General features: G+C 39.7%; 1 protein-coding gene across 1 annotated transcript; it reads left to right on the top strand.

Moving 5' to 3' along the window:
• Nucleotides 1–56,023: 56,023 nt before the first annotated feature.
• COL4A5 (collagen type IV alpha 5 chain) lies at nucleotides 56,024–137,782 on the top strand (the record flags this gene model as incomplete). The annotated part of the gene is made up of 51 exons (XM_082004216.1): nucleotides 56,024–56,113; nucleotides 80,807–80,866; nucleotides 89,831–89,920; nucleotides 91,188–91,232; nucleotides 91,978–92,022; nucleotides 92,128–92,190; nucleotides 92,957–93,010; nucleotides 93,728–93,754; nucleotides 95,019–95,099; nucleotides 96,138–96,200; nucleotides 96,741–96,776; nucleotides 96,875–96,916; nucleotides 97,025–97,117; nucleotides 98,904–98,957; nucleotides 99,064–99,120; nucleotides 101,310–101,354; nucleotides 101,453–101,506; nucleotides 101,682–101,723; nucleotides 102,190–102,322; nucleotides 103,110–103,283; nucleotides 104,468–104,551; nucleotides 105,793–105,885; nucleotides 106,435–106,505; nucleotides 106,720–106,911; nucleotides 107,362–107,530; nucleotides 108,195–108,287; nucleotides 108,378–108,482; nucleotides 109,090–109,187; nucleotides 109,440–109,590; nucleotides 110,248–110,361; nucleotides 114,604–114,771; nucleotides 115,690–115,779; nucleotides 116,600–116,749; nucleotides 118,059–118,157; nucleotides 119,142–119,231; nucleotides 119,947–120,086; nucleotides 121,020–121,146; nucleotides 122,375–122,455; nucleotides 123,012–123,110; nucleotides 123,677–123,727; nucleotides 124,550–124,735; nucleotides 131,260–131,393; nucleotides 131,802–131,874; nucleotides 132,045–132,116; nucleotides 132,504–132,632; nucleotides 132,906–133,004; nucleotides 134,323–134,535; nucleotides 134,863–135,040; nucleotides 135,635–135,749; nucleotides 136,073–136,245; nucleotides 137,701–137,782. 51 exons carry the CDS (start codon nucleotides 56,024–56,026, stop codon nucleotides 137,780–137,782), a joined length of 5,067 nt encoding a protein of 1,688 aa, XP_081860342.1.
• Nucleotides 137,783–144,179: the final 6,397 nt, after the last annotated feature.

Below are 144,179 nucleotides of genomic sequence, written 5' to 3'. Positions count from 1 at the left end.
GACATTAGTTTATGCTAGATAACAATTAGATTAAATCATCCAAAGTTCTGACCTCAGGTTACACTGCTCAGTGCATGTATGTTGGGAACCTGTCTCTCTTTTCTAGCGTGTTTGACCTGCAGTAATTCCATCAAAAACTCTTTGATTGCCCACAGATAATTTACACTACTTTTACTATCATCATTTTAACTTCCGAGAAAACCTGCAGAATCTCATGTATCTCTGGGCACACTAGCCTTCAACTCAGCTAGTGACTGCATTTTTGAGCAAAATCTCTCAGTCTTACGCAATCTCTCCTACTTGCTATGCTTTGCTTCCCATTGCAGTATAGTCCTGGAGTACCTAAACAGGATTTCTTTTGAGTGGGGCTAGGTCAGGAGATGGGCTTCATGGCATCCCTGATCCATTCCAGTGGTGGGTCACTTCTTGGGATCAGACTTCATTTAGTGTGAAGTATCCACCATGTCCTCAGAACCCACTGCCTCATTCTACAGATACGCTCCTTTCCAACCACACCGGTTGCAAGGAATAGCCTCTATAATGCCGTTAATAGTTTTCTAATGGATCTTATCATCACATTTTAATGGGCTTTAAAGAACATGTGATGCATAAGAAATATATACGTTATCTGACTTGAACACATATCGCAGGAAAAAAGGAAATATATTTGGTAACATCAGGTTCTCCCAGTTTACAGCATTTCTAAGCTGTAAAAGCCACCTCGGACACAGTCTCTGCAGAGTAATTTGTGGAGCCTTAGAAACAATTTCTAAAATTTTTTTTTCCTTTCAATTCTTTTTTTGGTGGGGGAGGTGAGGACAGGACTTAGACAGAATGAAAAAAATTAAGGATTAGTATGAGCTGAAGAGCTCCAGCACATGTGGAGCAAAGTTTACAACAAACCCTAATACTGTTATAAATTCTAAGATAAGTGAACAAGCATCAGGAGAAGATATATATGCCACAAGGACTGTGTCTGCTAGTTTATCTTTGTGAGTGTTTGAAAGCAAATGACAGTGTATAAAAACAAAAAAGCCAAAACTACCATAAACAAATGCAAAATGAGCTGTAGAGATGAAATGGTACAGGCCATCTACTATTTAGTGCTTCTTGAAACTGCAAATAGGGAAAATGCCCTCCTGGTTACTGCTAACTTATCTGCAGTGCATTTCTTAGCAATACAGCATGAAATTTTCAAAGGACATTATCCCTGTCCATAAATTGTGTATCAATCAGTGAGAAAAGGGAGTGAAAAACAGTTTTTAAAGCACAATCATTTCTTCTGAGAGTCCCAAAAATGTTCTAGCTGTAGATCACTCACCTGCACTGGAACTATACATATTAGAAATCCAGCCTTTCACTACATGGAGACTAGCATCAGAATTGACATTGACTTCCTCACTTACATTATAATTTAAAACGGTAGCTTTTTCCACTTTCCTTCTTGTGCTTCATAGATGTTGTTCTGAAAGAGGACTGTATGTAAGACTTGTATGCAGAAGTGGGTTCAATAAGTTTAAGTTTGTGTTCAAACTGTCTCCTTTCCCAAAAAGATTGCATGCACCAGGGTATATTTGGGTACCTCCACTATCACAGCAAACCTCCTTTTAAAATTGCCATGTTGTACTAGTTTGATAGCGGGTATCTCAGCTGGCCAGAATAACAGGAGTAGGGACACAGAGGTATAGAAGCCCACACATCCACCTAGAGACTCCAGCTGTAGGTAGGGGTGCTTATATTCTCTCTGATGCTACCTGGCATTTTCTTTGCACAGCATTATGTTAGATTAAAGTCAGTATAAGTTCTAACAATCCAGTTTAGGGGAGGTGAACAACCATAGCCAAAATTCCTAGATTTATAACTGGCCAAAATCAGTTTGGTGGGCTTCTCCTGCTGTTACTCTTAAACTGTCATATGAAATGTAAGCCTAACTAGACATCTTCTTGTGCTCTTAAGTAGCAAGAGCCACAAACTCAGTTTAATCTTTTCATTTGACCTCTGAGAAAATCACAGAATCACTGAATCACTAGGTTGGAAAGGACCTTCAAGATCATCAAGTCCAACCATTAATCCAGCGCCACCATGTTCCCTAAACCGTGTCCTGAAGTGCCACATCCACACGTTTTTTGAACACTTCCAGAGATGGCGACTCCACCACCTCCCCGGGCAGCCTGTTCCAATGCCTGACCACCCTCTCGGTGAAGACATTTTTCCTAATACCCAATCTAAACCTCCCCTGGCGCAACTTGAGGCCATTTCCTCTTGTCCTATCACTAGTTACTTGGGTGAAGAGGCCAACACCCTCGTCGCCACAACCCCCTTGCAGGTAGTTGTAGAGAGCGATAAGGTGTCCCCTCAGCCTCCTCTTCTCCAGACTAAACAACCCCAGTTCCCTCAGCCGCTCCTCATAAGACTTGTGCTCCAGACCCCTCACCAGCTTCACTGCCCCTCTCTGGACACGCTCCAGCACCTCAACGTCCTTCTTGTAGTGAGGGGCCCAACACTGAACACAGGATTCAAGCTGCGGCCTCACCAGTGCCGAGTACAGGGGCACGATCACTTCCCTACTCCTGCTGGCCACACTATTTCTGATACAGGCCAGGATGCTGTTGGCCTTCTTGGCCACCTGGGCACACTGCCGGCTCATGTTCAGCCGGCTGTCAACCAGCACCCCCAGGTCCCTTTCCGCCGGGCTGCTCTCCAGCCACTTCTCCCCAAGCCTGTAGCGTTGCATGGGGTTGTTGCTTATTAAACCTCATACAGTTGACCTCTGCGCATCAATCCAGCCTGTCCAGATCGCTCTGCAGAGCCCTCCTACCCTCCAGCAGATCAACACTCCCACCCAACTTGGTGTCATCTGCAAACTTACTGAGGGAGCACTTGATTCCCTCCTCTAGATCATCTATAAAGATCTGCAGAAAAGGTCTTAGCTGGAACCTTTCAGTGAAGGTAACACTTCTCCACTAAGAACCAGCCTTCTGCACAAATCACTGGACTGTTACCCATGAATCTTTACAAGATAAGAACCAATAAAGGGGGGAGAATGGCTGCAATGTGGCGCAGCAGTTTTGCCATCAAACTACATAGAGCCAAGCTTTTTATTAACTTATCATTCGATACAAGGACCAATTCTTAATCCCTGGCTAAGATGAAGAGTGCTTCCATAACAGATTTCTTCTTGTGCAGGCTTCACAGTAAATTGGATCATATTAAACTTCACTGAACATCCTAAAATGGGTAACAGCTAGCATTTTTTTTTTTAAAGTTAATGCAAGCCATCGGGACAACTAACAGAAACAAAATTTTGCTCCTGTAGATGTGCCTTACCACTCTGCTAGAAGAACTCCCTAAGCGGCTGCTAGACAAACACTGCACCACCCTTCCTTCTAAAAAGGACCTCAATCTATTCCATGAAAAGCTGACTCACTTTATAGTGATTAGTCTTCTACCAAGCTCCATCTTAAAGATAAGGAGGTTATACTTGTTTTCTTTTGTTCTTCTTTCTTTTTTTTTAGTATCTTGCACATGCACTAAGTCTGTTACAAAAACAAGAACATGGGGACATGGGTTCTACATGCCTACATCCCATTTCTAGAAATATCTTTCACTAATCAAGCAGTGGGTCTTAGGCACTTTTGACATTTTTACTGCCTATAAAATTTTTTTAAAGTATCTGGTCAGAAACAAGCTCATCACAGCTTGATCTGATCAGTAGTGTACGCAGGGAGGAGGACATTTAAGGACAGTGCCTATATTATTCGCACTGAACTGTCAAGCTTGTCATTATTCTTGTGCTTTTTAGCTATTTTTCTCTTTTAAAAAGAAAGCTTAGCTTTGTTCTGATCTGGAGCAAATTGGTTAATGGTGCAAAATTGACAGCTGAAACTTTTTTTTAAGCAAATATAGGATTCAGGGCATTGGCAAAGTCCCATCTCCCATTTGCCTGTTCTGAACTTAAAGGTTTTGCAGCAATGGAGGAGAAGCTAGGCAGGAAGCCAAGGAATTAGCGTCAGGCTGTACAGTCTCCTCCAAGAAACAAGCTGTGCTGTAGGATACATAATCACACCATCCCCTTTCCCAGTTTGGCCAGTCATCTCCTCATCCTCTGACATGGCAGGACTCCAGTAGCTGCCTGCAGATGTCCAAGAAGGTGTCAGCAGGGCTCAGTATGGCTTGATGGAAGTAGTGTTGTAAAAGGGAAAGATTACCACTTCTAGCAGACAGTTTACTCCACGGACAGGTCTCAGTAGGATGGAACATGTGTCTAAAGGACTGAAAATGCCTACTGATACAGGTCATGTAAGAAACAAGCTAAAAGCCAAATGAGTTCTCAGGTCAGCAATGAAAACAGCCTAAAAGCTTTGTGACATCTTAACAAAAGAGATGCCAAGAGCTCAAACTGCAAGGTCAACAGTGTTGTGGCCAGTTCAAACAATCAAGTTGAACCCCGGGAATGTAAAGAGACAGAAGAATGATGCTCATTGCTATCTAAAGGTCAAAGCATTTACAGGATATTGTGTTCCAGAACCAAATGAGGTCTCTCCCTTACCATATATAATCACAAAAGGTGTTGAGCTTTAGCTCATATTCTAGGTTATGTTGAGAACTTCCTTGCAAAGTTCTTTGACTTATGTGTTTAGACATGTTTTCACCCTGCCACATGATGATTTGAAAGAATTTTTATACTTCCAAAGCAAACACATCATCAGTTGTCAATTAAGAATTTGCGCTCAAGTCTGTCTGCAGTTAGGGAAACATTTAAGCACATGTTGACAATCATTTCCAAATAGCAGTATCTTCCTAAGTTCAGTCTTAGAAAGCAATGCCTTGAATTTACCCACTGTGTTGCTGAAATACACAGGGGAAAAAAATCAGGATTACTAGTGTTTAAATAAGACTTAATTTCTTTTGTTTTTCCCTCAGAGGATGAATTTTCAATATGATTTCAGCAAGAATAACTTCTTTATTATCATTAAGCTAACTAACAATTAGATAACTAATATTATTTCCCTTCTCCTTAAGTCCTTTCAAGTTAATCCTTCAAGTACCTACAACGCAGGTCTTTCCTCCTTTCACCTCCATAAGCAAAATCTGTAAGATTCATTCTGATACATGCTAAAATACCTTAGAGAAAATATTAAGTAGATGGTGGCTGGACAAAAATTAACATTGTAATTGAAGGCAGAGTGATGTCAGCAGCTCTGCATTACCCTAAGATAGGAAATAACCAGCTGCATTAAGATAAAAGTTATAATCCTTTCATACAATCAAAAGAAATTAAAGCTTTTTACAGAAAACTTGCTTAAACTTTTGGTTGCTTCAAATACAGACTTCAGAGAGAGGGGCTTTAGCTAAACAAAAGACTTTCTCAAAGGGAATGCTTAGATTCATTCAGAGTTTTGTTCCTTCACAAACAAATACCGAAGTCAAAAACAATTCCACAAACGGAAGCTATTACAGTTAAAGACTGGGGCAAAATCTGTACTGGAAGCCCACACTACTTTGATTTTCCTTTTTAATTGTTGTAATCTACTTAAAAACCATCTGACTTTGTTGAACTGAGGCTCAGATCACATAAAGAAACGAGATTCCATTGAAGACTCATTGCAAAGCTAGCACTTTGTAAACCTTTAGAACAGCTTTTGAAATCTTGGCCAGGGACATTTGAAATGCAGCTGGTCTTCATCGTTTCTCATTTGATGAGGTCATTAGAGTGAGAATTACACATATTAATGTGGGGTTTGTTTGTTTGTTTATAAAAAGATTGATACGAGACACAAGCACTAGCTGTATTAGTGAAAACAAACTTACCCGTGCACCCTTCTCTGGAAAACATTTGCATCCAGCACTGCAATCGCGGCCCCCACATGGCCCACTGTAAGACTTCTTTCCACCCTATTAAAAAAAAAAGAAAGAAGAAAATTGAATGTCATAACCATTTGTCAGCTGAAGATTTTATTGAATTAAAATGCTTCATTTCAGCACTTCTCACCTATGTTACATTTGTTGTGTGAATTTGCGGGGAAGTGGCAAAATATAGTTATATTTTAACTTCTCCATAATTGGGTCATTTTCAGAATCACCAAATAGATAGAAGTTGGTTTAGAAATCCTTTGAGGACAAGCAAATTTACAGAAGTTGGTGCCATTCTGCAAGCTTTCTAGGGCTACCAAAACCCATAAAACTAGATGATGTTTTGAGATACTCAGTACACTATTAGACTAGGATCACAATCAATAATTAGAACTTGTGCCCCAGCCATCCTGCATACCTGAGTATCTCTACATCAGTGAAAACTACCCAGACAAATATAACTTCGTGATCCTCACACACTTCTAAGAGCAAGAAGATGCACCCCCTGAGCCACAAGAACAGAGAAACTCCTGGTTGAGAGAAGGTGGCATTTTTAACTAATAGATATGCAAGGAAGACAGTAGAAAACCACCACGGATTTGGATTTAATCTGAAAACATATCCTGAGTTTGCTGCAGTAGCATCAGTTATTTCAAGGATAATTACAATATTTATGTAAACCTGAAGTTCCTATATCACGAACTTAATTCCCAGCTAATACAGATTGTGACAGTACATGAAAGTCAACTACATGAGTTTAGAGAGTTTGACCTACTGTCTCCCACAATAAACAGGCTCAAAATATTGGGCTGCCAAAAGCCCTGCAAAACCCTAACGGTCCTGGAAAAAAGTTCAGTTTAGTGTTGTAATTTAGGCATTCACTAAGAACACCCCTGTCTATGGAAACTGTCTTTCACTGTCAAGTGCGCCTAGGTACAGTCCCTCGGTTTTGGCACTCTGAAAGGAATAAACGTATTAAGCTCCTCATTTCAAGGTAACCAAACTAAATGCTGAAACATGTTCAGACTGGAACTGAACATTTCTTTACTAAAAGCATTCACAGAAAATATTTTTAAAGCCTTTAAAATTTTCTGACATCTGTTGGTGAGGAACGTGAAAAATGAGAGGCAATTCACACAAGTTTCTCATGTACTTTTGAACTTCTTTGCATCAGCTTTCTCAATGAACGTAACTAGTCTGACATCACTTGGTAAGTTTTCTGCTAAAGGTAAATTAAAAAAACTCTATACACCCTGATGTTCTCACTGTTTTGCTAAATTAATACCTCTTTTTAAGGCAGCACAGAATGAATAGATACTAACAAAAAACCTTAAATCCAACCTCCCATACTTCCCTAGCCTGAAGACAGCATTATCTCTTGCTGCAAAATAGTTGTAACAACCTTCAAGCAATTCTAAGAGGCATCAAGTACAAAAAAAAAATCCAAGCAAACAGTACTTTTGTGGACGTTTTTGGCAATTTTGTTCAGATGAGATCCCATTAGATACGGGGCTTTTGGACTGCTCATTAACGTTAGATCCTATGGTAGGATCTAACACAACACTTGCACAGCACAGAGAAAAAGTGATATCGCAAGAGAGGCACCGTAACAGGAAACGCCGTGCAGGGAATTCTGACCCTAGGCAACGGGAATAAAAGTAAGCTTAATGCCATAAAGGTAAAAACAAACAAACAAAGAGGAGCAGAAAAATTGTATCTAGAGGTTATACAATAGATTGCAAGAGCATCTCCAAACTGTCTGCTCGGACAAGGAATGATCACCATGAACTTGAGTCTGCAATGTACACTGGCAAGGGCTCGGTACATAAAACCTGGTCCCTGCCTTAACAGACACTGCCAAGAGGTCATTTCTGACCACAAGCGTTATTAAAACTTTAGGATCTGGTTCTAAGACGACTTAAGAGTGACATGCACCAAGACACACCTTTTGCCATGATTATATGCATATCTTGCATTGGAAATTTGGACTCATTGCTAGACAATGTATACCTCTATTCCTGACACTTAACCTTAAACTCTTAGCAGAGAGCTTTATGCCTCCAGGGAATCAGATTATGCCTTCCCAGACATGAATTCAACCTTAAATTCTTCAAAGATTTCAACTTCCAATTAATTTTTTCTCCAGATTATTCTGTGTTCCAACAGTCATTTGCATGAGCTTTTGGGTCCCATGGTTCTGATAATTCTGCTTCCCTCCTAAGAGTGAGTAATGGCAAAGAAACTTTATTTCATAGCAGGTCTGGATTCCTCTAAGGTCACTGCCTTGCAACAGTTGTTGTCTCAGAGCACTGAAGCTCACCTTCTTAGAAATCCCTTATCTCGGGTGGCAATCACGTCCTTCCCAGGCAGAGGACTGGACAAAAAGCAAAGATTCTTTCCAACCCCACTGCTCGTGTTGCTCCCCACAGTGCTGTGGTTAGCAAATACAGTTCTAGTCAAAATCCCGCTGAAGTCAAAAGAAATCTTTCCATTGAATTTATTGGGAACCAGATCAAACTCTCACTGAGGTTTATTAAAAACTGCAAGTATGTCCCTATTTCATGTAAAATTGTGCTCACCATGTATTTCTAGGTTCCTTTGCACAGCATGAGGAATCATTTTGCTCACTTGCGAATGAAAGCTTTTGGAAAGGAAGCAAACCAAAGCCAGTTGGCTCCAAACCAAGTGTTACATGTCCGAAGTATTTTATTTAGGGGAAGTAGCTGACATCAGACTCTCCGAGGCTACTTAAATAGCAAACAGCTATGTGCATAATATTTATGAATACAAGTTTAAAGGCTGCATATAAGATTCTAGAGCATGGTGCTCTCTTCTGAAAAGGTTTAATACATTTTTCCATTCAAATGTATGAATGCTTATGTCATTTGACATTTATAGATCGTAATCTGAACGTGTAAGCATGAGCCCCCTTCATACTTGTTCTGTGCATGTATTCAGGGAAGGGATCTTTCCAACTGCTCTGAGATATATTTCCAACTGAGGAAAACAGCTCATCAGAAACAGTAAGAATTAAAGTAATAAGGGTATTTGTTATAGTGGTAAATGCCACCTTTATAACAGAAATTAAATAAATGGTTTTAATTCCATTGGCTAGAAGTAGGTAAAGATTTTCAAATCAGAAAATATAAAATATAAACATAAAATAGTAGCATTGTTCAAAAAAATACATTCTCTGAGGTTTAATTAGCCATAATATAATCTGAGTAACATAAATATCGATATTAATTGAGTTACTTCAGGCTTAAGAATCATTAGCATTTCAAAGTAGGAAAAAACACTTTATTGGTATAAATATTGTATTTATAATATGATGTATGATATAAGTATTGATATGAGTGAGAAACTATTTTTAAAAAGACATTCAAAAAGAAGAGTCAGTGTAAGAACAATTTCCCTCTCCTGCTTCTGGTGTACCTCCATCAAGCATTTATGCACAGTTGATTCATTCAGCTGGAGTGCCATTCGAATCTTCCCATTGACTTCAGCTTGTTCTGGAGTGGAGCCAAAGAGAGTAAAGAAACTTAATAGCTGTGATGCCATAAGAGGAGTCCCAGACTCACGTTCATTCCAGCTTCTCTAAAGCAACACAGAGGGCCACAGAAGAGTGGCGAATGATCTTGAAGGCCTTGCCTACAAATCCAAAGAAAATTGTACCTGCAGCACAAGCAGGAGTAAACCAACTAACACAGGGCTTCAGTGGGAGATTCTCAAAAAGCACAGCACAGATGCATGAGCTGGGGCCCAATTTTGCTTCAAAACTTCTGCTGTATGAAAAGGTCAACTGCAGAAGACTTGAAATCTCTTGGCTGAAGACACTGATTTCAATCAGTCAGGAGGGTGAGCCCACCAGCCAGCAGAGGAATGTAAGGAGGGCTCATTTTGGGCAAGGACAGCAGAAAGGTTAAAACCAACATGTTTAACATGAGAAAGTTAAAGTAGCAGTGGCAGTAAGGGGAAAATAAATTAGAAACTTTTAGAAAAGAATGGATTCTAAGGAATGCCAGTATGCAAAACTGGAGGATGTAAAGTACACCAAAAAATGAGCATGTCTGTGATAAAAGAGGGAAAAAAGATGACAATAAAAAAAAGATGATGATGATAAAACAGAAAGAATCTCAGACTTGCATAATGACATATGAAAATTTTGACGACATTTTTTTCCCCCAAGGCTTATTTCCAGTAACTTCCCAACTCCAGTTAAGGACTGCTCCAGTCCAGAGCAAAATCCTAACAAGAAACTTAATAATCAAAAGCTGGTAATGGAACATAATGAAAACTTCTGTAATCTTCAAATAATCATCTTTCTTAGAGTTGAGGATCCTATTATCTGCTGATGACTAATAAGGAAATTGTATTTACAGTACAAGATGTTCAGACACCCTTGTAAAATTTCATAGCGAAAAAACTAGTGAAACATATTATCTGTTTACTTCATGGGCCACACAATGCTGCTGTGTTAACCATACTCTTTTTAGCCCTCATGGCTTTTAGGAATTAAATTCATTATAACATTTTCTTTGTCTATTATTGTTTTAGATGTTGTATTACAGAATTTAGAGCCCAATCCTGAAAACATTTATCCACATTTACCTCCTCCCTCTGAAATCAGCAGATTCAACCTCTATGCATGTGGTTAATACGTGGTTGCCTTACTGACATGAAAGAACTCCATCAAGGTTAAAAATCCTTGAAAAAAAAGATAAACCAGGAACCACAGCAATCTCTGCACTCCGAAATGGCAGCGTGATCCATCAAAGACGGCATAACATGATGCAGCAAATGAATTCATTAATTCTTCCTAATACATGAGGTGTCACGGAGCAGAAATAAACTGACAGTCATTCCAGTTAGACTGTATGAAAACACTTGCTGGGATTTGTTTGGCAGCGAAATATTGGATGGGTGAGAATAAAATTAATCATGGCAGCAAAGCATCAGATAAAATTAAAATACAAACACATTTTTCCCCATGAAGAACATCAAGTGCTTGATCTCATTTCAACTATTTTCTTAGTGAGGTTCCCCAAACCTTGACTTGACCTGTCTGCTCAGGCTTTTTTTTAACAGTATTAAGAGCTAGGTCAAGCCTAGGAACTAATAATAGGGATTTTCTTTCAAGGTAGGGGGTGGGTAACCAATGGAAAGCAGCAGATGAAGAGAAAGTCCTGAGTAACTACCAAATGGAAGGATGATACAAGCCTCTGAGCAAACTGCCTCACCTGACACGTCCCAAGAACTCATCTTTTCCAGGCCACATCATCATAGCTGTACACCCACTCAAGAGAAAAAATGACTACAGAGATATTAATGACATGGTACAAGCACAAGTAAAATTTTGACTGGAATACAGTGCACAGTTTTGTCACTTCCTTTCAAGAAAGATTAACTCTGTACAGGCACAGAGCTTGAAAATCCTTCCGATTATAAATGTGTGATCTAAGAGCTTTCTGCTACACAGCATGATTTGTCCAGTTCCAGCCACTAGCACCAAAAGTGTCTAGAAGGCAAAGCAATGGAAAAAACCCCACAGCTGATCTCCTGAAATAAAAATTGGTGGAAACTGTCCTCAAGGTCTCCACTTTCTACACCTACAAATCTCTCCTATGATTTGCTACATTAAAATCTGGTGTAAAATTGCAACAAACCTGGAAAAGCATCTTTCATTGACTAACAGGATTAGAGTGTAAAAACCCCACACATTCCAAATTAAGAATCTGTAGAGTTTAAATACTAACTCATAAACCACACGTAAAGCCAGATTTTAAGCCCTTCTCTCATCCTGAGTGCCACCTTATTCTTACAGTCCAATGGAAATGATTGGCCTCCAAACACTGAAACAGTAGGAATGTCACATGCTAGTTATTCAGTATTAATGAATTTGAATCTGTCTCTGATATTTCTCAGTTTCATTGGTCGGATTACACAAAGCTATAGATACTTTTTTTCTGAATAGTCTATCAGTCGATGAACACGTAGTTAAAACCAGACAGTTCATTTACAGCTTACATGAGCAAGGACACAACACAAAGCCACAAGCTTATCTTTTACTGCATAAACTTATCTTTTACTCCAAATGGAGCTATTAAAAACATGAACTTGTAGCTAAGATATTAATTCATTTTAGGGTTCACTGACTTCTTTGGTTAACCAATGTCCTCAAACATTTTCATTCATTTCATAGAGCTGGGAAAGATCTTGACTGACAGTTGAGGCTAAATGATAGTTACTAATAGAAACCAACCTCCTCCAATTCAAACGACACATGAGGTTACAAAACTTGGAGGAAATCCCAGCCTAGAGAAACTAGTGGCAAATTCCAACTGAACAAATTCCATCGCATATCCACTCCCTACTTTCATTCCTGCCAGTGAGATAGGAGTGCTGTTGCATTTAAAATTAAAACAAAACAAAATAAATGTTAAGGTCAATTCTTCCATTTCATACACGCAGCAAAAATGAACTGATGTCTTTCAAACGATAGAAGGGTTGCCCAACTCACATTTTTTGAGGAAACATGCATTTCTTATCTTTGGATGGAATAGAGTTAGCAGACTTTCTATTCACTGAAGTAATTTTCACTCATGCTAATCATGTCATCAATTTCTGTGAAGGGAAACATTCCCCTAACAAAGGGTTTCCACAGTACAAATTTGCGTATGGCAGCTGCCAAGTATACTATTTATTGTACTTGGGGAGTACAAATGGCCACAGATCTTGTTACATCTGTTAGTAGGTCAGAAAATTCATAAGCAGAGAACAGGTGATTACCCGGTCTGAAAACGTGAGTAATAAAATTCCATGTAGCTCCACGTGGTTTAGAAAATCAAAAGTTTTATCTTTACAGCTAGACAGAAGAATGTTTCTTTCATCATGTCTGCCAAGGTCTCTGTTCCTGACTGGAAAGTCATCAGTACCAGCCTCATCTGTGCTTCAACCTGGTCTCCCCAGCCTGCAAGGCCTGGCCGTGCTCAGACTTTAAGTATCCTACAGTTCTTCCAGCAACCGCCTGAGTGACCAGCGCACTGGACCAGCCGCTTTACATCTGAGTGATAAGCATCAATCAAATTTAAAATACTCAGTATTACGACAAGTATTATAAAACACTGTACACTACCCTAATTTCTTTAAGGGCTTCATCTGCTCTGAGAAAGCCTCCTGATCTTTAGGATCCTGTCAGAGATCCTTGTTCTTCTAAAGCAATAACTCCATAGCCAGATCCTATTAGACCACTTATAACCTTTAATACATAACACTACAAATTTGTGTAAGAGCTTTTGTGATTTTTTGTTTCTTCTACTTGTTGAAATTCACAACGTATTTCTTAAGAGATTAAATGTAGCCAGGCATAAAGAACCTGTATGCGGCTGTAGGCACTACCCACATGCAACCATGAAACTGAGCTACTGGTAGGCATGTGCTCCTCTGTTAGAGGCCATGCTCTGGATAGCAGTGCTGAAATCCCCAGGGAAAGAGGTCTTCATTCCCTGCACCCTGTTGAGTGAGAAGGAATTCTCTGCATTAACTGCACAATACGCCAGTGCATGGCAGCAAAGGGATATCCATGGGATCCATTATCATGCAAATGTGGCAGTGCTAACAGCAGGGAACAGCAGAATTATTGAACCCCGTTGTAGGGAAAAATGCTGGCAGAGAACACAGCCTCACCTCAGGGGAAAAGAAATGCACTGTCAGTTTGTTGGTTTAATTTAAAAAGAACTGTCCGCCAGTGGTGGTTATGCACCCAAAATACCTCCATTTGTATGGAAAGAGACAACCTGAAACTTACATAAAAGTGAATTTTAAGAGCACGTTCACAATTGTTGCAGCACATAACACTGAAAAACATTACCAATATTGGCAAAGAATCTTCCTTCTCTGCATTGCTTTCTATCAAAGCTGGGTATATGCCAAAGGAAGAAGAAACAACACTGCCCTAGTTCTGCAGCCACACAGAGCTGTAAGCTATAGAATCTAGAGTAGTGATTCCAAAATCAGAGATAACTGTTATTTAAACCATCTAGCATAACTATTGGGCAGCTACAAACTTGATAAAGTTTGTAGCTGCCCAATAGCTTTATAAGCCTCACACAGCCTTCTACCTAAATCCAACACACACTGTCAACTAGTGCAGATATTTATTGTACTAAAGTTGCTGAACAGGTTAATATTTATGATACTAAAATCCATGCTACCAGATAGTTGGATATTATAAAAAGCATCGATGACGTAGAGGAGTTGGGCCTTATGATCAATAAATGTTGTGCAGCATGTGTATATGATCTATAACACCATGAACCAACCCAAGCCTATATAAACATCACAAGCAAACGAACTAAGTCAGTCTTAAAAAAACCCAGAATAACTCACAACAGACAACGTGCACTCTTTCATCAAACAATCTGCTTTTAGACAGCTTCTTACTTTATCCTTAAATGCCCCTGTGATACATATAAGATTTCACACAACCTTAAAGGTATGCCTATAGCTTGGAAACACATTTTCATAAACAGCTGCATTCATTTATTTATTCATGGACTGAAAGGACAACATGAGTCAAGCTTCCCTTTTACTTCTGACAGTACCTTGCAAAAAGCTGTTTAATAGATGAAACATCATCTTTTTTTTTTTTCTTGAAACAGAGGAAGTTTACAGTGTTATAGCCAGTTTTCAAGTCCCACTCTAGATATCACTGTCTCATACTAACATGAGTCTTTTCGAGCCATCTTTAAAACCGTCTCATCTTTTCTAACCGGTTGCCAAAATGGAAGCACAAACTTCAACAACTGTAAAGCATTTGCAAGCAACATAATGTTTCACTTTCAAAAAGAAATCCCAGATAATTACAAACCTGTAGAAGACACTTCTGCAAATTCACTATGAAACTAACCATCCCCCTGTCAAATATAATCTGGATGTTTTCTTTCTTTGAGGGAGGAAAAGAAATCTTGCATCCAGTGTATTTTGTAAGGGCATTGCTTTCCAACAACAACTGAGATTTTCAAGCCTGCTTTTTTATATTCGACATCTACAGAGTTCTGTTGCATGAGAAGTCACTCACTAAAGACATTTTTTTAAAATGGTATAAAGTTTTGGTTTTGAATACAAAAGCTTTTCATTCAACTGCAACAGAAATTAGGAAAATAACTACTTCAGTAACTATCCATTTCAACTAAAATGCTTGTCCCGAGGCTTATATAACTGAGCTGAACACAACAACTCCTTATATACAATTTTATTACCATTCTACAGTTTTGCATTCATTCCAGATACAGCTGTGTCAGTGGACAAGCACTGGCCTTGAAAGTGACTCAGTTCCTTCATCTTGTAAACAATTCTAACAACTAAAAGTACTAGAGAAGGAAAATCTTCACCAAAAGTCAAGGGAATGCTCGTAGTACTTATCAGCAAAATGTGTCCCCTGTGATTCAATCTCTGATTTTATAGGCAACACAGACACACAGACCCACAGACCACCAACTTTGAAAAAATGGCAGCAATTCATTATGTGCATCCTATTTTCAAATCCATCATTCCCCAAAGCCATCTGTTAAAAAACTTTTTTTGAAATGCAAGTTCCAGAGCTGTCAATCAAATGGTAAAATCCAAGGAAAACATTGGTAAAAATTGGCTACGCTTTTAGCGATGCTCTTGGCAAAATGCTGAAGGATTAAGCGAGGGAGGGAGCTGCATCTGACCTTCCACTCCAAAGCTAACTACTCATATCTCTCTGTATCTTTTGGATTTGAGTCAGAGAAAAAAAAAAAAATAAAAAAACCTCTCTGATGTAACTGCTTACTCTGACGGAGTTACACTAGGGGTCAATATACTCTTGCGTGTGGGAGACAGCTGGATAAGGATGCGTGAGGTATCTCCTGCAGAGACAGTGAGGAGTGGGATGAGCACAAGGAAATGCATAGCTATGAACACGAGCAGAGTCTCTTAACAGAAGTGGCTTTTGAGCCGTTTCTGCACTCAGACAACTTGGTCTGCAGGCTCAGCTGACTCAGCCAGCATCAAAAAACTGTCTGAAACAGAGATGGAAGTTGTAAAATGGGAGCTACAGCCAGTTAACCATCGCTGCACTTGAATAAACAACACTTGCACTGATTCTAGTCACGTTCCCTTTCCTTTGCTACTCTGTTTGGATCCTTGAAGGTATTGTCAAAGAAGTATAAATTGTGTAACCATCCCTTCCTGAAGACATCATCGATCCTGTGCAAAAGAACACTGTTGGTTTCAGTTATTTTCATGCCAGTTTCTTCCATTACATTCTCATTTTCTCTCCTAAACAAAGTAAAGCAACTAGTAGCAAAAGAAATAGCCATAATTCCCCTAGTTCTGCTTTGTTTCAACTCTGTGCACATAAAGTACACGTATCAGCAGTATTCTGAATCTCTTTATTAACTACTACTTTATTTCCCTAATGAAAACATGACCTTCCCAAAAGCAAGGCCCCACATTGCTATACAATGTTAAACATACCTTTAGTGAAAAAACATTGAAAGACTCAATTCCACAATGCACTAAGATCCACGCTTAATTCTAATGATCTCAATGAGACCAACGAACATAGCTGAATGCCTTGCTACACAGAAATCAACTTATGCATATGCTGTTTTACCTCAGTGAAGGCCTCAGAAATGGCCCTCAGGATACAGCAATAGACCTGAGCATAGAGCAATCCTGCAAAAAAATAAGAGTACGCGTTACCTCTCTTCTTGCACAAAAGATGAGAGCCTCCTCGATTTGCCTCAGATCCCACGAAGGTTGCCCGCTGACCAAAGCAGTACAAGTACCTGCCTTTCCCTGTTAGGGATGACTCAGAACATGACATAGAAAGAAAAAAAAAATTGCACTATTCCCTCTTCAGGAATAATAAACTTGAAAAAGTTGAAAATAACTTTACCAGCGTAACAGAAGCAGTGTTACTCCAAAACACAGGGAGGAAAGTGTGTGAAACTCACTCTATTATCTGACACCTATATTTTAAATAAATATGCCATGTAGCTTTCAGCTGGAATGTGGCACACATTTTGTGTGATTAGCCCAAAGGACAAAATAAGCTATTTGGAATATTCCAGATTCCTTCCTTGTCAGGATTAGGAAAAGGTTGCCCTCAGCACTGAATGCCCAAGTATGCACATTTCCATAGACACTGAAAATACCTAGACAGCAACTCTTCTCCACACCAAAGTGACAAAAATAATCCTGACTTAGCTATAGCCATTTTTACGCCACTAGTATTTCCAGAATACATACACAGAAAACCTCCTGTATCCCTCCCCGTGACATGGTACATCATAAAAATGCCTAGGACTACTTCAACAGCCACATTATTTTGACAAATCTTATTGTACAAAGAAAATCCATATTTTGGGGAGGGATTGCAAGCACTCCTGTTAATCACGGCAGTAGGGATTCCAAATCTGCACTAAATCGTCTCACACAATGCCTTGCACTCAAATTCCTTGTCACATTACCAGTAGACACTGATCAAGAAACTCTGGTGTCCCATCCTTAATTGCCAGAGGACTACAGTTTTTAAAATGAAAATGAGTGATTAAGAACTGGGCTTACTTTAAGAAAAAAAAATGTTCCTGCAGCAAGAAATCATTGCTGCTGGGAGTCTGTCATAAATATGGGCAATTATACGCAGATGGGTTGGGCATTTCCATTTCATATATAAACAATTAGCTCTGCCTGTATCCCAAATCAGTGGTTACGACTGTGGTATTTGTCTGTTCAGGCTACTAATATACCTACCCCAGATTAAATTTCTAAAATAGGATGGCACACATCAGCTGCAGACAGGGTGGAACCAACTAAGAGCCACTCCCATGTGCAGAAATTGTTTAGTTAGCAAAGTATTATGGCCCACAGGCATACAGTTTACCCAGCTTTTCCAGTTCACTCACAGTATCTAAATCAAGGTCATTCATTCTTTTTTTGGGGATGGGACAGATAAACAAGTCAGCCAACTCATTTTCTCCCCCATAATCTTTCATCCTATCTTTTAAATAGAATATCTATATCACAAGTTACAAAAGGACCAAAATGCCCAAACAGCTGAAAGTCTATATGATTAACTCTTTACCCACTATCTCTATAGCTTCACCAGTTTGCGTGCTCTCCTCATTTAGTCACTTAATCTCTATTCACCCTGTACTCTGTGATCCTGCAAGTATGAGTTGGCTTGTACCTGGATAACTCCTCACTAATATCTCCGGAGGTTTTGTCATTGACTAAAGCGAGAATAGACTAAACTCACTGGAAACCGCACAGTGAGGCATCCCACTGTGTCACATTCATCAAGTCTTCTAGTAAAGACTTACTACATCAACTCTGGAAAGTACCAAGCACATGGCGTATTCTTGGTTAATAAAAATCACAAAAGAAACTAGGGAAGCACTTTGTGCTCCACTCACAAAATACTTCAAAGAGTAGCATGACGGAGAAATTGCTCTCCTTTGGGGAAAAAAAAGTCTGCTACTCTTAGGTTTGTTTTGGACAGTGTACAACAGGTCCTTGTTGTTAACTAACCTTTGGGCACCACAGTAGTAAGCATAATTAAGAAAAATGGGGGCTGTGTTAAGTAAACATCTTTGGAGCTGTTCCTCTATGCTATTTCTAGTATACTATTTACATTTTCAGGGAGTGGACTTATCAAGTCAGAATGCGTTTCTTCCCAGGAACATACAACTGTCGACTCTCGGCTGCTGACTACTTTGCGATCTTGAGTGGTCATTTACCCTTCATCAGAAACATAAGGTGCAACCAGTTCAGCTGTATCATCTACAAACGTATTGCGCTAGCATAAATGTTGGTGAAAAATCTGTTCTGTTACGTTGAAATGAGAAATAATGAATGATGCATACAGTACATAGTCAAAGTTACATATACTCCTGCATGCACCTTAAACTAAGCAAACAAATTAAAAATAATAGAAGAAATAATCAGAGATGTTGTTGTTCTGTAGCCCTACAACTCTGCAAAAAAAAAGTTTCATAAAAGGCTCATCCAAGCAGCAAATGCAGTCTAAATGCCCTTTCAAAGAGTAAGCAACAGGTGGAAAAGCAGGAGAAGTAAATTATGTTAAAAAACCAGGAGTATGCATTTGAGATGATATATCACCATGCAACCAGGCTTACATAACTAAACATAGGTTTACTAAAGTAATTCCCTTTTCTAGCCACAGTTGTAGACAGTAAAGTGACTTTGAGGAGTCTTTCTATCACATTGATGATGACAACCATATGTTTCTAAACACAGCTTATCTATAAGCATATTTATCTCAAAGTCCTCTACAAACACAGTGGTGGTCCTGCAAAACATTTTTGAAACAAGCCATCTCTGGGAGGAGACAGGGAGGGCAAACATTTTATCTACTGGAAATACAACTCAGACATTTTTTTCATTCCATATGGAACAAAGGTTAGGAAAAAAAACCCCTGAAAAATTAAGTCTTTTCAGGATAAAATAAAACAGGATGTTTTAACATTGGAAAAAGAATTCTGGGCACACCTTTCATACTCTGCAGCAAGCCCCAGGAGCTTGGGTTTCAGCAGCATGTGAAACCAAGAGCCTGGAGGCCTAGGCTGCTGAGCAGCTGGGAAGACAGAAAAGCAGCCAGAGACCAGGCAGGTTTTCTATAGAGAAAACTTCATTTCCAGCTTCCATCTCAATCAACAGATTCCTTGTGGCCTTTCAAGTTTTACCTGAGCAGCATTCCCAATGAAAAGGAGCCTTTTCAAACCCATGGGGGCAAATAAAACAACAGTCCATCAGCTGGAAGCGAGCAAACGCAAGTGACATCCCAAAATGCAAATGGCAAGGCTGAAGGGGTGCGAGACAGAACAGCTCCAGAAAAGGCAGGGAAGAATATCAAGGGGTTGGAGGACACAAGGCTGGGAATTCAAGACTTTTAAATAACAGAAATAAAACCCTTTTCAAATTCTACCCATTCAGTGGAAACAGAGCTATGACTAGTCTACTTCCTCCCCATCCCCCAGCAGAGTACTTCTGGGGTGCTTTGAGAGCCAGCTCCCACCGCCTTCTCAGCTACCCTGTTCTAGTTTTGCTTTCATACAACAGGTCTGTGGGGACCTGATCTTGAGCCCCAGAAACTCCAACAAGGGGGTGAGCCAAATTTGCAGAGGAATCTCTAAATGAAAGTGTGTTTTTCTGCACTTCTTTCTGCTCTGTAGAGCAGCAATAGCATAGCCCCCGGAAAAGGTTCCTAGACCCTATCTTTGAGCTTGGTTGGACACGTGTGCAGAATGAACATAGCACCATAGTCCACAATTTAAGATGATCACTCAAGACTTTCAGGATTGTGATGTATCTAATGAATACAAGATGTTAAATCAACCAGAATTTTTTCTACTACAGAATAACTCCAATTCCATCATACATACATATAGCGCAGAACGTGCAGAACAGGATGTTGTATTTAGTATTACAGCTGTTGCTTCAGGCTGATTTTCTGGGCTGCCCTTCTCATTTCACCGAGGCTTTGGCTTTGCAAGAGAAGGCAAACAAACTGTCCTTTCATGGTAAAACAACCCTTCGTAGTAATTCAGCCAGTCAAGCCCTTCTCTGCAGGGCAGCACGGATTTGCTTTAGGATTCCTCTCCTGACTATCCAGCGAGTACATTACTACACAGTTAAGCCAGATGTAAATTAGACAGTGACTTGAGAAACCAAAAAAGGATGTGTTCCACATGTTGGAGAAGACCATAGCTATCGTGCTAACTCCTCTTCCTAGTGACACTGATAAAGCAGAAGGGAGGAAGGGAGAAAATATAAACTGAGGTAAACAACTATAAAATATCAAAGGAAATTTAAGTAGTTCCATTGTGTACCCATATATTTAATTTACTGTTTGGCCTATTTAATTTCAAGTAACACTCCTAAGCAGAGCAGATGTCTATTCATCAACTGTGGATGTTGCAAACTTCTGCCAAGACAAAATGTACAATCTCCGTTACGGATAATCTTACCTGTCTGGAACAGGAAAAGACAAAGTGCCTTTATAACATTTATCTAGATTAAACAGATCAGAGGAGGTATAGCTTGATGCAGTATTTTGACATGTTGAGAGTATGTTTGCTGAGGAATAGGTACTGATGAAATGTGAGACTATGTGTGCCACAAACATTTCTACTATGGAAACCAAAAAAGGACAAAACATAGAACTGGCAGAATAAATGTATCATTTTATTTACAAATATCCTATTTTTTAGTGTGTATCTAGGTTACTAAGCAGGCTATTAGCTTTAGAATGATATATTACAAAACAAATGTCACAGTTAGTACTGGATAAGGGAAGGAAAAACTGAGACAAAAGGAAATTATTTTTAGCAACAGCTAAGAAAAATATGAAAGGATACTCTTTTGAGACATCGTTATCAAACCTCCACAAATTGAAAACAATGCAAAGGATTAATTTAGTCTTCTATTTTTCTTTTTTCTCTATGTAACACATATTTTTTAGAATTTTTGTTTCCTGTATTATTTTATATGTGTAGGTGGATGGAAAACAAGGCTTTTGTCTTCAGATTGTCTTACAGACAAGAAAAGGCATAGAGTAAGTAAGGTATAGAACATCAACTTTCAGATATCTGGTTTGTCACAGAACATGATAAGAAATTTGAAGAATTTTTTTTTTTTTCAGTCTTCACTAGGAAGGAAAAAACTGTCATGAGAAAGATAAAGACTATCTACAAAATTGGATTGTGGAGTCTGATGCAATTTAGAATTGAAATGACTACTTAATATAGATGATTTCTTCTTCCAGAAGTCTTTTTTTGCCAAAGGCATAGATCTTTATCAATAGGTGTGTGCCCTTGCAAGCAACTGTTTGAAATGGTGACTGATTAAAATGCTTAACCCCCTAATCCCCAGATACCTACTGGATACAGTACTGTCTAACTAAAGACATCATGCCTGGACTTCTCATATGGGTGGATGACAAAAAGCAGCTCAGGAGCTAAAAGCAGCTAAAATGAAGTCTTAACCAATTAACATAAAGAAATGAGTAAGGCTAAACAATTGTTTGATTCTGGAAGTCCAAGCAAGTTTACAGAAGTTAGTTTGTAAAATAACAAAGTTATCCTCTAAGAACACATTCATTCTGTTTAAGGCATTATCTTGTCCATCTTCCCTGAAACCCACTAGAGCTAATAATGGATAGATGTCACCTAAACAGGGAAAACCAATATGCTGGTGACAAAAATCACAAAATTTCACTGAAATCAACATCTTATGACCTGCTTCTATAAATCCCCTCTCTCAAGCAGTCCCTCAGGATTGACTACATTATGGTGGAGAGTTAGAATTGCTCAAACCTGGAAGACTTGGAGGGTAAGGCTTTTCATTTAAGAAGCAGTTGCCACCATATTCAAAGTAAGTTCTGCTTAAAAAAAAAAAAAAAAGATTAAAGAGTTAATGCTCAGAACGGACACAGTCATAGTGTATTATCTTATGGAACCACTACCACCAAAAAACTCATCTTAAGTTTTCAAAATATCCTAAATTGTTCTTAATTGGAGTGCATTTATTTGTTCTTAGCTGTCAGGCATAGCATAATAATGGATGATTTACACTACACACATAGCCCCTACCAATGAGACAGAGAGGTGCTGTGTATTCAGTGTAGAAAGTACACTACTAGAACATTCTTGGTAATTTAATATCCAACCTTGAACATTATCACTCAGACACCAAACCCAACAAGTCATGAAAAAGTGTAGAAGGAATGAAGATTAGTGCTATGAGCAAAAAAATTTACTGTCTAGTTGTGCAACATGCTAGCTAAGCACAGATGTATCTCCTGAGAAATTAACACCCACACTATTCCAAACAACTTTTTTCAAGGACTTTGCCAGCTTAAGAAGGATTTGTTTATTTTTTGGCTACAAACATCATAATAATATTACAAATATAAGTAGAAAGTCTAATGGAAGAACGAACAGTTTTTCTCTATATCGGTTACTAATTTCCCTATGTGTTTTTGTACAGCTTGCCTCACTGCCTCATGTTCTTTTAGTGTGAAACTTTTGAACATAAAAATGGAATAGACTACAGAATTGAAACTGGAAAGCAAGATAATAGAAAACCAGGTGAACATGGACACAAAAGGACCAAACTTTCATTTGCACACTATTTCCAATTGCACTGTTTTAAGAAAAGACTACTCCATTTTTTTCCTTAATTGCGAAACTGGGTTCTAACTTTCACACTGGCTGCAGTTGAAAAATACCATGGTTTGTGACATGAAATAACACATGTTCTTAAAATAACAGACTCAGATATTTCCAACTGATACCACTCACAGAGAAATGCCAGGAAGAGAAAGAAACTGTTCTTATTGACACTGGGCCAACCAGGGACTAGTCCTACAAAGTGCTGAGCAACCTGCAGAGATTCAGTGAGACGAGAGCACACTCAGCAATTCAAGGACTACCTCAGAACTAACAGAAAATGTGTCTAACACAGTATCGTTGAAAAATCACCATGTTTTACTAAGTACCAAATTGATACATACCTGTATCACCCACTCTGGCGGCCCAAGCCCATCATTCCCAGCACTGAGCTGGAACTGAGCAGCAATGCCAGACTTCACCAGATTCATTTACAGTGATGCTACACTTCCTTCCCCAGCAGGATGGTTTACTGGCTTGGTGCTGGCACCCTGCCTTCAAATCACACCACGCCTTCCCAAAACTCCCTCTTTTCTGGACTGCTGGGCAATGTGGCACAAAGACTCATGAGCGGAATCACCGGAGTCAGTCTGGGCCCAAGCAAAGTTCATTTGAGCCCTGGCTCAAAGCTGGCCACACCAGACCAACCTGGCCTCAGCCAGAATGAACCTCCCAGCTCAAGAGCTAGATACACATTTTCAAGTGCTTCAAAATCAGGATTTCTGCAATCATCTTGTACTATCTCCTAATGTAATTCCTGTTTGAACTACACCGTATCTTTTAGGAAATAACTCAGTCTTCATTTGGATGTCTAAACATGGAAGTTCTATGACAGGACTAGATGCAAAGTGTTTTGATTTCATCAAAATGTTTGTAATTTCTTGTACAAAAGGTCAACAAAAATTGGTCCATTACTCCAAATTCCTCGAGTTCACTGAATCAGCATTTTGGGGCAGGAAAACTACCCCATCTAAATTTTTAAACACAGTGTTATTAGACAGTATGTTGATATGTAGTGAGAAAAATATGTAAATGTATGCATAGGTTTTATTAAACAAGTTAACATCATCTTGCTTTTAACTCTGTGGGTCATGGATTACCAGAAGTACCTCTTTGTTTTTCATCTAGGTAACTCCATAGTACTGTTGTGGATTTTAAATTCTAAGTTTTATTTGCTTTACTTGTATTTAAGCCTACCAGCATGTAAATGCAACATCAGCCTTTCTGTGTTACATAGAATAGAAACTGGGAGTTAACAGCATTTCTGGTTATCTGCCCTCCCTCTTTCAAGCAAGCCTTATCCCAGGACTTTGTTTTTACTCCTATTTCTTCATCTGGTTAATCAAACAGGTCCTTCACTGGCCTTTAGTCCAACCAAGGCCACTCACAAATCACCTGTGATAATTTGCTGAAAAAGCTTCTGAGATTACAAGCGAGTATCATTCAGGAAGAAAAACACGCTGGTTCCATGGCAACATGAAAGTCAATGAGCCCACCTTGAAACCTGGAAACAATGGTCCCTTTCAGAACAAGGAGCAGAGGGGAGGGGACCGTGTCTTATTGAGATGTTGGGTTCTTTCAGATTATTTGCCAGTGAGCTTTTTTTTTTTTTAAGGAGAAAAGGCACACTGTAAATTTGCCTTGCACAAGTTCATTTGATTTGGAGTTTATTACCAAGACACTGTTGAATTCCCCCCCACCCTTCCTGCCCCAAAAAGCAGCAGCATACAGTACAAGGAAAGCCACCCTTCTTGCAGCCCTGTAACTGGATTCAGGGTATTCACACTTGCAACATGACACACTTAAGATTTCTGATCCTCCAACCACCAGGAAAAAGGGATGGTCTCCAGGATAATACGCAATCCTAAAGAAGAAAATCTGGAGAAATTTTGTGGAAAAAATCAGGAAATTTAGTGTGAAAAAACAAACCTATCCATCTGAACTGATGGAAAACTTACAGACCTGCAATGAATTTCCCAAAGCTAGCTCTTCCATAGCCATCAGAACAGGCTTAGTAATATTTACATGCATTGCAATTTAGGAGAATATTTCAAGACTATGACTTGCATGATTTTAGGTTTGTATCGCTGCTCTCCAAAGAGATTTTCTACATTCTCTTTATTTTCCTTGGGAGATCCAGTCTAGGAATGACCCAAGCATTTATATCAGCACGATTAAGCAGCACAAAAGCAGTCACATAGTAACAGGTTCAAAATTGTAGACAAGTACAACACTGTGCTCCACAATGAATCATTCATGGTTGGGGGACTTAGTGGAGAGGAATGCTGCACTCGGCCAATATGAGAGGAAGGAATCTCAGTCCTGCTGCTTGGAATGGGAAGTCATGGTGCTGCCATGTAATACAAGCAGAGGAATAAACATTTCTGGAAGAAGACTCCATGACTGCCTTGCCAGCCCCCACTGTAGCCTTGTTTAGTTCACTGACTGTGGGGCCCAGGAACCATCCATGGCACTAAAGTCTGTGGGGCCACTTCTTCCACAACGCGGTAGCACTGCTCCTTCTCCTCCTCCTGGTTTGCCTCCTTGTAGGTGAGCTCCACCACCTCCTTCATCTCTGGCTGTTCTTGGGCTTCTCAGGTGCCCTGGTGACAGTGGAGCTGAGCTGCTAGGTGACAGCCAGAGCACCGTGTTGCAAAAAGATGGATAATTTTGTGTTGCACAGTCCTTAGCATAGATAAGGCTTTTTTGTCTTGTTCTGGCATTTTTTTGTTTGTCCAGCACCAGCCACTGAGAGCACTGAGAGCCCACAGGCCATGCAATAGATTCCTCCTCCCATCCAGGTGAAGGGCTACCTCGCTCCCCTTGCACAGCCTTTCGAAAGGGTTAAACTAGGGAGCAACACAGAGAGTTAAGATCTGGATAAGAGATACACTGAAACTGAAGCTAAGTTTCTTATTCCCTGGAAGTTCTGAAAATGCAGGAGTTGAAAGAATTTATACTTTGCACTGCCCAGTAAGAATGATTCTTCTTGCCACAGTATTTAGATAACTTCAGATTAAATACATTTGCTTTTTAGAAGATGATTTTACTCAACAGCTCTCACAGGTGTGACTCCCAGAGCTGCAAGACTACAGCAGTCATATACCTACAGATGGACCTGTCCATTACCTTGCAGGCTATAATTACAGACAACAGCTACCTCATCCACATTTTGAACAGACCAGGTGTGTTCTGCCAATGAACACATTTTAGTTAGACTCCTCAGCCTTCTTTCTTCCCTAGCTCCTTTTTTATTTCAGCTATGGATGGATGGGGAGGCAGTAAACGCACACGAGGCAGAGACATCATCTTCCTGGGCTTGCAGCACACAAACATCCAAGAAACCTCCAAAAGTTCTAGGAAATATTATCTACTATAATGGTAACAGTTAAAATCCCCAAAACAACCAGCCACAAATTCTGGTCATATTATTGAAGATGTCAAAGCCATTTCAAATAAATTTCAGAAAACAAGTTTTGAAAGCCCTGTTTTTCACTCTTAGTGTGATTGTTCTCTGCATAGAAGAAAAACAGCAGGAAAAGCTGAAAATCTTTAATCTAGTAAGGAAAATTAAAGTAGTGTTAGAATCACAGATCTACAAACAAAATAAAAGCCATTCTGTTGGAGAAAGTCCATACCTAAGAGTGAGAATGCTTCCCACTGTATGCATCATTACTGCACTTTGTACAGCATTATTAAGGCATGCAGAAACTGGGAGTAAAGATCAGAGACATTCAGCCAGACTATTTCAGCAGGACAGCCTACTAAAATATGCACAGGACAATTCTAGGTAAAAATCAGGAATATTCAACTCTATTCAAGTTAATGTTAGTGACCTGGAATATGTAAAAGGAAGAGCAGATCATTTTCTTTCAAAGGACTGCTCATCTGAGCTCACAACACAATGAAGCAGAGAAAAATTTTCAGAACAACTAATTGAATAAAAAATTATTAAAATATATCTCCACAATTTTCTTTTGCTTAAAAGCTCCACACGGGGCGGGGGGGGGGAACAAAACCAAAAACCCAAAAGCCCTTCACAACAGATTATATGCAGTATCACATATCCTTAATTACTTGTGCACACAAATATATTTCTCTCTCAGCATGCTTACCAGTCACTCGCAGTGGCAGAGAAGTGCAACTGTCTAGCCCAGCAACCTTCCAGTTATTCCCTAGTCAGTGGCATGAAAGTGGGCTGAGTGCAACAACTATTTATAGAGACCCTTCCCTTTTAAAAGATCCCAAAAAAGTTTATAAAGTTCAGAGGCATCCACTGCAAATAAAATAGACCTAACTCTGGAGCAGAACACAGTAATTATGAAGAATTTCTTTGAGCAGTTACTATGGAGAAAAAAAAAAACTGAAAACACCTCCATCTGAAACAAATGATTTTAAATAGCAGAAAAATGTAACTTAGAGAACTATGTTTTTTTTCCAGCATACACAATCAAGCATCCTTGCTTCGGTGAGTAGTCACATCTTACTGCCATTGATAAATGACATGTGCAAGAACCTTCACAGCAATCATGCTTCTTAAGGCATCCTGTGCTCCTCTACCTTTTTGCCAATATGCATCACAACAGTCAGACTAAGCCTCCAGGCCCTAGCTCTGAGGACACCTACAATGCAATATAGGCACTACATTATGCTCCAGAGGTGGCATATCAAACAACAGTGAGAAGGAGCTGTACAGACCCTGAAAGCATCCTGCTAGCAGCAACCTCCACCACACATCTCTTGGGTATTTCTGCAGTACCACCTATGAGACGAAGACGGGCAGCACTATCTGATTTCAGCGGCACTAGACAAAAAAAGCACGTTTGTTTGAGAGGCCCTCTTTATTTACACAGTACTCTGAGGTTAAGTTTCTGCATCTTACTCATTTGCTTCAGGAAAATTATTAATAGTGTCTCTGTTGAAATCATCATGTATTTGTCCTGACATGAAGTGACTGGAAAGTTGGTATCATTAAAAAAAAAAAAGGGTATGAATGTATGTTGAACTATTTTTTCCACCTTTCCCACCCAAACTACATTGATATGCTATAATTCTTCCTTCCTCTATCTGAAATTTAAGTAACGGGGTCAATGAAAATATTTTGAAAGGATGGAATGTTTTTTAGCAGATTACTTAGAACAGTGTTTAAACAGCTATGAAACTTTCCTTGCAGAAAACAGCATGTACACTTAGGCTTGTCTCAGCCTGACGTAACTAGAAACTGGTGCTATGTTAGCCCTTAAATATAAGGGACAAGACACATCTGCTGCAACAACATTAGGAGTATCTTCGTTGCCACGATCCTAGCAGACTTGGTCCCTTCACTCTGCTCACTCAATAAAAGTTTGAGTAAGTTTTTGGTACCTGAATAGGCTGGACTGAGGGTTTGATTTGATACTTTTATTCATAGAATTACCCTTAGTTTCACATTAATTCCACAGAACTGCGGGCTGTTGCCCCAAGCCTCATTTCCACTCTCACCGATCCCTCTCCCCCTCTTTTGTTGCTCCCTATTCCCACCTCTTCAGAGCTAGCAATCACATGAGTCTGCTGGTAACAGCAGGTCAGATTATCAGCAGGGACTAGTTTTCTGGCAGAACAATAAGCTGATCCAACTCACCCTGTAATCAATTGATCCAACACAAGGGAGGCAGGAAACCATAATCAGGACATAGGGTAGCTCAGCCTTAGATCGGATTAAGCGCAATATAAGACTGCACTTCATAGAAGACAGGGATACAAGGTTTGAATTTAAGTATTCAATTGTATTTAGTCCCCTCACTTTCATGGGCTCAGCTCTTTGCAGGATTAGTCTTTTTCTTTGCTGGGTACACTGGCATGAGGGGCAAAGAATCTGACCTCACTAAAGATTTGCAAGGAACTGTGAACCCGGCATTCAGTGAAGTCAATGGAAACTTCTGGCTGACTCCAACAGAGGCAAGACTGGGCTCGTTATCAAAATGTCCTTCTCAGGCAAGTCCAAATGCCATTTTATCCGATGACTGAGTATAGGCTGTGTCTTGGGGGAGTATTTTATGCCGTGTGCCCAACCCCAAATTGATATTTAGACTAAGCACCTTTGTGTATGCACCAGAAATTGTGGGGGTTTTTTATATATATATACACACACAATTATATGTATATAGATATATAAAACTACCAAAAAAATTTCCATACAGCTCACGTTTTAAAGCTATGTATAAGGAACAGCCATGAACAATATTTAAATGTCTTTTTGCAGTTATCTTCATGTTTACCAGCAATAAGAGAGGACTTACGGATTTTAAAGATAGATCTCCACAAACATACTCCATTATAGGAAAGAAGTTTACATACTCAGTTCCTTGCTTCCTTTTTCTCTCTCATTAGTGATCATGGAATAAAAATAATTTTCCATCTCTTGTACTTGTTACACTGCTGCTCGCTGTCACTTGGGATTTCCTCCCAGTCATCTCCTGCCCAAGCACTGGAAAGGTCCACAGCTATTCAGCTCTCAAGATCAGGTACTTTTAACCCTATTGAGGGTTACTTTCTTCCTATACAGAAAGATTTGACATTTCATTTCAATCCATACCAAAAGCTATGTAGAGAAGGGAGCAGTGCGTGGATCTAACACACGAGATGACTGGAAAAACGTGCCAAGGAAGGAGTTGCTGTGCTAACCTTGCAGCATGCTAGCAAGTGCTCAACAACAACATGTTATGCAGGGCAGCAGTCACTGCATATATATACTCCAATCTAGTGCTCTCAAGACTGAACTGTGGCGTGGAGGAACTGCCGATGCTGTTCCAAGGCTGGAACCACTAGACTGCTTATGCTGCTCTTTCCTACACAGAATTTTAATATAAAGACTACATATGGTGGAGGAATATTTTTCCCAGCAATGCACTAGCTACTAGACCATCAAAATCACTGTCATAAGACAGTAAATAATTACATTGAGATTGATAAACTTCCTTGCATCAGCTCTTGGAAGTTAAGCCAAGACTAAACACTTTTGTACAGCACTAGTAAACTTGCACCATTTGAATAGCTTTCCCATTATTATCAAACCTATAAGCAAACAATCCTTTTGACTGAGCATATGGCAGGAGTACAGCAGCCCAGAGAAGCAGCAGTATCGGAGAGGAATTTAACATGTCAGTATAATTTTGTAGAGACCTCTCAAAGCAAGGAACAGCCAGTCCTTGTAATGAAAGTTCCAAAAATGTCATTTTAAGAACAAAGTGCTCTGGCCTATAGTCCTGTTTAACACCCTCTCTTTATAAGCAGATGTTTAAAGGTCACATTAGGTCCTTTTATAAACTAAATCACAATAGCAGTGTTTATTCATTTCGCAACCACATTTACGAAGCCAACATTTTAGCCCCCTACTGAATCTTAACCTGCTTGTGGATCCAGTATCTTGTAGATACTATAAGGCTTACCCTTGGTGGAGGAGGATCAGGATAGGCAACACTTAAACAAACTGTACATACACAAGTTCATAGGACCTGACAAATGCACCCATGAATGCTGAGAGAGCTTGCTGATGTTGCACAGCTACTCTTGATTACCTCTGAAGTCACAGTAATCAGGAGAGGTTCCTGCGGTATAGAAAAAAAGCAAATGTTACTCCTATCTTCAAGAAAGGCAAAAAGAAGGATCTGGGGAACTACAAGCCAGTCAGCCTCATCTCAGTCCCTGGGAAGCTAGTGGAGCAAATCCTTCTGGAAACCAATTCCAAACACATGAAGGACCAGAACATAATCAGAAGCAGTCAGCACAGATTTATGAAGGGGAAATCATGCTTAATCATCTTGATAGCTTTCTACAATGAGATGACAGGCTCGATGGATGAGGGTAGAGGAGTGGATGTTGTTTATCTTCGACTTTAGTGAGGCATTCAACTCTGCCTGCTATAACATCCTCATAGAGGAACTGATGAAGCACAGGCTAGACAAGCAGACAGTGAGATGCACTGAAAACTGGCTCAATTGCCAGGTTCAAATGGCACTTCAAAAATAAATTGATTGAAATTTTACTAGGTATGTACATGAGAACACACGAATGAAGTCATCATGATTAAAGCAGCTGAATATCATAGAGGACAGGGCCCTTTGTTTCAATGGTTACAATTTTAAGAGGACCTGATCAATCCAGCTCCAGCTGGGATGAAGGCACCCAGTGCACATGGACAGCCAGGTCTCGGATGTCTTTCCTTATGAGCCAGCCTAGAGATTTCAGTTCCTTGTCATTTGAAGGCTAGTAAATAATTTGTTTCACTAAACAGAGAAGCAATGGACTAGCAAAAGCCAGGAAAGGTGACTGTCTTAAAAGTGGACAGCAGGGTGAAAGCAACATGGGTCCTGTTTCTGATTTCATACCATTTCAAAAGTGACAAACTACCACTAATTTCAGAAGGTAAAAGTAGTTCAGCAGAGAATCCACCATTTCAGATTTCTTCGGAGTTTCCACTAGTTTAAGACAAAGCATAATTTATTCTGAACATGATTTAAGTGTTAAGTAATCCCAAAGATATGATACTTAAATGCATCTGATAAACATCATCTTAATCACACTTTTGTAAAACCTCCTGACCAAAAGCGAGTACACTCTCCTAACACATTGCTGGAACATCACCAGAAATACATGCCTCTGGTCAAGGTTTTGCAATTATGCTGTACTGCTTTATGTTGTAGAATATAAACTTTATCACTGTCCAAATCCTTGGGCTGCATTAAAAACTCTTCTCTACCTACTGCACAAAAATATTTAGGTAAGTAATTTACCTAGCTAATTCCTTCTTCTCCTCTGCAAATGCCTTTTCTAATAGTTGACTTTAGGATGCCAACAGAAATAGTATTGCAGAAATCAGAGATTGCCCCTATAAAATCAATGTGCAGATGCAACATAAGACCTGAGGACAACTTGTAAGTCAGTGACAGCCCAGTTACATGTTCTAAACTTGTCTTCCTGGCAAAATGTTTCTCCATACATAGCATCTGCTGATATTTAGACCTAAAAGTATGTTGGAAATACTATATACTTCATCAATGTTAGCCAATAGCCTTTCATCATCTGTACCACTACTCCCATTGACAGCTGCAGAGTGAAGTGCAGCGGGGAGTTAGAAAAATGACTCATGGTCACACAGCATTTCCACAATCAAAACTCTGACTTTTTTCATTCCAGCTTGGCACTTTCATTATGACAAGGCTGTTTCTCTTACAGTAGATGATGTTCAAAGATTCCTTTTATGTCAGAAATGAGAAGCAAACAAGTGTTTTCAGAAAACAGGAACTGATCAGATGCAAACAATGATAAGAACACATCTGGGAGGCTATCATATAAAGACTACATACTACAGTAATTTACATTCATTCACAGAATAAGGTTATTCACTTTCCACCCACCCACATATTGATTAGGCCAATTCTGCCTTCATCTGTTCATGTATCTTTTCTGTCTTTAAATATATGGTGTCACTGTTAAAGCAAAGCAAACAACATTCTGTCAGGGATATCTGTTAGGATTGTTTTCTGTTTCTCCACTGAGGAATTTGAGCAGCATGTTTAAAGAAGACAACTCAAGGATAGTTTCACAAACACTGACATTTTAAACAGTGAAGACACTCCAAGGCCTCTTAAATCATAGAATCTTCCTATTCAGCTCAATGGCTGGACTATGGGAAGAACTGGATGTTCTGTGACTTCTACCCAGGTTGAATGCAGCAGAAGGAATCAAGTACTTGAAGCTAGAAGCATAAGAATACAGGCAAATGCTCAGGCTTTTTGATCTTTGAGGTATCCTTGACCACACACTGAATGATTGCATACCAGCAGATGAAATGTGATAATTTTAGATCTTTTTAACACAAAAAACCCCCAAACCCTTAGGATCTTTTAAATAGAGTTCCTCTGAATTGAAAATAGCATCTCAGTTCTAAGAACAATCAAACTCTTAATCATTTCTGCTAGCTGAGGTAATATACACAGGTTCCCACTCCCCTGACACTCTTGAAGAACTCGTGCTCCTCCCTTCCACATCCTTCCTTCCTTTCTTTGCTCAGTATATGAACTAAAATATAGGGAACAAAATTAGTCAATAACAACACTAAGTATCAATGCATTTAGAGCTACTCACCACATACACATTTAACACTGATTTCACTAGGACAGCTGAAGAGTCTTACTGGCCAATAATTTTCATACGATCTTGTATGAATATTCTATGTTCTCCCCAATACTCAGGTCATTCTTAGATACTACATTTTCAAAAACTCAATATAGCGAGGGAAGGAGAGGGAGAGAGAAAATAAACACACTTCCTTATTCTGGCCTCCTTATTTTGTCTCTGAGAGATACATATTTTCATGAAGTCTTGGATCCAACTGATGCGAGCAGAGACTTTGAAGTCAACACAACTAAGAATACATTCTGGGTCATTTTCACTACTTCAGCCTCATGTTTGTTTTGACTTTTTTGACACTGACATGCCTAGAATCGAGTACATAAAATTAATTAGAGTATCCTTGCATATCTTGGCACTGTAATTTGAAGTATAGTACTGATATTGCCCAGCACATAGCAGAAAGGAATGGTCTCCATGTTTTTTATACAGGACCACAGTTCTACTCATTACAAAATATGTTACCATGATGTAATGGGTCATTTAAAGTTATTCAAGGCCAAACAAACTCTCAGCACCTCAAAGACTGACCTCTTTTTTCATCTGAGCAACATCCCAGAACTATACCTAGCCCCTTTCAATATAGTAACTACAAGTAGAGACAAATTTATCTCTTAACAGATCTAAATAACATAGCAAACGTATAAGCCTAGCATTAGTGTAGGTCAGCAAAACCTCAAAATAGGCAAAGAGGTAGCCACCTCACAGCTTAGACACTGTAAACTAGCCCTCCCTGCTTTTGTGCTTTATAAAAACTATTAGAATGGTACATACAGAAAGAGCCAGAATGCAAAGAATGTTCAACTTTTCACACACCTTTGCCAACTTATATTTCTGAGCAAAACCCATTATCTCTACTGTGCAGTAGATACATGCATTAACTTGCAACAAAGGAAAAGTTCTGTTTGAATACTCCTGTCATGTACATTTAACTCTAAAGTATTCTGAGCATTCAGCAGCAACAAAATACATCTTTTGGAAGAAACGCCTTCTATGTCAGAACTTTACAGCACTGCTGGGGATCAGAATATTTTTAACCTTCAAAACACCTACTTTTTAAGCTCAGGCTGCTTTAGAAACAATGTACATTTCAGTGTCAACATCTTCCAATTACAAACATTTCCATTAGGCAAACAGATTTCAGATTTTGAAGATCTCAGTTACCACTGACTAAAGACCTCTGCTGGATATAAAGTAATTACAAGGAAGAACCAATCTTGGATTCTCCACACCCCCAACTCTCCCAAATCTTAAGCCTTCAGAATTCAAGTTCCCATATTAAAAAAAAAAAAAAAAAAAAGCTGTATTCAAGCCTTTGAAGCTTTCAGAGTACAAATTAGATGTTCACAGTTCCCGTATCTAAGATCTTTTCCAAGAGCTGTTTTGATGCCATTCTTTACAGAGGATGCAGAGACTGACTGGACATGGAAATGGGATCACTACTACACATCTAACAATAGCCTATAGGCCATGTCTTCAGTGTGCTGTGAATAAAGTAGAACTATGAATGTGTTGGGTAGAGAGATCTACAAATCTCAATCTGGTTTAAACCAGAGTTTCGAATAGAGGAAATAAATTTCCTTAGTCATTCTGTACTATCTTGACCATGAACGTATGGCTCATGTATGCTTAACTGGATTCGTAAGACCTAACTGAACATAAAACTATCAGCTTTGATTATTTTGACTTCAGAAGTATTTTTAAAGAGCTACAGCTCCCAGTCTGCAGTCCCTCTTTAAGGGTCAGGATGAAAAGGAAGAGATCATTAATTTTTAAAAGAAAAAATAAATTACATACAGTTTGGAAGAGGGAACATGTAGGTCTTGATCTTGGCAGATTCTTTTGAGTACAAGTGTAGCCTACACCATCTAAGGCATTTTCATGTCAGATTAGACATGTAAGAGCTCTGCAAATAATTATATTTTGACAGCAGCAATACTGTCTTCTTGATGGAACTACTGAAAATGGAAGTGCTCAAATCACCCTCTGCTTTTAGTGCTTTGGTTCCAAAAATGTACAGAAGTACCCAACTGTACCTGGATTTAAAAAAAAAAAAAAATTGTACAGGCCTAAAAAGAGCTCAATATCGGCAATAATGTTTTGATAATATCCGAGTGTCAAGGTTTTAACGTATGCTTGACTGGCTTGAATGTGCATCCTGATTTTCTCGTATTTTGCCCGTGTTCAGGAAGAAGTCTTGCTGCCGGGAGGAGATGGACAACACTTCTGGCCCCTGCTCTGGCCCTCTCTAGTGCTTACTTAGAGAAAGGGCAAAGGTCACACAGACAGAAAAAAGGTTTTAAGCTTTCAGTGGAAGGGCAGATGTGAGCTGGAATTTAGCTGGAAGAAGGGAAAGGAGAGGGGAATGAAAAAAAAAACCCACACAGAAGAAAAATTCAGTCTGCTCTCAGTTCTTCCACAAATGCTGAGGTATATCAAACTCATTTGCAAGGCTTTAAGGATTAAAGACGTTCTTGCTAAAGTACAGTACTGGCACTCATAGTAAAAATAAATACAGTAGCTTTTCCATTTGCTACAACAGATACTGCACTTCTCCATACATCCTCTGTAAAGTCAGCCTCAGTCTCATGTTCATCCACTGTAAATTCAACCTTACCCTCAACCTCCACACAAGTGCTGTATGGTTTTCACTGCATTCCCCAGGACACAGACTTTTCTTGTGTACTTCAGACCTGCACAGTCAAGTTTACCTTTTATCATTCTTTCTCCAGGATAAGTAGATGCATTTCTCTAAGCAATGTGACTCTCCCCCACTCTCCATTTCCCCCTATAAAAGGGACCATTAGAAACCTTGCTGCTCTAGTCTGTGACTACTGTTGAACTCTGATACTTTTTTTAAAAAGGGGAACAAAAGATGTACAGTAGTCATAAATGCAGGATCAGAAAACTTTTCCTAGGGTTCGTCTGAAAGAGGAGGACCATGACCGAAAGGTTCCTCTTTCTACTTCTGGTCTGACTGAGTTTATGTGAACCATACACTGTGCAGGAGCTGGAGTGCAATATCCTGTAGCACAGCAGGTGGTAGGATGACTCTTCACAGAGTAATTACTGTCCCACAACACCGGTGGCTTTTTCTGCATGTCTATTCCCACCCACCACTAAAGAGAAGAACAGTAACAGACTCTCCAAGCCCAATTAACAAAGATGCACGGCACAGCATATGTAATTTAAAATTTAACTTCAAAATAGTGGTCAAAGAGAAAGTTCTTACTTATTCACCTGGAAGATACATGGTCAGTTCCTGTATTTTTAGGTAATTGTGATGGCTGAAAACATGAACCATCTGCTTGAGGGCTCAGTAAGGGAACTACAGTTGCTGTTCATCCTCCCTTTGAACACTAGCTAGTGACCAAAATTTCAGAGGCTACAAGACTTACATTTCTGGCCACACAATATACAAGAAGGAAAGTTCGGAAGAGACGATTTATTTTCTTTATAATCAAGGGCAGTTGTTCATAGCCAGCACAACATTTTTTAATAAATATACCATTATAAAGTTATTTAATGTGTCTGAGACATGTCTGGTTATGTATTTTACACATACCTAGATAGCTAAAGAAATACAGAAAGGAAAACCAATGCACTATAGAATCATAGAATCTTTGGGTTGGAAAGGACTTTGAAAGGTCATCTAGTCCAACCCCCCTGCAATGAGCAGGGACATCTTCAATTAGAGCAGGTCGCTCAGAGCCCTGTGCAACGTGACCTTGAATGTTGCCAGGGATGGGGCATCTACTACTCCTCTGGGCAACCTGTGCCAGGGTTTCACCACCATCATTGGGAAAAATTTATTTGGTTCTCTTTCACAAATGACTGCATTAAAGAAATGTTACATGTTTTCCAAGTCACAATCGAGATTATTTTTATCCTCTTGCTAGTGTGTAATGTAATATAATCACTATCAAATCTAAGAGGCCAGGGAAATTAACATATTTAGTAATATTAAAGCATTAAAATATCCTTACTGAATAAAAGTCTGGAAAAGTATTTTTACAGCCTACTGCTTCTCAAGTTCCTGAGTGAAGGTATCATACAACAGTGTGACAGAATCACTCAGACTGAAGAGGGAACATTATTGTTTATATATTTTCCTTACAAGGCCAACAAAGGCATATAGATTTGCAAAATATCCCAGAAGGAAGCCTTTTGAAGAAAACTTCATGGAACAGTTATTTTCTCGCACACGGGCAAGTATTGGATTGCTTTCTTAGTGGTAAGGGGAAAAAAAAGGGAAAAAGGGCAAAAGTGAAGGCTCATGGAAAGAAGAAAACTAGTAGTGAAAGGTCACCCACTAAAACCCGCTTGAAATTACAAGCAGCAAGCTGGTTTCCAATTAATTCTGTCTCAAAAACTACTTCTGAATTCATCACATATTCTCATTTTAAAGACTACCATTAAGTTATTCCTGAGGGAGAAATCAAATATGTTTAAAATATTTTAGAGAAATGTGTTTAGATATATTTTGACTTTGTTATGACAATAATCACCATAACCCTTGCCTTGACATGAAGGAATGTGTATATCTCACAGGAAAGCTACAACCTTTTGCACCTAACCCCGTCAAAAATCCCAATCTCAGCACAACTGTGTTGTCATAAGAAGCTTCACCAGAAACGTGAGTGATAGAACAGGCAGGGCTGGGAATTAGCAGGAAGCATTTATATCTCAGTCTATCCGGTGCTATCAGGGGTTCTGATGACTTAGCCTTTCTTTCAGATGAGATAAAAAACAGAGGTCCTGGCATCTGGTGGCCATTAGGAAACCAGAGATATTGGAGTTATTAGACATTGCATCCTGGTCATATTCCAAGACAAACAATCATATTCGGCCGCCTTAAAATTCCTCACTGTTTCAGAGAGAATCATATATTCTTCTAACCATTCAAAGGTGCTGTGCAATGTTTATTGGTATGCTGCAAAACAAAACACTAACACTGCAGGAATCTAAAACACTGTACTCCATAATGACATGACACTTCCTTCATCTCTTCTATTCATTATCTGAAAAAGGCTATATTACGTTTTGCTACCTGCATAACTACCCTCAACCCTCATTCCCCAGAGTGATGGAATGTGGACAGTCCTGCAATAGGACCTACAGAAATAGTTTACATGGATGAAATCCTTTAGAGTTGCCCAAGTATCATTGCAAGGAAAGAAGTGAACAGCTGTACTCTGTACCACCCTTGCTCCATTTTCTGTTGATCTCTCATGTACTGCCCATCCACATACCAGTTTACAATAGTGTTTTTCATAGCATGTAGGATCTTTGTGTCAGAGATAAGCATTTACATTCCCTATGTCAGTCAGTCGCCAACCTTGGTGCTCCAAATTACCGCTCTTACCATCCTTCTTTGGCCATAAAAGGACTCAGGTTGTTAATGGTCATTCTCTGAGTCACACCTCAGTTAAATGGATAAATCAGCTCAAAAGTACATTGGCTAAATATCCCCTCCTCCTTTAACCTTCCTCCAGAGATCAAAAAAGTCAGTGAGAGATATTGAATAACTACTCTGGATATGATGCCAAATTTACCCTGAAAACTCCTTCCACCTGCTATTACTGCCCTTTAGAAATTTCCAAGAGGTCAAAACTAAGCAATAGCTCTATATAAACATACACCCACACACATTTTTACTTGAATCAAGTGTAATAGCTTTGGATAGTTTAATGTTAATCTTAACCAAGGATTACAACCCTGATTAATTTCTCTATTTATAAGAGGCATGTGCATTGTTCCCAGAGTGAACACCGAGATGTATTTTCTGGCATGACTGGGTTTCCTGTATTTTTTTGGCTGTACAGGGGCAAATTTGTCCTGAGCATATGAAATAATTTTATGTTTTCTGGAAGAGTAATGCTTTTGTTGTTGCAAGGAGAAGAAGAGAATGATCCCTGTGCATTGCTGATCATTGACTCAAAAGATTTATGATCTATCACATCAACAATCAGCTTAACAATTAAATACTGCTGCAGAAAGGTTCCGTTTTTATGGTCTCTATTTACATGCCAGCAGCATAAAGCACAGCTGTGCTCTGAGCTCACTATCCTGCCACTACTTTGTTGCAAGACTGAGGAGAAAGAACAGTTTTTGGAGAAACGACAATTGTTTCCAAGACTTTCCTCACCTAGCTAATTACACCTTCCTACTGCAATAAGTAATTTTAAATTAAAATCAGGCTTAAACCTCCATATCTATACCCAGATAGATAAACATTTAGCTCAGGCATTCTCTATGTTTTAAGAAGCAAGAGGAGCTACCATCATTAAACAGAGCAAATATCAGAGAAAGCTGTGTGTACACAGTTTCTTAAACAGCAGCAGTGCGATTCTACAGTTGGTGTGATGAGACTGCCCCTTGCTGAGCAGTATTTTCCCATGACTTCTTTAGGTTTTGCATGTATCTGGCAGGTTGCAAATCTTTTGGAGTAGGGATTGTATTTCAATTTTGACTTTTCATGCAGGAGGGTACAGTGGGGTCAGATCTGGTGCCCTGAGTTCACAGGTGCAAGTACTACAGTAGTAGTAATAAAAATGTGAGAAAGCTCACAACTTCCCAAAGTGACGTTTCAGAAAAAAATTACTCCTTTATGTGTGCATGGAGGTACTTCAACCTCACAGATTTTTAACGAAGTTGATTTAAGTATTGTCTGAAGAGTATTTTTGAAATGTCAAATCTGAATACAATTGCCTACTCTGGACTACTGAAAAGTGCTACATTTCCTTCCATTAGCCACAAGAAAAAAAATTCACAGCTATCTATACTCCCACATTCATCACACAGACTAACTTCTTTGACGGGTACAAGACCTACAGTTGCAGTGGGAGAAATATAACCAGAGCTAAAAGTCCAACCTATGAACTGATCCAGGCATTAACTTCCTAAACACCCCCCTCCAGAGGCAAACAGCGACTTCAAACTGAAGAGCAGGGGTTGTACATTGTACACCCTGACACCCTGCAGATTCCTTTGTGGTACAGAATACATTAATAAGGGCAAAAGGTTATTTTCCAGCAAAGTTTGTAAATTAAATTCTATAGAAAACCAAACAAAAGGTTACATGAGTGTTCATTTATCTATGAGCAGTGAACTCAAAAGAAAATATTTCATTTCAAATCCTGCAAAGGTGCCCTAACAATGGCAGTTTATACACTATGGGTACTCAGCAAACAAGGCTAAATTAATTAATATCAAATTTCAGTCAAATGTCCTGACCTAAGTAAGGTTTCAAATCTTTTTTTCTTGCCAAATGAATTTAGGTTTTAAGACCTTTGCTAACAAATAGTACAGAAAGAGTAACTGAAAGGAAGAACACATTTTGTTTAAGTTGATTACTGTTAAAGCACATAGGCTTGCAGAGTGGCGCAAATGGGAAATAAAGGGTGGAAACATGCAAAACCTAAAAAAAGTTACCTAATTTATTTAGTTAGATAAGTAATCTTATCTTAAGGTGTAAGTTGTCTAATTTATTTGGATTTAAACCAGCTACAGAAATATTCCCTGCCTCACACTGAACAAAACACCTTGCATTTGCTGCATTGGAGGTGTAAAAGTTTGCACCAAATTATACATTAAACTGCAAAAAGGGACGTAACAGAAGAAACCTCAATAAAAGCTGCCCTCCCTCCTCCCTTACACACACGCACCCATACGCGGGGCATAGGCACAGCCTCCTGCCAGATAATGGCAACAGCAAACAGGATTCCTGGCACCTGCGCTGCAGGCTTCTCTGCTGGAGTTTCTCACTACATTTAACAGCCTTTCTCCTCCCACAAACTCCAACTCATCCAAAGGCACAGAAATTTCAAAAAAATATTTAGAGAGAGCACAATCAATGAATGTCTTTTAAAAGCTGAACCTTATTCTGAACACTTAACTGTGTCCAGTATGCATCAAATGTGACACAACCAACACAGCAGATCCCACAGGCCTGAAAAGCATGATTTTTTTTTTTCCCTGCTCTTCAATCCAGCGTTATCTAAACAGATCTCCATCCAGCTTGTCAGAGATCCTGACTCCAACAGCACCAGGTGCCAATTGCTTCATACAACGATGCAAGAAACCCCACAGCTGACAGGTCTGAGACAACCCAGTCTCAGGGAAACCTTCTCCCAATTTCCTCAAACAAGTCAAACATCCAGATGTTACATAAGAGGCCCCTACAGACAAGCACCTGACTTAAAAACTATGGAAGAAAAACTGATACTTTTAGGATCATTTTGTTTTCTCCTGGTTTCTTCAATTTTTGTCTAAGATTTATTTTAAATCTCAGTTTCTATCCCTAAGAGTAGATATTCTCATCTTCACAGGATTCCAACATCAATAAGATTTAAAAAGAAAAAAAATTCTATGTAATAAAAATCAAAGGTGGAAATTCTGCGGGACTGCTAAAGATGGGCATGATGTTTTAAAATAAAAAATTAGCATGTACTACTGTTCAAACAGCAGCATTCTACAGCTAGCACAATTAAGACTTGTGAAATCATTAGTGCTCTTAAGCCCAACCCTCTTGTAATCCTTTAAGAAAAAAACCTGGCATCACCTGTATCGCAGGCAATATATTGCACTACTTACATTTACATGATTTCTTTATAACTTGAATAAAACAAAGTAAGACCAACTTTGTTCTGTTGCTTTACACAGATGCTATGTTTGGTATAGTCTAGGCTTTTATGTAATCCTAGACTCATGGGATCTCAGTGGAATATATGTAAAGAAAAGTGCAAGATTTAGGTAAATCCTTCATTTTTGTGAAATTAAAATGCAAATTCAAAGTTGCATTCAGATCAGTCTTTAGAAAATACATTTCATATGTTATTATTATGATGCTCTAGTCATACCTATTAGAAGAGCTGGCAGATTACTCATGGAAATCAAGAAAACAAAATACTTGTACCACCTTAGGAAACTTGAGGAAAACACAAATAAGTGAACAAACAACTCCACCCTCTAAATTTCTTTCAGTGTTACCAACAGTTATCTGTCTTAAAGCATACCTTCCCCTCTGAGAGCAGCTCTCTACTACAATGACTTGAAAGAAAAATTAAATATATTTTTATTTCCTTGATAAATAGACATACAGACCACCAGGATCAGCATGTGCATGGTTATTTTACAGATAGCCACAAATATGATATGGAGCATTTAAGAAAGTTACATGAAGTCATTCATCAAGCTATGCTGAGAATAGAATCTAGGTTTCCTTATTCCTTATGCCACAACCAACTCCTCATGTTTTATCTGCAAAATACTAGCCTCCTGCCCTAACCATAAAATACCTGATAGAAGTCAATATCCTGCTACAGTTTTTTGATATCATCAGACAGGAATTAGTGATTTCAGGCTTATGAAGAGCAGAGGCTGCGGTGGATATAAACTGAGCAAGTAAATCTCACAACTCTGCCAAGTACTTGAATGAATTGTACTGGTTTCATCTTACAGAGCGAATCTGGTTTCAAACAGAATTTGAATTACTTTCCCATAGTAGTTTTATGAAGAACTTATTTAACGGAAATGTTTTAGTTCTCTTCTGCAACTTTTTCAAGATACAAGTTGATACTAGCGTTACTCTGATACAGTGTGAGGATGCCACTGACATTCAATACGTAAGGAAAATAAGGATTACTCATGCCAGACACTAAATAAAATTCCAAAAGAAACTGAGTATGATCAGTTCAATGAAGCCTCAAGTGACATGCTATGTAAGGTGCAGGCTAAATTCTCACTGACCTCAGTTAAACACAATAGCACAGACTACGTCTGACAGCAGAGTGAGTGTTTTTTAATTGTCTCTACCTTTCTTTCTATCACATCCACAACTTTTAAGGGTCTTGCAATACACTTTTACTGCCTATGTATAAAAGAGGAATGAAAAAAAGAAACAATATCCATTATTTGAAAATTAAAGAAAACTCACAGCATTCTTCATAAAGATTAATCCTGCTGTCTCTTATTTTTTTAAAACAAAAACATGCAGATAAAGAAGTGTTGTAAATCTAAGATCTGTAAGCTGCCGGGTTGCAGAAGGGCCCCTCTAAACAAGTATGTCACAGAGCTAGCCTGTACCTGTGTCTCACTGCACATTCCTCTGGCAAAGGAATTTAGGCCCGAAACCTGGTACCCCTCTGCCCTCCTCTGAGTGAGCTCATAATGCCGGAATGAAGAGGAGGGAAATAGCTTTCTCACTGGAATTTCTTTAATGGAAATTATAAGCACACATCTTGGTGAAATGGATGCTGGAAGTATTTTGCCTGGTTATTTTTACACACACAGAACACATTATTATGTATAGAAAACATGTAACTACCTCAGCAAAATTAATTTCTGGTAAATTCAGTGGTATCATATAATTCAAACAAAATCTGTAACCAGTATCACTGCACAAAGATGACTGGGCTGACAGTCTTCTGTGCAAAGAAAACTGTAAAACAATCATTCCAGATCTGGGCAGTAGCTTAATGAAAATGTTTAAAAACAAACAAAAAAAAAAACCCCAAAAAACCCCAAAACAAAACAAAAAAACCCAAACAAACACCAAAACCAAAGTTTCCTTCTCTTTTGTTTCACAAGCTGAGAGGTAAAAAAGGGGAAATGGATCTGGAGAGCTACAGTCAGCTGTAGAACACTTCTGTTAGTAGCAACTAGGGTGAAAATTATTAAATTCCTATTACTGAGTTTTGAAATTAAAAAACCCAAACCACCTGTTTGCTGAAATTTGCTCAATATATATTGTTTTATGAATCAGATTTATGCTTGGGGGAAAAAAAAAACAAAACAAAAAAAACACAAATCATTCAAAATTGCAGGGCGGTTTTTTTGGTAGTTTGATTTTTTTTTTTTTTTTTTAAAAAAATCATAGCACTCGTTTACTTTTGTCCAAAATACTTTGTAAACATTTTGGTTTGCTGTCCATAAAGTATCCTTGAACAGAGTTGAAAAGTTATAGTAGCACTGGAGATCCAATATGAACATTAATTAATTCTACTCTACCACTGTCAGACTGTACTTGAGATTAACTAGCTGGTTTTTAATCCTTGCCACTCCTCTCTGAAATGTGAGTAGAACTTGGCTGGATAGTGTGAAGCTGAAAGACAGAAACCAAACAGATTCTTTGCAAACTTCACAGTATCGCGCTAGCACGTAGAAGAAAACTCAATTGAACAGGGAATCTTTAAATAGCCATAATCAACTTACAGTTTTGTGCCTTATTGGTTAGAGGTTCAACCTTCCAGACCTCCAAAAGCAGACTGTACAAGTCATCTCGTTTATAGAAGAGCCTTAGGGCATACAAAGCACTACCGATTATGGCACAAGAGTTCAAAGAAGCAAAGCTACATAATAGACCTATCATTATGCAAAGTGGTATTTTGCATCTCCTGGCTGTAATGTCTGTTTTCATCCAGTGGCTAGAGCAGAGAACCAGGAGTCGCAACCCAATGCTACTATTGGCTTGCTGTATGACTTGGGGCAAAGCTTTCTCTACACATGCACGATGGTAATACTAGTATTTAGCCTGCCACAAAATAACATGGCCAGGCACAGTTGAAGGACATCTGCAAATCATTCAGACCCAGGGGTGAAAAACAATACAGTAATGCAACCAGTGATTATGTAGTTTAACTTTAAAATAGCAACATGTTACTTTGCATTTATGTAAGGAAACAGTGTGAAATGCATGCCCATGATAAATGAACACTAGAAAAGGGATAAAGCAGGTTCATTTCAGGATTCAACATATCCTGCAACTCTCAGCACTCTGGAGGGTCTTCAGACACATTTCACCTTCAACAGAAAACATGTTCTGCGACATTGCAAGATTTTCTGACCCAGACCCCAGCTTCTACAGTCTCAGAAGAGCAGTCTTTGCAAAACATCCAAGGTGATTTTCTGCAGATTACTTGAGGTACAGGAGGCCCTCAGCTTACAGAGACTCTGCTGAGGGCTCTCAACACTCCACACGCTCCAGGGCCAATCCATTCACATGATTGTGGCCTCACCACTAAGAGATATTAGGTCAAACCACAGTTTGGGGCTCACTCTAATTATCTAGTCAGATTTTGCGTTAATCCTAACAAGATTATAGATTCACAGAGATTATGGTTGTTAAAAGTACCACAGAGCAAACCATATAATCACTACCTTGAAGAGATCATCTAAAGTATTCTGTTTATGGTCACCACCTCATTTGACTTTAAAACCTCTGTGGAGTTTAAAGAGTGTTTCCTGTATCTACTTGTGGTAAAAGTAGCCTTAAGGATCTGACATCTATTTTGGCAACTATAATACTTCACATTTGTTACAGGAGTGGTTTGAAAGCTTCTTCCTTCACCACCCTATTAACATCTTTTCTCTACATTTTTCTTAAGCTTACGCCTTACACCTTTTTAAGTCACAGCAAAAAGTCAAGTACCATCTGTAGGGGAAGATTTCACGGACGTCTTTTCAGTTTAAGACAAAACTACTTTATTAGGTTAAAAATGCACTACTACTCCTTTGTAAAAACGATCATATAAGGCTTACAAGAAGACAGAGCTGTTAAAAACTGTGTTTCAGATGAAAGCCTATAAAAAACTTTTGCTAAATAGCAAACAATGCAATTGTGTTACATCTACGCCCCTAGTGCAAGTAAAAAGCATTTCAAAGGTGTGCCAGAAATAAAGCACCTTACTTTTGGCACCCAGGGCTTATTGCAGACTACCTCAGTCATGCCCATAAGACTGAGACTCACCACACTTCAATCCCTTCTGGTAATAAAGAGTCAGCATGTTCTATGCAAAATGCTAAACACTGTGCAATGCAATACAGGACTTGCCAACCTCACCTTCCAGCCAAATCCACATTTCACATGTGCTGCAGTTCATGTAGAAGGTGTTTACAAAGACACATTAATTTTACAGATAATGCTCCAACTTTTCAACCCCTTCACACACACTTTGATGATAGTCTAAAATCTCACAAGGAGGGCTGAGGCTGAAAGCCTACAGGCTCCTTTTATGGAAAAGTCTGAAGACTACTATAAATTCTTAATTTTCCAAGCTTGCTTTTTGCCAAATGTTTTTGCTCCTGCAGGCTATGTTCTTCCAGTTCAGTTACACCCTGTTTTGTGGATAGGTTTAATCATCAAAGTACAATACAATGATTCACCTTTCTATTGTTTTGATGTGTTTCCACTATAGCAGTAGTAATAACTCCAAACTGCTTTAAAAAAACCCCAAACATATATATATTCTACAGAGCAAGTGATACCTGCACACTCCTTCACAGCAAAAGTTTGACTGATGTAAGGAGAGCCATTACAACTTTTAAATTGTCCTGTTCCTCTTTGGGAAAGTCAAGCAATTATTCATTGTGTCAATGAACCTATCTAGCTTCGTTACAGTAATAAGACGCTTTTACACGTGCATTTCTGGGAAATTGACTTGCCAGCTTATGAATTCTAAGCAGACTTTAACTTAAAAGTAATAGATCCACCACTCTCTTCATAATTGTATAATTTTCTAAAGAAACACTTTTTAGTTTAAGACTCCTTTTTAGAGCTAGATGTTATTTCATGACAACAGAGAGATAGCCTTACTACCTGTGAGGGCATGACCTTCATTAATAGAAAATAATATCGTCAATGATTCAAACAAAAGGATAAGGAACATAAGGAGCTGATTTGAAAACTTTCTAATTCAATGTGAACAAATAAAGTACATGCAGTAATTAAAAAAAGTTGAGAAAAGACAAAGAACTGACTTGTCGCTATTTAGAGCTTTAAAATGATGCTTCTAGCAAAAAAAAAGTAGGAAGATTATTTTCAGTTTCTTTGACATTTAATTTGTGGAGAATTTAAGCAGCACAGGAGCATTTGTAAGTCCATTCCTTGTTTAACTGCACTTTCATTTTCCTCTTCTCTGCTTTTTAGATCAAAACCAACCCCTCCTAACAGTGCTATACAAATTCATTTACGCAGTTGGCTTTCAGCTTACTCTGTACAAACATTTAATCCCAATCTCTAGAAAATTGCAGGTCTTGAGCTCTCTGACAGACAAGAAAATTCTAAAGAAACAGTTAATATTGCTGTTGCTACCTTGTTTCCAACCTCTTTCTCCTTCAGTGGAAATGAGAAAATGACAAACAGGCAAAACTGAAGGAAAAGGAAATATCACTTTCTTATCTTATAGGAACCTCAATATATTGCCTTTTCTAGCTAGTCCCCAAGTAGTCCAGGTACAACACTTAGATGATGTTCAGATTTTACCTGTGTTATACATCACACAATGGTCTTGCCAAATCCTTGTGTCAAGGATGGAATTGTTTGTTTCTATTAGTAATGGCAACAAACATTAGGTGCAACACCCTCAAACAGATCTTTGCAACAGAGATTCCTATGTAACAGGCATTGACACGTCCTCCCTGCTGCTAAGAGTGAGGCATCAGAAAAAGCACTATAGGATTAACTGCCAGGAGTCATACTGGCAGCCTCACTAGACTACTAAGGCACAAAGGAGAGCTAGAAAGGCAGATGAGTTTAAGAGCACGTTGAGGCAAGGGCTGGAGCTGTACAAAGTACAGTAGGTTCCAGCCAAACTGGAGAGAGTAGACCAAGGCGTGAATAAGGCAAACTCAGCAGCTATTGACATCTCGGTGGACTGAAGCAAATCGGCCCAATGAGGTTCATGGTGTTGATCCTCTCAATATTAATCAAGTGAGCAGAGACTATGCAAACTGGATGGTGCTGGTTTAGTGGCCCAATGTGGCTAACACAACCAAAGCTAATCAAAATCCTGCAGAAACAACAAGAAGGGAAGCTCGCATGGACTGTAAGGATGTCTATAGCTTTGTATCCATTTGGGTGACAGCAGAATCAGAGGGCCAGCAAAGTCACCTCCGAATCTGCAAGTACTGTTAAAAAATGTGGCAAAAAAAAGCCAGAGAAGAATCCACAGAACAGCTCCTTCGACTTTGTATTAATTCCGCCTCTTCGCATTTCCTCAGACCTGAGAGAAGAGGAAGCCATTCTGAAAAGAAAGAATGACTTTGAACACAAGTAGTAAGATTAATGACAACATCTTAGAAAAGTAGAAAGTTAAATACAGCTACTGGAGGCTGCAGCAACATGACTTCCATATAAATCACACCATCAGAGAAGGGGAAGTTATATGGAAAAACCCAAGGCAGGCTAAACTGTAGGAAATCTGTGCAAAAAGCATAGGAACAAATTATTTGCTTTCTCCAAGTATTTTCAGATTTATTGCCTACACCTCCAAATTCCCTTTTTGCAAGGAACAGGTAATGAGAACTGCATGATTCCACTGTAACTGCTCTTTCTTCTCAGACACATAAACTGAACGAAGTATATCAAGCTCAGTTCGGTTTTATAGCCTTCTCAGAAGAGTGAGAGCCTTCTTGGGTTACTGGGATATTTTGAAAGAAAAAACAACAAAGAAAATGAAGTTCATAATGTCAATGACCGATCTCCCTTCCCACTGATATTCTTCCTCCAATAATTAAACATTGCAGTCACTATCAAGACTGCATTTCACAGGTAGCCTCTAACAAGCAACTCAGCCTCCTTCCAATTGCTTTCAAAACACAGGCTGACCTTGCTAGGACAATCCCTTCCACAGATAACAGCAGAATTGCTTTCATTTAGCTTTTGTCCAGAGTAACAAAGAAAGCAGTCCTTTACTTTAAGACTGGATTCTCAGAGAGCTTGAAAATTATCTATCAATCAAAGCTTCAAAAAATTTTTTTTTTCTTCTTTGTCATCATTATAACATTTAAGCCGAGACACAGGTGTTACCAAAGTCTCTTCTTTTTTGGCCTGGTAATACAACTTTATATTGGTATCTAGGCAATAATTTAATTTTAAATCGTTATCCACAGAGAGGCACGTAAACCAACTTAGGAAGACAGAGAGGAGGTGAAGTACATCAAGAATTCTGGCAGCAAAGAAATTTTCACCTGTATCTGCCATGACTTCATGATCACCTCTAAATACTATTATGCCACTCTACAGCATGAGAATACCTCCCCCCCCGAGTATCTTAATTTTATTATTTTGACATACGTAAAGATTTGCCCTAAGAGAATTGATAATCCCATAAAAGGCACTGACAAAAGGTTAAAACTGGCTAGCATCTCTGAAATACGTTTCTGTTTCCTCAGCACTGTTTAATACAGAATCATTAGCCTTGCAGCATTTTGTAGATTTCCCTTCCAAGCTAATCTTAAAGGATGCTGAAACAACAGGGGGGGGTCATATTTTCTGATACATAACAAAAACTGTCTGACAAGAGACTAGTTGGATGTCTAATCTTAATGCTCCAGTCAGCACTCTGCAGCAAAAATACTTACAGAAATAATGCAGTATCTGTATGAACAGGAAATAGCTTTTGGATCAATTACACTCTTTTCAAAAAACACTGCAGCTTCCTATGGATCAAAAAAATTGTCTGACTAAACACCAAGAACTCACAATACTTTTACAGCCTTGCTTGAACAGATGCTGTGTTTCTGGGGACACAGGAGAATGAGAAGTTCTTTTCACCCTGTACCAGTCATGGAGTTCCCAGCTTTCCTCCTGGAGCAGTTCTACGTCTGGAGTAGAATATGACTCTATACAAATGTTATACATACGGAGTATGACTATTATACAAAAACTAAACAAGAAAGAGGCAGAGTTAAGACCTTGCAGAGTCACAGATTGCAAGCCAGAGCCATTTTACTATCACAACTTTTTGCAACCTGTAGTATTCTCACAATATCTGTAAGCATCAGCATGTTACTGCAGTTACCTCAGCAGGAAGCGTTAACAAGGAGTAGGGTACCAGACCCCTACTCATGTAGAGTGTCTCTACTGCGAGGCTGGAAAAAAGGCAGAGAAGCCCCACCATGAAATGTCCTGTCTACTTTGGGGATGCCAGTGTGACTTACTAACAGCAGTTCTTAAGTCAGGGGAACACGGCAGCTGGCAGTAAAGCTGGCTTCTCCAGAAGAGGAAATAAAATGCTGCTTCAGGTCACGCCGTACCTTTCACACCTATGCAAAAGGCAGCCACAACATTAAATAGCTAATGATACAAAAAAAGCTCTTCAGAACACAACCGTACACATTGCTTCATTTCATAGCTGCTGTGACCTAACACAATATCCAAGTGCCAAATAAAATGCCACATTTTATGCTCCATTATCTTTAGTACCCAGAAAATATTCAGCAAATAAACAATTCTTTGTTCAGATGGGAGAGAAAGGGATATTCAGCTTTAAATGAAAATTCAACATGTCTTGGCAAGGGCTAGATAATTAGCACTGTTATGAACTGTCTGCTGCTTATATTTTTTAAAAGTAACTCTCATTATTTTGCTACAGAACCAGCAGATAATTCTCATTATTTTGCTATACACTTCTTGCTATTAAAACTTGACCTTTGCAGAATGACCATTCTCAATGCAGGACATGAATCTTCACCAAACAAGTGTGTCTGCACCCATGCATTTTTACAGAGTAGAAGCTGCCTTATCCAGTAAACAAATCCTGAGATTTACAAGATTAGGTTTGTATTTTACATTATTTCTTGAAATCTGTAGGCTCCTTCCTTACACAAGTAACTTTACTACAGATATTACTTCTTTCCCCATAAAGCTCACTGCTATGTAAAGATATAGTTGTAAAAGTCAAAAACCAGAAGGATTGCGTACTTATAAACACCGATTAAAATGGCAAAGAAACAGTAGAAAACTTTTTAAACAGGTCTTAATGAATAAGGGCATATTCACAGAAACTGAATTGGAAAGTGGCATGATGAAAGCTGCAACTCTGGTTTTAAATATCCATAATTAAACAGCTATTTTTTCACTCTGTCAGAGCTCTGGGACAAAATTTATTTTTGGCATAAGGCCACTGAAAACAATAAGCTTGGTTCAACTAAGCTGGTCCAGTACATATTAAATGAAAAGCCATTACGAAACATTTGTATCATAGATATGAAAAAAAAAAAAAAAAAATCACACAGAAACCTGGGATATATTAAGAGAAGAGAGAAATAAGATCACTTGGGCTAGCTTGTCATAAACTAGCAGAGCTTCAGTTACTCAAAATAGCGCAGACTGCCTAGAACTGGTTTTGGCACATAGGTTTTATTTGCCTTAGTTGGATACTGTAGATGTTCTGCTGAACAAGATACTAAAAGCAGTAGAAAAAGAGAGTATCTCTTGTTAATCTGCACATTTATTAGTAAAAAACAAAACAAAACAGAAGATCTGGAAGAGTTGCACATGAAGCTGTACATGAAATCCACACTCATAAAATAAAAGCCAACTAAACCCCATCTGAAAGCCTAGCTGTTCCAAGAGAACATGTCTGACAGCAAGTCCTTACAGAAAGTCCTAACAGTAGTTCCTTAGGATATCACAGCAAGACTAGCACATATGCCAGGTGCACTCCACTAGCTGAGCAAGGGCAGAAAGGAAATAAATGAGGAGTTATCATCTCACCTGTATGTCAGGTATGCTCTGAAGTGGGCACAGAATGACTGCCAGGACTACGATGCAGGTCACCTGAGAGCTTTGTGAAGAGATGAGAATCTCAAATTTCATTGCAAGAGGCTGTCTCTAGACTTTGTGACCATTTTCATCTCATGTTCCGCCTCACATTTATGAGAGGACGTCCCAGAAACATCAGCAAAACTCTGATTATCCTTTTAAACGTCCCTCTCTGTATTTTGCTCTGTAGTCTGGAAAAGCCTCGGGGTGGACCATGATCAGCATAGGCAAACACCTGCCTCTCTAGCACTGTTCCAACATTTTGTCTTATTTGCCCCAGCTCTGGAACAACTTTTGCCACTGGTCTTACAGTGTAATGAATGTCTTGAAGATAGGACTACACTGTTGTTTTATGCTTGCACAGCATCTTGACCTGACACTCCTGGTTTGTTATTAATGCATTGCTCATACTAAAATATTGAAAACATGAATGAAGCATGGCTCCTGGAGTGACTTTACCTGAAAGCTGTTGGGGGAAACTCTTAGGTCACTCCCAGCAACTGGTCTACAAACGAGGTAACAATCTCTCTGCAAAGTAACCCCACGTGTAACAGCAAGTCATCCATCTTTTCAACATTTGGCTCAAGAAAACACAGGTTGCATTACAGGAATAATTTTGTACTGCTTGTTCAAAATAGATCATCATTTATATTTAGGAAAAGTAAGTGCAAGCTGAGAATGAAGTCTCGTACACTTTAAAATCCTGTTCTGACAGAGGGAGGTATGACTACACCTTGTAACTGAGACCTCTGAGTCAAACCCATCTTTGACACAACTGTATTCAAGATGCTGGCCTGACGTGTCAGACACTCCCTAATAGCCATGTTCACAGTAACATTCCTGAAGAATGCTGAACAACTTGGTCCAATATATTAGGAAATTTCTTTTATAACAGGTATTGAAATTACATTAATTGAAAGAGAAGATGAGCAAAGTTATAAATCGCATCATCTTCAGCAAGTGCTTTAATAGTTGACTATCTCTGTAAATAGTCTTCTAGGAGTTTTATTATTCCCTATTAACCTACAGTTTTAACCTCATTTTATTCACATTGTACTTTGCTATGCTCAGTCACTTCAAATTACATAGCAGAGGACTATTATGAAATGTTTTGGAGATCCTGCTTTTCCTAAAAAAGTTCTGCTTACTGCAAAACCAATTTCCATCACTAATAATTATCTCTTAAGAGCTTACTTCATGCTGGAAGGTGTTAGGGTGTGTTTTTAATTCAGCAATACCTTTACCTAATACTGTAACTGAAAACTTGACAAAAACATAGTTGTGCATCTTTCCTGTTGAGCATGTTTGACAGCATTTTTTAATAATTAAATGCATTAGCTGCTTAGACATATAAAGCACTAAAACTAAATATTTTAAGGACCTATTTCTGATTCTTTTTCATACTTTTAGACTGATTACACAACAACAAAGATTTTGCTTGTTTTCTAACAAGAAGAAAACTGGCAAGAAGACTGAGAAATGGCATGTAGATGTTAATCTTATTCATTGCAATAGACTTAGATTGACAAAGTCCCTTTACAGGCAATGAAACATGTTAAGGAACTAACAAAAACCTGACTGCTTAAAGAGATGTGCCTTCCAACAGGTATGAAGGAAGCAAAATTGGAGCAAACAAGTAAAAACCTGCTGTCAGTTACATCTGCATTAACCAGGAATAATTCCGCTGACACATTGCATGGCTTTATAAAAATGACTGCAAAATGTGGCACATTTGTTTCAAAAAGCTTTGAACATACTTGCTTTATAAAAGTCATTTCCACGTAGATTCCGCCGCAGCAAGAACACTCAGAAGAACAGTTCTTGGCTTTGTTGAAGAAAAAGAACATTAAAAGAAAAGAAAGTCTCACAGCTTCCCATGTTGTCTAATCTTTTAATCTTTGAGAAGATTAGAGCTTGTAACTACCACCTGATCAGGATGATGAAATTCTACTAGTTCAATTTAGTATAAAAGGTGCAAAGCAGAATCAAGTCCTTCATATTTATGAAAAGTATAAACCCCTCTGTTATTAAAGCCTTTTCAAAAGATTTCTTTTCAGTTGCACAGGAAGGTTCTAAATCCTTAAAATTTTAATCAAAGGAGTAACAAAAGCAGTAGAAAAACACTGGCTGACAAATCAAGAACCCACGTTTTAACTGTTTTTGTTAGAAGTCTGCTAGAAGTAAATTAACAGGCTTAAAACATATTATACTAACTACTTCCATTAATTCATTATTGCATATGTGCTATAAAATCCAGACCACAAAGATTATTGTACAATCTTAATTTGCAACACAATATAACAAAGAGGTTTTTTTGAACTGCTGACTGTACATCAGTTGGACACTTAATTTAGGCTACAGATTCTTCCAAAGGACTCTTTTATCCACTACAGTTGAGTGGACTAGCAATTTTGGCATCCCAGCTGCAGAAAATCGATTACAACACCAAAAAAAGAAAAATTACGAACATTTAAAAAGCCTACGATCCCATACTAATCTGTTGAAACATTAATTAGGAACAACAAGCAAAAAATCGGTGTTTATGTCATAAAATTGTCAGATTGACAGATCATAAAGTCATTGCTTCTGTATGCCAACTTGGAACTTAAAACACATTTACTAATTCATCGTCATGAACCTTGGTACAACACTTAACAGCTTAATCCTTTAATTTCTCACATCCCTTTTACTTAGTTAAGAGGTGTTCTGCGCTGAATCCCTTGCGAGCAAGGATGTAAAGGGTCAGCTTTTAACAGAAAGCTTTGAGAAAAGGGTAAGAAAGAATGAAAGGCAGCCAGTTGCAGAGAGATACTGATCATCCTTAAAGACGCAGAAAGGTGTTACACTGAATACAGATGGTCTTTCAACCCAGCGTACTTTGCAAAAACTATGTAAAGTCGAGCAGACGAAAGGCACAAAGGAACTTCGGCGCGGAGGTGTACGGCAAATTAAAAAAAAAATAAGAAAAAAAAAAAATCCCCGCATCTCTCGGAGAGGGGCGGGAGGGTGTCTGTTTGCTGACCGAAAGATGCCCAAACCGCGGCAGGTTTAACTAGGCACCTCCACCTCCAGAGAGGCACAGGCGCGGCCGGGTCCTGCACACTTACCCCACTCGCCGGCTCCGCGCCCAGGCAGAGGAGCACCAGCACCAGCGCCCTGCAGGGAGGCAAACGGACAGTCACCGGCGGGGCCGGGGGGCACGGCGGGGAGGGGGCCGCCGCCCCTCGGCACTCACCCTGCGCGCCCCGCGGCCATGCTTCAGGCAGCCTGCAGGGAAGGCGGAGAGGACGCAGCCTGGTTACGCGCCGCTGCGCCCGCGCCGGCTCCGCGCCGCCGGAGGAAGAGGAGGGCCCGCCGCCGTCACTCCGGGCGGGCAGGCCCCCTGCGCGGCCGCGGGCCGGGCACGGCGGGGGCCGCTTCACCGGCTCCTTCCCCGCGCTACGACGGAGGGCCAAGGGCGCCTCGCCCTGGGGGAGCGGCCGGGCTCGCCTCGCCGGCGCTGCCCGTTCGGGGTCGGTCACCCCTCGCTTCCCGCCACTGCCCCGCGGTGCCCCGGCCCCCTCAGAGCGCCCGCCCGCCGCCTTCCGCTCCCCGCTCCGCTGCGCGCCGTGCCAGAGCGTGCCCGGGCAGAAAGTTTGCGCGGTCTTCGCCGAGGCGTCGCACCTGAGCGGAGCCGGACGGGGCGGGACGGGACTGAACCGGGCGAGCCGCGGCGGGCGGACGCCCCTCTCAGCCCCACGCCCCGCCGCCCGCCCTTCCTGAGGTGCTAGCCAGCACTGCCAACAGCTCTCCCCCTGCCCTCACACATCGAGGTACTTCCGCTGGAGAAAATAGTCCGGGGTCCAGCGGCTGCCCGCCCGGTGGAGGTGCGGGGCGGGGAGAGGCAGGCGCCCGCCCTTCGAGCCGACAAAAGCCCGGCGCCCAGGGGGAAGGGTGGCGGCGGGGAATCACAGCTCCCTCAGAGCGGGGCGGCAGCGCGCCCTTCCCCGAGCACCACACGCGCAGACACGCGCGCGCGCGCACACTCCGCCACTGGCCGCCCGGGGTGCGGATGAATACTGCGGGGCAAGTAGTCCCGGGAGGACTTGAGCCGAGAGAAGCGGGCGAGTGCGGCAGAGGGGCGGGCGCTGGCATCGGGGCGGTCGGCGGGAGCCGCCTGGAGGGAGCCGCGCTGCCCCGCCGAGCTATGCCCGCGCCACAGGGCCGGCCCCGGAGCTCCTGAGCGGGCAGGATGGAGCCGCGGTGGTGGAGCCATAGCCTGGCTGCCGCCTGCCTGGTGCTGCTGCTGGGGTGCTGGGGGCCGGAGGAGGCGGCGGCGGCGGTGAGTGCGGGGCGCCCTCCTTGTTCTCCTCGGGCGCTGCCCAGCGCCGCTGTCCCCGCCGGGCGCGGCGGCGGTGCAGAGTCTCGGGGGGAAGCTTTCGAGCCCCTTCAAAAATGGGGAGGGGGCTGAGGGTGGGCTCCCCCGTGGCTGCGCTGGGGCTGAGGGGGCCGTAGCGGGCCGCGGCCCCTGACAGGAGCCCGTCGGCGGCGCGAGGCTGGGCCGCGCGCGGGAGGGTCTCTCGCTGCCCGCAGGGGCCGAGGGCTCCCGGGCGGCCGCTCCCGGAGCAGCGGCTTCTCGGCGCTGCCGGCGTCGGGCCGGCTCTCCGCGGGACCCGCGCGCCCTTGGCATGTCTGGGTTCGTCGGCGGCTGCGGGGAGGCAGGAGGGAGTGTGAGGGAAGCCCGGGCGAGCTTTGTGTGTGCTCTGAACCCGATGTTCCTTCAGGACAAAGGAGGGACCCCCCCCCCAAGGACCTTTGTGAAGAGGTGTCTGAGCTCTCCCCAGTGAGCCTTCGCCTGCATCTGTAAGCCACACCTGGACGTGGTAGGGACTTGGAGGCTTGCAGGCATGCTGAAGAGCTACACCTCGGACTGTGGCTTGGTTTTCCTGAGGGTTGTATTTCTGCTTTCTTAAAACCCCAGTTGAGATGCTAGTGGAGATGGTAGGTGCGTGCAGTGCTGCAGAGGGTGCACAGTAGGTGGCCTGGAGAAAAATTTTGTTTTCTCTTTGGGAGAGAGATGCTATCCCAGCTTCCGTGGAGTGCCAGGGCCTTGAAACTGAGAGGAGGGGGGGTGATCACTAACTTACCATTTTGAGGTGCTTGACTGGGACCTTCAGCTCTTAACAAGTGAAGCTTGCTAAAAGGCTTATACTTTAACGTGGGTTAATTTGAGATTTTTACAGTCCATTCCTCTGGCTGTTAACTTTTTTAAAGTTTGCTTGGAAGGGAAAATGAATCCAGATTTCTGTTCCTTAGGATTGTTCTCTAGTTGAAAAATCATAGTAAGTTATGGTAATAGGTGTAGAATACCTTTCTACTACTTCCCCCCCCCCCCCCCCCATTTTGTAGTTAGAGCTGACAAATCTTATTTGTCTTGAACTCTCCTTTGCAGTGCATTCCTTTACAGTGAAACTTTGTAGACCTTTCATCTGCCCTTCCAAAAAGCATGAGACCAGCCATAATACACTTCTTTCCTCTTCTACTCCTCCTTCTTACCATGCCCAGGTGTGTATCCAAGTGCAAGTGATACTAGTGTGCCACCAGTGCTTACTGATTTGGAGAATCGCTTGCCTCCACACTATCTGTAGTACTGTTTCTGTGGCTCTTAAGTACTAACCCCCGTAATTTTCATCCCCAAAAGAAGTATCTGGTCAGTCCTGCCTTACAGGACTTCACTGTTTTAGCAGGTGGAGGTTGAAGGTGGAGAGGTCTGTGTGCATAAATTTAGGAAAGTCCCTAAGCAGAGTTTTGTGTGTGCGATCGGTGGGAATCTGTGGGGTCCAGGAAGGGGACTGCTGGGCAGTAGGTAGTCCTCTGCCTTGGGAGAAATGAAGAAAGGAGAGAAGGCAGTGGTAGAGTTCCTGGTTCTCAACACCACCTTGTGCTACAGACTGTCTTTTAGGATGAGCTCCCCTGTGGATTTACTAGCCCACAGTGAGATGAGATTAACTGAAGACCCAAAGGCTAGTGGGGGTGGGGAAAGAGAGATGCCTCTGTTGCAACCTATGTAAGTCCCACTGACATTTTGTCAGAAATGCATAATGGTTTCTCAGTACTTTGGTGTTCTGATGTCCTTGCATCTCCTGTGATGATAACACTAAATGATGCTGACTCTTACAAATGAGGATCAGCGTTTTATATTTCTCACTGTCAGAAAGGGTTGAATTAACACTGTAGCAGTATGCTTGGTACACACTGTCTCTTCTGTGAATTTTGTTTTGGAGCTTTGTGTCAGAATCCTCCCCTTTCCCCAACAGGATAAATCTGGTGGGATGAGTCCAAGTCATTCTGCTGTCCTTATTAAAATAATATCTGAAATTGTTATTCAACCTTATAATACACATTTCAAATGCAAAAATCGTACCTTCTTTGCTCCAGACTGTTCAAATAGTGTGTATGGCTACGTGATTGGTTACAAGGTGATAGACTATAGTTGATAGTCATCTGCTAATGTTGACATCATAGGGAAATCCCAGCGATTTATAAAGAAAAACATGTGCCAAAATCTCATACTCAAGTAACAGTGAAATTAATTGTTAGGACTTTATTGTTGGGTTTCTATAGCCCATCATCTTAAACTTGGTGAGTAGTATATGGATCATGCTATGCACTCTTGTGCAGACTCATTTTTGATGTAGAATGAAGCGTGCAACTACTGATGAACAGTGTAAAAGTAGCTGTGAGTCTGAGAATGGTCTTTAGAGTGGGAGAATGAATGAGGTAGAAGATGGTGTCATCAGTGATTTCAAGTTACAGTATTAAAAAAGGTGCTTATTTGTTGTATGCTTTCATCAGAGGATATGAGTGCTTATGTGTGTTAAGGGACAATATTGTTGCTGAAGTGCCCTGGTGTTTTTAATCTATGTATGTGTATATAAGCCAATTAGCTCTTCTATAAGCAGATTTTTTTCCTCTCCTAGCAGGTTTATACGCGCACTCTGTTACGGAAAAGTGATTACAACTTGTCACTGGGAAATCTATTCAATTAAAGAACATAGAATGGATCCTTGAATTGGACTAATCTATGAAACTCGTTTGAAGTTAGTGACTGTCTCTTGGTTTATATTGGAAAAAACTCCCCTCATAGTTAAGGCCTAGATTTTTAGAGTGTAAATAGACTTTGTCAGCCCAAAAGTTATTAAAAATGAAGTAACTTCAGTGATGTCTTTTTTTATTTGCCTTCTGTTATAACTCCAGTTTGACTGAAAGTGTAGGGATGAAAACACTTGTTCAAATGTGGTAAGGCAGGCACTTGAGCTGGGTATCATTTCTGTTTAAGAAAGTAGTGTATTATTCATGAAAGTTCTCTAAGCTTAGTTGGGATTTTTCTTTCCTTTCAGAGGTTACCATGTGTATAAATACATGCTACCATGCCATTAATGATGATGTATTTGATTAATGTGGTTAATCCATAAATGATGGTCATCTGTGTTTCTCTTGTTTGCCCTAACTATTTTATCATGGTGATGATGGTTGTTATTATTTCCCATTTCATAACTGGCTGTGGCTCTTCCAGTTATGAAAGCTAGGTCTGTAAAAGCAGAAAGAAATGGATGCTGGCTTTTAGGATTCAAAAAGTATTTCGTCCTGAAATTCCGTGGATGTGTCTTGATTAGTCATGCACAAGACTCTCAATTTCATAACATCAAGGCTCAAGCCCTCCCGCTTGCAACTTGTCATTTGTCATATGTTTTGCTTTTGACCTTTCGTGGCTCTTAGTTAAAGATACATAGTTAGACTTGTATCTTAAGGTGTGCTCTGGCACATACTAAAATACAAACAAATCAAAGGAATCTTGAATGAAACCTAATATGAGAGCCATTTGGACCATAATAGGATCTTTCATGGCTACGCATACAAAATCATTATCTTACTGAGTTTTTCCGTGTCATGGAAACAGGCTGATAGTTCAGTGGAAACTTCTAGGCTTTAATTTTCCTGGTCATAAATGAATGAATCTACTCATGGAAAGCAATTATCTAAACTACTTACCCTTTTTAAAGTAGAATGGGAAATTTTCCTAGGACAAAGTCTTACCTAATTTATTTAACAGCAAATGTAAATTTACATAGCGATCTTTTTCTACTATGAATAAGCGACGGTGCCTAACGTAATGCAATTAGCTGCTGTTGGTTTTACTGGAACATGTGGAAACTTTTCTGTATTACAAAACAGCTGAAATCAGTAAGAACATCCCAACAAATCTAATATACTTTCTATCTGGGGCAAAGTGCAGTAAGACATCTGTTCTGCACATACAGCAAAGTTGTATTGTGCATTTTTACCTTTCATTCACTTAGACTAAAATGCTTCCTTCTCTAATTGCATCAATTGTGTAAACTCTCCACTGATATCACCACATAACAAGATATCTAGATAACTCTCACACATTCTAGGAATAGTATTATGCAAGCACACTGAATGGAAAGCAGCCTCTGCCAGTAATGATAATACCAGACAAATTGCTTTGAATGAAGATGCTTTTTGCTTATCTGTTTTGTAAGGCTGTATGGGCTCAGTAATGTTTAAAACCACTGGGATGCTCTTAAATTCTTGCTATATGCAGTGTTTGGCGCTCTGATGTTGGCTGCAGACTTTTCTGGGCTGTAAACCATCTTTTCTCAAGAGTACCTAAAATAAAACTTCAAGTGATATAGCGCTGGGACAGTTTTAAGGATCCATAAGCAGCATCCTTTACCCTCCTGTGAAAGGTTAGCCATGCAGTTAAACCTCATTAAGTATCGCTGGTACAGTGCAGCTTCTGAAAATGGAAATGTGCTGAGCATCCCGGTTATGTAATTGCAAAGCAGGTGGTATGTGGAGGAAAAGCTTCGGTGTAATGTGAAATTATCAGCAGGATAGACATAGCTGAGCTCAAGAGGAAAGGGTCCTGTTATTAAAAAATATTTCTAATGTTTATTTTTAAAAAATTGCTTTGCAGTTGTCTTGAGTCTTTCTTGGAGAACTTCTTGTGAGGAGCTGCAAAAAGCAAAAGCTGGGGGATGTGATCTTAATTTTAGGAGAGATGGGTATTGGGTAGTTAGAAAATTGCTTTTTTTGGTAATTGCTGTTAGCAGTTATTTTAATTTTTATTTTATAATTATTTTATTTAAAAAGATATATCACAAATGAAACATTTTAGCTTAAACTTGTTAATGCTTTAGTTTCTCTTCCTCTAAAAGGCATGATATCTAAACTGTAATGTATTAATAGACATATCTTTAGTCTGCTTGGAAAAGACTTTCATATATGAGTCACACAATATCAAAGTCTGCGTATCTGTTGCCATGATTTGAGTGGGAAGCTGGACTAAATAACCGCCTGAGGCCCCTTCCAGCCTGAATTATCCTACAAGTCTAAAATTATGTGAGAGTACAGTCATGCTCCTAGATGTACTTTCTGTTAAGACAACTTACATATCCTGTAGTCAAAAATTATTCATAATTGTGTAGTTGTGAGTTGGAAGGTTCATAATTGCTTAAATGTTTTTTTAGTTGCTGCTAGTCCAGAAGCCATCTCCTAAGCTGTCAGCGCAACAGCATTCAGAATTTTAATTTTGTATTTCCCTTTTGTGGAGGGTGTCTTATGCAGTGTGTGTTTGTATATGTATTAGTTTGTTATAATGTAAAAAAAGAAAATTGTAGTGGCAATATTGACAGTGAGGTTTTTTTCCACCTGAAGTGTGTATTTTTCTGTATTTTCGTATGTGTGTATTCTCTTTCTGTATTTTACTCGGAAAGAGGAGAACTCTAAAGCTGTGGATTTCGGCTGAATTGAAGACAATAGCCTTCAAGGCTCTTAGTTATTGCAGCTCTGTTTTTGGATTTCTGTTTTTGTCCCCTCCAATTTGGAGGGCAAGGAAAATAGTTTAGTCTCATCTGTATTTTGTTTCTTTTACCTAATCTCTACAGAGAATTAAAATGTCAGAGTTGAATTTCCGTCTCGTCTCTCTCCTGGCACTGTAAAAGGCATCAGTGTACAACGCACTTAGCTATTTTACTTATGGTTCTAGTTTATTATCTACAAAATTATTCTTTTTATTGAGGCATATAGCTAGACCTGCAAAACTGTCCTACTGTAGTCTCATATGACTCCACTGTATGCCAGATAAGCTTTGCTACTGCCGCTCTGCTGAAACCCCTGCTTTCCCTCCTCTTAACTTTCCCCGAGATAAGCAAAGCTCTCTTCACTTCCCTGGCTGAAAACAGGCTAGTAATTTTTTTTTGCCAGTGTCTCTATCTGTCAGGATTTTCTGCTGAAATATATTAAATGTATTTATTCTAGGACTGACTTCAGTTGTTATCAGTGTGAATCTTGGTTTTAAACCATACCACTAATTTAGAGAAAGGTATTTATTCTGTACTGCTTCATAGAGAATTTGGGTACTTTTAGAAACCAGACTTATACAACCCTTAGTTGCAGCTGAGGTGTACGTATGTGGTAGACACCCCTTCTCTAGAAGGAACAGTGAGCATGGAGGAAATCCTTGGTTTGTGCTAAAATGCCTCACTGGTATGAAACTAAGACTTTCATCTCTTTCTCTACTGTAATAGTGGCATCTTCCACCTCCTTGTGTTACATTTGGAGGTGTAGTTATGGTAGGTAAGATTGCCTCATTGGCTCTGGTAGAGGAACTTGAAGGCTAGCTGGTCCCTATGGGCCTCTGTGCGTGAGGTTAAGGTACAACGTGGCCGATTGCTTCACAGACTCACTTGAGCACCATGGCAAGTAATCAACAGAGCTCTACTGGAATAGCTTCATTTAAGAGCCTGAGACTATAGAGTGGTTCATGATAAAGGTAAAGCTTTGTAGAGGTCCTTCAGCTTGGAGTGTTTTAGGAGTTACTGCTGTCAAGTTACATAAGTTATAATATCTTTTCAGTACTTTTATATAGAACATTAAGCAGAACTACACAGACTTTCCTTTCTAGATTAATTTTGGTTCCACTAACTGCCTTTTTTTGTGTCATTGCTGGGCTAGACAAAAATATAAGAACCTTAATGTGTTAAACATAAAACTTAGCTTTATTTGGCAGCCACAGTGATAGTGAAGCAACTTAACATTTGCACTGAGAGAAAGGCTGTGAGTTTTTAGTTTTTTGACAGACTCCTGTTTCTACTTAGTCTTTCAGGAACTTGACAAGTACCTTAGAGGGTTGTCAGCATTGAGCAGAAGGGCAGAAGCTTGCAGATGGTGTCAGATGTTGTATTTTGTATTATAACACAAGTTACCCATATGCTGTTTATAATTGGTAGTTATGTGGCTGTGAAAGTTTTCTGTTCATCTTGTAGCACATTCTCAAATAAAAATTAGGATTCTTACACGTAAGCAAGTGCACTGGTAATATGTATTGGTATGTTATATTTAATATAGTAGAGTTTGTATGCTTCTGTGAACAAGAGGAAACAGGATAACTGAGTTTCTCTTGCAACTTAAAACTTAAGAAAAATCCCTGAGCACTTGATAACAATGATGGGTTTTGCGTGATGCTTCGAGTCATTAGTAAGGTGTTCAGAATAACCGGTTGCCTGGGTTTTATTCCCAACTTCTGATCTGGGAAAAGGAAATCTCTTTCTACTCTGTTACTTTGCCTGCTTAAGAGCTTCTGAGACTCTTTTGAGAAGGGTGCTGGGTTTTTTTGCTTGTCCATGATGCTATAGCTGTCAGTCTTTTTTCCCCATGTTATCAACTCCTTCATGTTGTTCTTATAGTAGGCATTTTTTACTTTTCTGTCTTAATCTAGAAGGCTGTCTCCTATGTGTCTTAATTTGTGTACTAATACAAAGTGTGATGCAGAAATGGTGACTTTGAATCCAGGACTACTAAAGACCAGTGCCAGATGCATTTTTTCATTCAACTGTGGATGTACAGGTCCTACTATTTTAATAACTACCTGTTGCTAAACAAATTAACTTTATATTAAATGCTTTCTGGCAGTATTTCTCATCTCCATGTGTTGAAAAATGTTCTGAGTCCATATATTTTGCCTCTACCCTAAACACGTTTCTTTGTTGTTTTCCTGGTAGTCATATACTTGTCCTTTCCCTATATTTTTTTTAATCAAGCTAGGGAAATTGAGTGATGATTTCAATGATATATACTGGACTTCTTGGTATTTCTTCAGTACTCTGAAAAATGTCAAAGTTTACAGTATATTCAGAATAGTTAATTTTATTACTGTCCATTCTGGTTCCTAGCCTCTAACTCCTACATTTTGGGTGAAAATATAACAAGCATTAGTTATTAATTACATAAAGCTGTCCATCTTAAGCAGCCATTAAATCAACACTTTTTGTTTCACCTTGTTAGCAATGGAGCATAATCTTCCTTCATTAAGGAAGAAATATATTGACAACTCACAAAGAAGAGACTATGTGGCATCCATCTGCATCTACTAAATACAGCATTGATTCTTCAGAAGCAAAGCTTTCTCTTTATGCGCTTAAATCCTGCAGGTGTCCGATAGAGGGGAAGAAAATGACCACCCTGGGCAATGAACTGCACTCTTTCTACACCTTGAATTCAAGTAGCAGTTATTAAAAACCATAATTAAATGGCTTTACTTAAAGCAATGAAAACTAACATGACCTGCAGGCAAGGCTAGACAAGTCTTCAGCTCCCAGAAAATTTGATTCCTGACAAGAAATGCCACTGCAAAACCATGTTTGGGTGAAGGAGCTTATGAACTCAGTTTAAAAATCTTTTTAAAATAATCCTTTTTATGGGGCAGTGATTTTTTTCTGGAGTCAACTTACTTTGAACCAACCTGTTATACAGAATGACAGCAGAAGCCATTGTTTCTGAAAGACAAAGTAACTTCTAGCTGTCATTCAGACAATATGGATTGACTTAATCAGAGAAAATACTTATTCTGAATTAGTTTAAGAACACTTCTCTTGTACATTCAACCTTAAAGGGCAAAAGTATTCATAAGGAAAAGGGGGCTTCTTCACTGGACTGAAAAACGAGAATTTATATTGGATTTCACTCCTCTCTTCATCCAGTCACTCCGTAGTCAGACATGAGTGAAACCGTGTAAGTTTCTGAAAAAACATTACGTTTTTTAATTCTTAAATCATTAAATATTTAAAACAACAAGGAGAAAATCTGAAGAGGATGAGAAAAGTTGCAAGACTCGAGTGTTTTGGGCTTTTTTTTGTTGTTGTTGTTTTGGTAGTCAGCTTAACTTCCAATATTCATTTGGCCCTTTCTTAATGGGGGAAGTAGTGCCATCAAAACCTCTAGAAGCCTGTGCCCAGAGTCTGCCCCAGGCAAACAGTGAAAACATCAATACAAAAGTTGATATTAGTGTGGGTGGGGGTTTTTTGTGTTTTTGACTGAAAGGAAAATGTATATGTAGTGTCATTCAGTTTCTGATCCAGGATGCTTGTGGAAACTTCTCGGCAATAGCATTGGTGGCACTCCTCCACGCATGTGTGCATGTGCACAAAAATCCTGACAGTATCTTTTCTGTTTTAAAAGCTTTCAAGCTCTTAAAGCAATAGTAGTAACAACACGTTAAAGCATCTATGTCTAACGTATGAATTTTTGTATCCTAAGTGAACCTAGAAAATTCCTTAACTTTAGGCTTGAATGAGAAAATGCCTTGTTGACAAGTCTAGTCATGCTCAGAAAATGTGTATTTTTAGAACATCAGCATACTGTTAATCAAACAGATCTCTTTAAAGGACCTTAAACTGCTGATACACTACAGAAGCAATTGTGGAGGAACAGCACAGTCAGTCATGGCAGTGACAGAAATAGTACTACTTTATTTTTTTTCTTTTTAAACAGCCAGACTAAGCAAATGTGTTTAACATCAATGAGATGATGGATCACTGTGAATGTATTGTCCTAAACTTCATTGTAAGCTTTTCAGTGACTCTTTTGCCTTGATAGCAGAAAAGAGTATGTTTTCTTTTAAATAAAGATTATTTAAAATTTTTCACCTGTTGCTAAAAGGGTTCACAGGACAAATACAGACGGTCGATGTTTAAAGTGTAAAGATGAATTTCTGAATGCTAATCATTACAAACTGATAATGAAGTCTGGAAAAGTATTCTCCAGTCAAGCAAGATTTTGCTGCACCTGAACAGCAGTTTCCGTTGGTCATCATAAATACGCTGCCTAAGAAGCTTCAGTTACTCACCTCGGAATCCTGTCATGCTGTCTCCTGGGAGAAGAAAACTCCTGTCCAAACCGATGTGTATATTCAAAGTGCTGTAATCTTCGGACAAATTTCTCTATTTTTTTTGGCGCTCTGCTTCAGACCGAGCATTTTACTTCATGTTTCATACTGTGGTAACAGATAACTGATCAAATGTTTGACGTAATTGATATCAGCAATGTGAGCTACAGTTGTATCTTGGTAGTTCTTTCAGTACTGATTCTGTATTCCATTCAGCTTTGCGGAGCTGGAGCCTTTTAGTAACTTTACTATCTTCTCCAATGCTTGACTGGAAAGAGTAAGCATAGAAAACTGTATTGGGATTGCATAGCAAGGTTTTGGTAGTGGGGGGGCTGCAGGGGTGGATTCTGTGAGAAGCTGCCAGAAGCTTCCCCGATGTCTGAGAGCCAGTGCCAGCCGGCCCCAAGAGGGACCCACCACTGGCCAAGGCTGAGCCCATCAGTGATGGTGGCAGCACCTCTGGGATAACATAGTTAAGGGGCATGGGGAGAAACCTGCTGTGCAACAGTGGCTGAGAGAGAGGAGTGAGAATATGTGAGAGCAAAAACTCTGTGGACACCAGGGTCAGTGCAGAAGGAGGACCAGGTGCTGGAGCAGAGATTCCCCTGCAGCCCCTAGTGAAGCCCAGGGTGAGGCCGGCTGTGCCCCTGCGGCTGTGGAGCTCCACGTGGGAGCAGATTTCCACCTGTGCCCGGGGAGGGCCCCATGCCGGAGCAGGGGATGCCCGAAGGAGGCCGTACCCCATGGGCAGCCCGTGCTGGAGCTGGCTCCTGGCAGGACCTATGGCCCCATGGAGAGAGGAGCCCAGGCTGGACCAGGTTTGCTGGCAGGACTTGTGACCCCGCAGGGTCCCACGCTGGAGCAGTCTGTTCCTGAAGGACAGCACTCCAGAGAAAGGACCCATGTTGGAGAGGTTTGTGGAGGACTGTCTCCTGTAGAAGGAACACCATGCTGGAGCGGGGGAAGAGTGTGAGGAGGAAGGAACAGCAGAAACAGTGTGTGATGAACTGACCGTAACCCTCATGCCTCATACCCCTGCACTGCTCGGGGGAGGAGGTGGAGAATTTCGGGAGTAAAGTTGTGCCTGGCAAGGAGGGAGGGGTGGGGGGAAGGTGTTTTTAGATTTGTTCTTATTTCTCATTATCCTACTCTGACTTTGGGTAATAAAATAATTTCCCCAAGCTGAGTCTGTTTTGCCTGTGAAGGTAATTGGTGAGTGATCTCTCTTTGTCCTTACCTTGACCCACGAGCTTTTTGTTATATTTTTCTCTGCTCTGTCCAGTTGAGGAGGGGGAGTGATAGAGTGGCTTTGGTGGGCACCTGGAGTCCAGCCAAAGTTAACCCACCACAAAACCATTGTTACATTTAATTCTCTGAATACTTTTACTTGAACGTAGAGAACAAAATTAAAAAGTGTGAAAATTCCAAGCTTGTCATTTATTATAGAATCACAGAAAGACTAAGACTTGCAAGAAAAGTCCTCCTGCTCTGGAGGCTAGATGAGGTGACCTCTTGCTTAAGGCAGAAGAATACAGAACTTGGAAGACAGTTCTGATAGCTGCAGTCTAAAAGGACATTGCAATGGTATCTTCTATTCCAAACGTTGCTTGCTGTAGGAATACGGTTAAAACTCTGTGGAAACGCTCCATATTAAGTACTTGTAATGAACCTACTGGTTACTGCAGGATGCAGAGCATATATCACAAACTTGCAGCAGGCTATTTTCTTGGCATATGTTCAGCTCCAAATAGCACTTGTGGGAGTTGGTATACTCCCCAAACCAAGGTGCCCCAGGGAATACTTTCCCTTAGAGAAAGTGACTTTCTGTTTTGGAATGTGTACAAATGCTGGGGGCTGTTTCTTACTCCTGCCAAGCTTCAGACTGAACTGCACCTTGAGTTTTAATAATACTTGAGTGCTAGTTCTTATGAGTGGATCTCCTCACTTCAATTATTGTGATAGGGTGTTGGAACCATGTGTACTCTGTCCTTGCCTACTCCCACTTCTTTTAAACTGATGGTATTTTAGTGCAATGTTGTGAGGAAGACTGCTGACATCCTCAGCTGTGGTCAGAGAATCACCTTAATGAGATACTTCAGGTTAGATATTGTTAACCTGCTACTGAGTAACCTCCAGAGAGTGACTGTGAATAAAATCAATTGCTGGAGAAAGCAATAACTAAATTTATGTGTGTCAAAGCAAGGAGAAGCTTAATGCTACTGCTGAAGATTTCCTTCCCAAAACAAATAGTATTCAACTATTTACACACCATCCATTGAAAGTGACACTTTGCTTGCAAGTTTTAAGTGGATGGTATCTCTCTAACTATTTTGAAAAAGGAATATTTGGGTTACAAATTTGTAATTTGTGACTTTACTAAAGCACTATCTGGTACATATATACTTATTCTACTGAAATGTGTTTGTTACTGAACCTCTCAGGAGGAATACTCCATTGTGACAGTTTCTTAAAAATCTTTTTATGGTATGGGGGGTAGTGGAGACAAAATACAGAAAAAATATTATAAAGGCTTAGACATCAGCTTCTGCTTGAAACAAAAATATAAAGTGCATTTCTTTTCTCTCTGCAACCCCTTCTTCTACCACTGATCAGATTTATTTTACCTTTTCTACTACTGATACAATGTTAATACTTAAAAAAACTTGTTGATTTTTCAATGCTTTCTTGTAAAGATCTTATCCATGGTCCTTTTAGCTAGTTCTCTGGCATGGGTTCAAAATTTTTTTTAACATAGCAAGTCTCTGACAAGTGCAACTTAATTCCCAGGGCATGCTTTCTGTTTAGTGATGATGAGTGCAAACCAAAGGTAATGATTCTCAGGGTAATGTAATGTATAGTCTCTAGATGTAATTTCTCGGGCATAAGGGTATGAAATCTATTTCTTCTAATCAAGTTTGAGCATCTAATTCCAAGATACGTGTGTACTAGATAGAATGATAGCCTGCAACAGTCTTTTCCAGTATTTTAAAGGCAATAAAATATGTTCAGGCCCTCTTTTGCTTTGCCCCTGTGAAATAGTCTGTGGGAAATTACTGTTGTGATCCTCGACATCACTATAAGATTGCAAGGTGCACCTTGCTATGAAGCCTGACACTTGAAGTTACAAGTGCTCTGAGGAACCCCTGAGCTATTGCTAGCATATAGCCAGTACACTAGTAAGTGAACTCGAGAGGCTAACACTGAGGGCTACTCTTTATCTGCTGAAGTTAAGCATGTGAGTTCCTGAACAGGCATCTGAGAGCTCACACTAAATATCCAACTTTTATCAGCTTTAGGGATTTCTGAATCCATGCGGATAAAAGAAGGGGTTTCCCAACTCATCAGGTCCTGATGCTCTATTCTTTTGGAAGAGCCTCTTACTTGCAGGGTTAGGACACTTGCTTTGTCTTCATTGCTTCCTTGTTTAACTTTGCCCTCTTCAGTGCCACTTACTTTTTCAGCTTTGATTACTTGAGGCTGGAGAGTAGCTTGTTTTGTTTAGTGTTGAGCGATACAGAGGAAGCGCCCATCCTCAGGTATCAAAATGTGCACACAGTATGCCACAGGCATAAAGGAATGGTAAAAAAAGCTTTAACTAGAAGAACCTTGGAGCTATGATACTTGGTCCAAGAACTGAAGGAGAATGGAGTTGATAATCACCTCCACCACAGAAAAATCCCCCAGACACCCACCAAGCCTTAAGTGAATTAGGTCTTGTTCTGACAGTTAAGAGGGTGTGTACTTCTTCAGATAACATCTCAATGCAATATCACTGTGCACAGCCTCTATTCTTTTTAGCATGTATACTTGCTTAATCTTTGGTATTAATTTAGTGCTTTCGGTAGTTCCAAATAGACCACAGCGGAGTTGGATTAATCTGAAATGCTGTTCTATTTTGTCTGTCCTTTCTCAGAGGAAGAAGTGGATTTCTGTTCTTGTGTGGTCTGCTTCACGCACTTGATACGTGAAGGTGCAGTTGTCAGTGACAAATGACTGACATCCATTAACAGGACTCGGGAATTGATGCTTCCTCTGTTGCGTTTTGTATGGATGAAGGTGAGGAACAGGACATTTTCTGGGGAATTAGTCTGGAGCCTGTATCTTTATTCCATTTCCTTAACCAGGAAAGGATTAAAAACAGACTGCTGGAATGACTGGGGTTATGACTGTGTAATACTTGGCTTGCAAGCATTTCTGAGGCTTACAAGCCTAGCTGACAGTTAGGTCTAGGTTTGTGTTACATTTGGACATGGTTATAGAAAGTGGCAACATCTAACACCTGTCACTTGGGAAAGGTCCTAAATGACTAGTAAATCTTAACCTGTAATGAGTACCATATGGCACTTCTTATTTGCAGCTGGAAAAAATCAGGAAGCCTCAAGAGGCTAGTGATTAGAGGCTTGTGTGTAAAATTCAAGTAAAACTGAGACTTCCTGAAAAGCAAAGTGGCTTACTGTATACGGCCACTGACTGAATGTCAGGTACTTAATGCTTGTGTCTCAGTGCTAGTGTTAGTTGCAGAAATGTGAAACTGGACAGGCAAAAATGGAGGCATGCTTAAAACAAACCATTCCTCTAATTTGCTGTGTACTTGTTTAAGGAGTTGGGTTATGGTCTGTATAAAAGCTAGAGGACAGCTTGCATTCTGAATTCAGCATTTAGAACTGAAATGAGCAGTAGTGAAGTGTAGATGGCCTACAGAGGTGATATAAAACTTGTCCATCCCCAAGGCCCCTTGTTCCAAAACTGGAAAGCCAACTAGAGTTACTTTGTTTAGGGTGTTTCTTTGTTAATGCTGTCTGTTCAAAGGTTCATGCAGGTGCCGTGCTGCCTGCTGACGAGGGAAATGTGGTATTTGGCATCTGTCAGTTCATGAGCTTGGAGGCAAAGTGGGCTAGAAGACCACCTGGTACTTTACATTCTGTCTTCAGTGCTCTTTGCTTGCACTGTTTACCAGGAGATGTACTTGCCAAATCTAAACATAGATGCTTTTTAAGATGCTGCCTCTGGATGGCAGCATATAAAGGTAGTACCTAACCTGTTAAGTTGCTATTTAAGGAAATTTTTGCAAATGCATGCAGCATGATGTGGAGCTCTGGAAATTTGTGTTCATTAGGACAGGCATAAAAGTACTTAGCTTCTCAGGTCTCTTCAATTTTGACTTTGAAATGTTTATGAGAAGGGCAGTAGAGCTTGATGTGATTATTTTGCTTTCTGTGTGTCCCATCCAGTAAAATATACTACACCGAAGCCCATTCTTTGTCTTGTAAGACTAACAGACCATAGAGGTGTAAGGGTTTTGAGAAGTGGTGAGAGCCATCCATGTTGTTTTCCTCGCCTACAGGTGAGTGCGAGGCTGGCAGTGCTCATTTAAAGCAGAGTGGCAACAATCATTTTTGAAGATGGAACGCTTTGTAGAAAATGAGAATGAGCTATTTTGAGTTTCAAGGACTAAGTCTGTTCCTTGTACTGCCTGCTTAAAGTTTCTTCATGTCCTGAAGAGTTCTCAGTCTTCCCCCTCTTAAAGCCAAGGATGGAGAAAGGGAGCAACATCTGGGATAGCAGGGAAGTTGACTGGATGCCCAGCTGGGCTTTTGCACTTTCTGTCCTCTTCTCTGGGTCAGGAATCAGATACAGAAAGGTTTTGTCAGGCTCCAATACCACCCGTTCCCGGGGGAATAACTTCGGTGTGTATTTGCTTGGTGCTTTCCCCTTAGTTGTTAAAAAAGAGAGGCGAGAACCCGTAACTCCTGGGAGGTTGAAAACTGTTGCTGTGTAAGCTTCTTCCTGCTGCCTTGCAGCCCCACTGGGGCTTGCTAGGGATGATTCCTTCCCATTTTTTCCTGTTTCTAGAAACTCTGATCAGCAGTTCAGGTGTTTGTATAGCCTGCCCTTCTACTCCCCTTGTTTGCCAATTCAGTCTTTCATGCTGCAGTAGCAGGTGCTGCATGGCAGGTCACTCGACCTGCCAAAATCCGTGGGTGAGTGCTTCTATAGATCTTGTCTCTGCTTCCAGGAAAGGAGGGAGAAGTTGTTCCCTGGGTTGTTCTCAGGTTTATAGGGAGAGATCTTTATGGGCAAATAGTTGCAGTTTGGGGATGAATGGAAGTTAAACAATCTTTTGGGAATTAATTCAGTAAAGAGACTCTGAGTCTGAAAGCTGTCTGTGGTTGGACTATGTCAGCTGGCCTAAAGAAAGATCTATTGCTGCAAATACTGCCTTTATTTTCACTGCTTTGGAAGATTTATAGAAACTGCTGTGAAAGATAATCTTTGCAGACAATCATGTGTTAAAAAGATATAATTAGTTCAGTTTAAAGCAGTAAAATTTCATATCGATTTAGTGCACAGTACAAGCAGAAAAATTCAATCCTCTTTAGGAAAGAGCTCACCTTTATTTCTTGTGGTGCAGTATTTTTAACAGACATACTTGCTTAAAGTTTTACATATTCTGAAGGTAGTTATGCCAAGCTTCTCGTGCTTACATTTTTGTTTTTTGTTTTTTTTTTTAAAGTAGCCCTTTAGCTCCAGGCAGATCATAGTAACTGTATTCTAAGAGAAAATTTATTGACCCGTAGACTTTCTGTATAAGCAGAACATTCATTTGGGGAGTGGTAACTGGATTTAGTGGGTCTCTTAGAGTTATGTTTCATGTTATTACTGTAATATAAGCTAGTGCTGTCCCTTAGGAGGAAAACAAAGGGTTGTTTATCCATCAGGTGTCGCAGAATCTCTTTTTAAACTCCCTCTGTGTTATCATTCACAGTGGCCAGAACTGTGGCTACTACAGCTAAGAGCTTCCTCTGCAAGTCTGAACAGATCTTGTATTGTGCAGACTTCAAAGAAAGATAGTGCCTTAAGGTGTTACAGGTTAAATTACATGTCAGAAGTTCCCTTAGAAAAAAAAAATGGTCAAGAACTTCTGCAAACATGTTCTGGCTCTTATATTTTAGACTGTGAAGATTATTCTCTTAGTATCTTTCTCTTGCTAGGTAAATTGAGGGAAATGATTAATTAAAAGGATATGTAATAATCTTTTAATTCAGATTCTGCGTTAGAAATGTAACTGCTAGTAAATACAATACTTCAGTAAGAAAAGAATGGCCATTTGGATTATGGAGCTGTGGTGGCTTTACTGCCATAGTTGACCTCACAGAGAAATTTGAGTAATAAACTGCTATCTGCAGGCTTGTACTGTTGTTAAGCCTAAAGAGCATGTATGTGAAATCAAAATTAGAACTCACAATAGCAGCTTTAACTCTGCTTGTCAAATCCCCACAAAACCTTTTGTTTCTTGGTTATATTCATGTCCAGGCAAGTGAAAGGAAACTCAACTTGCTGAAGATAAATGGTGAAATCTTTGACCTGGATGAATAGTAAATCCTTAGCTAGATAACTGTGCAGGTGTTTTGTTACACAGATTTTGGCAAGCTAATAAATGTGAGTATGTTCTTCAGGACCACCACCAAAATAAAGCTCAATCTTTGTCTGCTTGGAACTTAAAGGCTGAATTTCTTTTCCGTTATAAATCGCAGCATGAATAATTGAATTTGAGACTCTTGCATGGTTACAGCAGAAAGAGTGCCATAAGTCTTCCTCCTAGAGCAAAGGCATTTGTAACCGATGCTTTTGTGTATGTTGAAGTCACTGATTTTAATCAGAGTGAATTTCTAACAGCAGAGTCAGCTTTATATTGATAGAATTATCCAATATCTTTACTCCTTTTTTCTCCCATGTTAAAACATTCTTATGTTCCTGACTGGTAAGCTGCCATATTCGAATGCAGAGGGTGATGTTAGTAGCATTTAGGCAACTCCTGCAGCAGCTAGAATAACTATGTGAGGTGCAGGATTTGTCCACTGTGTATAAGCTTTATTCTAGGCATAGGTCTTCCACGATTGTCCAATGAGTAGCTGCAGTATCTACTAGCAGAAATTCTCTTCTAAGAACCTTAAATCATGAATAGGAGCAAATGATGAGACATTGCGGTTCAGCTTGGGAATCTGCAGTTTCTACGGTTTCGTGAACTACAAAACACTGTTAAACTGCTGCTCAGCAGTAAAGTTGCATGTATTTGAGCTAATCTAGATGTTGTAGGAGTTCCAGGAAATAAGTTTATTTTACCAAGTATGTGGTCTTAGAGACAGACTTAGTGAATTGTGAAGCCCTGTTTCATTGTTTTCTGGGCTAGAAGACTTAAAAAACACGGATTTTTTTACCCTGATTAACACTTCCATTGTTTCTCCCACTCCCTCCTTGTCAGTAAAATCCTGGTGGGGGTGATGGATGCTGTGCAAGAACTTGAGGGTTTTGATGTACCTGTAGTTCTTTTGACACTGGGCTTTGTAGTTTGATATGACTCTATCAGAATGCAAGACCCAATGTTTCATTTTTGGTTTTTTTTTCTTTGCTCTTCAAGGAAGGTAGTACTGTGTTAATTTTATTACCTGATGAGCTTGCTAATGAGAATAGCTGGTCATGTGGTGCTGATAAGTACTGAAGGAAGAGACCTGAGCTGCTTGATAATGAATCTAAAATGTAGTATTAGGAGAAAGTGCTCTTTGCATTAGCTTTTTGCAACACGTGGAAGGAAAGGAAAAAATAAAGCCTGAAGTATTTAGTCTACTGAGTGTTCATCCTGAAGTTGAGATTATACCTTTGAGTAACAGTAATTCATTGCCTGAGTAGCTGTACAAGTTAAGCCTGCTGCAGGTAGGAGAACGACTCATAAGCGCATCAGCCTTGTAGAAGCAACCTGTTACTCCTATCTGCAAAAATGTATGTGGGACTGAATTGCAAGTTTAAATTTCTAAGGGAGTCTTAATACGTTACGGGCCACACCAGCATTTAAAATCATTTAAAATGTGGCTGAACACAATCAGGTTTTGATTCTTACTTGACTTCTTGTTGCCACCAGAACTGAGCTGTCAAGAAAAGCATGTAGTCTGTCAGTACAAACTGCATTGCTAGGTAGGTTCAGGAATATTGCTATGCTCTAGAAATGAGAGGGGTTATCAAACAGGAAATTCTGGATTCATGATAAAATAATACATAAGGAAGATGTTGGAGTAAAGAAATTGCTTGGTCTTGTAAATGTTCGGGCTGTTTCTTGTTTCTTTCTCTTATCCAACTGTTTGATATCTAGATTGAGAATTCGTTTGTGAGCAACTTGGGTCATGTCAGAACTCTTCTGATAATTTGCAAAGGTACCTTGTCGATTCACCTACTGTGCTCCTGTGAGAAGTTGTACCCTTTCTCTTGATTATTAATTTCTAATTTGTAAATTTCAGGCTCTATAAATGACTGGCTTCCCTCTCCATCCCTGTAATCTTTCCCATGGAAAGAGTATTAAAATAGTGTTAAATCTCCTACATGTTCAAGTACTTACACATTACTTAACGTACCGACGCATACTTTAGTTTGGGCTTTTAGATGTTCCCTACGCACCTCCCTATGTGCACACAATTAACTGCTTCCCTGCAGCTGCATGTCTGTAATGGTAAATCACTTCTGAAGCACAAGTAACAATTTCTGATCTAAATCTTTTAGTTAGGCATCTAATGTGTTGCTTAAAATGTGCTATGTTACTTTTTGATTCCGATAGACGGAAAGTCTGGCTAAAAGTCGGGCTAACCTACCTGAAGCCATTAACCAGTCCTCTATAACTTTTATTAACTTGCTCTTAGTAATCAATGAAAGAGTTTCTCTTCTCCCTTCACAGTTTTAGGAAGTCACAGGTTGCTGTTCTCTCCAGGAATAGCATTCGTTTACCTGGTGGTTTTTGAAAATATTTTGTCCAGCACTGTTGTGAATTGCAGCAGGGAGGTGGGGAGGGAGTGGAATATGCTGGAACTGCCATGTAACTGATGTCTCTAGCCCTGATGAGAAAGGAGGCGGATGTGCCCAATACATAAGGCAGGCTTCTAGCCAAAACAAATTTTGAGGATAACTTAGACTTATTCACTCCACTGAGCTGACTGTAACAAACCTGTGGCTAAGAGTAAGAAGTGACTTTGATTTCAAATGTGTGGATTTTTTTATTTCTTTAAACTGAAAAACAAACAAAAAAACCCCACATTCTGTTGGTGGCATAAAGCAGTTTTCCTCAGTCCATGTAAGACACAAAAGACTGAGCTTGTTCTGGAAGAATTATCCTTTGACCAGTAAACCAATACCATCCCTCCTTTTATATACTAATGAAAAGAACTTGCTCTCCACACACGAATTCAATGGGGTAGAAGCTGTCACGAAGATCCAATGAAAGGATTAGCTAAACTCGAATAGATTAATTAGAGCCCTTGATTGTGTCTTGCTATGCAGAAGTCACAGCAAAGGCAACGGCAATGATAGTGAGTTCATCTTTACAGGTACATGGTGGCAAGTGGGGGGAGGCAACAGGAATACAGTAGGTAAGAAACAAATTAGAGCAATTTCAGTCTTGTTTGAAAAGCTGCTTCAATTCCTTATCCATCTTCGTGTGGTTGAAAACTGAAGGATTTTGATAGGCATGGATAGGTGACCAGCTCATTATGGTCAAGCCACAACTTGCTATTACATCCAATATTTTTTACCATCTTTCCTGTCACATAAGACAATGTGTCCTACTGGCCAGCGCTAGGAATTGAACTACTGCTGAAGGCTTCTGGCTGCCTAATACAAGGCAGGTGACTTGTTCAGTTCCTGAACCTGTAATAAATGTGCAAAGTGTTACTCAGAGTTCCACTGAGGTTTGGAGTCATTTAATTTTCCAAGTCTGAAAACCCAGTAAGTCATCTAATTTTCAGAACTAGTGATGGTTAAGCTGTTACTAAGGGCAAACTACTGATCATAGCCACCTAAACCTTGCTCTTAACGTAGATTTTTTTCTATGCTTGAAATGTTGTAGTCATTGTATCTGTTTCCTTTGTTTGATTGAGGTGTAGATAACTTATTGTTCATGTGCAGGAGAAATTCCAAGCATTGATATGCATGGTATGGGGCCTAGATTTTCTTTGCATTAATATAGCATACAGAATTAAATCTGTGACATTAGAAATCTCTAGCCTATGGCTGCTGAGTGGCTTTCAAACTTGTACTGGATTGTTATGCAGTATGCATTCTCCTGTAGCACAATTTTTGTGCCTGCTTTCCCAAGTGAAAAAGACCTTGAGGTTATTGAAAAGTCTAAACAAGAAGAAAGTTTTCACTTAGAATAGGTCATTAAACTTTTTTTTTTTTGCTGTGCCAACATGTTTTACTTTATGTTGTTTTTTATGCTATATAGCAATATGACCCATAAGTGGTGTGAATTGATCTTGATATATTACAAATTCTCAGGACTTTTTCTCTTCAAACTGTTTAAAAAGCCTTAATTGGTGGGGATACAAGTTGATGCAAATAAGAAACACAATCTGCCAAATACAGCTTTTATACAGGAAGATAAATGAGTCTGCTGAGGGAATACTTCTTGATAAGCTTGTGGGTGAATAGATCTTCCCAGAATTTAAGCCAAAAATCACTACCAATTGATTACAGTGGGTATTTGAAGAGTTTTCTGATTACAGACTTCTTTTAGCTTCCCTTCGCTGCTGTCTGGGAAAGACCATGTTCCCTTCCTGCAAGTAATGCATCTGAATTGGATATCCAAGACCATCTGTCAAAAAGCTTTCAGTGAGTACACCTGACTCTTCAAGACAGGCTAATTGCATATGTTAAGTGGCTGCTCAAAGTGTAAGGAATCCAAACTGAACATATAAATGACTTTGGAAGAAAGTCACAGGTTTAAGAAAAAATTATATTGATTAAATCAAAGCACTTCTTTTCTTTAAGCTACAAATAGAACAAATGAGAGAAGCACTTTATTAAAAAACTTTATACAGAAGGAGTTAGACTCATCTTGAAAGCTTTTTTTTTTTTTTAATGCTACAGTATTTGGAAGGACACACTTTATCATTCAGCATCATACCCACCATGATTTATTGCCAGTATATGCAGGAAAGGTGCTTCTTTGTCAGATCTTTCAAAATGAATGAAAGTCAGTCCTTGATTCTAAACAAGCTGACTTTAAAGATCACTTCTCTCTTTGCTTTATTTTGGGACACCCAGAGTTGAGAGACTGGGTGTATTGGGGAGGTGCTGGGACTTGAGAGAAAAAGGCTTCAGGGGAGGGGGTGAATCTTACGGCTGTTGTCTTGCTACTTGGGAGGGTGTAGCAAAGATGGAGCTAGGCTTCTCTTATCCTATGTAGGGTAAGAGGCAATGAATACAAGTTGCAACATGGGGAATTCTGGTGAAATGGGGCAGGGGGGAAGCTGCTCCATGAAGGCAGTCGGACACCAGATCAAGGGCCTAGAGGTGCTGTGGGATCTCCACCATTGTAGTTATTCAACATGCAGCTGGACAAGGGTCTATGCAACCTGCACTAAGTGGCCCTGCTTTGAGTGATTCCTGCTATACCAAATTATTCCATGATTCCATTTTCTTTATTAATTGGATCTATTTTGTGTAGTCTTCATGCTGACAGGATCACTGTTGAAGGTGTGTTAGCTCTAACAATGTAGTTTTGTGTAGTTTTACCATAGGGATACAGTAGCGAAGGGCAGAGACTCTGACTTTCACTGTCTAAAAACTTTCCTTCACAATATTATGTATATCTAACTTGTTTTGTGAAGGGGCAATGTAATCTTAAGCCATCTTTTTCCCCTCCAGCTTCCTTTTCTCCTTTTTCACCCCAACAGTTCTCTTGTACCTGAAAACTTTCTATTAGAAAGATTCTCTGGAAGCTGTGAGGAAGACTAAATGAGTCTCTTCTGTTCTGTAACCTGAATATATCCTCCTTATGCTGTGTAGGATCTCGATGATGCTTTCCACGTGTGTTATTTTAGCCTATGTGTGTTTTGCCACCGGTAAAACTACTAGCTTTTGGTAGTTTTTGATGAGTACTGATTTACTTAATTTTTCCTCCCCGTGCCTCTTGGAGGCAGCAAAGACTTTCATGTAGCTCTCACTGTGCTATCCTTGGAACAAGAAACCAGGGCTGCTGCACAGCAAACTAGGTAACTTGCTATTTCTTTGTGCTAGGCTTGTGCTGTGCGGCAGAGGAATATGGCACGTAACTAAGGTTAATCCCTTTTAAATGAAGCTTTGTTAACGAGATTAATCCTAAAACTGGTTCACAAGGAACTTGCTTTTTTAAAATCCACTTTTAAAAGTGAAAAGGATCTGATATCAGATTCACAGGATAACTTGGATTGAAGGGGAACATCAGAAGGGCATTTAGCCAAACACCCCGCTCCAAACAAGGTCAGCTATGAGGTCAGGCCAGGTTACTCAGGGCTTTGTCCAGTCTGATCTTTGAAAGCCTAAAGTGGCTGGTAAGGGTCAATTTCACATTAGGAAGTAGCTCAATAAACCCCTGTTAACTAAGAATTTTGAGGTTTCATATACATCAAATCAAGGAACTGATTACAAAAGCCAAATGGAAGATTTGGAGAGATCCCCCATCATGTTGTGCCGCACTACTGCTGTACTTAAAACTCAAAGCTCTGCCTTTTGCTACAAGATGCTTTAGTTGATCCTGGGTTTGTGTAGCTCCAGGTGAATTAAGTTACTCCTGTGTTTTCAGTCTGATGGTTGGTAGTGTGTTTAGGCTAAGAGCCAGGACATTCCTAATGCCAGGTAGGGATGGGTCATGTCTCTAAATGCTTCTGTGATAATGAAGACTAGAATTCAAGTGTGGGTGTACTTTAGATCTGACACATCAGCTGGTCTCCTGCTTGATTGAAAGTTTGTACGTAGTGTTCTCTGTAGGTTACTGGGCAGGAGGAGGACCCCAAATGCTCTGCTTTTCAAACTTTTAAAGTATGTTCTGTATTTTTTTTTAGTACAATGCCAACCTGTTCTCAGAACAAGTTAAACTCTAAAGTATTTCAGGTAGTGTATCTTATAATGCAGATCATGGTTTTTAACTATAAAGAGCTTTGAAAATTGTTGACCATGTGTATTATGTAAAGACATTCTACAAAAAAAAATTCCATGTATTCTAGAAATCTCACTTTGTAAGCATATTTGCTCATCTCTGAAATGAACACAGAGCTCTAATGAGTTTCCCATGTTGGGAAGGGGGAAAAAAGATATAAACTAAGCAAATGTGTTATGGAAAGGTTACCTAACTTGGATCTTCTTTGTGAATCAAGCTTTCTTATCTCCCTCCTCTAACCCTTTAATATCTGGTTGTCACTCCCCTTATGCTAGGGACTGTTGCAGCAGACTTGTCGTGCTTTGTAATGGAGTGTGAATTAGATTAAATCTGTTTTTTTTAAAAAAAACTTTCCTCAATAACTGAGCTGTGGAGGGAAGATTTAATCGTGTAGTAAGTATTTTTCCAGTAACTAGCACAAATACACTCGTTAAGCTTCAGGCTTGGTTAAACTCTTGTGCAAAACCTGACATCTACTGGTGGGAACTATAATTGGGCTCTTCTCAGCGTGGAGGCATCTGCTGAAGAGCGTGTTTTAGTAAAGTTCTGGCCCCTTTGGCCATAGGTGCTGGGTTTTACCTTGCCCTAGAGTAAACGGTGTTTAAGCATAAAAGTCTAAAAGTTCCTGGGAAACTGTAACTGTACAAGCATAGGTATTAATAAAAGTGATTGAACCTTCTTAACTGTATCTGCTTTGAACACATATATAATGGCTAGATGACAAACTTGGTAGGCTTACATCTTAGGTTAACTTTTGTAATAGCGTTAAAGTCTTCATATAGTCTTATGCTGATTAAAAACATCTAATTTTTTTTCTTATGTCTTCAAAGGCTTGCCACGGATGTACATCTTTATCCAAATGTGATTGCAGTGGAGTAAAAGGTGAAAAGGTAAATCTCTCATGTTTGTTTTTATTGACAGACTGACGCACAAACCACTGAGCTGTATGCCAACTTCAGATAACTGAAGCTTATGTATGATAGCTGTTATTTCTCACTCATGTCTTATTTTCTTTGACTGTAGTGTGGGTATGCGCCAAAGAGCATAGCTGTTATAAAGACTTCAGGTATTGAGTTACTGACTGGTGTTGTACATCTGGTGTTGTACAGAATTTCATATCATTGTTTTCTCTAAAGGGGAATGATGGCACAAATTTCTACAGCTGTGTGGGAGTCAAAAACAGAAAAGACACAAATTCTAGTAAAATATTTACGGACAAGGCCTGTCTACTCAAACTGGTTAGTGTGGACAAGCTAAGGTGTGGATTGTGCAATAATGGGTATGCTAGTAATGCTTCAGTGGAAATTTAAAACTAGAGTGAGTGTGGGTTGCTATCCCACTTTTCTTTCATTGCCTGCTCATAAGTAGTTGACACTCACTAATGTGCTCTGAACTCGCACTGTTTCTTACCTCATAATTTGTATAGCTGTATACTAGGACGATTGCTGTTGCTGTCTAGATACTCAGCTGGACTGTGGAAGTGACATGGTTCAGATACAGCTTTCCCCACATACATAGCTGCCACCCAAGTAAGCAGATAGTTAATGGCCAAACATGTATTCTTGGATCAAGCAGGGTAAAAACCCTCTCCAACCCAAAAAACAACCCTGTGTGGTTCATTCAGTGCAACAGGCAGTTTTGGCCTACCCACTGTCCTAAGGCCAAGAGATGCATGTTGACATCTCAGAGCTTTCCTACTTCCAGTCTCACTGCCTGAGCTCAGTATATCTGTGCAGTACATCATGTTTCTCTCACCATTATTTCTTCCTGTTTTTACTGTTTTTTTCCTTTAAGGAAACACAAGGTGCCCAGCATTTCTTTTAGTTACAATGCAGTTTATATACACAGCTCAGTACTTGCATGAATTGAGCCTTTTCTCAAGTGTGGGAGCCTAGTTGCAAGTAAGTTGTGGTTAAATAGTTCCCATGTAACTACTGTTGTGACAGGGAATGAATGGGGTGTGATCACTGCGAGGGGGACAGGCTGCCTGAAACACTTCTGCTCTTAGTCTTGTAAACAGTTTGCTTGAGATACAGTGGACTTCTTGAAGATGTGAACTGATAACAGAGAGTTTCAGAAGCCTGTCTTACCAAACCACTTACCCTATCTTAGCAAGGTTCTAGAAGGTCTTCAGTGCTCTAGATTAATTTATGACAAATTTCAAATGTGATTTTTGACATTGCATAACAAGTGTAAGCTCAAATGAACAAAAGTAATGCAAAATAATCAGTCACTGCATTGGCATTTTAATGTGCTGATGCAGAATTTTACTACTGGCTGAAGTTAAACAAGGCAGATGTCCAAAATTCAGAGTAATCCTTGGTGCCACATCTGCCATCCAGATAGCCCCAGACAGATGGGGTCATTCCTTGGTACTTACTTGCTTTTAGTTCACCAAGTATATTCCCAATTTACGTATCTAGTGAAGAGCAGTACACCCTTGATAGCAAGCTTTCTGAGTTAAATTTGATTAGCCAAAACATGAACCTAGTTGATGCATTCCTATGGGATCTTCAAATGCAGGTGACCAAACCAGATGTAGCCTAACACTAGCCACAGGACAATTTCAGGTTTAGTTTGAAGGCACTTAAGCTTACGGTCCAAATACAATTGTAGCAGGTACAACTTTGGGGAACCTTTCTGTAATTCTAAGCTGGCCTTTTTCTGGACTAGTCACAGCTATTTTGTGAATTCTGTGAGCAAATGGATATTGTCTGGCTAGATAAGGAAAACCTAGAAGTAAATTTTCTGTCTTTCTAAGTAAAATCAAGTAATTATTTTCTTCCAGTGATTCAGTTTTGTCTTTCTACTACTGTTACACATGCTGGAACCCTGACCCACATTTCAGTCCTTCAGTGTCATTTAATGAAATTGAGATAGTCGCCTTTCTCTGGTAAAGAATAGCTTGGGACTATTGTTTGGAGTCGGAGGGAGATTTTTGTCCAAACACAGTCAACAATTGGAGCCTATGAGCCTTGTTCAAGATCAAGCTCTCAAGTGTCATTATGTATTGTGGGGTTTGTTTCTACTTCTCCAGACTGGCCTAGCCAATTGTTAAGGAGAACTGCACAGGAGAAACTCTTCCACATTTAGTTTCCAACCTCTGTTGGCCTTTTCTGGAGTGAATTATAGCAAGTTGTGAGCAGAAGAGTGAGAAGGTTTGACAACCTTTTGTGAAAAGGAAGCGGGGAAAGAAAAAAAGGCTCCAGTAAACCAAGCATAACATCAGACCAAATATTTAAAACACTGTTCTGCATGTTCCTGCAAAATTCTTGGAGGGTGCAAATTGATCAGTGTAATCTTTTAATAATATTAAAAATAAATTTAAAAAACCCAAACAAACCACAAAGGAAAACAGAGCTTCACCTATGGTAATACTGCTTTCTCTGTCTTTTTTTTTTTTTTTTTGATACGTCTGAGTCCTTAGGGAAGGTGGGGAGTGTGCCTGAGATTCCCACTTATTGAACTGATAGATATAAGGCAAGTTTCCATCCTTAGAATAGAAGATTCACTTTGAAATCTGGGAACTGTGATTCATTTTCCTCCTAAATCAAGGTAGACACAGCATACTCCTGAGGCATGCCAGAGGTTTTTTTGTGGGGGGTTGTTTTTTTTTTAAACAGCCCTTCAGAAGCTTGCAGACCATCATGTACGTTATATAAAGGAACAATGAAAAGCAAAGCCCTTATGTCTTAAGTATGATGTGTTGCCAGTGGAACAGGTTTGATCATACGTGCACACACCCAATTATGTTAGTTGCCCTGTAATTACAAAGCCCTCAGTACTTGATGCATTGATGGATTCAGCAGTTCAGCTCTGGGGAACCACAAGAGTTCTCTGCCACTGACATCCATAGTGCTTTCTCTTATTATTTCTTTGGTTTGTTTTTTTACAGCCTTAACTTTTTCCGGAGTCTTGTACTATTACAGTGTACCACTTACAAAGCTGATGTAAGTTTCCAACCTGATACTATCTTCCCAGCGTTCTTGCAAATATTATCTCTATTCCAGTTGAGTGTAAACTGCTGCTACAACAAGAAGTTTCAGGCTTTTCCTTTGTATTTTGGCACTTGATGTATGGTGTTTCTGCTTCCTTCTCCAGTGACTTCTGGACCAGGAGTCAAACTCTATAGCTCCTTGCCTAATTGATGTATGAATTAGACAAGGAGCTGTTTAAATGATCTCCCCTGTTTGATTCTCCCATTGGGAGTGTGACAGTGTACTTGTAGAACTGCTGGAAGTTAGGCATACAGAACCTGGTTTTGTACTGGGAAGACGGGAAAAGCCTTGTCAAATGCACTCATCTGAGCCCAGCTCTTCTGTTCCACTGTGTTTCACTTCTGTCCCACAACCAGCTTCTGCATCCAAGTTGCTGTCCACTCGCATTAAGTCAACTAAGTGCTGCTTTGTTCAGCTTCACAGAGCCTAATGCGTTCCTTTTGACACTCAAAAGTAGCCTTCTTCCTAAGCATCCTAGCACTCCCTTCAGGATATCCAAATTTTAACAGATCAGGTAAAGTAATACAAATCGAACTGTAACAAATAGGAAAACTATTTTCTTGTCTTGTTTTGGGAAGCCACAGCCCTTACTTAACTGCTTCTATGCTGCCAGTGATTCTTGTTTAACTCTACCGTGAGCCCATAAGGCATCAGTAGCACGTTATCTGTTGCTAGCTGACAATACAATAGCTGACAAGAATCAGTGCACTAAAGTTTTCTTCTTCTGCTCAGGCCCACCTTACTAAACTTAAATATAAAATGTAGTGTAAAATTCACACAGTTCTAAAATGGTATAATGAAGAAGTGAGAGGACTTTACTGGAGAAGTCAGTAAAAATTTATTGCAGCTGGGAGCCAGTGTGCTGTTACTCACAGTAAGCTGCTCAGTAGTGAACTGGATCTGGTAAGAGTATTAAAACCAAAGTAAATGATTAAGCTGATACATACAGGTGCTTATAGGAATTGCTCTCACTTTTCAACAGCAGTGTATAATTGCTTTTCACTTAAGGAACTGGGTGATGACTGAGATTTAAATAAATACTGCTTGGCAATTTTGAGATTAACCTGCTTTAATGCTTAGAAGCTAGTTCATGAGTAAAAGATAGCTGAAGAAATAAACAAACACAATAGACACTGGACATGGAGCAGTTTCTAAGACAAACCAGTAAGACTTGTAGATTATTGGGCTGGTTTTACCTCAGCTGAAAACAAGATCCAAAGATGCTGATAGGATCAGCTCTACAGAGACTGGGGAGGAGGAGGGGGGTGATACTGAACCTCAGCTGCTCCAGCTAATGATGACCGAGACACTAGGGCTACAGCAAGCAAGCTGCATCACTAAGAGGGCATGTACTCCAAGACCACTGCGGTTTTGCTTTAAAGTGGTAACACATGCTGCTGCTGAAGTAGACTTTCATACCTTCCCTTAGCTAGGTATTCCTCTTTCTCCTCTGAGACTTGTGTGGCCATGTTCAGAGCTGTCAGCAAACTTATCTCACTGAAAACAAGTTTTTGTGTAAACCAGGTTAGTCTTCAGCCTGATTAGTTCCTTCATGCAAGTTATGTTGCAGCATAACTATTTGTGTAGCTGTGATAGAAACATGTGGTTTAAGGTGGGAGGGACCATGTTTTTAACAGCACCCAAGACACAGTTCCCCCTCAAAGTCACTGCAAATAGAATGCGATGTATTTAGGCATCGAAATGGGCTGTCCAGCTACTGCTTTCCTGAATATTTTTTTGCTCTTTTGTGTTTTTTTTAATAAGTCTATTTTTTCCACAAGTATACCACATCTATGTAAATAAATATCCTGGTTTCTCACCTCATAATTTCTATTTGCAAATATTTAAGTTTCATGAAGAAATTCTAGAAGCTACTTGTGCATGCTTTAAAACTGTATTTATCCCTGATTTTTTAAATACTTGTGAACTATTATTAGAGTGCATGGAACTATGCCAAATTTTCCTGTATCCCTGTTTAATTGGCTATATCTTGGTGCAGCTTAAAGCATAATTTTAGGATGTTTCCCAAGTTGTTTTTTTTTTTTTTCTTCCTATACCCCAAGCAGCAGTCATGTTCAAGTTTATAAGCTGACAGTTTTGCCATATCTGTGTAGCTGGTTGAGGGCAATTGCATTGCCAGCTGCTCTGGATTTATCACTAAATGAAATCAGAATCTGACTCCTCACCCATTCCCCCAAGGAAATCATAGAATCATTTAGGTTGGAGGATCCAACTTAAGATCATCAAGTCCAACCATTAACCTAGCACTGCCAAGTCCACCACTATACCATGTCCCTAAGTGCCACATCTACTCCTCTTTTAAATACCTCCAGGGATGGTGACTCAGCAACTTCCCTGAGCAGCCTGTTCCAATATGGAAATGATGGGTTATTGCTGATGCGTCTTTATTCTGCTATGGGAACAGCCCTGTACTTTCAGGACTGGAAAATGAGAGCTGAGTTGACCTTAATCTTTCTTATTTACATTTCTCTTTAGTAGCTTCTAGTCTGAAACAAAAAGTATTCAGACTTCCTCGGTTCTTTCTGTGCAAGCGAAGCTGGCTAGTGACTGTCAGTTTTTGCATCTATAAGAAAATACATTGCACACTACCCAGGGACTTCAATCTCATTATATCCCAAATTATATAATGTCCTTTTTGACTTTTTGGAGAAGACTTTTTAAATGTCTTTTCTGTTTCAGTATGTTCTTGCAAGGCAGCAGTCAGTTTTTCCTCGGAAATTTGTAGCATCTGAATCTTCATTAAAACAGTGTGGTATATGCGAACTGTGCAATAGGAAAAGTCTGGAGGCAGAAGCAATGTCTGAAAACTGTTCTCGCTTATGAAATCCTTCTATACACTATTGAAGTAGAAGACAATTTAAAAAAATCCCCCAACATCATCTGTATTCCAGAGAGCTGGATCAGCATGGTTCCTCCTCCTACGCAACTTGCCCACGCTTTTTTCTCCAACCAATTTTTTGATCAAAAATAGTGATTACAGTGCAGCTATTTCCTCTGTAATTAGTTTGATACAGTTCCCTCGGGAAGTGTCTGGTGTAATCCCTCAGCTGTTCCCAAGCGCAGTCCTTCACGTCATCTGGTCACTCTTGGGGGTAATTTGCTGGTAAACTCCACAGGAGTTGCTCTGGCAACAGTTTCCTCATGCAAGGCTCTCATTGTTGCTGCTCACTTGCAAAGTGGGCTTGGAAAATACTTGTTTCATAGTTTCAATTGTGCAGTTTACTGGCAGCATCTGGTGCCTCCTGTGTTTCTTCTTGCTTAACTGTTTGGCTTCCTATGTTTCTCTTTAAAGACCTTGGCTTCCCAGTTCTGTGACCAGTTAAAGTGGAGACCTCGGAGTAGTTGCATTTTAGAAAACAATTCTTCAGCCTTAGATGACACACAAGGCCAACCCTTTGCTAAAAGTCCATTCTAGTAACCATTTGCAGATGTTACTTTCTCAAACAAAAGTGTGAAGAAGTGTGACCAAGTTGAGATTAGTAAGCATTGTGTAGCCTAGCCAGCACCTGACACATCTGACATGCCTCTTGTACACAGGTGTGTTTCCTCAGTGTGCAAACACAGTTCTTGCCAGAGCTTGCTCCAGTCTGGCTCTGTCTAATGTTTTCCTTATTGGGCACTCCCAAATTCCTCATTCTCTCTCCTTCAGGGACACATTAACTCTTTCATATCCTGGCCTGAGATAGAAACCCTCCTCGGGCCTTGCTTTTCAGATGAGGTAGCACACCAGCTCTATAGCTCCATGCGAAAGTACAGCCTGGCACTTTGTGTGCAAAAATACAGTCTGGACCCTAACTGTCAAACTTAAGCTAGCCTCAATTTATGATGTAATTTCAGCATTTCTACACGGGATAAAAGATGTCTACCTCTATAAGAGAGCAATATGTGCCTTACAGTAAAAGAGGAGTATGTTTACATTTTAATTAATATGAAACCAACTTTAGCAGACCAGCTAACGAGCTGTCCATTCCTATCCAAGGATCCTTCTGAGTCTCACTGCATAGCTAGGACTATGTACAGCTTAGTGGTTTCCTCTGTAAGGTTGCAGCTTTTGCTTGCACACAGCCTTTAGTCTCTTATCCAAAAGGTTTTCCTCTTGTGCTTCCAAGGAAGCAGTGTAGCAAGTACTGGAAAAGAACGCAGGAAAAGAAACCCTGTTAGTTTCTCTGAAAATTTTTCTGAGATCTCAGTATCTTGTAAATGGTTTGAATGCAACTTCTAAGTTCCTGCCCCCCACAGTGGAATACAGAGCACCTCCCTAAGCAGTACAGTGAGAAAATTAGGATCTAAGAATGAGACTTAACACTGCTGTCATGCTCAGCATACAGCGGCTTATAGCAATTAAAGGGGAGGTGAGCAAAGCCTCAATATTGCCTTTTGCATATTGTGCTCAAGGCTGCTGTTAAATGCTTCTGCTGTTTGCAGTCCCTAGTCTTCAGCTCTCTGCTGCTGCCTTCTTGAAGATGTGAGATTGCTCGTTCAGTTCTTTCACCTGACTGAGGAGAGCTAGGCAGGATGTCCCAATTTCCTAGAGAGTGCCAGAGCTAGTAGATTGCCAGATAATAGATTTGGGAGCTACTATTCCTGTTCTTGCTGAAGCGGTGCAAGAAAATAAAAATTCAGGATGCATTGGTTTAAAGAGAATGTGCAAAAGCCTGCACAACTCTAACCTAGTGATTAAGGTGCTTGTTAGGATGGAACGTTTCTTTGGCAGTTCCTGTAGTTTTTATGAAAAAATAATTGGGGTAAATAAACAGAAGGCTTTTTTACAGGTAGGAACTAAACCTACCACTCAAATCTACCAATGAAACCTATCTGCAGAGCAATAAGGAATAATGCTGAACGCCTGCCAGTTTCTTCAGCAGTTGTATATATACTGGTTAATGTAACAGAGCTATAGGAAGTATCTGTTTACACAGTTGAAAAGTGTACCATTATATATATGCACCAAAAGGTGTATTAGGACTGGTATTTCCTAACTTTGCTGTACCAATTGAAACCTTACTGATTCTTGTGAATCTCTGAAATATAAGGAATAAAAGTAAATATTTTATCAATTTGCAGCAATGCATATTCTGAAAGTGCCGGTGAGTGACATTGTTAGCTTATACTAACGAGTCAGAGCACGGTGTATGACGGCATATGGTATTTGTTACACTGCTGATGGACTATCATGGCTAGTCATTGCATAAATATTTAGTAAAATATGGTTGCTGCTTAAGAGCTTGCAATTTTAGCAGGTGATGTATAAAAATAATAAGAAACGTTATTTCTTTGCTGTCTTTTGCCCGTCTCACGTGATTTAGATTGTAAACTTTGAGCTGGAACCCTGTCTATATTCTGTATTTGTAGTGTTTAGCCTATAGCGCATGACTAGGATCTTAGTTACTTTTGTATTACAAATTGCAATCTTGCAACTGTGAAATAAGTCATGGTATAGCAGCAATCTACACTATTCTGAGAGTTTTTATAGGTATTGCAGCAGAGGTGAGTTTTCTGGAGAGATATGGTAACTAATAAAGCTGTATTTTTATAGGAAGGGGGGAGTTCTAGGTATTTAAGCAGTACTGGAGAAATTGAATTATTTTGGTAAATAGGTAGCTTAAATACTAGATAAACATCCTATGAAACCTGTTTAAGTGGTACAGTTAAAGGCAATGCATGTGTATGTTCAGCAATTTCTGTAGCTAAGCAGGTGAGGTGTTTAATCACAGTGGTTTTTTGTAGGATGACTTACTATGGAGAACGAGAAAGATAATGTGTTTTCTGAATTTTTCTGTCATAACCTGTGCTTTTGTCATGTTACACCTCCACCACCACCTAATCTTTTTGTAGGGTGAAAGGGGATTCCCAGGCTTGGAAGGACAGCCAGGTTTGCCTGGATTTCCGGGACCAGAAGGACCACCTGGTCCAAGAGGCTTGAAGGTAAGGCCCAATTCACTGGATAGCATGAAAATGCTAGGCAGTGTTAGCTTGCTTGTAGTGCTAATCCTAAATGATTCCAGAACTCTTGATTATCGTTGGCTTAATAGCTAAAATCTTTAAATGTTGGGATATGACATAGGTTTTTTGGTTGGTTGGTTTGAATAGTCAACCATAGGAAAAAGATTGCTCTAAGTTTCCTATTCTTCACCTACACGCGTGCTTGCAAACACTACGTGCATGCTTGTATCTTTTCACTTGGTACTGCAGATTAAGGTCAAAGAACAGGTTTGGCAAGATGCTGTAATGCAGTTTTATTAGTCCTCGGAGTAATGCACTCCATCACTTAGTTTACTGATAAGAGGGGTGGTCGGCTGTCAGCTGCCCGGAGGGGTCCCACCACATAGGTAAACTGTTGCTTGCACCTGGTGGCATTCCTGGGCTGGTTTTGGGTGGGGCAGTGCAAATGAAGGCCTCATTGAAGCAAGGCAGAGGTTCAGTGCTCCTTGCTTTCCCTGGAGGGTTTCAGTTTATTTTTATTTGCTGCTGAATTACATCATTATGCTCAGATGGTATAATATAGTATTAAAATGTTGAAAAGCCTTCCTCTGAATGCATTTATATTTAATATGCACAAGATTGTCCAAGATCTGCCATTTCTTTTGCAAATACTCACAGAATAAACTAACAGAAGCACATCAAAAAGAAGCACAGAAAAAAATAGGTAGGTGAGAAGAAAAAAATGAAAGTCTACACTAAAAAAAAGATTAATTGGATATGACAAGAGTGAAACAACAGAGGGGTCTTTGACTGGATGCTCTGATTATATTTTTATTCTATAAATGCCTTTTCTTATCAAGATTTTGATATGAAATTCTGCTTTTTCATAATACAAAATAATAATGGTACAGTATTATTCACATTTAATCGCGTGTATCTTGTTTTGCCCACAAGAGGTCACTGTAGGATATTTGATGAAAGCACATGACAGGTCTCTGCTTACAAACAATCTTAAGTAGCTTTGATTTTTTTACAAACATTTCTTCTAAGACATGGTTTATCAGCTGCAACAAATACTTTTCAATTCGAAGTCCAACAACCAAAATAAAATAATTTTGAAGGCTTTTAATCAGGAAATGACAATGAATATAACTTTTAGTCCACTTAACCTGTAGAAGAAATTTTATCATGCTTACAGTTTTAATTTGATAGAAAGGCAGACTGCGAACTTGAGTGTGGTTTGTTTGTTTGTTTGTTGGGTTTTTTTTAGGGTGATGATGGACTTCCAGGGCCTATTGGACCCAAAGGAATCAGAGTAAGTAATGGTGCAATTTTAGGGTGATATATTGGAATTATGGATAAAGATTGCCAGGCATTGAGTGGGTCCTCACATAAGTGGTGATTTATGGGGGAGAAAAATTAACTTAAGTCTGAAGAATAATTTATTTACCAGCTAGAAGAGATTGTATTACTTTTTATAAGTAATATAAGATTGTGTAAGTAATACAATCTTACATATTGCTTGTATTACTTAAATTCATTAGGGAGAGTAGTCCCAATACCTGTTTGATCTGTTTTGCTACACAGGACCTAAACACTCTCCAGTAACTTTGCTTCAATTTATTCTGAAGTAGACACAGTATATGTAGGGTTGATATGGGAGAGGTTGATTTGTCTGGAAATCCTTTAGGTTTTGTGCCTTTGCTTTTTCTTTTTGTCAGACCGTTCAGCTGGTGACAATTGATGCATCTCTGACTTCATTGGGACACATCCATTTTCCACACCATGAGTGTTCATTTATTTTCTCTATCTACGTACTATTACTTTAGTTGTTCTGCATTGTCTTCTCTATGTTTTTGTGGATATTTCCCTGAAAGAAGGGTAAGAACCTTGACGGCTGTCCAGCATGGCATTCTTTTTTTACAGGTGATTCAGATATTTCTGTTTTTCTTTACTTACGTATGCACAAATAGGTTACATTTAGTAAAATCTTGGTAAATCCTTTTGCACATCCATTCATACCATACTGTTTAAAACATATGTGGTTGATTTCCTTCTAGGGACCGCCAGGGCTTCCAGGATTTCCAGGAACACCAGGACTTCCTGTGAGTAGGAATGGGCTGTATAGATACAAATCTGTTCCCTTTTGTCTTTCAGGCCCAGAAGAGCATCCTACAAGCTAACTCTTCTTTCCTCTTTTCCACTTAAAGGGATTACCAGGACAAGATGGGCCACCAGGACCTCAGGGTATTCCAGGATGCAATGGAACAAAGGTGGAATCCCTTTAAAATTCTTAACATTTCAACAATAATATGATAAAAAGCTCTTGCTCTCCTTTATGTAGCAATAGGTTTACTTTATTATGTGCAGCAGTACTTGCTGTTACTGAGTTGTGTGGGTAATTCCAAGGTAATTCAGACACACATCTGAGAGAAGGGGTCATGGTCTGGTACTTAAAGCACAAGTTTTGCCAGAAATTGCCAGCACCATGACACAACATTTATACTCTGCAGCCAATGTAATTAAATTCTTTGTTCTAATCCTTAATTTTTTAGCTAACAGCTGAGAGGAGTGTCTGATAATTAGGTCATATACTGTATCTCATCTTTGTAGTAGACTCTCTTGCTACCAAGAAAAACTCATTACCAAACAGTTGTTCTTTATTAATTTTTAATAATACTGCATTGAAAATGCTGATTCATTATCTTTGTTGGCAGGAGTTACTTTCATTCTAACATGTCACTTAGCTTCAAGTTATTATCTTTCCATAAAAGAAGTTGATCTTTTATAGCACTGTATGTGTTTTCCATCTCTGTAGTATAGTACTTTGCCTGGAAAAGTGGAAATATCTGAACGTGGAAAGTTCTGTTTCAATCAGTGTGTGATTTAAGAAACTGTTTATTCTATAGCTTGTTGCAATACAATTTGCTACTCTGGAGTAATAAACTAATAACAAAACTGGACTTTTCAGTCAAAATTTGTATCTGGTTTTATTATGTTTTGTTTTGGTTTTGGCTAATCATTTTCTTCATCCATAAGGGAGAACGTGGATTCCCAGGCAGTCCAGGTTTTCCTGGGTTACAAGGGCCTCCTGTAAGTAAAAGACTTTTGGATCATCTACCTGTAATCCACTGAAAGACTTCTACTTAGATCTATGAAAGATCAGATAAATATCAGCCTCTTTTTGCAGTTGGTCTTTTAATAAATAAGAATATATTAATTTTTATGGTTAATCAGAATATATTAGATGTCCAATAAAAGAGTGAGCTTTTCTGCTGCATACTGTGGTAAAGCTACTAAAAAGCCTTTTTAATTCTCACATGCTGAGATGCTTTGCCTCCTGCAGAAAAGTACATGCATGTGTGTTAGAGAAGTAAGGCCTTGATACTGTCATCTGGTACATCTAAAGAGTCTTACTGGTGATTAATAGGGCAGAAAAAAGAGACAGTGTCGGGTGTTTTCATTATAAAACACAAGGATGTACAGCAAAGTGACTGTCAGAACCAAAGTACAAACAGAAAGAAGTGTAGTAGACAGGATGGATAGTAGCAGGCAATAAAGAAACAAATTGCTAGGAAATGGCAATGTAGTCCCTTTAATGCTCAACATGCACTGTGAAAGTACTTCTGATTTTTCCATTTGATTCTGATGATCATGAAAATTTTATTTTCTTATTTTTCACATCTTTTTTTAGATTTCTGTTTTTAATGCTTGTCTCATGGTGTAGCTCTGATTAGTGGTTTGCAAATAACATACTGATGATTTCTTTCTAGTGATCTTTCTTTTGTTTTTTGTTTCTGTTAAACAAAGGGACCCCCTGGTCTGCCAGGTATGAAGGTAAGTGTTCTGTACTCGCACACTGAAGTACTAACCAGGCACGGGTGTGCGGTGTGACCTGGCGTAAGTAACCCCGCTTGCTTTTGTTCAAGACCATGTGAATCCATTGCAAACTGCAGTGGCATTCTGCAGAAAGCTTAGTGTTTCTAGGCCACTCCAGTGCAACTAACTGGAACTTCTGCAGTAGCTTTACTCAATTGAGGTCAGTGGTTCCAGAAGTAGCAGCAGACTGTTTTGTGAAGCTGGTTTCCTTGGGAGTGTGAGGGATGGTGTCTGTTTGTGTTGTGTTGTATTAAGTTAGCAAAATGCCCACCAACACCCAAATGCACCAGGAGTGCATGCTCAAGAATACTACTAGAGACTAAAGCAATAATGACTTAAAATAGCCAGTGAAGAGTATAGTGCAACATCTTATGTTCCTTTTGGAAACATGTTTTCTAGTGTATAGATTATTATGTAGATAGCTTTTTCTCCTAATGTAAATAGTCTCATGATCTGATTTTGGACCTTAAGGACGCCTTTTTTAATTTTTTTTTTGTTCTATCCTTGACCTCTTTGACCATGCACCAAAACATCAGTTTTGGTTCAAATCCATTTGAAAGGAAACTTGACCCAAAGAATTATTCCAATAAACTCCCAAGAGGACAGCATAACACTGGTGCTGGGAAATGGTGACTATTAAGCTGAATAGTTTTTCTCAGCTCCTTTTGTTCCCAGTTGTTTTAAAGATATTAAAAGGCAAGCTGATCAGAACATAGACTTTTAAAACAAAGACCTTCCCTGAAATCAATGAGAAACTGTGCTTCAATGTAGAACATGAAGCATGACTATTGCAACAGCATACTCAGCATTAGTCTAATGAGGTGGGACATTGGAAAAAGCTGAAGGAGCCTTTTTTCTGTTGTCTCCCATGCATTCCTTTCACATGGAGCTAGAATGTCTCTTTCTTTTGTGAAGCATTTGTATTTAAATCCCCTATTCTTTTGAAATTTAAATCCATGCTGATATATTTGTACATATAAAAAGAGAGCTTTTAATAGCTGTTAGTTTAGCCGTTTAAAGAATCTTTCAAATATGCAAGGATCTCTCCTAAAAAGAGCTCTTCTTGGAGATTTTAGTACTTATATTAAAGAGTACTGCTAGCGTGTAGCATAACTCTGAGTCTCTCAGAGTTTGGAGAGCCACTCTGTGTCCTTTGGAGTGAGAATGCTGATAAAGAATTGTAAAACGTGCTATTAATTGAAGTCAGCTCTTTTTCTTCTAGGGTGAAGCAGGTGAAATAATTACATCCTTGCTGCCGGGACAGAAGGGCGACCCAGGATTTCCAGGTCTTCCAGGGATACCTGTAAGTTGTGTGAAGTACTACTAAGCTGTGTTCTGCCAGGAAGATAACATGAAAAGTATTTGCATTACAGCACAATTGGCACATTTGGTGCTAGGGGAGCCATATGTTTGGGTGGAGAAGCAGGGCTCGCATCTTATGTACCTCAAGTTTACAGCTTGAGGGAAAGTAAGTTCTTCCATATTGCTTTTAACAGGGTGACCCACAGAGGCCAGAAAGGTCCCCTGGTCAGGAAAGTGGTATCCAGCAGACAGCAGTACTCACAGTTACTGACTTGCTTCTCTCTTTCCCTTGCCTGTTCCCCATTCCTAGACATTCTCTGTATCAGTTCTGGAGTTCCCTTCCCTTCTTCACCCTGAGGTAAAGCAAGTAACATCTGCCTTTCTGGGCTGTAGCCACTGTTTTGAATGGTGGGAAGGAGAGGGTAATGTCTCAGCTGTTCTCCTCATGTTGCACCTCCTGAACAGTGTTTCTGTTCTCCCAGCAGCCTTCTGTGAGAACAGCTAGTGACTCCAGGCCCTGTGCTTCCCCACTGAGCCATTCATTGCTTTAGTGGAAGAACAAGGGGAGCAGAAAATGAGTCTATCAGCCTGGACTGGACAGAAGCCAGAGACTCCCATTTCCTGGTACAGAGAGGCAAGCCCCAGGCTATTCTGACCAGACTGAGCCTGTTAGCATTTCTGTTCCTCTGATCTGTGCTTCCCTATTGTCTGTTTCTGGCTGGGAGGAATCACAAATACAAAGTGTTTTGTTGTTCTCTCTCAGTGCATGAAGAGAAAGAAAGAGCAAAAGTAGTTCAAAACAAACAAAAAAGCATTCCTTTATCCAAGCCAAAGAGATGTATTGAAGTTGAGAGCAGAACACTCTTAATGTGTTGTACACTCCTTTAGGTCTTTCCCAAGGACAGATTGGTAGGTTAGTGGTCAGCTACTTTGATTTGATGTGTATGGGGTGCCAGCTGTTGGGTTTTGTTGAACTTGAATATCTCACTGTTTTTTTCATAAAAGGTGCCTCTCATAGTTTCCTCCACTTTCTCACCAGGGCCCACCCGGCTCCATGGGAATACCTGGTCCTGTTGGCCCTCCAGGCCCCCCAGGTTTGACAGTAAGTTTCTTTAACCTGTTACCCATGAAGTGTTAAATGGGGCAGTTACTTCTTCATTTCATGTCCTCGGAGGCAGGTCAGTAAAGTGCAGAGATCTTGGTAGTCAAGACTTGGTATGAAGAGGGCAGCAGCCATGCATTCGGTTCACCCTGCAGCTGCCACTGTGCACATTTAAATGTGATATTTTTGAAACACTCAGCCTGTTCCCAGGCCTCTTTTTGCTTTGAATCAGGCTGAATCTTTGTGCAGGCCCCATATTTGTGTGAAACCTGAGGGACAAGATTTAGCTTATTTAGACCAGCATGATTCTTTCCTTAATGTTTAATACCTGACTATTTAATTTTATTTGAGACTCTCACTTAGATGAAGAACTAGTTTCTTACATATTGTGAAGCTGAATAGCATGAGGAAGGCAAGGTGCCTTGTCAACATGGGTATAATGCATAGGAATCAAAATAGCACCATTGTTTTCCCTTCCTTCCCAAAGGGGCATGTAAAGTGCTTGGAAATTACCTGTTTGTTTGTTTCCTTTTTTAATAGGGACCTCCTGGTCCACCTGGGCTGCCAGGACCTAAGGTATTTTCTTTTCCTCATTGGTGGTGGTGGTGGACTGTTTTGTTTTTCTTTCTGTTCATTTGTGACTGCTAAGGGCTGATGAGTTATACTTTTTGCAGGGTAATATGGGTTTGAATTTCCAAGGACCCAAAGGTGAAAAAGTGAGTAGGTGATCATGATGATATTTTTGCTTGTTACTTTCAAAATATTTATGCATGCCATTTTAGCTTGTATTGCCTGTAATGAACTGCCATCTTCTTGCACATTAGGGTGAACAAGGTCTTCAGGGACCTCCAGGGCCACCAGGGCAAATTGGAGAACAGAAGAGACCAAATGACATTGAGTTTCAGAAAGGAGATCAGGTGAGTGGGAGACTATATCCATCTGCAATGAGTGTGTGGTCAAGCTACAGCCTCTTCTTGCAGAGGTTCTATTATTTTTTGCAAAGTACCAACTATTTCAGGCCTGAGCATTTTACCTTTAATAGAAGGCATGCCACTCACATTAGCAGTGTTACTTCCCTTAGTGAAATAACTATTCTTAAGAAACTCTCTTAAAGGAAGTTCATGGTAACAGTAAAAGCAGTTAAAATATTCTCATTCCTTGGAACACCCAGACTGGGATTTTTCAAAGCTGTCTGGGGATTCCCATTAATTAACCAGCTATGTCCTCCATTGTGAAGAAGTCTTTCAAAAATGTTAACTCAATTTCTTTTTTTCTTCCCCCCCCCCTCCTTTTTTTTGTCGTTAGTGATGCTGCAAGATATTTCTTGTTGTCTGAATAAAGTGCTTTCCCTGTTTCTGGCCTCTAAAAAATAAATATCAAGCCCTATTATGACAGTAAGCTCAAACTGTTGGTTTCATTTGTATGTATTCTTCCCCACCCATAAATGCCAAGACACAGACAAAACCAGGGACTGAGACCTTTCTAGGATAACTGCACATTGCAAGTGTACATCAGTGGATAGCTCTAGGGAATGCCTTAGTGGTGCCTTAACATTCTTTTGAAAGGAAGGGTAACAAATGATTTTGATCAAGATGAAGGGCAGAATTGTCCTACAACCTGCCAAAATAAAATATTGCTGCATACCAGAGCAGTGGGACAGAAGGTAAAGAGGAGCATTGTGTGTATTTATAGTTCTAAGAAAACTGTAGGTGACATTTTGACCACACTGTAGTTGAAGCAAAATTCATCTGACTTTATTAGGGTCAGAGTAATTTGCCTCTGTCATCAGGGATCTCAGAAGGACTAATTATACTGGCATTAAGTTACATAAATGTACAAAATAAAAGTATTCTAACTACATTCCTTTTAAAGCACTAAGACTTCCAAACACAATCTGAGTGCACTGCCTTTGACCTAAATTAACAATGATTTCAAAGTTTAAAAATTTGTTTTTATTTCAACAGAGGTTATGCTTGGTAGTACATAATTAGTAAAAAAATTCAACATTATGCTTAATTTTTTTGTGAAGTAGACACAAAGTTCTGGTGTGTACCTCCACATATGATCTCTTACTGAAAAATCAAGTGGCCTCGTAAAAGTCTGGGAGGCCTCTAAGAAAATAACAGAAACTTTGCACAGAAACCTTTTGTGGATTCAATACCCTGTAACTTTTCTTTAGGTTAATGGTGAAGAGATTTAAGAACTTGTACAGAGGTGAAACAAGACAAAATCGAAACCCTAACTTTTTAACACAGTGATCTTGTGACACTTTTCTGACGAACACACTATTGATCCTGATGGCCTCACAACTTCAACAATTACCAGTAATCTAATGACTGTGGCTGCTGTAATTTCAGCAGGACCTGGCATTTGTTCATTCTTTTTTTCAGTTTTTTCTTCCTTCTTTTTATTATTGTATAGCAGCTGCAGGCCACCAAACCAGCTGCTGCAGTGCACGCAGGAGGTAGTTGTGTCTTAGCGGAGTGAATCATCCAAATAAACAGGATGAGCAGTTAACAAAATTTATAGATGCACTTGAAGTTCCATGCAAAGAAAGAATAAATATGATCCTTTGCTGTTCACAGTACTTGGAAATTTAAATTACAGCAAAAAAAAGATTCTATTAAAATAAAAAAAAATCAACAAAGTTACTATGGAGTGATGTAGGCTTTAATCCTCTTTTTCTTTGCCCATGCTTGACAGGGTATTCCAGGTGATCCAGGCCCACCAGGACTTCCTGGGCCACAAGGCCCTCCTGTGAGTAGTCCTCTTTTAGTTGTGTTTTGTTGCATCTGTATCAGAACTGTAAATTCATTCTACTCTGGCTTGTGGGCTCAGTTTAAGATGACGTTTGTGTGTCCAGGGTCTTCCCGGTGGCATAAAAGGTGAAAAAGGTGAGCAAGGAGAACCAGGCAAAAGAGTAAGTAGTCTGTTTAACCAAACATTTATCTTTCCAATCAGTGTTATCTTTGAGAATTAAGCAAATGTTGAATTCAGGTGGGGCCTCTGGGTAAGAGACTTCTTTTTGTTTTCCATAACCTGGCAAACTAGTAGATGACGCATCTGGTTCATGAAAGTGCTTCTAGCTATGGATCTCTCAGTGCTTTCTGATAGAATTATCTACATGTAGATCTTAGTTTTGGGGGCAGGAGAAACTAATTTGAATGATGTTATCTGGTTACATGTGGAAACCTTTTTCAAAGTTGTTGGACTGCTTGACTGAAGGAGCAGTTTTCCATTTCCTTTTAGAGAAGGTCTTCATTCAGTTTGCCACATACTGGGTTGGCAAGCAGCATGAGATTGATAGATATTTAAGCTGGTCTATGTAAACTCATTCTCAGTGGGTTTACTTGTGAGGTGAGTCACGAAACCCAGTCTCTCTGCATTAGGACCAGAAGTCCATTTGTCACTTTCCAAGTGACTACTTCATTTTATGTGCTGAGGAGGGGATGAGTCAGGATAGCTGCATCTGAGGATACCACGAGTCATTGATCCTGTCTAGACTCAAATCCAATCTGGATATCACAGCTCAGAAAAGCTGAGGAAGATCATAGAAGTGCTAAGAAATAGGATGAAAATAACATGGGCTGGACCAGCAAAGAAAATATTAGCTGCCACCAGCTCAAAGCATTCCATATTTTCACTTTCACAGCTACTGAACCCATAGTTTCATCAACAGAATGAGCCCCTTTGAAAGCCGACACAAGTCTTGCTCAGGTTAATTGGACAACATATAAACACTGTTTAGAGACATGTTGGTAATAGGTTTTCCAATTTCCATAGGAAATGAGTGCAATGGAAACAAGTATTTGTTATTCTAGATAAAATCCTCCTTAGTTGCTGAGATTTAGGAGAGGGCTTTGATTTGCCTTCTTTAAGGAACATAAGAAATGAGGCAGATTTACAAAGCCAAAATTTTCATTATATTTTGAGTGGTTTTTGAATTGTATTTTCCAAGTCACTTCTTTCTGCAAAAGTAAATGGGAACCACATAAATTTGCAAAGATCTGAAAGGATAAAAGTCCTGAGGGGACATGGCAGATGCCTTTTGCCAAAAGCTTGTTTACTAAAATTTTTGCTTGTTTTTATTACTCTGAATTTGGGTATGTTGCATACTTAAAGTGCAGTTTTGCTACGAAGTTACTCTACAGCTGCCTTTTAGAACTCCATATGATTCTGTGTGGCTCAAACCCATCTCAGATATATTCATAAAAATGTTGGTATCTGTAATCAAACAGGTAGTTCTGCAAATTCACAGGAAATCTTAAAACCTCATTTTTGAGAATCAGAACTCATCACTAATAATAAAGAATTCACAAATCACATTATACTCTAATACACTATATGTGTGAGGTCTTATTATGAATTTTTCGGTGACTGAGAGTTGATCTTGGCACTGTGGTGAAACTTAATCATCTATTCTAGTTCTGTTCCAGCAGGTGTCCCCCATACATACTACTTCTGTAATGCTAACAATAGAGTTCTATTTGTCTTGCCCAGTGAACGCTCTGGAATAAAGTGTAGCTTGCACTACTTTTATTGCAGCAATGACAAATCTATTCAGCAAGAATATACGGTTTTTGGAAGTCACTACTTTGAGCAGAATTGCACTTTATATTTTTGTTGATGCTATTCTTCAGAAAATTACATTTGGCTTAACGGAGAATTAAAGTTCAGACACAAAAATGTTTGCATTTAATTTCACCGGTCACATTATACTAATTTCCTAATTAAATATAATGTTCTATGTTTAGGGAGTTAGGATCTGTTTTCTAAAGAAAGCATTTCTTTGATATTAAAATAAAGGGAATTATTAAACACAGCAATAGTTAAAATCAGCAACAGTTAACTGGAGATCATTTTGTGCTGTATTTGCACAACATTTCTTTGAAACTTGTCATGTTTTTGTGCTATGGTTTTCAAAATTAAAACCTGAGTTTAGATAACTCCACTGATTATACCTGGTTGATTTCTTTGATGCTTTTGTCACAAGGACTGCATTCTAGAAAAAATTTTGTTTATTGAAAAATGGGAAATAAGTAACACTATTTCCATAAGAGTTCTTCACCTCTAAGCATTTTATTTCAATGCATATTTATGTCTTTGAAGGGAAAGCCTGGCAAAGATGGAGAACCTGGTCAGCCCGGTAGGGATGTGAGTAACTTGTACATTTCTAATCTAAGCAGACTCCTTATAAGCTTTTTTTCTGATATGGAGAAGATCCGAGTGTGATTATCTTTCTTTTCTTGAAGGGTTTACCTGGAGGTCCTGGAATAAATGGTGCTCCAGGAAGAGAGGGTGAAAAGGTATGCCAGGTTTTTTGTCATTATTGCAATACTAGCTTGAAAATTTGCCGTCACTGAGTTCAGTTCTGGTTGAGCTCTTGCATTGCCTGTGCTGGTACAGTGTTGAGGAATATTTGCCAAAACTTTCTTGTGTACTAATGCGCAGTATAAAAAATGCTCTTAATTTCATTGGTAGGGTGAAAAAGGTGACATTGGTCCCCCTGGTCCTCCTGGCGTTGTAAGTTGCTGATCTTTCCTTTTCTTTCTGCATTTGGTTGTCAGTGTTGTCTCATAGTTCTTAGGTGACTATGAGTCCCATCTCTGGGTATAACAATATCAGAACCAGTGAAGATTTCATATATTCACTAATAGAAACAAGTGTTTCCTTCTTTTAAGATAGATTCTGTGCTCTAGGATTTGCTATGTTACAAACACAAGGCTAGGCTATAACCTCAGACCAGCAGAAACTGAGTCAGCTTCACTGAAGCCTGTTCTAACCATGTTGGCTTGGCAGTAAAAGTGCTTCCGATTTGGGGACTGCTCTTTATTGGAATTTTTCCTGGTAATTCAGTGGAGTGGGAAAAGTATCCTGTCATTTGCATAAGGTTTGAAGTATGTTGAGCTTTTCCTTCCTCACATCTTTTTACTGTTCCAGTGACTTTTTTCTTGCCAAGTTGTTTCACATGAACATGAAACATTTACAGGTCATTTCAAGACCAGGCATTGATGCAGTAGTGGGACCAAAAGGAAGCAAAGGATTGCCAGGACTTCCAGGAGCCAAAGGGGAGCGTGGATTCTCTGGCAGGCCAGGCCCACCTGGGTTGCCAGGTTCTCCAGGTAGGAGTGCAAGCATTAAAATAAGCCGTATGCTCAAATTTCTGAATGGATATTTAGCTTCACAGTCTTTTCACACTCCTTTTGACAGATGGACTGAGCAAAAAGGGAAGGCAGAACTATTTAGAGCTACCTTTGAGCTTGAAGGGTGGTTCTTAGCTTATGGGGATAATATGAGAAATTCTGAACGTTTGTTGCCCCTGCTGAGGTGAACAGAGCATGCTAGTCATCAAGACTGTCAAACAGATACTAGCTTAATGGTCTTAGCGGTAACTTAACTCTATCACTTACCTATAACATACACTATCCATTGCATTCCACAGAGAAAGTATTGTCTACCAGAAGCCTGGTACCTGGCCATCAAACTTAGTCTCTGCTGTAGGTTGGCCAGTACTAAGGGAGGAGATGATCTGAATCTACAATGGAAATGTCCGGTATTTGCATTATACATGCACAGAGAAGAACATTATATTTCTGATGTTACAACTCGTAAATGTTCTTTTTTCCGTCAGTACTTCCTTTCATTAGTGCTGTTTTATTTTTTTTTCCTTCATAAACTTAGTTGTTGAGTCTCAGGCCAATTTTTCAAACAAAAATCTCTGAAAATGTAAAACGTGCATATGTCAAACACTGCATGTCAATATGTGGTTTGATTCCCGTAAAAGAAATGTTATGGAGTACATACATGGAAAGACACAGTCTTATCTGTAGCATGTTATTCACCATGTATCATTGTCATCCTTGCAAAAAACCTTTGAGCTAGAAAGGAACTAAGTTCTTCCCATCTTAGGGATCACTACTGTTGGACCCCCTGGCCCACCTGGCTTACCTGGTGAGAGAGGACAGAAGGGAGATCCAGGTTTACCCGGTGTCTCTATTCCTGGGCAACCAGGACTTGATGGACCACGAGGACCTCCAGGACCACCAGGTCCCCCAGGGCCACCTGCATCATCTGTTCCTCCTGGTAAGTGATGACCACATAGGCAGCAAGTAGAAGAGACTGAAGAGCTTTGACATTTATTCTATTTTTTAATTCTACCTCCAAAGGTGTAGTTTGTCAGCAGCTGAAGCCAAGAGTTTCCAAGCTACTCATATACATTCTCCAAGTCGTTCCCATTGCATATCATGACATTTGTAGGAGAACTCTAGCCTTAAGGACAATCACAGAATTTGGGAATTCAATAGTGTGAGCTGCAGTCTGGCTTTATCATGCCTCCTTCAACCTCAAGTGAACCCTGCTGTGAGTTATCTGTGCGATTCAGCTAGACTGGAAGAGAAGAAATCTTGTCAGACTTGAGGGACCTTTGTGCTAACTCGCACAATAATGACACTTCTCCAGGGCCAAGCAGATTTGGCCCAAATGTACAAAATTAAGTATTTCTCCAATTTATGTTACATCCTATTTAATCCAACTAATGAAAGTTGCATTAAAATTTGTGCATAAGGCAGAAGGTAACCACTTTGACATGGTCTTGAGTGAATTTAGCTTTCCTGACGTGATCTAATAAATGCTTGGAGGGACTATTCCCTGCTAAGAATTTTGATACCAAGACAGTCAAAGGAGTAATTTTTCACAGAATTCCAGTTTAATTTGATAAATGCTCTAGTGTGTAGACCACACAAAATTAGCTTGGGAGTGGACATTTTGGATGAAGGTTCTTAGCTCCTTTTTAGTTTAAGGGAAGCAGGGAATGGGAAATGGAATATGAGAACTGAAAAGCTGTACTGGAGAGGGGCTAACATGGTTCAGGGACGAATCTACTGTCTAGATGGCATTGGCATATTAAGTCCCCTTGCTCTAATGATATTTCATACACATACTTTTATGATGAAGCTGAATAGCAGAATGTAGTGAAGAGATGGAAGTATACGGGCTGTGGGAAGTAGTGGGAGATAGTTGAGGTTGTGAAGGAGAGCTGATGATTATTGTGTAATATCACTGATTGTTTCCGTTTTAGTTTTGATTACATTGGTGGGTTTTCATTAGCAGTCCTCAGAATTGCCAAAATGTTTGGTCTCTGATTGTGTGGGTATTTTAGAATATTCATGCAAGTATTAGGAAGTACATTTTTGTACTGAATACATGTATGTATTAATCATGTCAGTGTAACACAAGTTGATCATTAAACTTCTCCCAATTCTCCTTAGGTGAAGGGTTATGTGAGCAGGGGCCGCCAGGTCCTCCAGGAATTCCAGGACAACAAGGCTTTACAGGGGAGCGAGGCCAAAAAGGTGCAGTGTCATGGCTATCTTGTTTTTTCTCTTTTTGTTAAAGCATGCTAAACAATCTAAAGCCTACATTAAGTAAGGATAAACAGTGTCTCTTCCCAGTAGGATTGAGTGCAGGTATTTTCTGCTTTTGAGTAGTCAATCTGTTTTGTTTGGGGATAGGATAGTCCCTCATCTAGTGTTAAAGCACAGGAATCTCAAAGCGACTGAGGGTGCAACCAATGCTAGGGCCTAGCATGGAGGGTCATGATTAAAGTAAAATGGAACTTGAGGTTTATGAGTACCTCCCCGGTGGATAGAAACGAAGTGCTTTGTAACAGCAAGTTGCCAACTCTATATGAAAAGGTTTTATACGTACTTCATGAATAAATTTGACATTTTTTATGGAAAGCAACATTGAAATGATAAATGCAAGATTCCCAATTTGAGTTGGTCAATCTGCAATGAGTTTTGTTTGTTTGATAAACAAAAGAAAGACATCTTTAATGTGTATCCTTGTTTCCAAAAAGACAACCTTGCAATGAGGATGCTGATACGGGTAAGTGAGAATCTTTTCCTAGCTCAGCCATGGATATCATAGATGACTTTGGGCATCTCACTTAATTTTGCACTCATTTCAGACAAAAGTCTCTTTTCTCATGGAGATTGTAAGGATTAATAATTAACCTACATGAAGTGCTTAAATACTACATTGAGGAATGACAGAAATGTCTGTATGTGAAAGAAATTCCTAAACTTCTGGAAACCATTCTTTTTTCGTTTTTTTTTTTTTGAATGAAATGAGTTTAACCTATTGTCAAATCAATGAAACATTCACAGTATTTATTTTGCACTCTTGGAGTTTAATTAAAATTTGTGATTTTGGTATATGTGGTTTAGAGTTGTAGTTTGAAGTGTAGTTTCTAAGTACCAAATTTAGAAGAGAACTCTTGCTAAGGAAGAAAGTCCACAGTTTTAATTTTTATTATTGAAAGCATTTTTTTAATTTGTTTTGCACTATCCTAAATAAATTCTAATCATATCTGATACTGGTTGTCTGACCCCTAGCAACCAAAAAGCTTCAATCTGGCCTCCATGGGGGAAGCCTTCTAATATTTAAGCAATTGTATAATTACATACAATAGTCATTTTGGACTTGGTGTTAGAGATCAGTAGCAAGAAAGCAACTGCTGTTGTACTGAATTATTTTAATCTTTTCTAAGATCTGATGCTCAAATATGCTTCTTCAATGCAAATCTTTTTAGGTGATCAAGGAGACACATGCTTCAATTGTATAGGAACTGGAATAACTGGGCCTCCTGGGGAGAGAGGACCACCAGGACCTCCAGGTAGTCCAGGTGAGGCTGTCTTAAATAGTCTTCACTATTTTGCTTAATATATTCTATAAAGTCACTTTTGTATCTGAGTATCTGTGGATAATGCTAATGATATATGTCCGTATTTTGCACAGTTGGGGAATGTTAGGAAGAAACAGATCGGATACGTGTAAAACAATCACTTTTTTCTTTTTAATCTGATCTTTCAAAAAAAATTCTCTGCTGAAAGACAGACGTGCAAACATTCTGCATATTGAAGGTTTATGGTCTGCTATAGATTTAACTGAAAGAGAGAAATTAACTTCTATTTGCTATTCCTGAAATGATAGAAGAGCGGGAACTTTTTAAAAGTGTGACATATTTTGATGCTACTGATTTAACTTAAAGTTGCAAATTTTGTTATTCTCAAATAAAATAAAGCTCTCCAAAAAAACCAGACTAAACCTTACCTGGTTTTAAAACAACTTAGCTATTATCTTATGCAAACAGCATGCTTGATATTTACAGCTCTACTGTAAGTTTCTTCCTCTAAGTTTTATGTTTTTCTTTTATGTTTTCTGCACTACTCAGGTTCTCCTGGTTTTCCTGGACCAAAAGGTGAAAAGGGGCTTCCTGGATTAACTGGCCTTGTAGGGCCACCAGTAAGTGGTGGTGTTCTGTTCTGGTGGGAAAACAGTGTCTCATTTGTCTTGCATGTTTGGTAGATCTGTGCACAGTAGATATGCATTCTTGTCTAATACTTCTTTTTTTGTCCGTAACTAGCCTGAATGCGTAATTCTTACATTCTGCCAAACTCAGAGAATGAAAGAAAAACTAAAATATCTTTTTCTTTTTTTTTTTTTCCTTCCCCCTCAGGGATTCCCAGGGTCCCCAGGTGCTCCTGGGCGACCTGGTCCTAAAGGAGACCCAGGGGATGTCCTGACTTCTCCAAGAATGAAAGGTGACAAAGGAGACCCTGGCTTCCCAGGACCTCCAGGTCTCCCTGGCATAGATGGCACCCCTGGACGAGATGGACTGCCAGGTCTACCTGGCCCTAAGGGGGAACCTGTGAGTTCCATTTTACGCTGTCTTTGATTGGACAGATGTTTTGGGAAGTCCTAGATGCATTTGACATAGTGCAGATAAGGGGACTGGCAAATGCACTTTTTTCCAAATGTGACTAACACAGTGATTCTCTTCAGCAGAATGCCAATCTGGTGGCGATACACAGAGGTACTCCCTGAATCTGTCAATGCCTCTAAAAATAAGCTGAGACTTCTCTTGGGTAGTGTCAGATGGTCACTTCTGCCATTGTCTACACTTCACCCATGTAGCATGAAGAACTAAGTAGCCAGGTTTAGACCTTATCTCTCTCATGTTAGTAAGACGTAGGCAGCTAATGGCCTTGAGAGCTAGAGGGATGGAAACTGCCAAAGAGTTTCAAAACAGAAGCAATGAAAGACTCCTTTGCTGGTAAATACATGTTCCTCTTTCCCATCCTGCTCTTCCTTTTTTCAGGGCAGTGTTGCATTCAAAGGAGAAATGGGTATTCCAGGTGATCCAGGAATACCAGGTCTTCCTGGAGACAAAGGTCTTCCTGGACCTCCTGGTTTTGGTCCACAAGGTTCACCTGGTGAAAAGGGCATCCAAGGTGTATCAGGCCGTCCAGGGCCTCCTGGAGTTCCTGGTGAGTTGGTCTCTGTGTGCTATTGAACAAAAGCTGTAGAATAAGTTTTGTCCTTCTGCTCTGGCTAGTTCTCAGAACATAATGCTGCTTTTAAGCTTTTCCCAAAGGCATTGTAAGACCTAGTATGTATAAGCTCCCTTACTGAAGATCATCACAGAATTGTAGTGAGCAGAATTTGTGCTATGTTAGTATAGGCACATGATTCTCCCTTCTGCTCTGGCCTCTAGAGAAGCTTATCTTCCTTGACTGACGATAGTGGAAATGCATTGTAACTACCATCTGGCTTATGTTTAATAATACTGCAACTACAACAGTTTTTGAAAAGAAGGATTTGCTTTGAACAAGTTTGCTTTTGTTACTTGTCAACTACACAGATCCTTATCAGAGTGTGCTGGTGTCAGCTATGAAAAATACTGTTCCTGTAACGGTACCTAGGAGGAAGCTAAAAAAATAACATTTCAAGAAAACTGTCTTAACATTAAAAAATGCTTCTAAGCCTGTAAGTGCTGTACGGGGCTCAAAGGCGGATAGCCTATTGGGTGAAGTGTTGCTGATGTTTAAGTTCTTTGTAAGCTTAGGACGTGGCTAGCATCTTTTTCTGCTCAAATTAAAACAGAAAAGAAACTTCTACTGAGTGACACATATTTCTTCTTTTTGGCTTTAGGTCCAAAAGGTGATCCGGGCCAGACTATTACAGAACCAGGAGTTCCTGGCCCCCCTGGTCCTCCAGGAAGAAATGGTGATCCAGGTCTTCCAGGTAAAGCAGCAAGTAGATATCCAGGGAATTCCAAGGGCTTTTTATTCTGACTGATTCTTGATAATGATGTTGATATTTTTCTTCTTACAGGAGATCCTGGTCAGCCAGGTCAGCGTGGCTTATCAGGCATCCCAGGTGCAAAGGGAGAGCCAGGTATTCCTGGCATTGGACTTCCAGGTCCACCTGGCCCAAAAGGTATGTTTACAGCCATGTTACTGTATTGTACTGGCTGGAAGAGGTGACATAGGAGGTTGTGTCTCTTCACTTTTTCCTAGTGAGTTGATTTATGTCTCCAGAGTCCTTCAAAAAAATGTTTGTCTTGAATTTATACGTCTTTATAATAGTTTCAGAAGTATTAAAAAAAAAACCTGCTGAACTCTTATTCCTCTGTTCACTGTACTGCTTCTTCATGGCAGCTTACATTTTTCAGTAAACCAAGGACACAAAAGCAAATGGGTGAAGCTTTGGGAAATGATGAATGTTTGAGCTTGCATCAAGAAACGATCTCCAAATGCTGCCTCAAGATGTTAATGTTTCTGATGTGAACTGTTTGTGGGTTTTGTTAGAGCACACAGCATGGGGAGTGCTCTCTTCTGCGAGGAGTCCCAGAGATCCTCTGTGGCAAAGACTGTATACTCAAAAGTTATCTCAGCCAAACAAGTACCCCTCAAGTATGCTTGAGGTAGCACAGAACCTCTTTTCAGACATTGCTTTTCATGGGTCCTAAGCATTTCTGGAAGAGTTGTTCTAATGCTCTCTGGTATCCTCTCCTCTGCTGCCCTAACCTCCATGTCATGTGTAGGTTTCCCAGGGACTCCAGGCCCCCCCGGAGCTCCGGGAACTCCAGGTCGCCCTGGTCTTGATGGACCTCCTGGACCACCTGGTTTCCCAGGACAGAAGGTCTGTGTTTGCTTGTTTAAGATAAAACTTCACTTTCTTAGAGGTGGTTTTGTGTCAGTGGGGAGGATTTCACCTCTTTTTGTCATCTTTTGATGGTGGGGAAGTCACATTCTCTACTTGAGGTTTGAGTGAGGGTAGGAAAAAAGAAATTGAACTCTAATAGGATGGGCATCTTTTCTTTGCTACTTATCATTTTTAGGGGAGGCTAAATTTGCAAAAAACCCTTTTAAAAAAATTGTTAACTTGTTACAGGGGGATCGTGGTTTTGGAGTTCCAGGACCACCTGGACCCCCAGGACCACCAGGCACAAAAGGAGTTCAAGGACCTAAAGGTGATCCTGGCTTCCCAGGAAACCCTGGTCTCCCAGGACGGGCAGGTTTTGATGGAACTCCAGGGCCCAAAGGTATGGAGAACTCGCCCTTTTTCTGTTCTCTATTGAACTTTAAAAAAATGCAGACGTGCTGGGAGTCAGATGGCAGTTAAATGCAAGTGGTGCTGATTTTAGAGCAATTACTTCAGGGTCCATTTTTCCAAATCAGACACACCTATGTAAATCAAAGCATGTGGTCTCAAAAGACAAGCAAGCAAGGGAGTAAATACCGATCTGTGGGTCAGCATCTGAAAGTCTGTATTCTAAGGACAAATCATGTTAACATTGGGGTAAAACTTTTTCAATGGAATAATTGTCATTTAGATGCACTGTGGTTCAACATGCAGAGGGTTAGCAATTCACAAATTCCTACTGTTAATCATTGTCTGTATTGAACTGCAGAGCATGCTTGGTTTGCTGGAGAGCATCTGTTGAGTTTCATGTGGGTTGTGATGCAATAACATATGTCTGTGTAGCCTAGAAATGTAAACTGCATGCATTCCACACAGAGTGAGGACAAATCTCTGGCTTTCAGAAATAGCCTCTGAAGTGTGTTTTTTCCTGTGTCAGATCCATATTTGTTTGCATGCAAGGACGAGATTTCAAGTACAATGTGCAGGCACTGTGCTTCTGAAAGCCAGTATCTCTGAACTGAGTTCACTATTTAACTAAACAAGAGTGTTCTTTTAGGTGACCCTGGACCAAGTGGACCACCAGGACTCCCAGGACCACCAGGTATCCCTGGCATTGGTGGTCAAGGTCCACCTGGATCTCCAGGACCTCCGGGACCTGTTGGCCCCCCAGGTAAAACTCACATGAATTGTACCCTTAGGTTATTTCTGGCATACACCAAGCAGGTACACAGGACAATGAAGGTCCCACTGAACAGACAGGCAAGGAAGGATAGACACTTCGTGTCTATTAGCTTGGCTGTCTTGCCAGGCAAGTGGGCAAAACTTGGTGCATGATGTTTTACTGAAATTACTGATTTTACCGAAATCAGAAGTGGAATTACCTTCAGCCCTGCCGTTTGCACAACTTAGAGAGGTCTCAAGGGTGTAAAAGCCCACTTTGGAGAAGACTTGGAGCCTCAGCAGAAATTCTAGAAAGTGTTGTGCACAGATATTGACAAAATCTCTGTGAAGGGGTTAATCGCAGTACTTTTCAGGACAAGACAGAAGGGAGCACAATGTCAGTGCAGAGGTTTTGGGGATACAGAAGAGGAGGAAAGCTGCCTGCAGCTGCCTGTACTGTGCTGTCATTACATTGTTTTCAAAGAGCAAGATGGTTCTTAAATTCCAAAGCAGTTTTCTAGCTTACCAAACTATTCCAAATTCACTGGGTGAGAGGGTTTTTTTTAAGTGTTTTTTTTTTTACGTTATTATCTAGGAAATTCATTTCTGCTTTGGAAATAAAGCAAACGAACTCAGTCCCCTATACAATGCTATTTGTCCTCCCTCTACATACATGGTGAATGCAAAATCAAGGGATTAATTCTGGTTCTCCCTGATGTGGCTAGGCACATGTTTTTTTTTAATGGAAGCTGAAGTACAATTTAACTCAGTTACTGTGGAAAGGAAGGAAGCATGAGTATTCCAAACTAGCTGGTTCATTATTTTGTAGAGGAAAAAATGTTCTCCAAGTAGTGACATGATACTGTTTTAACAAAAGCCTGTCAGTGAAAGAGGTCCTAAACATTCATCTTGTCATAAGCACACCTGGAAAAGAGCTTTAGAATTCCTCTTACAGAAACCTCTGTGTTCTGGGGTTCCTGATTCGCTCACACACTTTTTTTCTGCAAAACCAACAAGTCTGATGAGTCCTAATAGGTTTAAAGTAGATTGACAAAGTAGAATCTAAGGATACAGATAATTAGGAATATGCCTCTGAAGGGAGTTTGTTTGTCTTTTGTCTAAAATGACTGATGAAAATATGAACTTGTTCCATCTCTGTGCACAGAGGGTGCATGTGCATGCATGCACATCATTCTATTCACAACGTTTGTTCAGGGAAATTCCTTTTCCCCTTCATTCAGTGAATGGGCTTGCTGTGCACCACCTCCTGATGTTGCAAATGTGTGGCAGTTGCCACAGTGAGAACATTCTCTGTGGACTTGAGCATGCCTGCCGCTGAAACATTTCAAAACCCATCTGGTTCTTGCCGTGCCTGTATGACTGTTTACATTGCATGTTTGTGAGCTACCCTTTTTGGATTTGTTTGTATGCCAGCCCTAGGATTGGCATTATTTGCAATGCATGCTGAAAAATTCATGGCCAACTGTAAGACCATGGGTCACAGATTGGTTGATCATATTCGGATCTTTATGAACTGTGAGCTGAGATTCAGCAAAGCGCTTAATTTGAAGGTAGACAAGCACTTGAGTAAGTAGGCCTGCGGAGCTTGAGTTCTACTCACATACATTAACGTGTGGGTCATGTTTAAGTATACTTTTTCACAAGTTTTCCAGTGGGGAAAGGAATGTGTGGTCCCTGCACCACCAAGCCTTGAATGTGTCCAGTGTTCAGAGCTAGGGGCAGAAGGGGTCTGGACAATGTGCACAGAAGTTCCCTGAGCCAGCAGGTGGGTCCTCTGCCTGGTTCACTTGTGCTTACTATCCCGTCCTGAACCTATGGTTGTACTTGAGGCTGAACTGAAACAGAAGGCACACCAGCGTGTGGGGGAGTGGCATGTGTTAGCATGGGTTCGAATATTTCATCCAATGCGTGTTTTTTTGTCTTCCTATAACATGTCTCCTGGTGTTAGCTGGAATTTGATTTCATGTGGTCAGTGATTTAATCTGCAAAATACCAATTTTGACAAATGCATAATTATTACTAGAGTTGATAGATTTGAAATGCTTATATTTTCGCTCTTCATGCCAGTACTGACTAATCATTGTGGCTACTAACAGCATGCTGGCTCTGAAATCTAGTGCATGGTTGAAGGTCCCACTTGAGAAGTCCTCGTTATTTCCCTTAGCACTGCTATTTCTTTGTTTTGTGCTGAATGCCTTACATTCCGATCTCCCATCCCTTGTTTCTTTCACTAGGCTGTTTTGATTCTGTTCCTTTATGCAACATTAGGTTAAAGTTTCTGGGGCTGCTTTTCAGGTAATTTGGAAAATTCTTGAAAGGATTTCCCTGTTCAGCATTTCCTTTCTCTGCACCACCATTTCTTCAAACAGTTTGCAGCAACTCAACTTTCTTCTTTTTTTTTGAATATGTAACAAATTACTTCAGAATTTATTGTGTTGTCTGTATTGTTCCAATTATGATATGGTTACGTATTTGAGAACCAGAAATTCAATTAGAATGAATTTCTGTTTGAAAAAGTATCTTTACCATTCTAGATACAGAGGTTGTCCTATTACTGGGGTTTTTTTTTTTCCTTCTTGCTAACAGAGACACCTTAAACACAGAGCATTGCAGTCCCTGTCCATCCTCTGGTACTGGTTTTTTGTCTGCAGAGTAAGCAGTTCCAGGCACATGACACCATAGTTTAATGCAGTGATAAGCATTCCCCTCTTTGGCAGCAGCTTATCATTAAATAAATGGAAGTCTATGGCCTATGCTGTCAAGAAAACTTGATCTGCCCTTTTAGTGTGTAAAAAACACAGCGCGGCATCACTTCTAAACTTGTTCCTGCAGTCGAGAGTGGAGGTCACCTTTACAGAATTAGAGTAATACTGCATTGTGATTATTTATGAGGTTTTGGCATAGTGTCATAATCTCAGTAGACTGTGCTAGGGCATGTACCATGCGATATACTATCGCTCTATATGTAAATTTGCATGATAGAACTAAGAGAATGGGAGAAAAATATTTAGAGGTTTTTTGTGTTATAAAGAAACAGCATCTTTTGAAAATCCCTACTGGAAGCGATTTACCAGGATGTGATGCAGATCAACAAGAAGCGGATTGGTAGGGTGTACTCTGGTATTCAGAAGGTCTCCAAGCCAGTATGTAGTAATGACAGTTTTGGGTAAGAAACTGTTCAGAAAAATGTAGCTCACCAGTTGCAAAGAGAATACTAGACAAGAAGAGAGGGGAAAATAAATTTATTTTTAAAATGTACCATCAATATTTGAAAATATCTCACTGAATTTTTTGTTTCTGCATACAATGGTGGCTGCACTTTGAAAAAGATCTCCAAGTTTCCTTGCAGTCTGGTTTCTCTTAACTGCGTTAGTGTTGTAATCTTTGTACTTAGATCTGGTTTTGGTAACTTTAGGGTAGATTTTTGTCTTTGTTCTAACCTGTATGTGCTTTATTTTGTTTCCTAACTTAATGACTATTACAACTCCTTACTGCTACCTGTCTCAACTTCCTGATGAGCTCTAACTCGTTGGCTTTTGAACCTCAGGTTCCCCAGGTACTGTGGTTTCTTTATGAAAGCCTTTTCTTAACTTCAGATTTAAGAATAATCCTTTTTTGCCAGCTACATTTCCAGAGTGAGCATCCTCACCGATACAGTGCACTGGAGGGAAACAAGCTGTCTGCTTGCTTCAGCAGTGCCTCAAGCTCAGTATCGCTAGCGTTAAACAATCTTAAGCATATTTTGACAATTCATATTTTTCATTCAATGCAGAATTTTGCTATCCTTCAAAAATATTCAGCTGATGTTATCTTAGAATGTAGTAAAATGGAATTATTAATGGAAATATACTTCTAAGAATCTCGATACTTAATGATAAAATACATGATAAAAAATTGTAACACTAATCAATCTTGGCTTTTTGCTTTATTAATCAGACTTAAAGGGCTGTTGAAGAGAGGTGTTGTTTTCCTTTTCAGATTTTTTTGAATGGTATTTGCTACAACTTGGTAAAATTTTAGTAGTGCTTCTCTTCAGGAGAATATGGCCTTTTAACACCTCAAAGCCATTAAAAAATAAATGGCTTTAGAAAAATTGCTGGAGTTTCATCAGTGCTAGGAATGGACTGCAGATAAAACTGAGCTATTCCTACAGTACTACTCCCAGAGACACACAGATCTCAGCCTTGTCTTACTTTTTGCTAAAAAATTGTGTTTTAACAACATTGTCTAGGGTTGCAGGGCATTCCAGGGGAGAAAGGGGATCCAGGTCCTCCAGGCTTCGATGTTCCTGGTCCTCCAGGTGACCAAGGAACCCCAGGATATCCAGGACCTCCTGGTCTCCCAGGGCCTCAGGGTTCACCTGGACCACCTGGCCGGGATGGAATACCTGGATTTCCAGGTAAGTTCACATTTTTTTTACCTGTGGACAAAGGCCAAACTGTAGTTACAGGTGGATGCTCTTTATACTTGGGCATGCCAGCTTAATGAGCTTCAGTGTTTATCCTATCCATTTAAAGTTGGATACATGTAACCATTTGTTAAACCACAACACCATTACATCTCATACTTTCTAAAAAAAATTATAGTAAAATCTGTTGCATTAAAATCTTTGTCGCCTCTCCACTCTTCCCTGTAACTTGATTCAAATTTTTTCCACATTTTTCTGTTTCATAACTTTTAAACATGTCTTTGATCATCATCTTTTCTAATTTAGTTTGTGATTATTTTTTTCTAGTCACTGCTACAGTTTAGAAGTAGAATTTGTTTAAAGGAAATAATTATAAATGCTATCAACTGGATCCAATGCATAGTTTTAAATATTAATTTCCTTATTCTGTATGTTAGACTATTCGGTTAAGATTAGTCTGTTTCACCCTCTGGAGTAGAAATCTCAAAAGTGAATTTTGAGAATCTCTGTCTTCAGATAGAGGGAGTGATACAAAAGATTCTAAAAGTAATGTATCCCCAGTAGTCTTTTTGGCTTTCAATAAATTCAAGTCTGCTTTCACATAAATATTTACGTTTCAAACCATGAAAGTAAGCTTATTGGACGTATAAATGCACTTTCTACTGTAAAGAACAGTGCACTGCAAATTTTCTTTCCAGGACTTAACTGTGGAACATTTGCCATAATTTTCAAGTGTCATTTTATCTGACTTAGATCTATACAAGAACTGAGTGCTTGTAATTCCCTTAAAACAGGCTTTATATGCATGTGCTGGTTAATAAATATTACAGATGTGCGGGGAAGTAAAATTTAGGTACTGATAGGTTTTAGTTTTTGTTCAGAATGACAGTGGTGATTCAATGCATTTAGGTGCCAAAGGTGAGATGGGTGTCATGGGAGCTCCTGGTCCTCCAGGGCCTCCAGGAACTCCTGGAAGAAATGGCCTGCCTGGTTTGAAAGGTAATGTTCGTTTTATCCACCCCTCAAGAGAATGCCGAGTGCTGTTTCCCATGTCCTGTGTGGAAAGTGGCTTTCTGATACTAACATCTAAATTACCATTACTGGGATCTACTTAGGTTATCTTCTTTTGACAATGCTAATGTTCAGAATTGCTTTGCAGTTTTAAGCCATAGCGTTCAGTCACTCTTTTATTTAATCAATGTCATGAAATGTTAGGTATTTTTAAAACGTTACCTTTGGATTGATGGCATTGAAGTAGGGCAATATTTCTGAAGTATGTTGTAAAGTTTGCTTTAAGCAGCAGAAAGAAGAAAATCAGTAGCTGTGGGTTATGGAGTCATCCAGAATCAGTTCTATAGGTATCACAGAGAAACTATTCTATCTACATTTTCCCAACCCCCTTGTTGGAGATGAGTTTTGAAAGAGTTTGGTAGAAGAGAAACTGCTTCATCTCCCCAGAACAAGGAGGCTGTGAATCCAAAGCTGCTGTAGCTGTTGCAACCCCTCTCTGCTAGTGGCACGGTGTGGTGGGGCTCTGGGAGCTCTCGATGTGGGTCCTACAGACAGCTGCTTCCGCTGAGCTGGGCTGACCAGAGCTGGCAGGCTGCAACACACAGACGTCCCCATGCAGTCTTTCACTCTCCGTTGTTCCAGGGCTTCAGATGCTCTGGAGAGCCTTGCATAAACTGACTGATTGTTCAGTGAATTCCAACTTCGTGAATAAATCGTGGACTCCCTATGTAAGAAAAAGCATTACAAATATATTAGCCTGCTCGAAGGATTATATTTTTTTCCTTTTTGTTGTCTGCACCTACTGTAGGTAATAATGGATTACCTGGTCCGCCAGGGCCTCCTGGACTGGTAGGACAGAAAGGCATCAAAGGTGAAGCAGGCCTGCCAGGTCCACCTGGAAAAGTTGATCCAAAACAACTAGGAGCAAAAGGAGAAAAAGGGGAGCCAGGTGTTCCAGGTACAGAACTTTGCGTGTGGGTCTGGGGAGGTGGTTTGTCCTCTTACAGATAAGTCACCTGTAACTGAATTCATTACAGTTCATTCTTTCTTATAGAAAAAAGTAAACTCAGAAGATAGAGGTGGCTTAAGGTTTTCCTATTTTAGGCTTTTTATTAAGTGGTTCTTTGACCAAATTACTCTGTATGGTTAATTTGCAATATCCTTGCTCATTAACTGTTACTATTTGGCATATGGTGATATTGTAATAGCACTAAGGTGTTTCCAACAGGATTACAATTCAGTCTTCTAGGTGTTACTCCTAAGTATGCGATATGAGTATGATGAGAGATAGTTGTCATGACTGCTGTGCTGGCTGCATTCCTGCTGTCTTGAAGGCCCTTGGGCCTCTGCCTTGTAAGATGGAATTGCGCAGGTCGTCCGCTCATGCATCACCTCCAGATTCTCCCTTTGGGTGTCTCTGTAAGCTTACACTCCCCTGAGCTAAATGCCATCTAGGTGTGTGTTTCTGCTTGGGAAGCTGGCAGCCTGGAAGGTTGCCTCAGTTCACTCAAGTCTGTTTTCTCTCTCACTTGCTGGCTTCCCTCTCCTCTGGGTTCTGATGTCACCTTTGAATTCTAAATTAGTTTTGAGAAGAGTAAAAATATTCTACCCTAGAGAGGACCAGAATGCCTTTCTCTAATGTGGGCCCAGCCATTATTGTGCTAACTTATCTATTGTATTAATTTCTGTGAAGCCTAGGTAGGATCCTTTTTTCTTTCTTCTTTTTTCTTTTTTTTTTTTTTTTTTTTTTTTTTACCCTCTGTTAAGCAAGAGCTGTAGAGGGCAAATTTAACTATGCCTGCAGGGCAGCACAAAGTTATTGTATGTGATAAAAACCACATAAAATTGGTAAAAATCTGCTAAAATACTTGCATTCCTTTTATAATATATCAGTCCCAAAGAGCTTCTGGTGTAGCAATGTAATTAAGCATGTATATAAATAATCTGGATAAAGAGAGGTTAGCATGGAGTCTGCTCATCTGAGAAGACGGTCCCTTCTGAATGAAGAATATTGGCATTAGTCATAAAGTTACTTTTTCATCTACTTATATTGTTCCTGTTCTGTAGTAATTTTAAGCTTTCCAGAAGCAATATTTTGTGTTATGTGATACTTCTTTTCCCTAAACTAGGGGGAATTATATTTACTGAAGAAAAAACCCTATTTGGATTTTTATTCACCTATAGCTATATCTGGATCTCTTAAGGTAAAAGAAAACATACAGTAGTAATAATAGTAATAATAGTAAAATGTATCTTTTTCCATTGAGGTATTCCTGGTTTATCAGGACAGAAAGGTTATCAAGGTCTCCCAGGTGACCCAGGCCCACCAGGACTTAGTGGCCCACCAGGTGTGCCAGGATTGCCAGGTAGGTAAACAAGGCCTCAGGTGGACAGTTTTGATGTGTAAAAATTTGCATTTTTATCACATGGGATTGGGATGTTAAGCCAGGTATAGCTAAGCAAAGCCTAGGGATTTACACTTAAAGCTGCAGCACTTCTTGGGGACACTTCAAATCATTATCCAAACAGCATGCTTTGAGCTCTTTCCTTCTAACAGACCCAAAAGCAGTTTTAAACTGATCCCACTGAAGATTAGAATAGCTTTTAGGATGACTGGAAAAGTGCTGGCTGCTTGAGCAAGCAGCATGACTGCAGGTTCTGCCAACAGGACTTGTCTGTTTTGTAAGCTTATTTCTTATATTGTTAGTCACTATACTCACACTTTGACGAATGTATTGCAAAGGCTCTCTGGATGTCACATCTTTGCTTTAAAGAACTGCAAGGATCAATAAAATATTCTGTTTTGTGCTGCTTCTTCCTACAACTGTAACAATTTATCTGAAATCTTGAATCTTTGCTCGCTATGTCTTATGTAGGTCTTGCTCTAAATGTCTTTTTGGGCTTGGGGAATTCTTTTAACCATCCAGGACTCAAACTAGTTTGAGCATTGTAGGTCATGTTTAATTCTGTAACAGAAGATACTGAATACCTATTGCAGATAAGTAGGAGATAATGTGTTCATTCTGCAGAACAACTCATAGGAGACCAAGTCACACCAGTACTAAATTGTTTCAGATGGTTACTAAATCATGGACCGAGATTTGACCCATTTCATTAGACTAATCTTCAAAACCACGAAGTTGCCCCGATCAAATCTTGACTTGGAACAAACTGAAGATGTTTAATATTTCACTACAAACGGGTGTGAAAAAGCATGTAGGAGCATTATGAGGCCTAAAGGAACCCCAAATTCATTGTGTTTGTTATTAGATGACATTCATATGAGAACACACGAATATCAGAAACTTTTAATTATTGCCATCAATTAACTAAAAACACAACTTTCCTAGGCATCAAGGGAGACACGGGGCTTCCGGGGCAGCCAGGACCAACAGGACCTCCAGGGTTAAAAGGTGCCATGGGAGAGATGGGTCTTCCAGGTTAGTTTCTGTGCTTGCATTTTACTTCATTTTGGCCAGTGTTTTCCTTTTGTATAGTACAAAGGTGGATCTGCTTATGTGCAGTATCTAATAATATATTTAAGTGGCAATGCAGATGAGGAATACCTAAAGTCCTATGCACATATTCGTTGAAAAAGTACGTAAGAAATTGGAAATGCCCATTAAAACAGAAAAAGTGAATAGCAAATATATTGTAAATACATATTATTTTACAGTGCTTACAGATGTAGAAGTGAAATTATCTACATTTTCTAACTTCCATATTCTTCTCGTTTCTTGGTGAAAGTTCAGAAAAAATGATTCTGTAAACTCATCTGTCAGAAGACAGATATCAGACACAAGCAAAAGGGGAAGGAGAAAATGAATTCTGTTATTTAGAAAGATTGCTGAAACAAATTCCAGTTTCTGAGGATTCTAATAGTAAATTGTGCCTAGATACTACAACGAGATATTTGGATGTGTGTAAATTAAGAATAAAAAAAGAAAGCTTAGAAATGTCATGCAAAAAGCCATGAGAGATTTTTAGATAATTGTTTTAGTTTGTTTTTAAAAATAAACACACATTAGGTATTCAAAGCCAGCCAGTCAATTTGTTAGTCCTTTCTAGTTCAGTTGCTGTAATTTGAGTGATTTCTCTAAACCATTGCAGAAGTTTTATTTATATTTATAAAACCTGTATTTATCTTTTGTACAGGTCCCCCAGGGATTAAAGGCAGCCAAGGAATAGCAGGACGTCCAGGGCAGCCTGGGCCTGCAGGATTTCCTGGACTGAAAGGGGAGAAAGGTGACCCCGGTCTTCCAAGCATTGGTATTCCTGGTCTCCCTGGACCAAAGGTACCTTTGCAAAATTCTTCAATAGAAAATTCCATAAGGAAATTATATCCTGTGTCGATTCCCCCCCCCCCCTTAAACGATAGCTTAATATATATTATGTATAAATGTAAATATATTAGTAGCAACCAGGGTTGACTGTGGTTTGCTCTTTTCAGATGGGAGCAAAAAATTCTAATGTTAAAGGTGAAAATATTTATGTATAGTTTAATCTGGTTAAAAAAGATTGTTTACCAGACCTTTCTAGTTGGGTTCAGTTAGTGGCCTAGTCTGCACTGTGACACCTGCTGACATTTTGGTAGCTGGTAGGGATTTATACAATATATAACATTGTTCCCATGTCTAATTATGTAGTTAAGTCTAAAAAAAATTAAGACAATATGCATTTAAGAATAGATTACGAAGAGGCCGATATATCATGATTACTGCTGCTTAAAATTTTTAAGTCAATATAAAACATTTGTACTAACATTTACCTATATCATCCTTTGTCACCCACAAAAAAATTACAAAAGACCTACAGAATATCTAGCAGCCTTCACTGATGCCTTACAATTGATGTTGAGTAGCAATTAATTTAGCAAAAACATTGCATGATTAAAGCTCCACAGATGTATTTTTTTCTTCAGCATTATCATAGGGTAAAAATCTCTGTCTCTTCTGAAAGAAGAGAGAATGCTTTTTTCTTTAATGTAGGCCAGTTCTGAGGAAAAGCTATGATACCCTGTACAAAATTGTGGGGGAAAACTGTTAAAATCTTTACAATTGCTATTTCAAATTAATTTTCTGTGTGAGATGGTTAACATTAAGTGGATATAAAAAGAAGTGTACACAATATAATGGTGACCTTTTTGTGGTGGTAAGACTGGGAACGTACAAGAAGGGCTTACCCATCTTACAAAGACTGGGTTCTTATTTCTGCTTAATGTTTTCTAGGGTGACCTTGGTTTGCCTGGATACCCAGGTAGTCCAGGCAGTAAAGGTATAGCTGGAAATCCTGGTTTGCCCGGATTTCCAGGCAGTCCAGGTGCAAAAGGAGAACCAGGCCTTCCTGGATTCCCAGGTAATTCTGAACAGGATTTATTTTTCCCTTTTGCTTATATTGGTATATACATCTAAACACAGTGGGTAACTGGTGGAAGGCTGCAGCTTCTTTCAAAGTTTCTAGCACTCTGCTGCTTCTAAGCTTTGTGCTGTTGGAATTGTCACTGCAAGAGTAAGTGTACGAATGCATCACTTCAGAGCACCTTCTGAAATTATTCGTCTGCTCTGAGGAGATGTAGCAGTTGTGTTAGACTCTCGCCTCCTCTGACCCACAAAATACCTGTGTTTGGCTCCATATTTTTCCTTCATGAATCAATAAAAAGTTGTCATCAGGAAAAACGGGCTTCTTTAATAGCATTTCTTGCCTAAAAATATGTTCTAAAGAGAAATCTTTCTGAAACATAGTGAAATTAGGTTTTTCACTCTTTTCTAAAAATTTTTAACAGATTTTCTTTATGGGTACATGTCAGTTCTTTCATTCTCAATTTACAGGAACAAGGTTTTTACCTACGCTGCATTTACAGCAATAAAGGCTGTTCTACAAGTGTGCTTGAGCTGCTTTAATGTAGGAAGTTAGGGAATTTATAACAGTGTAATCATGGCAGCAGGAAGCCTAGACGAGAACAAAACCTGGCCATGAACCGGACAGTTTTTAACCTCTGCTTCATGTCATGCCTGACAGACTGTGAACAGTCAAAACGGTATATTGAGACACTACCTTGATCAGTCTCAGAGACCGTTCAGAACAGACATACTGCAATGAATTTTTTATCCTACCTCCCACTCAGTTCATGCTGGAGGGGTGAGAATCCAGTGTAAATTTTAACTAAGACCATTTTATTAAGATCCTGTCTCAGGAAAGGAAGAGAGGATTGGGGAAGGACTATTGAACCAGAGTTCACAGCACTTTCAATTTGTTGTCAAGCAGAAACACCTGCCTCTCAAATGGTAATTTCCTAGTAGGCTGTCAGACTCACTGTGTCCTTGGCCACGGGCACTCCACAATTAAGACTACAGTCTTGAGAGTAGTAGTAAGAGGAGTTGTGCTATTATGTTTTGTTTCTGTACTTTCTTTGCTTTATAATTAATCTCCTTGATTAGCTGTAAATCTGCAAAATGGGCATAAATTTACTGTCTTTGTACAGTTAGCTCATTTGTTACTCAGGGCATCTCAGATTAGAGCATTTCAAGATCTGCTGAAAAGCCAGTTTTGTGCTTAATTTGATTGAAATGTCTGTCCTTTACAGGAACGCCAGGAATTCCAGGGCCAAAAGGTATCGAGGGACCTCCAGGTAATCCTGGCCTGCCTGGACCACCTGGGCCAGTAGGTGAGCATGAACAGTGCAGCAAAGGTCAGCTGCTTCTGTGGAAAACATAACACATGAAGCCACTTCCTTTCTTCGTATCTTTTTAACATCATGACAATGCATCTGTATGTATATGGATGGTCAAACACCTTGCACACACTTAGTTCACTGAAATTAAACAGAAAAGAAAGAAGTTTTAACTTTCTCTTGACAGCTTGTCTGCCGTCATATCATTAGCTATTGAAACAGGAAGTTAACTGTTTCAGTATTTACCAGCTTTATTTATGTTAAGTACTCCAGTGGTCTAACCTGTTTTTATAGGAGCAAAATTTATCCTAAAGGGAAGCATTATATTATTTTTAGCAAACACTAACTGCTTAGAAGGTCACAGGCCTAAAAGCCTTTTCTAAGTTGTCAAGGGGGAGACAGAGAAAGATTTTAATTTTAAGATTACACCCTTGTGAATTTGTTACTACACTGTCACACCTTCAGATTCAGGGGCTGGGGGGGGGCGCATTGCATTTTTTCATTGCAGATTAGACATTACTGTGCTAATGTTGTTCTATCCTCCTTTTAGGTGATATTGGTCGTCCTGGCCCTCCTGGTCCTTCAGGGGAGAAGGGACAGCCTGGTCGAGACGGTATCCCTGGACCAGCTGGTCAGAAGGGTGAACCAGGTTAGGTATCCTTCCTGTTGGTTTTCTCCTCTTCACTCTGCATTGTGGTGTCCTGCTTTCTCTATTCTGTTTTTGCTGTAACTGCCCATACACCTTCAGAGCTGCTCCTGTGGTTTCCAGCTGGTGAATAGTTCACAAAGTAAAGCTGCCAATGAAGCACAGGGCAAGAATTCAATCAGCTCTTAGATTTTTATTACCTGACTTCAACACCACCCCCTGCTCCTGTATTCCGTGGTAGCTGTATTGCTTCAGCTCACATACAAAATGGGTAACAGTGTAATGTCTGTCTTAAAGATAGAACCCCAACCAAAAACGCAAATATATTAACTCCCAAAATCTGAAAGAGCATCTTGTGAATGGATGGAAATATTTATGGAAGTTACAGATGCGCTTTGTAGCAAAACCTCTAGCTTTGGTGTAGGCTGGTGAGTGAATAAGTATCCTAGTAGTCCCAAGGAATCAGAGATTGAGACAAACTGTACTTTCATCATTCTTAGACTCATATTCCTGTTCCTGGAGAATTGAAAGCTAAATGTTCATTGTTAACGAAATCTGTTTCTTTCCAGGTCTACCAGGTTTTGGACGCCCAGGACCTCCAGGACTCCCAGGATTGTCAGGTAAAGATTCTCTGTTGTTCTTTGTTTAGAAGGGTTGAATGTAAAATATATCTACACTTCAAAAAAAGAAGGACATGTTGTATGTTCTGCAACAAATGAATGCCATAGCAACAACTAAAATACCTTTTTTTTTTTTCCCCTCAGCAGACCATTTTCAATTAACCACAGTATTAAATGTACTCATTACTGACTACTGAATTTTGTAAATTAGCAGTTATGCACACAGGATAAATCCACACAGGATTATAGTCTACTGCATTGTGTGGAACTTTGCTGATCTGTCTCAGTAAATAAAGCATTCATACAACAGATGACAAATGAAGCTGCTTTGAAGATATAGCTGCTTGCTATATTTTCAAAAGCAACTTCACAACCTAAGCTATATAACTTTCCAGTAGCATTAAAGCTCCTTTATCCCTCAAGCTTATTTGAAAATTTGGCAAGTATATCTTAACTTTCAGCAGTGTCTCAAAATTATTAAGTCTTAATATTGACAGATTTCTACACAGAAAGCATTGCTTATAGGCTTACAAACTCAGAGGATGCTTATGAATTACAGCATCACTGAGTAGTGAAGTGAGACTTAGTAAGACCTTTTAGTATGTCAGAAGCTGTAGCACTTTCTCCTGCAAAAATTATTAGTCCTAACTCTTTTCTGAATGTTCAACCATTTGTATACGGTCTCACTGTGCAAATGAGGCGAGTTGTGGTCAGATTTGCACCTTCTGCAAGACAGAGAGATGGCTCTGCAAATTGGCATGTGGAGTTTTTTGCATGTCAATTTATAACGGTATTCATAAACAAGGCTGTTTGATTTTACAGGGCAAAAAGGAGAACTGGGGTTACCTGGCCCACCGGGGCCCCCTGGACTTCCAGGTCTGAAGGGAGAACCAGGTTTCCAGGGATTCCCTGGTCTACAGGGTCCACCAGGTCCACCAGGATTACCAGGGCCACCTCTGGAAGGTCCTAAAGGTAGCCCTGGCCCACCAGGTGTTCCAGGAAGGCCAGGTAAGAGCATGATCCATACCTATCAACGTCTGCCAGTACTTTCACATTTTGCTGGTAGGTTATCAGCTTTTAAACTTTCTCAATTTATTTGGATGGATAAGTTCAAGCCTCATGGCGTAGGACTTTATGTTTGTGGGCAACCAGAGGATGTTGTTGCCAAAAGTAACAGTATCTAAAAATAAAACACCTTCAGTTTCTCTTAATTTCTGATACCTGGCAGCAAAAATCTAATGCATTAATAAACGGGAGATTCTCCGCATGCTGTCACAGTAATCATCTAGCGAGCACGATATCGACTTTTGAACATCTGATACCTTTGCAGTATTGTCACGTGATCAGCAAATGTCATCGCACACAAAAAACCAAAAGTAACAAACCCCATCATTTTAAGAGTCATGAAAATCAAATTCACGCTAGCATCACAGCATGATCAAATTGGATAGCTATCTCTTCATCTTCGTGTCATGTAACATAAGTCATTGCTCCATTGTGTCCTGCGGCTCCCATGGACTCAGTGCACCATCATGCCATATTCATCTTTCCATTCCATGTTTGCATTTTGTTCCTGCACCAACTAATTCTGGGAATGAAAAAAACACTATACTGAGTTAACATTGCTGAGCAACTCCCTGGAACGTATTAGAATTTGATTTCTAGTTTGTCATAGATGTTTGTTTACATTTAGATACTGCTCTTGAAAACCCTAGCTTTAATGAACCTATCACAGCTCTCCCTCAAGCTTATTGCTGTATCTTGAGTCCAGAAGTACTTTGCCACCAGCAAGACTCATCTCACTTAACATGCTTGATATTCTCCTTGAAAGAGACTACTTTCAAACCAAGCTATTGGATGATTACAGGTTTTTTTCTTTGTGTACTAATGAATATTTTTATTTATTGCCCTCAAACTCTGGCCTCAGATTTTTCTGTTATTCAGAGATTTGTTTGGGGAAAGTTAGTTTTGAGTTAGTACACTTGTAAAATAGCTGCTACACATATATTGTTCATTTTGGGGTATCAAGGGAGAGTTTAGTTTTGCAGTACATACCTGGGAAGATTTTTAAGATTTGCTTTTTCTTGTGCTTGCTTCTGATACAGCAGAAGGTAATCCCACTGAAAAACGTTTTTAGAATGGAATTTTATCAAAATATTTTCACTAGAACTGGAACTGAGTAGTATTTGATTGTTCTCAATGGCAGCAGGAACTTTTCTCTTGTGCAGAGTAGGCTATGAATTCATCTCTCTCAACTGTTGTATTTAAAAAATGAGTCATTATAAACAACATTTGGTTTTAATTTATAACTCCTTAAAACTGGGGTGCTGTTTGCCAGTATAATGAGGTTTTCTTTTAGTCCTAGTAAAAATGCTTGAGTTGTGTTATATCCTAAACCTGCTTTTTATGTGACTGGTGCGGAACAACCCAGTGGGTTAATAATTCACAGCCAGTCACAATTTCCTCCTGGTTTCCTATGTGGTTAGTGGAAGGAGGAGTGCATGCCTTCCCCCTTTCTCCTGGAGGAACTTACTCCCTGCTGTGCCCCAGGGGTTCTAAACAGTCAATGAAGCATCCCTGCAGCAAGTTGATAGTCGTAATTTGCTTTCCACTTTCCGTGTGGCCTTGTCCTCTTCTGCCTAGTTGCTTGCTGGCAGGTAGGAGTATGGGACAAGTAATCCCAGCGCTGCTCACTGTGGCTAGAGTTACAGCTGGGGCAAGTGGGAGGAGGAGTGAAGGGATAAGAGATGGTGGGATGCTGGACTGAAGGCCTAAGACATCCTAGATGTCAAGAACTTCCAAAGATATTTTTTCTATATGTACAGTGGTACAGCAATTAAAATTTTGGCACAGGAAGCTGGTTGGTCCATAAAAGTATAGGCCTTCATTTTTAAAAGATTCTTATACAGAGGATATTTCCAAACTCCAAAAAAAAAACCCCCCAACCACAAAACCCCCCCACCAAAAAAACCCAACAGATAAGCAGCTCCTGATGTATAAAACAACTACCAACTGAGATTCCATGCTCTGCTGTAGCATTGGTGTTTTTATGGAGCTTCTCATCCTGTTCACACTTCTGTGTATAAGTCAGGTGCTTACGGACTCTGATCAACTGGTTATGAGGAGCTCAGCTCATCAGAGGAATGGTGGGACTCATTTTGTGCAGTTTTATGAACATTGGCAGGGGGAAACAACCAGAGAGGTTCTGCTCAGCCATGTTTTCTCTCTCTCTCTCTTTTTCTCTTTTTCTCTTTCGTTCTCTTATTTCCGTTTTTTGTTGCATGTAATGTATAAAGTGAAGTATTTGTTTTGCTCAGTTATGCGTGAACTAATGTGGATAAACCAAACTATTATTGCAATTCTGGAATAATCAGCACTCCAGCCTTTTGTTTCAAATGATAACACAGACTACTGTTGGAAGGCTGATTTTGTAACATTTCAACATAAGGCAGTTAGTCACAAAAGCAGCTGTGTGGCTGTCAAATTACCTCCCTTCTAGGGACATAAATAAAATCAGAAGCTGTATGTGTATACTGTTTGTTGTTGACTTCTGGGTATATTCTAAGATAAGTGAAAGTGATGAAGTCAAACATGATGTAACTCTGACTTCAGTTGAGTTGCCCCTAAAACAAACATTGATAGATGGTGTTGAGTCAGATTTATTGATTATAAAATTAAGCCATTTCCAGGGCAACACAACATTGCTGTTACTCCACATATCTGGTTTCATTGCTATGAATAATAATAGTTTGGTGTTTTGCATACTGTTTGTAAAGGAATATTGAGCTAAATCTAAAAAGAAAGGTTTAGTTGAATATGTTAGCTTGTTGATATTTCTAACAATTTTGATGTTTTTCCTGTTGTTCTAATGATGACCTTGGTGAACTCTGACCCCCTACTCCCAGGTCCCTCAGGTTAGCCCCTTAACTCCAAAATAATAACTTTGCATGAAAATGAATGTATATACTTTTGTAGTGTCTCAATGTAGATATGCTGAGTCATTTTTCAGACATACCTCTTAATTTGTGGTAGAAAAGCTCAGAGTTGGCTTTCAGACTCTTCCTCCATGTTGTTGTAGGACTGACATTGGAAGGATGTAGTGTTACTCTCCCCATGGTGGAAGATCACGTGGGTCCAGATTTGCAAGGCTTTTATAAAGTGTCCCCAACTGTGAAACTTGTTTTAGTGTATTTATTTTCAGTGCAGTTGAAAACAATATATACTGTTTCTCATCTTTTTTTTAAAAGCATATTGCACTGTCCTCCTTCATCTGCTGCATAATTGTCTCTTGCAGCTTGGGCAAGTGTCAGTATTCATTTTTGTAACACCTGCTACTGTTGATTTTGGACGCTCTCGAGTGACTTAAATAAATTAGATGCTTCTTTTATAGCAGCAGCGTCTGTAGGAAAATTTATACAGAGTAACAGTGATGCTTTACATGCCCAACTTAGAGCATTGTAACTTTGCAGTGCAGAGAAACCCTTCTTTCCATTGTTTTGCCTCACCAGCACATTTAAAGGAAATGAGGAAAGCTCTTCCTTTAACATGTATTTAATGAAAATGAAGCATACTGCCCTCCCCTCCCTAATGCTAGGGCAGTGGAAGAGGATTGGTCAGAACACGGTACTTCTCACAAGCTTATTGTAATTTCAGCATATCAGCACAAGCCAGCTCTTCGGGAAGAATCTGTGTCTAGATTGAAAATGACTTGGTATATCTATTTAATAATAATGATCTCTTTAGGTTTTGCTATGATGACTTTCAGGAAGAAAAGAACAAAAACTAAACAAAGGAATACATTCGAGTTTTCTTAGTGTGCTGTCCTAAGCACTGTGAGGCAGCAAACGTGGTAGTCCCTGATGTCTGAATCCTAGCTTTATGCAGTCATGTAAAAAAATGAGTGTGGCTTTACCCTTTAATTAAACTGTGGTTATACAAGCAGTAACCACACTTTCAGAAAGGGCTGAGAGAAGCTTATCAATTGCTTCATGTTTTGTTCTACCCTGTGACTGTGCTCAGACAGAATTCAATAATCAATGAATACAGGGCAGACGTATAAATCATAGCAAAACTTGTCTAACAGTGACATATAGTTTGTAAGTACTTAACAGTAACAATGAAGTGTCCATGTCATTATTTTTAACAACTAGTATTTAAAATAATTTACCAAATATGTAAGAAATAGTGCATTGAGGTAAACCTGATGTGTATTTATTGTAGTTTTTAACTGCAAATTGCATGGTGATATGTTGATATATTTAAATCATTTCACTGACATGAAAGATGCAAGCGGCACAGGAGCTAAAATAGGTATTAATTGAGGAGCATGGTAGGGACAACCAGTTTACCATTTGAAAGAGGGCATTTAAATGATTTTTTCCAAGGATGTTATCACATGCCATTCTCCATAATAACTTTAAAAAGGTAAATTAGCATCTTGGGGTATTTTTATCATGAAAAAATTAATGCCAACAGTAAAGACAACAAAGTCTAAATTCGTAAGTTCTGTTGTCTTTTTACTTAAAGCATTTGCAGCCCTTTTGATCCATGTCAATCCTGCTTACCGTTTTGAAGAGGGTATAAGCCTACTTTTCAGTCCTACAATTGCATTCACAGATAGTTGAGGCTCATACCTGATTAGTGGTGATAGGTCCTTCTGTTAATCATGCTTCCCCCTGCCCAAAGCAGAATTTTGCTCAAGAGTAAGTTGTCAGTCACAATTTACCTGCATATTTGCCGAGCTCCAAGCCCTGTGCTGTGGAATATTGTCAGTGAAATGGTTACATAGTCATACCCATTGTGAGTAGGACTAACCAGTCACAGGCCCCAGCTGTAATGTTAGAGCAATAACACGTTCTTTAGTAAAGTTTTAAGTTTGCTATTAAATGAAGTGTCAAATTAGTCTTAGAGCCTAGTCACCAGAATAACTTGTATCTGAAAATACGTATCGTTGTGTATTCATGTATGGTTTTATGCATGCATGTGGATTATATTGTAAATACAAAATATGCTGGTGAAATGGGTTGTTGTGTAGTGTATATGCTGTCATCTGTACTATTTCTAACTAGTAATCTTGTTTTGTACTGTGTGATGTCTGACCCTTCTAACATCGATCATTGGGCTTTGGTGAACTCTGATCCTTCCAGGTCCTCCAGGTTAGACTCTTAACTCGGTCAATTTATTTTACTGCGTTGCACTTGATGTAAGAGAAACGGATGTTTTCCTGTAATTCTATGATTATCTTTTTAAGGACTACGGTTACCCTGCAGATCGTATGTGTTTGATTAGCATGCCTCAGATGGTAACCTGTTATTATTTTGCATGTGTACAGTACTAGACCAGTATAAAAGAGCAAAATGAAGACAAAAAATCCTTGCATGATGGGATGTTTTGTGTAGCTGAAACTGCTACAGGTTATGTTTGAAATTTGATACAAAATTGCTGTTGATTTTAAAAAGAAAAATTTTGGAAGAAATTTATACTCAGATTTGCATGCAGAAATTCAACTCATCAGATTTATCCACTCAATATAGACTGTGAGAATGTCAAAGGAGATGTTAAATTATTCGAGGTTGCAGAAAAAGTGAAAATCCAGCACACTGATAAATGTTACTAGATTTGTTGTACTACAGGGTAAAATGTCATAGCACTGTCCTGTAAAGAGATCCTTTTGTTAATCCAATTATGAGATGTAACTTGTAAAATGTTATTAGCTGTTTGCTGCACTTGCTTACAGTTTGTTTTGCCACAAATTAATGTTGGTTACCTTTTATTTAGATGGTGGCATAAAGGTCTCATCTTTTAGTTCTCCAAAAAATCTAAGTTTCTTTTAAATCCACTGCTTTGCTTTGGATTAATGTGGCTGTAGCAAAGGGAAAAGATTTAAAGATCAGCCCAGTTCCTCTACTGGATTTACACAGAGTAATTCTACTAAGGATAGACAAATCAGTTGGAGGGAGAGTCATTCAACATAAGGAAGTTTCTGCAACTCAGATTATTATGTAGGCAAGGAAGAATGATGGGCTTCCTGCTGCCCAGCAGTCAGTAGGCAGTATATACGAGGCTCCTGAATAGGTACATCAAATTCTAACAGCAAAAAAGCAGCAATATTTTACACTGTTGAGGCTGGCTTTCAAAAGGAATTCAGTCCATTAAGACAGCACTTAAGAGATGGTGAATGTAATGCAGGTCAGCAGAGGGGATATTTGTACCATCTAATTTTGGGTTTCTTGGCTCCTGCTAAAGGCACTGGTCTGGTCACTGGTAAGCTTCGAAAGCAGCTGAGTTGCACTGCCTTCTGGAAAGACCTGCTTCTCTTCATCAGCTAGATAAGGAGCCTTGGTTCCTGATTTGGGTAGTGCAAATAATCCCTCTATTTGTTTCCCTTTTAGTTTACCCTGAATTCAGCATTGAAATAGAGCTGGGAAGTCACGCCAAATTTTTTTTTTTTTTTTTTTTTATGCTGGAGGCACAAACTTGGGGAGAATGGTTGATAAGTACTCATAGATGCATGTTTGTTCTGCAATGTTAAGGTCCACCAGGCCCAGAAGGTCCACGAGGGCCACCAGGCAATGGAGGACTTAAAGGGGAAAAAGGGAACCCGGGTCAACCTGGCCCACCTGGCCTCACTGGTCAAAAGGGAGATCAAGGACCACCTGGACGTCAGGTAGGACAAGAAACAGAGTTTTCCCCCCTGGTTTATTTTTAAATGCAGTAAAAATGGAATATATTTGTGTGGAATATGTAGTTTATCATGGTAAAATAAAAGCCAAAATCTAGTAGCAAACACCCTGTCTTGCAGCAAGTAAGAGGGTCTTTTCCTTAATTTTCCCCCAGTATCTGGGCAGGTTGTCCCCATTATATTCCCATGGGAGCTGGAGCTGCCAATGTAGACTTCATGTTACAGCATTCTCTGACAGCACCCAGTGCAGGGAGCGGAATGCATGGCCTCAGCCCTTCAGAGTACTAGTTCACAGTCCCAAAGTGTGCGAATTTGTCCCCCAGCCACCTTTTCCATCTGTTTTTCTGAAACTGCTGAGGAGATGAGTGAATAACATGAAGCTGTTGTGTTCAGGGGGATCCTGGTCGTCCAGGTCTGAATGGAATGAAGGGTGACCCCGGGGTTCCAGGCGTTCCAGGATTCCCAGGTATTTAACTGGGTATTCACAGGTATTTAACTAGCATTTCAAATGAAAACCTCCAGATACAATAACAGCCTCGCAGGGAGAAAAGCAGCCTGATTTTGGCCATTCCTGCAGCAAATTTTCTAAGACAGCATGTTCTTTCGCTGTGTAACTGTGTGAATTTGATGTTTCAGGTATGAAGGGTCCCACTGGACCTGCAGGACCCGCTGGCCTCACGGGCAGTCAAGGACTGCCAGGCCCACCAGGTAGGAGTCCTGGGTAGTGTTATTGTCACTTTTGCTCCCTGCCAGTAGGATTTGTTACACAGATGTAGGACTGAGTCAGTCTCAGCCAGCAATGAAAGTAGTTAAGCGAGCAACAGCTTAAACACAATTTCAGGCTATACTTTTTAGCCCTACAAGTAATCCTACCACGTTTTATACTCTGTATACAGTCTATATGGATCGACCCCTGGAAGAGCTGTTCTTGGGGGGAGGGAGGGTGTTACCAAGAGCACTTTTTTTGCTTTATGTATACACTTCTTTGCATTGATACAGCTCTTGGCTCCTACCTTTGCAAGAAAGAATAACAGAAACTGTTTCTAATGCCCTTTTTCCACCTTGGTTTATCTAATACGAAGTGCTTTCTCTTAGGTCCACCAGGTTTACCAGGTACCATCGGACGAAGCATTGTTGTCAAAGGTGACCCTGGTCCCCCGGGTTCTCCGGGACAGCCTGGGTTGAAAGGGCCACCTGGATTACCGGGGCCACAGGGATTGCCAGGTATGATCCTAGGTGGCTGCAGAGGAAAGGACTAAGAGTATAGCTGACTGCAGGTTGCAATGCGAGTCACTTGGCATAGGCTGCAGAGACGAGTTACTGAATCCAGCAAGAGGTAATAGATAAATGTAGGGTTCTGCCATATACATCTGGTTTAACGGTCTCTTCTTGTCTAATGTATCATGAAGAAACAACAGATGAGTCACAGACAATTTAAAGATTTCGGTAGTAAGAATTCAAGAGCTTTTATTTCAGTTATGCATTTGTCTATTCTAGGTCCAATTGGTCATCCTGGTGATCCAGGGCGAGATGGACTACCTGGTTTTGATGGTCCAGCAGGACGTAAAGGAGAGAGAGGTCTTCCAGGCCAACCAGGTATGGTGTTTATCCTATGAGGACCCAGTGGAAAAAGAGATGCTCCCTTTTGTGAGTGCAGGGTAATACTGGAAAGTGAGATCTTTGCATCATGGGAAGAATAATAAAACCACAATTTTAGGATTTTCGTAATGCAAAAACATTACAAACCGCTGAACATACTTTGGTTTGGAATATTTTTGGAACCAGCACATTGCCAGTCATGCTGAATAATATTGTAGAGTGCTTTATCTCAAGCTTAATGGCATCCCCTTTGCAGCACAGATGATGCACAGGAGATAATGAAGATAGTAAAAAAACAGAGGAGAGAAATCAGTAAAATCATTTTAATTTTGCATGGAAATCATGAATGGGGAAAAACAGACTTCATAAAGGAAAGAATTTCACCAAAGGCTACCATGTAGCTATTGCTTAGAATTACTGAATTATGATTTGATAAAAGAAATCATACTAGGCACTGGAACAATTTTCTATAGAAGATAACACATATTAAGTAGCTATATATTGCAACTTGTGAGAAAAAGTATTAGAATTTAAACTTAACTGTACAAAACAGTACAAAAGTCCACAATGCCTTTTTTCCTTTTTCTCTGAGTAGCTCTATGAAATCAGTTAGCATTATTTTAGTGAAAAATTGTAAATAATGACTGTGGAATAACATAGTCTAAATATTTGTAGTTATATTTTCTGATTTTTTGCTGTTCAAGAACAAATGTCTTTTCTGATACCTTTCTCAGTAATATGACTCATTCATGCTCTCTCTTGAGGTTGTTCTAGCCTTACTTCCATGTTTTGTAACCTGCTCCAAAACTAACTGCAGCTTTTCTGTTCATTTTGGTGGGCTTTGCTCAGGTGTTCTGACAGCATGTCCTAGAGTGAGACTTGCTTCTGTTTCTGGCTCTGCCATTTATTTTGTGATCTTGGGCAAGATGTTTCAATGTTATCTTACTAAGCTGCATACACAGATAAATGTGTTTTGGAATTGGGAAGCTGATTTGGACTCATTCCAGTGGCCGTCATGTCAACTGCAGTTGTTACCTTAGTACCCCGCAGCTCTGAATGTATTTAACTTCAGGATACCCCTACAACACAGGGAAGTTGCAGTGTTATTTTGTAACTAGCTATGACAGCCTCAGTGATTGAACAAAGCTTACATGAAAAAAATTTAAGGAAGTTGGTGCTGGCAGATACCGAGGGCCCCCAACTCACAAGCACCTTAATCACAAGACCATGCTACCTCTCAGAGCTACGTTAGTCCTAAAAGAGCAAGAAATGGTGTTAATAAATACTGTGTGTTGTGTTTATCTCATGTGAACAGGTTCACGAGGAATACAGGGACCTCCTGGTCCCGATGGCTTACAAGGCCCACCTGGTCCTCCTGGAACAGCTTCTGTTGCTCACGGATTCCTTATAACTCGGCACAGCCAGACCAGGGATACACCGCTATGTCCACAAGGAACGTCAAGAATATATGATGGATTCTCTCTTCTATATGTGCAAGGAAATGAGAGAGCACATGGCCAGGATTTAGGTGAGACATTCTGTATGCTGTGTCTTCAAGGTGAAAGAGGTTGTAGCTGCTTCTTCAAATGCTCTGGGTCTCTGAACATAGTCTTAAGAGGTTTCTTAGATGAGGATGGGGATTGCAGATCTACTACCTCCAGAGGCTGCACTTTATAATTCAGGATGAAAGAATGTAAACGAAAACTTGAAAAGTTAAGTTTTTCCCACATGTGACAATTTGATAGCACATGCTGTGCACTCACAGGGGGAGAGGAAAAATACACAGTTACTGTTCTCAAAGAATTGCTATAAAAAGCAATGTAGTGAAAACTTTGCTTTGTATCTTACTCTGTAGGTACTGCTGGGAGCTGTCTTAGACGTTTCAGCACCATGCCTTTCATGTTCTGCAACATCAACAATGTTTGTAATTTTGCATCAAGGAATGACTATTCCTACTGGCTATCAACCCCAGAGCCAATGCCGATGAGCATGGAGCCGCTGACTGGGCAAAGCATCCAGCCATTCATTAGCCGGTGAGACAAAGCAGGCTCTCGGGTCTCTTTTTTAATATCTGGATTATATTAAAATATAATATTTTAATATCCATGTATGTCCAACATGCAGGTTGGATATTAGAAGATGAATTTGTCATGTTTTGCTCTGGGAAATACCAGGAAAACAGCTTGTTTTAAAGTATTGGTTGTCTTAAAAGGTCTGTCTTCATGCAGCAGTGATAATTAGAGGCTGAAAGTCTGTAAGAGCTCTCCTTGACTGAGGAAGCTATGTAGTCAGCAGTGCAAGATTGCCACGAACCGGAAAGGGAACATGAGCGCCATTAGCTCTAGGATTAAGGCCTTCACTTGGGGACTTTGAGCTTCCAGGTTTTGTTTCAGGAACTGCTTCAATGTTTTACCCAATGGTTGTTAGTGGAAATACAGGCAGATTTTGCACTCCAAAATACTGTCTTATTGCAGTTACAAAATACATGAGAAGTAGAAGTCTAGATTAATAGGACAGCCTCTCACAGGCTAGTTTTCCTCCCTTTCTTTATGTAAGAATTCTTAACAAAACACACTCCTATTATATTTTAATATCACGTGTTTCTCTGCTGCTTCCCCTCTGCCCAGATGCGTTGTGTGTGAAGCTCCGGCTATGGTGATAGCTGTCCACAGTCAGACCATTCAGATTCCTTCGTGTCCTTCAGGCTGGGACTCCCTTTGGATTGGTTACTCTTTCATGATGGTAAGAACTGCCTCCTACTCCAGAAAGTGGCTAGTACCCACGTGTGTCCTCAACTAGCTGCTTTAGGACTTTGTTAAAACCTACGATGGTTGTCACGCAAAAACCTTTTCTTTCAATTACTAACTGTGGTAGCAAAGATTAACAGAGACTTTCGTGTACACAGAGCCCAGTGTAACTGATATTTATGGAGGTGCCTCGCACTGCATTATCTCAACCGAGAACGAACAGTGGCTCTGCTAGTAGTTGAATGCTGTGCTATTTCCTTTTTAGCACCTACTGTAAGATTCTTGTTTGTGTGTTTCTTTCCTCCTCGCCTACACCAGCACACTAGTGCTGGAGCAGAGGGCTCTGGACAGGCCTTGGCATCGCCTGGATCCTGTTTAGAGGAATTCCGCTCAGCTCCGTTTATTGAATGCCATGGTCGTGGCACTTGTAACTACTATGCCAATTCATATAGTTTCTGGCTGGCAACTGTTGAGGTGTCAGAAATGTTCAGGTAAGAAAACCTGTTTCTTGTATATTGCTTTATTCCAGAACGAAAGCTTAGGAAACTGAATTTATTCTGAAGATCAAAAGAGATTTGTTTACAGGGGTATAGGGAAATAATTTTGCTTGTTTTCCCCCTCACAACCAGTTTTTCCAGTGTTTCCTTGGTAAGCCTTTAATATTATGTAAAAACTTGCTAGGGAACATTCTGTTTTGCCAAGAAGTCAGATTCTTTTTATGTCAATTATTATTCCCATTTAGTAGTACCTTCTCTGAAAGTGGTCCTACTATAGTTACTGTATTCGGAGACTAAAAGATCGATTTTGTTGGGTTTTGTTCTTGCCAGGCCTTTCAATAGCCTCAAATGTAGTTCACAGACATACAAGGGACAGGTATGAAGGGCAAGATCAACTCTACTTAAACCTTTTAAGGCAGATGCTCATACAACCTGTTTTTAAAAGTCTTGGGTGAAGGAGGTTTCACACCCTCCATGGCAAGCATTTTTTCCAGTACTTTGCAGAAGAATTAGGATGACATTTTGGCTGGAAGACAATGGACATTCTGTCCTCAGATTCTCTATAGTCAGCATTTCAGCAGGAGTCTCTCAGCTCCTCAAACTTCTTCCCTTTCAACTTGACTAGCAAAATAATTTTTTCGTTGAAAAAATCATCTCCTTTCATAGAATGAATTGCTACTGCCTTGATAAAAACCTAATAAATACTCCCACTGCCACCAAATTGAAAAATGTAGCTTTGTGGCACAGAGCTGGCAATGTGCACTGTGTTACATAGCAGTAGTGGCCCCGAAGTTAGTTTTGTGTTACACCTACAACCATGATACTTAATGTGCATTAAATAGTTATCGCTGTTTTCAGGGTAGTTGATCACTGGTAGTTCACTACTGAAAACTGCCTACTAATAACTACCAAGCACCTCTGAGTTTTCTGTCTCCCATAAACACCATTTCCGCTTTTATTCTATTTTTTTAGAAGAAACTTTTAAGAATTGGACTTACTGTGTGTACGCACATATTACACAAATTTGTTATATTAATCTCCCACTTCCCTACCCTTTCAGAATGTAAATACATACTTTAGTAAAGCCATCACTTAAATACAATCTTATTGTAGCAGTACTTTTTATGGGTTGTGAAAGTACCCTTCCACTGAGAAACCCAAAGGCTACAAACAAAGACCCCAGAAATACTTTCTCAAACGTACAAAATTCACCTTCCACTCCGTTTGGTATTTGTGCTACATCATATGCTAGACTGAAGTAGTTGATGAACGTAACTTGTGCATACTGAGACACTGGACAAAACTGAGCATCTGTCGCCTGGTGTTGAGAACATACAGAAAGATGACTCAATTCACGGTTTAAGATAACACTTAAGTAGAAGTTTAAAGGAACAGCTCTGTAAATGAAGCAAAAGCTAACCTAACCTTACCTTTGTGTCTGTCAACCAGTAAACCTCAGTCAGAGACACTGAAAGCTGGAGACTTGAGGACGCGTATTAGTCGTTGTCAAGTTTGCATGAAGAAGACGTAACATCTTGGAGAATGTTTTATAAAACAGTTGAAAATTCCTAAGATGCACTGTCTTCCAGCTGCAACAATGGTGCTACTGTGCAGAAAGAAAAGAAGAAACAAATCCAAACTGTTGTAACCATGCAAATTCAAGTGTACCTCACTCATGTGCCAAACTAAGGGTTGTTTGGTACATATTTGACAACAGGACTAAGATGAAAGAATTGACCTCTTGGAAACAGAAAAGAACACTTGAGGTTCACAAAAGATCAGAAGATGAAATTTTTCATTTCTCTCCCTGTACCAAAATGGCACCTTTTTGATCAACCAAGAGAATAAAGAAAAACACAACGCACTGAGTATGTTTAAAATAACAAGACTGCAGTTCTGAAAAACATTTTTCATGGTGCTACTAACCCTACTGTATCCCAGGTTTTTAATATGAAATTTTAAGCTTATTTCTCTTTGTAAGTAATGAAATGTGTATATTGTGTAAACACCTTTTCAGTTGAAACTTTCAGTCATTTAGAAGCAAACCAAACTCTGATATAAAAATGCTTATGTCTAAAATTAAAACATATGGCAGTATTTTATTATGAAACTTGTGGTACAGAGAGAATTTACCCCTCTTATGCCAACTTATTCATTTTAATATTTCATTTCCTTCCTCAGTTGCCAACCTGATATATTTGGGGAATGCACAATTATTCAGAAGTAATTTTGATCAGGGTTTTAAATGTTGTACACCATGCTATCAGTTGCTTTGTTTGTGCTTAGAAATCCCGATCCACTTGAAAAGGGTTTTTTTTCTATCTTGTGAAAATATGTCAATTTATTAGCCATATTCTATATCCTTCTTTTCTGAGTATAAGTCACATTCACATTTTAGTAGTCAGTTTGGTTTGACAAAACCTGTTCTGTGGGACTATCCAGTTACCAAAGCATTTAAGACTATGCTTACATGAAACCTCTACTCTGAAGTGGCGTCATGCATTTTATCCAAAATATAGTGTACACGCTAAGAAACCTTCTGAATAAAATAAAGCATGAGCTGGTGGAAACTTTCCTATTTACAAATTAATCTTTTAATCTTATGTGAATTTATACACATCCACAATGTATTTACAGTATACAGCAGCTCTTGTGTATGTATAGTTCACATAAGGCCTTGAAAGATGGTGCATGCAGTCTTTCTGATGTCATTTTGTAAGAATCCTACTGTGTATGTCTTAGAGTGTCACTACTTGTGCAATAGCTGAAAAGTGATCACTTTTTGTATGCATGACTGTTCAGCTTCTCTGGTCAGTGCTGTTTCATTTACCCTTATGTATAAACAGAGCTCCCTGACAAAGCAAGACTATTTTTCAAGTGATGATACTTTAATATTTTTGTTGTATATTGCCACCTCAATTATCAATACAACTTAACTTGTGAATTAACATACTGCTTTATACAGGTGAAGTGTATTTGTTTATTGACTACTGTTAAGTAATTTATCTGCTAATGGCTGTTCATTCTTACCTTTCAGTTATCATTGTAAACACGGAGCATCAGAAATCTCCTTGTTTTATGCACATTTGACAAAAGACATAGGACCGGTGCCTGACCAGGTGGCAGTGATACAATGAGATTGGTGCTGATTTCAAAAGCTTTCAACTAAGTATGAAACTGAAGTTCTTTAGTTTAAAGTGCAAAGTATTAATAGCTTTGTCTTTTTTTCAATTAGCTGCAGTTATGTATGTTGGTAGAGAGTGGGCGATTCAGCAATGTGCATCCTTCAACTCATTTCATTTTGGTTTGCCGATGCATATAGAAATAAACTGAACCTGCTGCTACCTCCAAGTCAAGAACTTGTTACCAAAGCTGAAATAAAATAGCAAGTCTTTTCTTGTAAACACAAGCCCTTATCTTACTGCTGGCTCTGCAGAAGCCCAAAATGAACACAGCAGCCGAGTGGATGCTAAGGTCAAGGCGCTCCCAAAGGAAAGAGGTCTCCCAGCCTTCCCTACCAACAGCCCCTGTCTTGCGCTTGCCAACAAGTCTCCCTATCTGGGGACTTGGGAAAGGGCAGAACATGTTTGTTCTAGTAGTGCATAAACAGTGCTGCTTCTAAGATTTGGGCTCCTCTCACAGCATGTAAAACAAAGCCCACTGGATTGAAAAGACAGGCGATACCATTCCCATCGAAGGTAGAGAGCACCCAGAACAGCTACTCTTGTGGCAGCTTCAGGTCCCAAGCCTGTGAGATGACCACAGAAAATGAAAATATGTCAAGTAGCTACACTTCTGACAGATACATTCTCTGTTCTGTTCCTGCAGCTCTCACCCTGACATGGAGAACAGTCCAGAACCTTAATCAGCTTCAGGCTGAGATTTCCAGTTGGGCTAATTTTTATTAACAGAAAAGTGGTCTAGAGAGGAAGGAGCATCTTTTAACTGAAACCTGCAGCAGAGATTCAAGAGATGTTGGTCTAACATTCTGTGCCTTAGAGCAGGTAAATCACTTGACCTGTACTGGATCGGAGTTACTGATCTATAAAAGAAAACATGGTGGTTATTTTCTCCTGCTGCTTCTTGACTGCTTAGACTGTAAGCTCTTTGGGGCAGAGACATTGAGGGGGCTCAAATGTTGGTTGGGGCCTCTAGGTGCTATCCATCAGTATATAAATATTAAACTACAGGTAAAAGCTTGTGTTTGCAGATTTATTATTAAAAAAGTAAAAAAACCTGTTTTGTACGTTAGAGCCTCAAAATAGGCTTCAAAATAGCCTAAACATAATCCGGCTCAGAACACCACTTCATCTACAGTTAAGGCTCTTTTTCCTGATGTCTGAGTTGGTTTTAACTAAAGCTTTTTATTCTCTTAACTAATCATGTAAAGTTAGTCTATTTTAGTTAATCTTGAGCAGGAACCTGGAAGAGAACTCAATTGTTTATTTTCAGTTGTACGGGAACAAGCTGCACGCTGTAGCCACTCGAGGGCACCACATAGCTTTGAAAGAAAACTAGAACAGAAACACGCCTGAGTCCCTGGAAGTGCCTGCTGCAACAATAACTTCAAAAAAAGCTTACTCGAAGGGGAGTGCATTACCTTTCTTTGCCTGCTACCCTGTTCTTGTTCGTGAAAGCTTGCTGCACGTGGGGTACTGCCCGTTGCAACTGGGCTGATGAGTGAAGAAATGCAACTTTCTAAAGGAAAATGAGTTTGCAAATCCTGAAGACAGCAACCCTATGCATAACTTGGATTTACACTGTTCTAGTATTAAAGAACAAAGTTCTGCTTAAGACAGGCTTTTCAGTTATCTTCCTTTACACTAATAAGTCCTGTTATAATCCTTGATGAAAAGCAAAAAGCTTCCTTCAACCTCAAATTCATTTATAAGGGGGGATTTAAACTTCTGAAACAATTTGCGGTCAAAGTACAACCTATAAACTGAAGTAGGCACATGGGGCAGTGCAGCAACATTTCCATACGATGAACTAGACTACTACATGCAAACTTTGTGCTTCAGAAACTTCTAAGCATGCAGCATCTTGTCCTCTATTATAAAGGTCAGTCCCATCTCTAGTGAGAACTTCTCACATCAAAGGGTGGAGGAAGTACCTATTTTAAGTAGCAGCTTAGAATTTGGAAAAAGTGATATATTGATTTTGCAAGCAACAGCTAGAGTTCTAAAATTTTATCTTCTGCAATTACTTTCTATATACTTTTACACCTAGCTTAAGTATTTTGTAGTCAGTAGGCTGCTTGAACTGTACAGAAGAGGAACTAGGGATGCCGCTGAGGGAAGGTGGTTTTGCCAGATTTAGGACTATACTGCTGTGAGCAGCATTACATGTTCCTAACAGGTCCTTCCCAGGAAAGTTAAGCTTTAGACAGTCCAGCACTGTTGCTGGACATACAAGCCTGCTGCTGCCACGGCTACTTCCACTAGAAGCAGAAGCTGAAAACTGGACAAGAGACCAGAATTTAGCCTTCCCAGGGTATTTTACGGACAGAAAGCAGGACGCTATTGCTCACAGAAGGTGGGAGCAGTGATTAGCTCATGCTGCCTTTAGTAAAGGTGGAGCACAGAAATGGTGGCTGAGGCTACTACACCAACAAGCAGCTGCAGTGCACACCAAGCCAGATTTCCTGACAGTCTCCTGTAACTGTAACACTGCTATAAAGAGTTGTAAATTAACTCAATAACTCAGGAGAAAACGAAAGACACTGAGTTTGCTGAGTTTCTTTTCTTTAACAAAAGGGGAGTGGGGGGAAGAAGTTCTTACCTCCCAGATACATGCAGCACGCTCAGTGCTCCTGCTCTCCCCTGAGACATGTTGCTTCACAACCCTTCACAGAAAAATGAGAGAAACTTATTTATATTTGCGGGAACACTACTGCTATAACCAAGAGAGGATGCAGGGATGAAAAAATACAGTACAAATTGTATTGCTACCTGGTAACTCTGAAAAGGTCCTTCTTCCCTGCTATGAAGCTCTCATTCCCAGTTACTTGGTTATTTCCAGTACCATGTTGCTCAGTGAGATGCAAGGTCCATTAAAACTGGCCACTGTATTCCCAAACAAAGACTTTTAATACGTATTCTAGTGCCTGTCTTCAAATTCAGATAGGAAGGCTAACTGCCTTCTGGTTTTAATTGAGGGCTTTCACCATGCTTCAGAAGCAAGAGAGTTCTGTCAGCAATTCACCCAAAGGGGTTTGAAAAATTGGTCCAAAACTATGTCCTCCAGCACCACCCCTTTCCCCCCCAAAAAACCCCAGTTAGCACATTTCGGATCCAATGAGCCAGTCAGTCAAAGATCTCTTAAAGCAGTTATTGTAAGGCTGTTGCAACAGTCTTGACAGTGTTTGGATAGTTTTCACTGTTTGTTCACTGCTGGTAGGGCTGTTTGTTTCTGCCATGTATGAGCAGCACTGTTTCTCTTTTTCTTCCCAATACAGGCTACGTGCTATAAAATGAGGCCCTGAGTAAGGGGCTTGGCTTATTTGAGGAAAACCCTATTCTTGCAACGAACTTGACTTCCACAGGGAGTTGGTTTAATGCACTATTCTGAGTAACAGGGTAAGAATTAAATCAGGTGTTTTTAAAGAAAGAAAAGTCTAATCCAAGACATTTCACAGGAATCACCCACATTTATGGAGATCTTATACGTTCACATCTATGGACAAAAAAACCTCTTTCTATACAGAATTATTGACGTGTCCTTTCATGTCAGTAAGGAGTTTGAAAAGGCACCACCTTTTGCTCATGTTTTCCAACTCAAGCTCAGTTGTTTTTACAAGTGGGTGCATTACCTGAAATTATGAGATCTATAGCTATATGGGTTTTGGTTTTACATACTGAGACCTTACTTAACATGTATCAAACCAAAGTAGTACTACAAAACTTAAAACGGCAAGCCATGGTTTTTCCCTTCTACCCTAAACTCTAAAGACAGAAAGCTATTTGATACTACACTGCTAAAAATTCCTTCCCAGACTAGTACTTTTTCATCATGAAACTTCCATATGCAGTCACGGACAAAGTTACAAACAAAAAATTGCCAGAGGCTTCTGCATTTAAAGCAGAAAAATAAAGTAACAGGCACTGATTATATTTTTTTTTTTTTTTTTCTTCATTCAGAAACTCTGTTCTTTACCAGCACTATGAATCTGTGACAAAGAAAACTTCTGGGTGTTGTGCTGTGTGTTACCTTTTACACTAAGTGGCAGAGAAAATTACAACAGGCTGGGAACCACTCCCCTGAAAAATGCTAAAAGCTTCTCCAAATCTGCAGGGACACAGGGTGACAAAACCACTTTAAGAAGAAAACAGCCACAGCAGGAGGAAATGCACTTCTGACAAAAAAACCCAAAAAGTTTGTTTAAAAATAAAACCCAGACACAGAGCTACATGAACACGTATTTACTGCAAGTAGCTCTATGGAAAGCCAAGTCAGATAAATATAAACACTATACAGAGCTTCAAGCCAGTCTCCCAAAACCGCAAACGCGATGTGTTTTACAAAGAAAACAACATAACAATATTTACAATGGAAGACAAAGCCAGATCAATCAGCTCAACTTTAAAACAGATCTGTGAAGCAGAAGTAGCAAATATAATGAACAGTTTCAACCATATATGTTTTAGTTTGTACAGACAATAACTGTCCAATATCAAATTAAATTTACAGGACAAACATTGTTCTATCATTGGTATTTTTGTACTATACAGCAGCATAAACGGGTAGCTGGAAGGTAGTATATATAGTGATATGTTTTACATCATCTGAAAATGTTCTTCCAGCACAATACTGAATAAATTAGTTGCTGTAAACTAAGAGATTCAAAAAGATTGCATATTTATTATGCCGTACCTATTAGTATTTGTACCACTACACTTGAGGTTACCCATTTACTTATTTATTCAGCA

Source organism: Phaethon aethereus (assembly GCF_964289735.1).
Source record: "Phaethon aethereus genome assembly, chromosome: 10".
In the NCBI taxonomy this organism is placed as follows: domain Eukaryota; kingdom Metazoa; phylum Chordata; class Aves; order Phaethontiformes; family Phaethontidae; genus Phaethon; species Phaethon aethereus.
The sequence above is the reverse complement of the archived record's forward strand: the minus strand, read 5'-3'. Positions and strand labels throughout refer to the sequence as shown.